Consider the following 127,855-nt stretch of genomic DNA (forward strand, 5'->3'; position numbering starts at 1 on the left):
GGTCAGTTAGGGGTTTAGCTATCATGCTATAGTTAGGGACAAACCTGGTTTGGGGCGCTGTTGCCAATGGTCTACCAGATGCCTGAGGTACTGAACTTTGGACATCCAACTGCTGCCACAAAATGTGAAGGACTCTGGACACCCCGACTGGTTGTCTCCACCAAGAAGCTGCTTCCCAAGCTCTGGAACATGAGGCAAGTGACTGTAGCTGTAGCTACCCCAAAGAACAAGACAAGCCCTGTTTTTTTTTTTTTTTGTCTAGGGTGTGGGCCAGTTGGCAACTACCTAAGCTGGTTTGGGGTACTGTTGCCCACCGTCCGCTAGATGCCCAAGGTAATGAACTGGCCTACCAGGTCAGGATCAAGTCAAGACTGGGGCAGAAATTAAACCATTTTTCAGGGAATGAAAAGCATTCTTGCACTTTGGGGACCACAAAACCTGATGGGGAAGATTCTTTCTGGTCAGGTCAGTCGGGTTCAGCTGTCATGCTATAGGTAGACACAAACCTCCTATAATACCCTGCAGTGCCTAGGAACCCCAAGACCTGGGTTGGCAACTGCCTCAGGGAATGAAAAGCATTCTTGCACTTTGGAGACCACAAAACCTGATGGGGAAGATTCTTTCTGGTCTGGTCAGTTAGGGGTTTGTGGCAGAACCATTCCACCTGGGCTTCCTCGTGAGGAGTGATGCATCTCAGCCAATGGTCCCCTTTTCTGGCAAGTCTTCCAGCGCTCTGCCAAGGCGGGTATAAGAGCTCAAAGACAATCCTTCCCCAATATCCCAAACCACGAGTCGGACCTTCGTGTAGGGTGAATGAATGAATCTTTATTGAACACAGCTCAGTATATACAGCACATCCTGGCAGTAATCCCTGCCCCCTTCATCCCCACCTCCACAAGACAGTCTGGCACCTGTTTTTCCCCACCCACAACAAAACTCTACAACACAACAGCAATCAGCACAGCATGAAATCTAGAGAAGTGACAGACTACAAGTTCACATTCCCCTATACCAGTGGTCGGCAAGCCGCGGCTCGCGAGCCGCATGCGGCTCTTTACAAACTTTAATGCGGCTCTTCTGTGTGCCGGGCGCCCGCTCCCCTCCCTCCCCTCGGGCGGCTGCCCCAAAAGTCAGGACTCTGCAGCTAGCCCAGCAATGGGCAAACTACGGCCCAGCGGACCTTTTAATCCGGCCCGCGGAGCGTGGCAAACATTGGCTGTCAGGATGTAGGCGGGGCAGCGTGACGAACTCCTCTCCTCTCACAGTCCGCCCTGAAGACCGAAACGGCACGGGAACACGGCGAGAGGAACGCGCGGAGCAAAGGTAAGTGAATTGACACAATATGGGGAATGAATTACTATATGGGGGATGAATTACTATATGGGGGATTCATTACTATATGGGGGATTAATTACTATGGGGGATGAATTACTATATGGGGGATTAATTACTATGGGGGATGAATTACTATATGGGGGATTAATTACTATGGGGGATGAATTACTATGGGGATGAATTACTATATGGGGGATGAATTACTATGGGGGATGAATTACTATAGGGGGAATGAATTACTATATGGGGGATGAATTACTATGGGGGATGAATTACTATATGGGGGATGAATTACTATATGGGGGATTAATTACTATGGGGGATGAATTACTATATAGGGGATGAATTACTATGGGGGATGAATTACTATATGGGGGATGAATTACTATGGGGGATGAATTACTATATGGGGGATGAATTACTATGGGGGATGAATTACTATGGGGGATGAATTACTATGGGGGATGAATTACTATATGGGGGATGAATTACTATATGGGGGATGAATTACTATGGGGGATGAATTACTATATGGGGGATTAATTATTATGGGGGATTAAGATTAATTACTATGGGGGATGAATTACTATATGGGGGATGAATTACTATGGGGGATGAATTACTATATGGGGGATGAATTACTATGGGGGATGAATTACTATATGGGGGATGAATTACTATGGGGGATGAATTACTATATGGGGGATGAATTACTATGGGGGATGAATTACTATATGGGGGATGAATTACTATGGGGGATGAATTACTATATGGGGGATGAATTACTATGGGGGATGAATTACTATATGGGGGATGAATTACTATGGGGGATGAATTACTATATGGGGGATGAATTACTATGGGGGATGAATTACTATATGGGGGATGAATTACTATGGGGGATGAATTACTATATGGGGGATGAATTACTATGGGGGATGAATTACTATATGGGGGATGAATTACTATGGGGGATGAATTACTATATGGGGGATGAATTACTATGGGGATGAATTACTATGGGGGATGAATTACTATATGGGGGATTTATTTTCAGTTTTAAAAATGTGGCTCTCAAAATAAATTTCAATCGTGGTTTTGGCGAGATTTGGCTCAGTTGAAAAAAAAGGTGGTTGCCCACCACTGCCCTATACAAACAGTGTAGAATGTCTGTCTACATAACAGCTGCTAAACATATACAGCTTTACAAAGGGGAGAACGGGAAGACCACTTACCGAGGGGAGAACGGGAAGACCACTTACCGAGGGGAGAACGGGAAGACCACTTACCGAGGGGAGAACGGGAACACCACTTACCGAGGGGTTAAAACTGAAACAGGGCAAAATGTTATCACAAAGGGACGGTTTGTCACAAGGCTCCCCCTTTGCGTAACACCCGCCAGACCCGGCGAGACCTTCAAATGGGTCCGCTTGGGGCTGGTCGGTTAAGGGGGTTACTTCTCCAACTCAGCTTGCCGGGACAACCCATCCACATTGGTGTTTTGCTTCCCCGGTCGGTACTGGATTGTAAAGTTATAGGGTTCGAGGGCCAAGCTCCACCGCAGCAGATGACCATTGTCCCCGGAGACCCGGTTTAGCCATACCAGGGGGTTGTGATCGGTGAGTACGGTGAAGGAGCACCCGTACATGTAGGGCTGCAATTTCTTGAGGGCCCATACCAAGGCAAGACACTCTTTCTCCACAGCAGCGTAGGCCACCTCCCGGGGTAACAACTTTCTACTTAGGTAGGCCACTGGATGGTCGTTCCCGTCGTCCCAGATTTGGCTCAGAACAGCACCCAATCCAAAAGTGGAGGCATCGGTGTGAACACAAAACCATTTGGAAGGGTCAGGAGCAGCCAAAACGAGAGCATGGATCAGGTCATGTTTGAGCTTTTGGAAAGCCGTTTCACACTCTGGGGACCACACAACCTGTCGGGGCAGATTCTTCTGGGTCAGATCCGTTAGGGGTTTAGCAATGGTGCTGTAGTAGGGGATGAATTTACGGTAGTACCCTGCAGTGCCTAGGAAGGCAAGGACCTGGGTCTTGGTTTGGGGAGTGGGCCAATTTGCTGCCGCTACCACCTTTGCCGGTGCCAGTTGTTGCTTCCCACATCCTACCCAATATCCTAGATATTGGACCTCAGACACCACAACATTGCATTTGTCCGGTCGGATAGTTAGCCCTGCTTGCCCAATGCGATTAAGCATTTCCCTGAGGTGTCGGAGGTGATCCTCCCAACTATCACTGTAGATCGCTATATCGTCTAGATAGACGCAGGAGAAGTCCTGCAGCCCATCCAGCAGCTTATCTACCATTCTCTGAAAGGTAGCCGGGGCATTCTTCATCCCAAACGGTATGACCCTGGACTGGTACAAGCCAAAAGGGGTTATGAATGCCAACTTTGGTACCACGTCCGCATCCAGCGGAATCTGCCAGTACCCCTTGCAGAGATTGATGATGGTAAGGAAATTACCTCTGGCCATCCGGTCCAGCAGCTCGTCTATCCGGGGCATGGGGTATGCATCGGTCACGGTCTGGTTATTGAGCCTCTGGTAGTCCACACAGAACCGGACGGTTCCGTCCTTCTTGGGTACCAGGACCCCAAGGGACTGTCATAGGGTTCTATCACACCTAAATCCAACATTTCCTTAATCTCTCCTCATGCCTTCTCTGACGGACTCGGGCACTCGGTAGGCTGCCTGCTTCAGGGGGGCCTGACCCTGCGTGTCTACCCGGTGGGCAGTTGTGGTGGTGTAACCGGGCAGAGACAAGAACAGCCCTCAGTGCTCTTGGAGCAGTTGGCGGGTATGTTACTGGGCCTTGGGAGGCAGCCGTGTGCTGATATCTACATCTGCTACACTCAGCTGGCACTGTCCGTCCGCCGGCAGAAGAAGCGTTTCTGAGTCATCGGTAGCCAGAGCGCAAATAGCAGCTACACTGTCCTCCTGTCGTTTGATGAACGGTTTCAGCATATTCACATGGAAGGTTTGCCGGATCCTTCCATCCGAACAGCGAGCTACAATGTATGTGGTATCACAGAGTTGCTCCACCACTTGGTACGGGCCCTGCCAGGCAGCCTGTAATTTGTCATGCCTGACTGGTTTCAAGGCCAACACTTTCTGTCCTAAGTGAAACGTTTGGTCTCGGGCAGACCAGTCATACCACTGTTTCTGTCGGCTCTGGGCAGCCTCAAGGTTGTCCCGTACTAGGGTCGTCAACCGTTGTAGCCTCTCCCTGAGCTCCAGCACATAGGCCACCACCGAGGTGCCCTCCTCAGCCACTGCTCCCTCCCAGTATTCGCGTAGGAGATCCAGGAGTCCCCAAACCCTGCGGTCATACAGCAGCTCGAAGGGAGAGAACCCAGTGGACTCCAGCGGTACCTTTCGGTAAGCGAACAGGAGGTGGGGAAGATGCCGCTTCCAGTCCTTATGGGACATGGTGAACGTTCGGGGGAGCTGTTTCAGCGTACCATTAAACCGTTTGCAGAGCCCATTGGTCTGGGGGTGGTAGGGAGAGCTGTACAGTGGTCTGATCCCACACAACTTCCAAAGTTGTTGGGTAAGCTCAGCCGTGAACTGCGTGCCTTGGTCGGTCAGGATCTCCCGAGGAAATTCTACCCGAGTAAAGATGTGCAGCAGGGCTTGAGCAACTGTTTCTGCCTGCACATCTCTCAGCGCTACGGCCTCCAGGTACCGGGTGGCATTGTCGACAATGGTCAAGATATACTTCTTGCCCGTGGGACTAGGCCGTGTCAGGGGCCCCACTAGGTCCACGGTGATACGGCTGAAAGGTTCCCCGACTATGGCTAGGGGCCTCAGAGTGGCCCTGGGCCGGTCTCCCTGCTTCCCTACATTCTGGCAGACCTCACAAGACCGACAGTAGTCCCGAACGTCCCCGATACTCCTGGCCAGAAGAAACTCTGGGTTAAGCGATGCAGGGTCCGTCGCTTGCCCAAATGCCCAGCAAGGGGAATATCATGCACAATCTGGAGGAGGTCACGCCGATACTTCCTTGGTACTAACATCTGCCGGTGAGGTATTTGGGCAGCGCCCACCCCTGCTCCCCACGTGGACCTTGTACATCTTGCCCTGGTCCCACCCATACCTTACATCTCCCAATCCCCCAGGATCACTTCCAGCCCTCCGTCTATAGGGGTCTAAGGTTCGGTCACTGGCTGTTTCTTTAGCGAAATCAGTGGGGGAATCCCAGGTCAGGGCAGGGACAAGCTCAGCAGGGGGTGGGTATTCGACTCTTATCGGAACCTCGGCAGGTGGAGCGGCAGCGTGCTCTCTAGTCTGGTGGCGAGTGGTGACCGGATGAGCTTCGGCAGGGGTCTCAGTGCCAAAAGTGGAGACCAGGACTCCCAGATCATTTCCAAGGAGAACCTCAGCTGGCAAGTTCTGCATTACTCCAATTTCAACGTCCCTGGCCCCGGCCTCCCAGTCCAGATGAACCCTTGTGGTAGGAATCCAGTAGACATGGCCTCCCACTACCCGTACGGCCACAGACCACCCGGTCTTGGCCCAGTCTGGTACCAGTTGGGGTTGGACTAGGGTGAGTGTGGCCCCAGTCCTGTAATCCTTGGACCCGATGGCCGTTAAGATGGACAACCTGTTGGTGATGTCGGTGATTGTCCGGCGTGGCAGCCTGGAGAGGGTTAGCCTCGTGAAAGACCACGATGTCATCCTTGATTGTAAAATTCCTCCATGAAGAGGCGGTGTCACTGGGGTAGTCCTGTAGGGAGTAGGCAGAGGCTCGGCCATAGGGAGTGGTGGGTCGGTTGGAAGTGCCCTGAGGGGGTTGGCTGGACTGGGGCCTTGGTGGATTCCGGGGGGCAATGAATGCAGATGTTCCCTGTTTGGTTGCAGCCATAACAGCGTGGGCCAGACCGCTTTGTGTGGGTGTGGGTGGTCTAAGGCATTCTCGGGTGACCGGAGTGGGCACCACTGGTTGTGGATGAGGTGCAGGGGGAATGGCGGGCTCGGTTAGCCTTCTGTTGTCCAGGTACTCATCTGCCCAGCGACTAGCGTCGGCTAAGGTTAGGGGATGTTTGCCCCGGACCCAATGTCTAACATCCCCTGGATGTCCATTGTAAAACTGCTCCAGTAACAGCAGTTGTAACAGTTCCTCTAGTTTGGTGATCTGACACCCTCGGACCCAGCTGCGGGCAGCGTGTTGTAACCGATGTCCCCATTCAGTGAAGGTGTCCTGGGGTTTCTTCTTGAGTGCCCGGAACTTTAAGCGATACGCCTCTGGGGTGAGAGCATAGCGGGCCAGCAAGTGTTCCTTAACATAATCATAATCCAAGCAGTAGCTGTTGGGTCCTGAATGCGTCTGCAGCCTGACCGGTTAGCTTGCTGCTCACAATGGGGACCCGGTCTTGGGTTGCCACACCATGGATGGTGCACAACCGTTCAAAGTCCTGAAGAAAGCTGTCAATGTCCCCATCCACCTCCGAGAAAGTTTTAAAAGCAGCATAAGGAATTTTCTTTGATCCGGTTACGGTCTGGAGAAGGCGGGAAGTAATCCCCTCCCAGACCGAGCCCTCAGTTGATGACCGTGAGTGACTAAGCCACAGTTGGGTGGCATCGTCCAGGGCCTTGGAAATCTGTTCGGGGGTGGGAGTGTTGCCAAACAGAGCCAAACGCCACTCCACCTCTTGTCGTAAATGCGAATGGTATAGGGGTCTCTGTACGGTGCTAAGTGGGCCTGGCGTTTCAGGGGGCGATGAGCTGCTCTGTTCCTCCAACTCTTCCCGTGAAGCGGAGTTCACTTCTGGCGGAGCAATGTTCGCTTCAAGCGTAGTGGAGTGTGCATCAGGTGAAGTGGGGTGCGCATCCCCTTGGTCTAGGGCCATAATCTCATCCAACAGTTCCTCTCTGGTCTTGGAGCCAGCGATACCTCCCCGAGCGACAAGTTGGCTTTGGAGAGCTGGCTTCCGGAGGTCCCGTACATCCATCTGGCCGAGCAGGGACGTCTCCGTGAAAAAGATGGGGTCCCGGTTGGTGGTTTGGACTTTTTGCGCAATGAGGAAAGATCCCACCGCTGCCAACCAGTTGTGGTGGAACCGTTCCGCCTGGGCTTCCTCGTGCGGAGCAGTGCGTCTCACCCAATGGTCCCCTTTTCCAGAAAGTCTTCCAGCGCTCTGCCAAGGCGGGTATTAGAGCTCAAAGACAATCATTCTCCGATATCCCAAACCCCTTCACCCCCACCAGTCTGGCACCTGGTTTTCCCCACCCACAACAAAACTCTACAGCACAACACAACAGCACAGTATGAAATCTAGAGAAGTGAAAGACTACAAGTTCACATTCCCCTACACAGTGTAGAATGTCTGTCTACATAACGGCTCCTAAACATATACAGCTTTACAAAGGGGAGAACAGGAAGACCACTCACCAAGGGGAGAATGGGAAGACCACTTACAAAAGGGGAGAACGGGAAGACCACTTAACAAGGGGAGAACAGGAAGACCACTCACCAAGGGGAGAATGGGAAGACCACTTACAAAAGGGGAGAACGGGAAGACCACTTACCAAGGGGAGAACGGGAAGACCACTTACCAAGGTGGGAACGGGAACACCACTTACCAAGTGGAGAACGGGAAGACCACTTACCGAGGGGAGAATGGGAACACCACTTACCAAGGGGAGAAGGGGAAGACTACTTACCAAGGAGAATAAAACCGGAACAGAAAGGGCAAAATGTTATCACAAAAGGGACGGTTCGTCACAGGGTTTAGCTATCATGCTATAGTTAGGGACAAACCTCCTATAATACCCTGCAGTGCCTAGGAATGCCAGGACCTGGGTTAGCAACTGCCTCTACCTTAGCTGGTTTGGGGCGCTGTTGCCAATGGTCTACCAGATGCCCGAGGTACTGAACTTTGGACATCCCACTGCTGCCACCAAATGCGACGGACTCTGGACACCCCAACTGGTTATCTCCACCAAGAAGCTGCTTCCCAAGCTCTGGAACACAAAGCAAGTGACTATAGCTGTAGCTACCCCAAATAATGAGACAAGCCCTGTTTCTTTTGTCCGGGGTGTGGGCCAGTTGGCAACTGCCTCTACCTGAGCTGGTATGGGGTACTGTTGCCCATGGTCTGCCAGATCCCCCAGGTAATGAACCGGCCCACCAGGTCGGGAGCAGCCAAGACTGGGGCAGAAATTAAAGCATTTTTCAGGGAATGGAAAGCATTCTCACACTTTGGGGACCACAAGACCTGATGGGGAAGATTCTTTCTGGTCAGGTCAGTCAGGGGTTTAGCTATCATGCTATAGTTAGGGATAAACCTACTATAATACTCTGCAGTGCCTAGGAACATCTAGACCTGGGTTGGCAATTACCTCTACCTAAGCTGGTTTTTGGCGCTGTTGCCCACGGTCCACTAGATGCCCAAGGTACTGAACCGGCCCACCAGGTCAGGAGCAGCCAAGACTGGGGCAGAAATTAAAGCATTTTTCAGGGAATGGAAAGCATTCTCACACTTTGGGGACCACAAGACCTGATGGAGAAGATTCTTTCTGGTCAGGACAGTAAGGGGTTTAGTTATCATGCTATAGTTAGGGACAAACCTCCTATAATACCCTGCAGTGCCTAGGAACACCAAGAACTGGGTTTTCATCTGTGGGGGGGTGGGCCAGTTGGCAAATGCCTCTACCTTAGCTAGTTTTGGGGCGCTGTTGCCAAATGACCCACAACATGCCCAAGGTACTGGACCTCGGACATCCCACTGCTGCCACCAAATGTGACGGACTCCGGACACCCCAACTGGGTATCTCCACCAAGCAGCTGCTTCCCAAGCTATGGAACATGAGGCAAGTGTCTATAGCTGCAGCTACCCCAAAGATTGAGACAACACCAACATAGACAACATATCCGTTCCTTTTTTCTTTTAAGTGTTGGGTGTAACTAACTTTTTTCACCTAACTTTAAAGCTTTGACATAAAGAAGCAATAACCTCCTATGTGATAGGATATTGTTATGACAGGCTCTCTTTAATGGGACATCAGGGATCTGTTATGACAGATGATCACTGGTCTCCTTCCGCTCTGCATGGCATCACCAGGGGATGGTGACCAAATGGAGAAGGATCCTCTTATATCAGTGGTCAGTGTAGTGGTCCCTTACATTGGTGATCGATGGGAAAAGGACCCCCTTATATCAGTGGTCAGTGTAGTGGTCCCTTACATTGGTGACCGATTGGAGAAGGACCCCCTTATATCAGTGGTCAGTGTAGTGGTCCCTTACATTGTTGACCGATGGGAGAAGGACCCTCTTATATCAGTGGTCAGTGTAGTGGTCCCTTACATTGGTGACTGATGGGAGAAGGACCCCCTTATATCAGTGGTCAGTGGGGGAAGGACATTCTTAAAATGGTCATCAGTGGGAAGACTGCCCCCCTTTCAGATCATTCATGTCAGTTGTTACTGACAGATATTGTTCATTGCTAAAGGAACCCCTAGAACCCTTTGGAGGACCCCTAGAACCATTTGGAGGACCCCTGGCTGAGAAAGACTGGACTAGGCAGTCATATATTTCTGTCCCCCTTGGTGGGAGTGGAGGTGACCCCTCTATGAGAACATACAGTCCATACACACCCAGCACAAGGCCTGGGTCACACTACCAGACGGTTCTCGGGGCTGCAGTTCCCCTGAGCTCCACAAGGTGGGGATCTCATTTCTACCCAGACAGGAAGTCTCTATGGAAGACAGGAAGTGATGTCAGGTATAAATAAGTTCCAGGTGAGTCGGGAGGAAGTAGAGAGGAGACATTGCTGGAAGTGGCAGCAAAGGAGGTAATAAGATCTGATTTTATATTTACACCCAGTAACCCCCCCCCCCCGTCATGTCCGTCCTCTTCCTCCACGTCCGTCCTCTCCCTCCACCGTCCTCTCCCTCCTCTCCCTCCACCGTCACTCCCGTCCTCTCCCTCCACCGTCAGGTCCGTCCTCTCCCTCCACCGTCACTCCCGTCCTCTCCCTCCACCGTCACTCCCGTCCTCTCCCTCCACCGTCACTCCCGTCCTCTCCCTCCACCGTCAGGTCCGTCCTCTCCCTCCACCGCCAGGTCCGTCCTCTCCTCTCCCTCCACCGCCAGGTCCGTCCTCTCCTCTCCCTTCACCGTCACGTCCGTCCTCTCCTCTCCCTTCACCGTCACGTCTGTCCTCTCCTCTCCCTTCACCGTCACGTCCGTCCTCTCCCCTCCCTTCACCGTCATGTCCGTCCTCTCCCCTCCCTTCACCGTCACGTCCGTCCTCTCCCCTCCCTTCACCGTCACGTCCGTCCTCTCCCCTCCCTTCACCGTCACGTCCGTCCGTCCTCTCCCCTCCCTTCACCGTCACATCCGTCCGTCCTCTCCTCTCCCTTCACCGTCACGTCCGTCCGTCCTCTCCTCTCCCTTCACCGTCACGTCCGTCCGTCCTCTCCTCTCCCTTCACCGTCACGTCCGTCCGTCCTCTCCTCTCCCTTCACCGTCACGTCCGTTCGTCCTCTCCTCTCCCTTCCTCGTCACGTCCGTTCGTCCTCTCCTCTCCCTTCCTCGTCACGTCCGTTCGTCCTCTCCTCTCCCTTCCTCGTCACGTCCGTCCGTCCTCTCCTCTCCCTTCACCGTCACGTCCGTCCGTCCTCTCCTCTCCCTTCACCGTCACGTCCGTCCGTCCTCTCCTCTCCCTTCACCGTCACGTCCGTCCGTCCTCTCCTCTCCCTTCACCGTCACGTCCGTCCTCTCCTCTCCCTTCACCGTCACGTCCGTCCTCTCCTCTCCCTTCACCGTCACGTCCGTCCGTCCTCTCCCTTCACCGTCACGTCCGTCCGTCCTCTCCCTTCACCGTCACGTTCGTCCGTCCTCTCCTCTCCCTTCACCGTCACGTCCGTCCGTCCGTCCTCTCCTCTCCCTTCACCGTCACGTCCGTCCGTCCTCTCCTCTCCCTTCACCGTCACGTCCGTCCGTCCTCTCCTCTCCCTTCACCGTCACGTCCGTCCGTCCTCTCCTCTCCCTTCACCGTCACGTCCGTCCGTCCGTCCTCTCCTCTCCCTTCCTCGTCACGTCCGTTCGTCCTCTCCTCTCCCTTCCTCGTCACGTCCGTCCGTCCTCTCCTCTCCCTTCACCGTCACGTCCGTCCGTCCTCTCCTCTCCCTTCACCGTCACGTCCGTCCGTCCTCTCCTCTCCCTTCACCGTCACGTCCGTCCTCTCCTCTCCCTTCACCGTCACGTCCGTCCTCTCCTCTCCCTTCACCGTCACGTCCGTCCGTCCTCTCCCTTCACCGTCACGTTCGTCCGTCCTCTCCTCTCCCTTCACCGTCACGTCCGTCCGTCCGTCCTCTCCTCTCCCTTCACCGTCACGTCCGTCCGTCCTCTCCTCTCCCTTCACCGTCACGTCCGTCCGTCCTCTCCTCTCCCTTCACCGTCACGTCCGTCCGTCCGTCCTCTCCTCTCCCTTCCTCGTCACGTTCGTCCGTCCTCTCCTCTCCCTTCACCGTCACGTTCGTCCGTCCTCTCCTCTCCCTTCACCGTCACGTCCGTCCGTCCTCTCCTCTCCCTTCACCGTCACGTCCGTCCGTCCTCTCCTCTCCCTTCACCGTCACGTCCGTCCGTCCTCTCCTCTCCCTTCACCGTCACGTCCGTCCGTCCTCTCCTCTCCCTCCACCGCCAGGTCCGTCCTCTCCTCTCCCTTCACCGCCAGGTCCGTCCTCTCCTCTCCCTTCACCGTCACGTCCGTCCTCTCCTCTCCCTTCACCGTCACGTCCGTCCTCTCCTCTCCCTTCACCGTCACGTCCGTCCTCTCCTCTCCCTTCACCGTCACGTCCGTCCTCTCCTCTCCCTTCACCGTCACGTCCGTCCTCTCCTCTCCCTTCACCGTCACGTCCGTCCTCTCCTCTCCCTTCACCGTCACGTCCGTCCGTCCGTCCTCTCCTCTCCCTTCACCGTCACGTCCGTCCGTCCGTCCTCTCCTCTCCCTTCACCGTCACGTCCGTCCGTCCGTCCTCTCCTCTCCCTTCACCGTCACGTCCGTCCGTCCGTCCTCTCCTCTCCCTTCACCGTCACGTCCGTCCGTCCTCTCCTCTCCCTTCACCGTCACGTCCGTCCGTCCTCTCCTCTCCCTTCACCGTCACGTCCGTCCGTCCTCTCCTCTCCCTTCACCGTCACGTCCGTCCGTCCTCTCCTCTCCTTTCCCTTCACCGTCACGTCCGTCCGTCCTCTCTTCTCCTTTCCCTTCACCGTCACGTCCGTCCGTCCTCTCCTCTCCTTTCCCTTCACCGTCACGTCCGTCCGTCCTCTCCTCTCCTTTCCCTTCACCGTCACGTCCGTCCGTCCTCTCCTCTCCTTTCCCTTCACCGTCACGTCCGTCCGTCCTCTCCTCTCCTTTCCCTTCACTGCGAGGTCCGTCCTCTCCTCTCCCTTCACCGCCAGGTCCGTCCTCTCCTCTCCCTTCACCGTCACGTCCGTCCTCTCCTCTCCCTTCACCGTCACGTCCGTCCTCTCCTCTCCCTTCACCGTCACGTCCGTCCTCTCCTCTCCCTTCACCGTCACGTCCGTCCTCTCCTCTCCCTTCACCGTCACGTCCGTCCTCTCCCCTCCCTTCACAGTCACGTCCGTCCGTCCTCTCCCCTCCCTTCACCGTCACGTCCGTCCGTCCTCTCCCCTCCCTTCACCGTCACGTCCGTCCGTCCTCTCCCCTCCCTTCACCGTCACGTCCGTCCGTCCTCTCCCCTCCCTTCACCGTCACGTCCGTCCGTCCTCTCCCCTCCCTTCACCGTCACGTCCGTCCGTCCTCTCCCCTCCCTTCACCGTCACGTCCGTCCGTCCTCTCCCCTCCCTTCACCGTCACGTCCGTCCGTCCTCTCCCCTCCCTTCACCGTCACGTCCGTCCGTCCTCTCCTCTCCCTTCACCGTCACGTCCGTCCGTCCTCTCCTCTCCCTCCACCGTCACGCCCGTCCTCTTCCTTCATAGTCACTGTGACGTCTTTTATCTCCAGCAGATGATGTTACACACATATATAGTGTGGGAACCCAGATTAACCCCTTCAGGGGCAGAACATTCCCCCACTTCCGGGGCCACAGTATTCTCATTGTGGAGATACATTCTAGTAATATGGTCCTCTAACAAGCAGCACTGACAATAAACAGACAAGACAATGACCATACATGGCCTACAGAGGGCGATGATTGCACTAAACAGGCAGCCAATGGGCAATCATTACACTATGCATCCAACACAATGATGGAGTGCCGGGGTCAGGAGTATGGAGCATAGAGACCCTTACATTGCTGGTCAGGAGGAAGAAAACATCCCCCAGCCGGCCATGAAGAATATGTTCCATCATTGGTGTCAGAGGGAGGAAATACTGAGGGGTCTGAGGGAAGAAGGGGAGCTGAGGGGTCTGAGGGAAGAAGGGGAGCTGAGGGGTCTGAGGGAAGTAGAGGAGCTGAGGGAAGAAGGGGAGCTGAGGGAAGTAGAGGAGCTGAGGGGCTTTATGGTTCTGGGATGGTCCTCTCTTCCCATCTGCATTTATTTTTTAAGACCTTAATGTACTGCCACCTGCCAGTGAAGGAAGTGAAAGCGACCTTCACCTTCTCACCGTATTACTGCTAAACTCATCTGGTTTAGGATACCAAGTGGAATAAAGAAGGGCAGTCCTTCACCTCTTGGTGGACACTTGTTCTTAGAGGAGGTGTTTGTGTAACATTGGCTAAGGGATGGCCAGGGCATCAGTACAATGTGTATAGGAGTTCAGTTCAATACCTTCCAGGCTCTGGAAGTGCCCACTGCTAGAATTAGGATCTCCAGGAGCCCACCACCACTCTGTACAATGTCCTGGATACTTCAAACCAGTTCATACTTCAGCATACTTCAAACCAGTTCAGAGACCAATCCAACCCAACAGAGAAAAGGGAATTTCTGACCTGGAAGGACAAGAGGGTCCCGAGACCTCTAAGATGTAACAAACACTAAACAGTCCAAACTAAATGTGTTCCCATTGGGGTAGCAACCCTCACAGTACCCCAGCCCCACATCCTCATCCTATTACTGTGTGACCAATACTGTCCAAGTAATTCTTATTTTCATTGCCCAAAGTCATCCACCCATTGGTCAGGATGGAGGAGGACCGGAGTCACATGACTGAGAAGATACTAAACCTCACACTGGAGATCATCTACCTGCTGACCGGAGAGGTGAGGAAGATTCTGGGAGGTCACATGACATCACTCTCATCTCTATTAATAAAACACAGATTTGACTGGAGAGGTGAGGAGGATTCTGGGAGGTCACATGACATCACACAGACCTGACCGGAGAGGTGAGGAGGATTCTGGGAGGTCACATGACATCACTCTCATCTCTATTAATAAAACACAGACCTGACCGGAGAGGTGAGGAGGATTCTGGGAGGTCACATGACATCACACAGACCTGACCAGAGAGGTGAGGAGGATTCTGGGAGGTCACATGACATCACTCTGGTCTAGTCTGGCCAATAGACCATGTTCTTCTTGTAGACATGTAGATGATGTCAGATGATTGATATCGGTTTCTCTTTCTCCTGATCTGTAGGATTATGTTGTAGTGAAGAAGTCTAGTGGGGAGCCAATCTCAGGAGGATGGAGCAGGACCCAGAGCCCCACCATGGTGCCTCCCCCTCGTTCTCCCATACCTGAGAGGAACAAAGAGCAGAAGATCCTGGAACTGTCCACCATGATGGTCCAACTGTTGACAGGAGAGGTGAGCGGTGCCGGGAATTCTGGGACATTCTCCAGTAACAGGCAAGGGATGTGTCTGGATGGTGACTGTATCATTGTTTGTGTCAGGTTCCTATAAGGTGTCAGGGTGTCACTGTCTATTTCTCCATGGAGGAGTGGGAGTATTTAGAAGGACACAAGGACCTCTACAAGGACGTCATGATGGACAATCAGCCACCCCTCACATCACTGGGTAAGAGGAGACTTTATTGTACAGGAGACAGCAGTACGGAGGATCCACCTAGATCCCCCATCATCTGATAAACACATAGAAACAATGGATTCAGTCAGTGTGTGTGTTTCCTACAGATGGATCCAGTCATGGGAACCTACCAGAGAGATGTCCCCATCCTCTGTATTCCCGGGATTCTACACAGGAAGGTCACACCATCCCTCACCATCATCAGGTAGGTGGATCCAGTCATGGGAACCCACCAGAGAGATGTCCCCATCCTCTGTATTCCTGGGATTCCACACAGGAAGGTCACACCATCCCTCACCATCATCAGGTAGGTGGATCCAGTCATGGGAACCCACCAGAGAGATGTCCTCGTCCTCTGTATTCCCGGGATTCCACACAGGAAGGTCACACCATCCCTCACCATCATCAGGTAGGTGGATCCAGTCATGGGAACCCACCAGAGAGATGTCCCCGTCCTCTGTATTCCCGGGATTCCACACAGGAAGGTCACACCATCCCTCACCATCATCAGATAGGTGAGGAACAATCACTGGTGGTTATAATGTATACATGGCATGTTTGTTACAATTAATGTTTCAATTTACATTCAGAGTACTCAGAGTGGAATCCTCGGGGATGATAATATTGATGTTAAAGAAGAGTATACAGAGGAGGATGAGGAGTATGGAGTAATGGAGGAGTTTTCAGAAGAACACAAGGATATGATGGAGCCACCTAATACCAGGAACCCACCAGAGAGATGTCCCCGTCATCTGTTTTCCCGGGATTCCACACAGGAAGGTCACACCATCCCTCTCCATCTTCAGGTAGATGGATCCAGTCATGGGAACCCACCAGAGAGATGTTCCCGTCCTCTGTATTCTCGGGATTCCACAGAGGAAGGTCGCACCATCCCTCACCATTACAAGGTTGGTAGGTTGGATCATCTGGTCTGGCGCACTTCTCTTTCTTCTCCATTTACCACAGAGTCCGGTTTACTCTAGAAAGTGCAAGCCTCACGACGGTGTCTACATTGCAGCGTTGTATATATATGTACACACATATACAGTTGCAAGAAAAAGTATGTGAACCCCTTGGGATTACATGGAGTTTTGCATGAATTGGGCATAAAATGTGCTCTGAATGTCATCTAAGTCACAACAATAGAAGAACACTGTCTGCTGAACATAGTACTACACAAACATTAGATGTTGTCATGGTTTAATAGCACATAACATGTAAACATTCACAGTGCAGGGAGGAAAAAGTATGTGAGGCCCTAGCTTAATGACTTCTCCCAGAGCTAATTGGAGCCAGGAGTGAGCCAACCTTGACTCCAATCAGTGTGATGATATTGGATGTGTTGCTGACAGCTGTCCTGCCCTTAAAAAACACACACCTGTTTTGGGTTTACTGGTTTCAAGAAGCACTGTCTGATGTGAACCATGCCTCGCAGAAAAGAGCTCTCAGAAGACCTACGATCAAGAATTGTTGACTTGCATGAAGCTGGAAAGGGTTACAAAAGTATCTCCAAAAGCCTTGATGTTCATGTGTCCACGGTAAGACAGACTGTCTATAAATGGAGAAAGTTTAGCACTGTTGCTACTCTCCCTAGGCTTGGTCGTCCTGTAAAAATGATGCAAGAGCACAGCGCAGAATGCTGCATGAGGTAAAGAAGAATCCCAGAGTGTCAGCTAAAGACCTACAGAAATCTCTGGCACATGCTAACATTTTTGTTGACACATCTACAATAAGGAAAACATTAAACAAGAATGGAGTACATGGGAGGACACCACGGAGGAAGCCATTGCTGTCCAAAAAGAATATTATAGCACGTTTGAAGTTTGCAAAAGAGCACCTGGATGTTCCACAGCACTACTGGCAAAATATACTGTGGACAGATGAAACCAAGATTGAGTTGTTTGGGAAGAACACACAACACTATGTGTGGAGAAGAAAAGGCACAGCACACCAACATCAAAACCTCATCCCCACTGTAAAACATGGCGGAGGGAGCATCATGGTTTGGGGCTGCTTTGCTGCCTCAGGGCCTGGACGGATTGTTGTCATTGATGGGAAAATGAATTCCAGAGTTTATCAAGACATTTTGCAGGAAAACGTACGACCATCTGTCCGCCAACTGAAGCTCCGCAGAGGATGGGTGATGCAACAGGACAATGACCTAAAGCATACAAGTAATTCAACAAAACAATGGCTGCAACAGCACAGAATACGCCTTCTGGAGTGGCTTAGTCAGAGTCCTGACCTCAACCCGATTGAAATGCTGTGGCATGACCTTAAGAGAGCGATTCACACCAGACATCCCAAGAATATTGCTACACTGAAACAGTTTTGTGAAGAGGAGTGGTCCAAAATTACTCCAGATCGTTGTGCAGGTCTGATCTGCAACTACAGGAAACGTTTGGTTGAGGTTATTGCTGCCAAAGGAGGGTCAACCAGTTATTAAGTCCAAAGGTTCACATACTTTTTCCTCCCTGCACTGTGAATGTTTACATGTTATGTGCAATTAAACCATGGCAACATCTAATTTTTGTGTAGTATTATGTTCAGCAGACTGTGTTCTTCTATTGTTGTGACTTAGATGATGTTCAGAGCACATTTTCTGCCCAATTCATGCAAAACTCCACGTAATCCCAAGGGGTTCACATACTTTTTCTTGCAACTGTATATACCATCTATCTCAATCCAGTACTGTTTGCATCACAAGGCCTTTTTTCCCCTCCTTTCCCTCCCCCCCTCCCCTCCCTCACCACTAAAGCTGCATCATTTACTTGTTGTCCCTTTATTACTAGCATATATGATTATATATTTTAATTTCTGTTTACTGGATTATTTTGTTTAAGATTTACTGAGTGAACGTTATATCCACTACAAATTCTCTTGCGCCAATTGCATTTTTATTTTTGTCATCTAGAACATGGACTCATGGACATAATGCAGATTCTTTATGTGATGTCACAATATTAACGTTTATCATGTACAGATGATATTTTCTCTCCTCTTGGTTTAGGGTGAAGATCTGACAGATATAAAAGTTGAGGAAGAAGAAGAGGCGTATGTGAGGGATGATGGGCATTCTATGGAGGAGGATGGAATCATGAGGATAATTGTGGGAGAGGACACAGAAATCAGCACAGGTGGGTCATTCATGGAGTATTGCTGACTCCCAATGAGCCGTCTCGGCCCCAACATTGGGAATATGGATGAGAGTCGCATTCGGCAGTAAAGTCAATGTATTTATTCCATTAAAGAGAATAGGTGGCTGTGTCCATAATGTCTCCACCGAGATCCCCCACCACCCAGAATGGGCTCACAGGCCTACAGCACCTACCTATCTAGGGCATATCCTCAGAGACCAAGCTGCCTGATGTGGGCGGAGTCCTGGTTTGGGGGAACCAATCAGCTCCTGTCTAGTAATCCTCTTTGTCTTTGTATTTTAGTCCATGGCCGGAAGATGAGGAAAACCTCCGAGGATTGTCTCACTTTGTCTCCAGACTGGAAAGTAGAAGATGAGGACATCACACAGTATAGTCCAGGAGAAAACCCGGCTCCCTCCAATGTCCATCCCGCTCCACCCAGTGTAGATGGACCATCGGATTCCTCGTATCCTGAGGAACCTCCGACTGTGCGGGACCGGGCCGGCCTTCACACAGGGAAGAGGTTTCCCTGTACAGAGTGTGGGAAATTTTTCAGTTTTAAATCTGGTCTTTATGTGCATAAAAAATCTCATACGGGGGAGAAGCCACATTCCTGTCCTGAGTGCGGGAAACGTTTCCTACATAAAGCAGATCTCACTAAACATCGCAGGTCTCACACGGGGGAAAAGCCGTATTCCTGCCTTGAGTGTGGGAAATGTTTTTCAGAGTCATCCCATCTTTACAGACATCAACGAACTCACACGGGGGAGAAGCCATTTTCCTGTCATGAGTGTGGGAAATGTTTTTTACGAAAATCAAAACTTGCCGCACATCAAATGATTCACATGGCAGTGAAGCCTCATTCCTGTCCTGAGTGCGGGAAATCTTTTTCAGATAAGTCCAAACTTTACAGACACCAGAAACTGCATACGGGTGAGAAACCATATTCTTGTCCTGAGTGTGGGAAATGTTTTTTGGAGAAGTCCAATCTTTGTACACATCAGAGACTGCACACAGGTGAGAAGCCATATTCTTGCCTTGAGTGTGGGAAAAGTTTTTTTCATAAACATGTCCTGGAAAGACATCAGCGGTCTCATATGAGTGAAAAGCCATATGTTTGTCCTGAGTGCGGGAAATCTTTTTCAGAAAATTCTCGTTTTTGCAAAAATCAGAGATTGCATACATGTGAAATGTCGCATTCCTGTCCTCAGTGCGGGAAATGTTTTCTTCATAAATCTGCACTGGACATACATCAGCGATCCCACACGGGGGAAAAGCCGTATTCCTGTGCAGACTGCGGGAAATGTTTTTCAGACAAGTCCTATCTCTACAGACATCAGAGATCCCACACAGGGGAGAAGCCGTATACCTGTAATGAGTGCGGAAAATGTTTTTCAGAGAGGTCCAATCTTTACAGACATCAGAGACTGCACATGGGGGTAAAAACCATAATCCTGCCATGAGTGCGGGAAATGCTTTTCACACAAGTCTTGTCTTGCACCGGAGAACACACATAACCCTGGAGGTGTATTAGAGCCTTGAGTGCGGGAAATGTCTTCTAGATGAATGTTGCTGGACATCTCAGCTCTCATGAGGGGAACAAGCACCCCCTGATATACACCTCGGATTGATCTCCTTGTGAACTGTTTCTTCCATGATGAAGATCAGCCATGGAGTATGAGGTCACCAAAGGCATGGATGAAGTGTGAGAAATGTTCCTCACTGAAGTCCTGTCTTCCTGGGGTCCCACACAACCCTGGAGGTGTATTAGTACCTTGAGTGTGGGAAATGTCCTCTAGCTGAATGTTGCTGGACATCCCAGCTCTCATGTGGGGAAGAAGCACCCCTTGATATACACCTCAGATATACTACATGGCTGATTTTCATCATGGAAGAAACAGTTCATAAGAAGGTCACCAAAGACGTGAATGAAGTGTGGGACTGGGTTGGCCATGGATGGCAGGAGAAGAATAAAAATGGCGTCCTCACCTGTCATTGGCTGAGGACATTTTGTGGTGTAAATATACTTTCTGTTGGTGACATTAAAGTGTTCTGTATATCTAGATGTGGTGTGCCGGTGATATCTTGGATTGGACGGCTTGTGGTGACACCATCCCCCATCCTCCTATGACTGTGTAGGAGCCACTTGTATTTTTGACCAGGTCTCCCCTACCTTAGACACGCACGCACGCACGCACACACACACACACTTTGGCTCGTTGTCTTCGATGACCAGTCTAGAGGAATAGGGATGGGGAATTGTAGTAGGATGCTCCAAGATCAGAACTCTTCACACTGAGGACATCTAGCTGATCTCCTAGTTGAGCTCTGGTGAAGTCCCTGTAGAAGTCCCGGCTGAAGCAGATAGTAGACTTCTCTTTAGATTGCAGCAACAAGTAGTTTAGGAGCGAGCCGAGTCCCTTTAGCAGTAGTATCAGGGCTGAGCTCCTCAGTTACAGGCCTGTTGCGGCAGACTGCGACAGTCCATAAAAACAGCAAAACTTGAGCAAAGTCCTTGGCAGTTGGACAAGCTCTTCAGAACACCAGCCAGAGTTCCCTTTCCTCAGACCCACGCTGACTATCAAGCACCAGAGGGGTAGAAAAGCACACAGAGGCCCCAAGATCTCTGTGTCTGTACTCACAAGGCCCAAGGACAGAATGGCAGCCTCCTTCCAGGTGACTATCTCCAGTGACACCAGACAGATCTTTGGCAGATGGCTCCCCTCAGTCAGCATAATGTAGAACCAGAGTCACTCTCTCTGACTTCAGGCTCTCAGGTCACCCACCTGAGCAAGTGTTACAGCCCAAAGGTAAAGTAGCTGAGCAAAGTTCTTGGCAGTAGCAACACTTGGACAAGCTCTTCAGAACACCAGCCAGAGTTCCCTTTTCTCAAGACTAATGCTGACTATCAAGCACCAGAGGGGTAGCAGAGCACACAGAGGCCCCAAGATCTCTCAGTGTCTGTACTCACAAGGCCCAAGGACAGAATGGCAGCCTCCTTCCAGGTGACTATCTCCAGTGATACCTGTCAAGGTCCTACCTTTTCCCAGAGGTTATGTTACTCCATGTGCTGGCATCCATCTTGGATTTCTGCTGAGCATGGTGGGAATCTTTTATGCCTTCAGGTCTCTGAGGTCCATCCCCCAGAGGGGTGTAGCTGAGTACATATAAGCCTGGGATCCACATATGCTCTTTTTTTCTTGTGTCTTGTGTCTTTGTCTTGCTACAGCTCTGTGTATACTCTCGTGACTCTTCTGGTATCTGACTCGGCTTGTGACTAAGACCATTCTCTGTGTTTTCCTTCGATCTGACCTTCTGTTGCTGAACCCGGCCTGTGACCTGTGATTCTCTGTCTACTGTTCTGTACCGTTTTGTCCCGTTGTTGTCGAGCCGGCCTGCCTGACTACGCTATTGTCATTCTTACCAGCTACACGTCATTGGCGGCGGCCATTACCGCAGCCGGGGTGTCTCGGGGGCCGCGACCTGGTTCCTGGCTGCGTCAAGTCCATCCCCACCACCAGGGGCCCTGGTGAAGGGCAGCCTGGGACTTAGACTCCGCGCCCTGAGGGACTTCGGTTTGTTGGTGGTGGTTGTCATCAGCCAGTGCGTTACCCTGCCACTAGGCCTACCTGTCCGTTCCACAGCCCTGCCCTGACATTACACAAGTGCCATGAATCCTGACGGTGCAGGTAAGCCTTCGCTTCCAATGTTGGTCGCCAGACTGGATCAACAAGATCTCCTCTTGGATCAGTTTGCTCAGGCGTTGCAAACCCTGCTTGCACGCACTCCGCACCTTACTCCTGGTGCTATTAGGCCGGTTGTCACTCCGGTAGTCGCTCCCGCTGCTGTTCTGCTTGTTGCGCCTACCGCCGCGGCTGCTGCGGCACCCACGGTGCCCAGAGGTATGACTGGTTCATCCCCTCTTCCACAGCGCTTTGGGGGTGAGCCGAGTCAGTGTCATGGGTTCCTCAACCAGGTGGGGATTTACTTCAAATTAATACCCCACGCTTTTCCGACGGAGAGGTCAAAGGTGGGTTTCCTAATATTGCTACTCTCAGACAAGGCCTTGGCCTGGGCAAATCCCTTATGGGAGAGGAATGACCCGGTGATTCACGAGTTTTCCGGTTTTGTCGATGCCTTCCGTAGGGTATTCGACATACCGGCTCGATCCGCCTCGGCTGCCAAGCTGCTCATGTCTATGCATCAGGGTTCACGGACCATTGCCGAGTACGCCATAGAGTTTCATACCCTGGCGGCAGAGGTGGGTTGGAACAATGAGGCTCTGGTGGCTGCGTTATCTCAGGGTCTTTCTGATGCATTGAAGGACGAGATTGCAGCCAAGGAACTGCCTGTGGATCTGGAAGCACTAATTTCCTTCCTGATCCTGATTGATACCAGGCTCAGGGAGAGGCCTTCACTCAAGGAACGCCTGCGGAGGCCTTCCAATCGACTGGCACCTGTGTTTTCTGTCCCACCCGTTCCTCCCTCTCCTACCACACCTCCTGGGGATAGATCGTCGGGTGGTGAGCCCATGCAGCTGGGGTTTGCTCGCCTTTCCGAGGGAGAGCGGGCCGCTCGGCGTCGGGAGGGTCGCTGCCTGTACTGTGGCCTTGGTGGGCACTTTCGGCAGTCCTGTCCGGTCCTTCCGGGAAACGCTCGCACCTGAGATCCTGTCGGGGACAGATCTTGGGTGGAGTCTCCTCGTCCCCGGCGTTCCGCAGAGATAAACCACTGATCACCGTTGTCCTCTCTTGGGCGGAGGGCTCGGTGATGGCCCAGGTGTTGGTAGATTCTGGGGCCGGCGGGTTGTTTATGGACAGCTCGTTTGCTGCCCAGCACTCCATTCCCCTGCAGGTTCGAGTTACCCCATTGGTTCTCGAGGCGATAGATGACAGGCCCCTGCAACCACCGCAGGTTACCCACGAGACCATGCCAGTTGAAGTAGCTATTGGGGCTGTTCTCAGGGAGTTGGCCTGTTTCCAGGTTATTTCTTCTCCGCACTATTCGGTGGTTTTGGGGTATCCCTGGCTCCAGACGCACAATCCAACCTTTAATTGGCGAACGGCCGAGATTCTCTCGTGGTCTCCAGTGTGGGGCCGGGTGCATCCGTGGGCCGGTTAAGGTGTTGTGTGCCTCCTCGGACTCTGCGTTGCCCACCAATTATGGGGAGTACCAGGACGTGTTTGATAAGGTACGCGCTGGTGCCTTACCTGCTCATCGTCCTTACGACTGCGCCATATCCTTGCAACCCGGTGCCACTCCTCCACGTGGCAGGGTGTATCCTCTCTCGGTTGCGGAGAATAAGGCCATGGAGGAGTACGTTGCGGATGCGCTTTCCCGGGGGCACATTCGTAAGTCTACTTCCCCAGCAGGAGCGGGCTTTTTCTTTGTAAAGAAGAAGGGTGGTGAATTGAGGCCTTGTATCGATTATAGGGGTCTCAATCGAATCACCACTAAGAATGCCTACCCGATTCCCTTGATTACTGAGTTGTTCGACTGCCTTAAGGGGGCAACAGTCTTTACCAAACTTGACCTCAGGGCGGTGTACAACCTCGTACGGATCAAACGGGGATGAGTGGAAGACCGCGTTTAACACCAGAACCGGTCACTACGAATACCTGGTGATGCCCTTCGGGTTGTGTAACGCGCCCGCAGTTTTTCAGGAATTCATAAATGATGTCCTTCGTGACTTGTTGCAGCAGTGCGTTGTAGTTTACTTGGATGACATCCTGGTTTACTCTGCCTCCATGGAGTCCCATATCCAGGATGCAGGTGCTGCAACGATTACGTGAGAACAAACTTTTTTGTAAACTTGAGAAGTGCGAATTCCATCGATCCCAAGTTGCCTTTTTGGGCTACATCATTTCTGCGGAGGGATTCTCCATGGACCCTCAGAAGGTTGCGGCGGTTCTGCAGTGGCCTCGTCCCAATGGTCTTCGGCCCATTCATCGCTTTTTGGGTTTCGCCAACTACTATCGGAAGTTCATCAGGAACCTCTCCACACTGGCAAAGCCTCTCTCAGACCTAACCAAGAAGGGCAGTAATCCTCACGAGTGGCCATCCGAGGCCATCGTAGCTTTCGAGGCTCTGAAATCCGCCTTTGCTTCGGCTCCGATACTGTCTCATCCCAATCCTGGATTGCCCTTCGTCCTTGAGGTTGATGCATCCGAGACGGGAATAGGCGCTCTCCTGTCTCAACGTCGGTCGCCCGATGGACCCCTACTTCCCTGTGGGTTCTACTCCAGGAAGCTTTCCTCTGCAGAGTGCAACTACCAGATTGGAGATAAGGAGTTGTTGGCAATCATTCTGGCTCTCAAGGAATGGAGGCACCTGCTCGAGGGCTCCGCGGTTCCGGTCCTCATTCTTACCGATCATAAGAACCTGACTTATCTTTCGGAGGCCAAAAGATTGACACCCCGTCAGGCCAGATGGGCCTTGTTCTTGTTGCAGTTCCACTATGTGGTCTCCTATTTGCCTGGTTCCAAGAATGTCAGGGCTGATGCATTATCGTGGCAATACTCTGAGTTGTCCAGGGAGGACTCTGAGCCAACCTCGGTCATACCTCCGGATCAGATCCTGGCTGCCATTCGCACCAGTCTGACTTCTCCCCTTGGGGAGCAGATTTTGGCGGCTCAAACTGGCGCTCCTCCCAAGAGACCGGAGGGTAGATGTTTTGTACCCGAGGGGTTGCGCACCCGTCTGCTGCGTACCTACCATAACTCCAAAACTGCCGGGCATCCGGGGAGGAACCAGTTGTCTTGGGTCGTCTGTCGGTTGTTCTGGTGGCCAACTCTCCGTGCCGACATTGCCTCTTATGTAGCGGCATGTTCGATCTGTGCCCAGAATAAATCTCCACGGCATCTTCCAATGGGTCTTCTGCAACCCATTCCCAATGGGGAGCATCCTTGGTCACACCTGGGCATGGACTTTATTGTAGACCTCCCTGTGTCTCGGGGTCATACGGTCATTCTCATGGTCGTCGATCATTTTTCCAAAATGTGCCATTGTATTCCACTCAGGAAATTACCAACAGCGCAAGAACTGGCCACGGTCTTTTCCAGGGAGATTTTTCGCCTGCATGGGTTGCCCAAGGTGATTGTCTCGGACCGCGGGAGTCAGTTCGTGTCCAGATTCTGGCGCGCCTTCTGCTCCCAGTTGGGTATTAGTCTCTCCTTTTCTTCAGCCTACTACCCGCAGTCCAATGGTGCTGCGGAGCGTTCCAATCAGGCCTTAGAACAATTCCTTCGGTGTTATATCTCGGACCATCAGGACGATTGGGCCGATCTCCTGCCTTGGGCAGAGTTTGCCAGGAACTCGGCGGTCAACTCCTCCTCCGGGATGTCTCCCTTCATGGCCAACTATGGGTACCAACCCGCGGTATTACGAGAGGTTCTCACCACAGGACATTCCGGCTGTGGAGAACCATCTTGCTGCCCTGCGTTCTTCATGGGGGCAGATCCAGAGGGCCTTGAGGGACTCAGCCCAGCGTCAGAAGTTCCAGGCTGATCGCAGACGGTTGCCCGCTCCTTCATACCAGGTCGGAGATCGGGTGTGGTTGTCTACTCATAACCTCAATCTTCGGGTGCCCACACCCAAACTAGCTCCCCGTTTTGTCGGTCCTTTTCGCATTCTCCGCAAGGTGAATCCGGTGGCCTATGCCCTTGCCCTTCCGCCTGGGATGCGGATCTCCAATATCTTTCATGTATCACTGTTGAAACCTCTGATCTGCAATCGCTTCACTACCTCTCTGCCTCGGCCCCGTCCCATCCGGGTTGATGGTCATGAGGAGTATGAGGTGAGCCGGATCCTGGACTCTCGATTGGTGCGCGGTCGATTACAGTTCCTGGTTCATTGGCGCGGTTATGGTCCCGAGGAGTGTTCCTGGGTTCCTTCCACGGATGTCCATGCTCCTGCCCTCCTCCGCGCTTTTCATACCCGCTTTCCTCAGAAACCTTTTGTTGAGCCGCGGAGGGGGAGGGGCCCTTGAGGAGGAGGTACTGTCAAGGTTCTACCTTTTCCCAGAGGTTATGTTACTCCATGTGCTGGCATTCATCTTGGATTTCTGCTGAGCATGGTGGGAATCTTTTATGCCTTCGGGTCTCTGAGGTCCATCCCCCAGAGGGGTGTGGCTGAGTACATATAAGACTGTGATCCGCACATGCTCTTTGCACTTGTGTCTTGTGTCTTTGTCTTGCTACAGCTCTGTGTATACTCTCGTGAATCTTCTGGTATCTGACTCGGCTTGTGACTAAGACCATTCTCTGTGTTTTCCTTCGATCTGACCTTCCGTTGCTGAACCTGGCCTGTGACCTGTGATTCTCTGTCTACTGTTCTGTACCGTTTTGTCCCGTTGTTGTCGAGCCGGCCTGCCTGACTACGCTATTGTCATTCTTACCAGCTACACGCCATTGGCGGCGGCCATTACCGCAGCCGGGGTGTCTCGGGGGCCGCGACCTGGTTCCTGGCTGTGTCAAGTCCATCCCCACCATCAGGGGCCCTGGTGAAGGGCAGCCTGGGACTTAGACTCCGCGCCCTGAGGGACTTCGGTGTGTTGGTGGTGGTTGTCGTCAGCCAGTGCGTTACCCTGCCACTAGGCCTACCTGTCCATTCCACAGCCCTGCCCTGACAATACCAGACAGATCTTTGGCAGATGGCTCCCCTCAGTCAGCATAATGTAGAACCAGGGCCACTCTCTCTGACTTCAGGCTCTCAGGTCGCCCACCTGAGGCTCGCATGGCAGCAAGTGCGCAGCCCAAAGGTGACATAGGTGAGCAAAGTCCTTGGCAGTAGCAACACTTGGACAAGCTCTTCAGAACACCAGCCAGAGTTCCCTTTTCTCAGACCCATGCTGACGATCAAGCACCAGAGGGGTAGCAAAGCACACAGAGGCCCCAAGTTCTCTCAGTGTCTGTACTCACAATGCCCAAGGACAGAATGGTTGCCTCTTTCCAGGTGACTATCTGCAGTGATACCAGACAGATCTTTGGCAGATGGCTCACCTCAGTCAGCGTACTGAAGAACCAAGGTAATGCTTTCTAACTTCAGGCTCTCAGGTCGCCCGCATGCCAGCATGTGCCAGGTGAGGCAAGCCTGCCTTCAGCTTGGCGCGGTTCAATCCCCTCCCCGGAAAGATGCTGAACCCATGTTCTCACTGAACATAAATACCACTCCCAGCATGCAATGGAGCCAATCTCCCCTGAAATGGACCAGGGCTGTATTTATATTCATGCTGATCATTTCCCTAGCCCTTACCCATGTTCTGGAAGGTTCTTATAGCTTCCTGAAGGCAGGTGGAACTCAAGGCAAACTCGACAGCACAAGGGCACCATGAGCAGACCTGACCAATCAATCAATCAATCACAGCCCTCTGTTAACAGAATACCAAACTGAATTTACCCAACAGCCTCTCTGGTAAGCAGAGAAACACAGCTATCCTCATCCTAACTATACAGATCCTAGGAGGACCCTACAACCGGCTCTCATTGTTGTATGGAGGGCATTGGACTCTTTGTATTGACCGATGACAAACAGAGACACCCTCACACTGAGGCCAGAGCGTTTATTGTGTATACATTACTGTATCATAGTCCATACTGGTGCCATGATCAGGTCCTTCCATGTGCACGGTGCAAAGGCCAAAGTGTGCAACGTAGGTTGAAGGTCCTTCTTGCACCTGTCTCCTGCTGAATTGCCCAAAGTGGTCACCTGTCAAGAATAGTGAGAGCTGGTGTCCTGTAACACCGGCAGGACCAGGAATGAATGGACATGCACAGAGAACACCAGGCTCCAGTATGTGATGTATGATATAAAATAATGTGGTTTATTGAGGAACAATGTCAGCAACACAACAATGTAACAAACATACACCAACAACCTAAACCAGTTAAGCGCCTTGGGTGATCATACAACCTACACTAAACCTACTAACCAAGCTGGCAGGGTAAGACCAGGAAGAGTAGTCCGTATCAGAGCCAGGGTCATACATAGAAGATCAAACAGAAGGAGCAGGGAGCAAGCCAGGACAGGGGGAGGGAATACGGGAGCAGGAACAAGCAGGCGGGTGAGGGAACGGGCAGGATGCAGGTCAAAACACCCAGGAAAGGGGGAGTAGCACAGGCAGAGCTAAATATTCTCCCAGCATCAGGTGATGACTAATTGGTAGGAGCTTCTGATAGACACCAGCTGGTTGACCCCGGAACAACATCCTACAGGTCTGGCCACAGTGCCACTAGCAGTCAAACCCTTTCCTGATATCACCTCTTCTGCCTACCTTTTTGCCCAGTCCCGGTTCCTATCATGGTGAGTCTTTTACTCGCAATCCCTATCCTGAGTCTCCTCTGAGGTCCAGCATCAACCAAGCTCCTTGACAATGATTCACTCTTTAGTAAATCCACCCCAATAGTGTATAGAGTGTCCAATAAAGGTATGTCAACCAATGACTTGAGTTGGTAAGGTTCTTATTTGCAAGCCTTTCTCCATGTGTCTTTGTTGGGTTGTCTATGCTGGCCAAGTTGTGGAGGAAGATGAGCCACCTTACAGTTTGGAACAGTCACAGATCCCCAAATGAAAAGTTCCTTCACACAGGTGAGATCATGGTGAGCAGAACATGTACTCCAAACCCAGGGGCGGACTGACCATTTGAGCACTCGGGCACTGCCCGAGGGCCCGGGGTCAGTAAGGGGCCCCATGAAATGCCTCTGATACCTTTTTATAGTCTTTTTTTGAGTGTGGGCAAGGAAACAGGGACCCCATGATCCCCTATTGCCCGGGGGCCCCATGAGTTGTCAGTCCACACCTGTCCAAGCCTTTGTCCATGGGATTCTGTTGGGTTTTCTCCATGCTGACGATGTTTTGGTGGAAACATGTAGATGAGCCATCTTACAGATTAAACCAGTCATGGATCCCCAGATGAGAAGTTCCTTCACACAGGTGAGATGATGGTGAGCAGAACATGTAATCCAAGCCTTTCTCCATGGGATTCTGTCGGGTTTTCTCCATGCTGACAATGTTTTGGTGGAAACATGTAGATGAGCCATCTTACAGAATAAACCAGTCATGGATCCCCAGATGAGAAGTTCCTTCACACAGGTGAGATGATGGTGAGCAGAACATGTACTCCATGCCTTTCTCCATGGGATTCTGTTGGGTTGCCTACATGCTGATGAGGTTTTGGTGGAAAACATGTAGATGAGCCATCTTACAGATTGGGACAGTCATGGATCCCCAGATGAGAAGTTCCTCACAGTAGTGAGGTCATGATGAGCAGAACATGGACTCCAAGCCTTCCTCCATGTATCTGTGTTGGGTTGTCTCTGTGCTTACAGAATTGTTGAGGAAGTGTGTAGATGGCATTTTACAGATTGTTCAGATCCCCAGATATGAAGTAGTGTGGTCATAATGAGCAAAACATGGACTGCAAACCTTTCTCCATGTATCTCTGTTGCGTTGTCTCTATGCTGGTCAAGTTGTGAAGGAAATTTGTAGATGAGTCACCTTACAGATTGGAACAGTCATGGACCCAAAAATAAAAAGTTCCCTTACACAGGTGAGATCATGGTGAGCCAAACATGGACTTCAAACCTTTCTCCATGAGTTTCTGTTGGGTTGTCTCTGTGCTGTTCAAGTCGTGGAGGAAATGTGTAGATGTTTTACCATACAAATTGATTAGGACAATAATGGATCTCCAGATGAGAAGTTCCCTTACACAGGAGAGATCATAGTGAGAAGAACACGGACCTGAAGCCTTTCTCCATGGATTTCTGTTGGATTGCCTCTATGTTGACCATGTTTTAGTGGAAACGTGTAGATTTATCACCTTGTGGATTGGAACAAACACGGATCCCCAGCCAGTTTACCTGCTACTCTACACCAGTGTGATCCCCTTTGGGGCCCCCTCATTGCCAACTTCTGTGCACTCCTAGTCTGTTTTCCTTTTCTGTGCCTATGTGTGGCTCATGAGCACTCCTACTGATTTGGACGATGTGTCCTACCGACTTGAGATCCCAGCCTCTCAGAGCTACAAGGACTCTTCCATGCATTTCAGCTCTCAGTTACCAGCAGCTGCCTGCTCAGGTGAGCCGCAACCTGTGTGCCTCCTGCAGCCAAACCCATCCCCACCTTCAGGAGCTCAGATGAAGACAAGGCAGCTATCTCAGATTGTGTGCCTTGGACCTTCTAAGGGCTCTCACTGTCACTGTATAGGCAGGCATACTGGGTTTGCTTTTCAGGGGCAATGGGCACCTTACTGCTACACCTCAAAGTTCTCTGTGACTCCTCCGTGGCCACTGCCACCACCTAGTCCTGGCTACAATAACTAGTTTCTGGCTAGCCAGTTGTACACCTTTTTGGAACAAATTTCAGGTCACAGAACATCCCTACTGAGAGACGGGAACTGATCTAATCTCAAGGAACCCCTAGAACCCTTTGGAGGAACCGCTAGAACCCTATGGAGGAACCCCTAGAACCCTTTGGAGGAACCCTGGCTGAGAAAGGCTGGACAAGGCAGTCATATATTTCTGTCCCCCTTGGTGGGAGTGGAAGTGATTCCTCTATGAGGACATATAGTCCATACAAAACCAGCACAAGGCCGGGGTCACATACCAGATGGTTCTCGGGGCTGCAGTTCCTCTGAGCTCCACAAGGTGGGGATCTCACTTCTACCCAGACAGGAAGTCTCTATAAAAGACAGGAAGTGATGTCAGGGACAGACAGGAAGTGATGTCAGGTACAGACAGGAAGTGATGTCAGGTATAAATAGGAAGTTTTAGGTGAGTTGGGAGGAAGAAGAGAGGAGACATTGCTGGAAGTGGCAGCAGAGGAGGTAATAAGATGTGATTTCCTATTTACACCCAGTAACCCCCGTCATGTCCGTCCTCTTGCTCCACCATCACATCCGCTCTCTTCCTCCACCGTCACGCCTGTCCTCTTCCACCGTCGTCACGCCGGTCCTCTTTCTTCGTTTTTGCGTCCGTCCTCTTCCTTCATCGTCACGTCCATCCTCTTCCACCGTCACGTCCGCCCTCTTCCTACACTGTCACGTCCGTCGTCTTCCTTCGTCGTCACGTCTGTCCTCTTCCTCCATAGTCACGTCTGTCCTCTGTGATGTCTTTTATCTCCAGCAGATGATGATACACACATATATAGTGTATTTACACCCAGTAACCCCCCCGTCATGCCCGTCCTCTTCCTCCACCGTCACGCCCGTCCTGTTCCTCCACCGTCGCGCCCGTCCTGTTCCTCCACCGTCGCGCCCGTCCTGTTCCTCCACCGTCGCGCCCGTCCTGTTCCTCCACCGTCTCGCCCGTCCTGTTCCTCCACCGTCTCGCCCGTCCTGTTTCTCCACAGTCGCGCCCGTCCTGTTTCTCCACAGTCGCGCCCGTCCTGTTTCTCCACAGTCGCGCCCGTCTTGTTTCTCCACAGTCGCGCCCGTCCTGTTTCTCCACAGTCGCGCCCGTCCTGTTTCTCCACAGTCGCGCCCGTCCTCTTCATCCACAGTCGCGCCCGTCCTCTTCATCCACAGTCGCGCCCGTCCTCTTCATCCACAGTCGCGCCCGTCCTCTTCATCCACAGTCGCGTCCGTCCTCTTCCTCCAAATATCCCCCTAAATGAATGAGTAGGGAATACATATTAACCCTTTTACTCATTCAAAACTTTTTTTATAAATGTTGTAAATAAACAGTCCCCCCCCCCCTCCCATTGTAAATCCAACATCCATTGAGTTGTCCAGTAATGTATATCCACATCAATCAATGAGCTACTGACTTGACTAGCGGTCACACCAGACCATGGTCACTCACCGCTACTCCCTTTGCAAATGACAGATCCCCGGCTTTCTTAGATTTAACAGTAGCATCTGCGAAATAGAATGTGTTCTTAGGACCACTTGGAGAGTCTTCAACCTTTTAGTCCAAAGCTCCTCTTGAAAGGTTTTGATCCAAATGATGAGCCCAGACTTTTAGGCTCCACAGAAAACCACCAAAACTGGTGCCACAGAAGTGGCACTAGCATCCTAGGCTCTTCTAAGAAGCTCTGCCTTTCCAACCATCTGATCTTTAGTAGACCCGGAATCCACAAAGAAAAGGTTCAAATTCTTAGACTCTTGTGACAAGGCTGCTTCCAGTTTGGGGAACACAAGGACTACAGTCCAGATAATTCTTCGCTGTTCATCTACAGAGAAACCCACATAGATCACATGACCACATCAATGAGGATGGAGGAGGACCGGAGTCACATGACTGAGAGGATGCTAAACATCACCCTGGACATCATCTACCTGCTGACCGGAGAGGTGAGGAGGATTCTGTGAGGTCACATGACATCACTCTCATCTCTATTAATAAAACACAGACCTGACCAGAGAGTTGAGGAGGATTCTGGGAGGTCACATGACATCACACAGACCTGACCGGAGAGGTGAGGAGGATTCTGGGAGGTCACATGACATCACTCTCATCTCTATTAATAAAACGCAGACCTGACCGGAGAGGTGAGGAGGATTCTGGGAGGTCACATGACATCACTCTCATCTCTATTAATAAAACAGACCTGATTGGAGAGGTGAGGAGGATTCTGAGAGGTCACATGACATCACTCTGGTCTAGTCTGGCCAATAGACCATGTTCTTCTTGTAGACATGTAGATGATGTCAGATGATTGATATCGGTTTCTCTTTCTCCTGATCTGTAGGATTATGTTGTAGTGAAGAAGTCTAGTGGGGAGCCAATCTCAGGAGGATGGAGCAGGACCCAGAGCCCAACCATGGTGCCTCCCCCTCGTTCTTGGATACCTGAGAGGAACAAAGAGCAGAAGATCCTGGAACTGACCACCATGATGGTCCATCTGCTGACAGGAGAGGTGAGCGGTGCCGGGAATTCTGGGACATTCTCCAGTAACAGACAAGGGATGTGTCTGGATGGTGACTGTGTCATTGTGTGTGTCAGGTTCCTATAAGGTGTCAGGGTGTCACTGTCTATTTCTCCATGGAGGAGTGGGAGTATTTAGAAGTACACAAGGACCTCTACAAGGACATCATGATGGACAATCAGCCGCCCCTCACATCACCGGGTAAGAGGAGACTTTATTGGAAAGGAGAGAGCAGTACGGAGGCTCCACCTAGATCCCCCATCAACTGATAAACACATAGAAACAATGTATTCAGTCAGTGTGTGTGTTTCCTACAGATGGATCCAGTCATGGGAACCCACCAGAGAGATGTCCCCGTCCTCTGTATTCCCGGGATTCCACACAGGAAGGTCACACCATCCCTCACCATCATCAGGTAGATGGATCCAGTCATGGGAACCCACCAGAGAGATATCCCTGTCCTCTGTATTCCCGGGATTCCACACAGGAAGGTCACACCATCCCTCACCATCATCAGGTAGGTGGAGTTGAGGGTCGGGAATATAAAGTGATGGAACATTCTGACATGTGGAGACGATGTGTGGACTCTACAAGATGAGATGTTCTATGTGATCTCACATCATAAATCCTTCTATGTTACAGATGTTATTTTCTGCCATTCTGTTGGTTTAGGGTGAAGATCTGATGAACATGAAAATTGAGGGTGAAGTAGAAGAGACATATGTAAGGGATGATCAGCAATATACGGAGGAGGCTGGAATGAGGAGGACAGTCATAGTGGAGGACACTCCTACAGAGATCAGCCCAGGTGACCAGAATATATTCTTCTCTTATCTCTGCTCTGTTACTGCCCCCCCCAGCCCCCATTGGTTCCTGCTCCTCTGACAAGGCGGTGTAAATGTAGAAGTGATCTGGGAGGACCAAAGGCCCTTTGACTGAAGAGGGGAGGAGTCCCAGCTGGTTGGGACATCCACAGAGAACATCTGTTCCCTCCTATCTCCCTTATCCAGATGGAATCTTGATGGAAGTGAACTAACCCTCTCCTATCTATTGATGATTTTTTTCTATTTTTCCAGGACCCGCCATGGAGAAACCCTCAAAGGATCGTCTCACTTTATCTCCAAGTTGTAAAATGGAAGATGAGGACATCCCAGGAGATTGTGCCGGAGAAAAGACAATGAGCTCCACTATGGATGGTGGACTTCCCAGTGTGGAGAGACCATGGAGTCCCTCTGACTCTGAGCAACCTCGTACTGTGAGGGATGGGGCCGGGATTCCATGTGCCGGGGAAAAGACAATGAGCTTGACTATCGATGGTGGACTTCCCAGTGTGGAGAGACCATGGGATGCCTCAGACTCTGAGCACCCTCGTACTGTGGGGGAAGGGGCCGGGGTACCATGTGCTGGAGAAAAGACAATGAGCTCCACTATGGATGGTGGACTTCCCAGTGTGGATGGACCATGGAATCCCTCTGACTCCGAGCACCCTCGTACTGTGGGAGATGGGGCCGGGTTTCAGGGGGAGGAGACGTTTCCTTGCCCTGAGTACAGAAAATATTTTCTTCATGAATCAAAACTCATCACACAGTACAGATTCCAGATGGGAGAGAAGCCGTATTCTTGTCCTGAGTGCGGGAAATGTTTTTCACACAAATCAGAACTTGTCAGGCACCAAAGGACTCACACGGGGGAAAAGCCGTTTTTCTGCCCTGAGTGTGGGAAATGTTTTACAGAGAAGAGCAGTCTTTTCAGACATCAGAAATTGCACACGGGTGAGAAGCCATTTGCCTGTCAAGAGTGCGGAAAAAGCTTTGCAAGAAATTCAGAACTTGTTGTACACCAAAGATCTCACACGGGAGAAAAGCCGTTTTCCTGCCCTGAGTGTGGGAAATGTTTTACAGACAATTCCCAACTTTTCAGACATAAAAGATCTCACACGGGCGAGAAGCCGTATTTCTGCATAAAGTGTGGGAAATGTTACTCACAAAAGTCTTGTCTTACCAAACACCAGAGAACCCACACAACTCTTGAGGTGTATTAGTGTCTTGACTGCGGGAAATGTCTTCTATATGGATATGTTGCCGTACATCAGAGATCTCACACTGGGAAGAAGCACACCTTGATATACACCTCAGAAAACACGTGGCTGAGCGCTCCTCTGATCTTTATCATGGAAGAAACACTTTATAAGGAGATCAGAGATCACTAAAGACTTCAAAGTTGTGTCTGGCTTCCTCTGCTAGGAGAGAGAGGGGGATGGGGGGGGGGGGGGCACTGCTGGTTGGGTCTCTCCTAGCAGTGTAGTCTGATTTCCCCTGACCTTCAGCAGAATCTTCCACGGAGGACATCATGGTGAGAGAGAAGGAGGTGGGGGTCACTGCTGGTTGGGTCCCTCTAGCAGTGTAGGCTGATCTCCCCTGACCTTCAGCAGAAGCTTCCATGGAGGACATCATGGTGAGAGAGGAGCTAGATATGGAAAAGGGCTTCCCATTGCCCAACGGATAAAATTCAAAACATTAACAATAACATATCAGACTGGATGTCGCTCCATTTCCTTTCCAAAACCGAGCTCCTGATTTGCCCCCCTCCCCCCACCCTCTCTATCATGACCAACAATGCCACCATCAGTCCCACCCCACAAGCCAAAGTCCTATGTGTCACTCTAGACTCAAACCTGTCCTTCTAACCCCATGTCCAATCGTTGGCAAACTCATGCAGGCTCCAGCTCCGCAACATCTCCAAAATACATTCGTTCCTAACCCCAGACACTACTAAACAACTCGTTCACTCCCTTATTATCTCACGTCTGGACTACTGCAACTCTCTTCTCACTGGCCTACCTTGTCGCAGATTATCCCCACTTCAGTCTATCCTGAACTCAGCGGCCAGACTCATCCACCTTACCAACTGCTCCACATCTGCCACCCCCCTCTGTCATTCCCTTCACTGGCTCCCGATTGCCCAACGCATTAAATTCAAACTACTAACTCAGACATACAAAGCCCTTCATAACGCTGCCCCAAACTACCTCACCGACCTGATACCCAAATACCACCCTACCCGTATTCTTCGCTCCTCACAAGACCTCCTACTTTCTAGCTCCCTGATCTCCACCTCCCATGCCCGACTGCAGGACTTCCCCCCTTCTCTGGAACTCACTACCCCAATCCATCAGACTGTCACCTACCCTCCTCACCTTTAGGCGCACCCTGAAAACACATCTCTTCAGTGAAGCCTACCCTGCCCTCACCTAACAGCCGATCTCCTCCTACCACTCCATCCCCCACAGCCACTTCCTCCTGTACCACTATCCCTTCCCTCCTAGATTGTAAGCTCGAAAGAGCAGGGCCCTTGACCCCCTTGTGTATTGTATTGTCTCATGTACTGTCCCCCACTATAATGTACAGCGCTGAGCAAACCTTTTAGCGCTATATAAATACTGTATAATAATAATAATAACATATAAAGCCATTTATAACTCCGCCCCAAATTACATCACCGATCTTGTCTCCAAATATCACCCAAACCGTCCTCTCCGCTCCTCCCCCGACCTCCTGCTCTCTAGCTCCCTTGTCTCCTCCTCTCATGCTCGTCTCCAGGACTTCTCCAGAGCCTTCCCCATTCTCTGAAACTGTCTACCCCAACCTATCTGACTATCGCCTACTCTGCTCGCTTTTAGGCGATCTCTGAAAACCGATCTCTTCAGGGAAGCCTATCCTGCCCTCAGCTAATAATGGAATCTTCTACTCCTCCTACCAGTCCATTCCCCACAGTTATTACCTTTTGTACAACCAGCCCCTCCCTTTTAGATTGTAAGCTCCCAGGATCAGGGCCCTCCTATCCCTCTTGTATTGAACTGTATTGTCTCCCGTTATATTGTAAAGCGCTGAGCAAACTGTTGGCGCCATAAATCCAGTATAATAATATATTGTGACGTCATGACGCCATCCTGTATAATATATTGTGATGTCATGACGCCATCCTGCATATTAATAATAATAATAATAATAAAGGGGAGATCAGACTACATGGCAGGACTGATTATTTTAGTGCAGTAGTTATTGGCCATCACAGACAGCTTTATTTAATTGGAGAGTGCCACCTGGTGGTTGAAAGTGGAAAATATTACATTTTCAGATGTAACCTTTTATATTTACAAATGTAAATATGTGAACACTTTATCAGAATGAAAGAAATGAAATTTAAATGTTTATTTTCTTAAACTCATGATATTCTTTGTAAGTCGTTTTCGCCTTCATCTTCTGTCTTAGTAGTTTGGTGTTCCCAGCTTGTCCTTGTTGGAACAGCCGACTCTCCCCCTTCTCATAGACCTCAGGACGTCTGTAGTATACTCCAGTGATAAGTCCATCAGTCCATAGACCCATCTATCATTCCTCCCGTAATTCCTCCTCTGCACCATCACCACCTCCAACCACAAGATCATTCTTGTCTTCCCTTCTCTCCTTTCTTTTGGTGTGGGGTTGTTTTTCAGGGGTTGGGCTTGGCCCCCTAGTTCCAGTGAAGAGAACTCTTAAGGTGACATTTTGAACAATTTCATGCTCCCAACTTTGTGGGAAGAGTTTGGCGATGGCCCCTTACTGTTCCAACATGACTGCCCACCAGTGCACAAAGCAAGGTCCATAAAGACATGGAGGAGCCAGTTTGGGGTGGAGGAACGTGACTGGCCTGCACAGAGTCCTAACCTCAACCCCATAGAACACCTTTGGGATGAATTAGAGCGGAGACTGCGAGCCAGGCCTCCTCCCCCGACATCAGTGCCTGACCTGACAAATGTGCTTCTGGAAGAATGGTCCAACCTTCCCATAGACACCCTCCTAAACCTTGTGGACGGCCTTCCCAGAAGAGTTGAAGCTGTTATAGCTGCAAAGGGTGGGGCCAACCCAATATTGAAGCCTACGGAATAAGACTGGGAGGTCATTAAAGGTCATGTGCAGGGAAAGGGCGGGGCCAACTCAATATTGAACCCTACGGACTGAGACTGGGGGGCCATTAAAGGTCATGTGCGTGGAAAGGCTGGTGGCCCAATACTTGGGGCCATATGGTGTATATATGGGGGGGATAGGGACAATACTTGGGGCAATATAGTGTATATACGGGGGGCAGGGACAATACTTGGGGCAATATAGTGTATATACGGGGGGGTGGGGACAATACTTGGGGCAATATAGTGTATATATGGGGGAGCAGGGACAATAATTGTGGCAATATAGTGTATATATGGGGGGGCGGGGACAATACTTGGGGCCATATAGTGTATATAGACAGTGTGCTGCCTTGTATTACACAAGGCATTCTTTAGCATTCAGCAGTGTCTGTCCCTTTAAGGCTAGGGACGTCCTGTTTGCTAACTTGGGAGGAAGTGACCTCATTTCTTCAGACTGAAGAAATTCTACAATGCAAGTACATGTGGGATGCTGTTCCCTCTTCATATATGGGCTTGATTAGACCCCCAAAGTCTGTAAGTACCCCTCCTATATACTGAGGAATGTTATGCACATAGCTAGGAAGTTAGATATGTACTTATGTTTGTTTATTCTGTTTGTATTTCAGTTTTACCGCATTTATTCACATTCATCCGCACATTCATTCATTCTCATTATGATCACATGTTATCAGTAAAAGATCATCGGTTATCAATCATCGACTCTTTACTGTGTGGACATCAAAGGTTATACTGCCTGTAATCCTCTGTAACCCTTTCATAACTGCAGAGAAGGCAGGACAGACAGAATATATAGATATTCTACAGAACCGTGTAACAAAAAAATGTAAAATGCCCAAATCATGTATTTTAGGATGTGGTGGCAACCTATTAGCCTCCTACGAGGGTTCCTATCAAATTATTATACAGGATTTATGGCGCCAACAGTTTGCTCAGCGCTTTACATTATAAAGGGAGACAATACAGCAACAATAGTTTAATACAAGAGGGATAGGAGGGTCCTGATCCTGGGAGCTTCCAATCTAAGAGGGAGGGGCTGATCCTGGGAGCTTCCAATCTAAGAGGGAGGGGCTGATCCTGGGAGCTTACAATCTAGGAGGGAGGGCCTGATCCTGGGAGCTTACAATCTAGGAGGGAGGGGCTGGGGGTACAAAAGGTAGTAACTGTGGAAGATGGACTGGTAGGAAGAGTAGAAGATTCCATTATTAGCTGAGGGCAGGATAGGCTTCCCTGAAGAGATCGGTTTTCAGAGATTGCCTAAAAGCGAGCAGAGTAGGCAATAGTCTGATAGATTGGGGTAGAGAGTTCCAGAGGATGGGGGAGGCTCTGGAGAAGTCCTGGAGACGAGCATGGGAGGAGGAGACAAGGGAGCTGGGGAGCAGGAGGTCTTGCGAGGAGCAGAAAATCGCCTCCCTAATTCTCAGGGCTTCGCAGGGTGGTATAAATATGGAAGGGGGTTACATGCTTGCCAAGAAGAATGCCAATGTGCCTGACTGGTGTGCTGGGCTGGCATCAGGAGGTTGGCTTCTCATTTTTCTAGTCACATGCCCGGTACTGCCGCACTTTACAGAACACCTTGATTTTTTTTCAAGGCGTTCCCTGATTGGATGAGGAGGAGAAGAAGGGGAAAGACACCACAATCCCCACTTCATTCAGTTAGAGGATGCCTTGTATTTCTGGGAATGATGGTGGTGCCAAGCAAGCATCCCCTCGTGGTCAGTCTGCCGAGGGGAGCAGGACCCAGAGGAGCTGGACTACCACTGTAGCAGCATTGGCTACTCCAGTACATGGACCAATACATACATTATGGGATAACATGGATGTCAGAAGGATGGGCACCGGCCTCTTTCAGCACAGGAACCCTGAATCCAGTGGTGTCTCACCATATTAGAACTCCCAATCTGGGTCATGGAAAGGCTCAAGAGGTCCCTTTGCCCTGAAGATGGCTACTACTGGGGCTGTCATAGCAAATGCAGAGAGCATGTCCAGACCAGCAGGTGTTGAGGAGAGAAGCACCGCCATCTAAGTGCAGTAAAGCCAAATCCTTTATTTCCACAGAATTGGCAGCTCGCAAAGGTAGTGGAGTAGGTGCTTATCAAACAGGTGACCACCTCCATGTAGCCGCGGTCCGGTCCCGCTGGGTGCAGGTCTCCAATACGCTGTCCTCACTATACCTTTCTTGCCTTATGATCCTCAGCTTCATCTAGTGGCCATAAGGCATTTTTTTCTCCTGAAATAGCTCCATCAGGAAAATACCGCATTATGGCCACTAGATGGAGATGTATATCACAGGAAATCAACACCTTAAGCAAAATACAGTCAATTAATTTTTTCCCTCCACATTCTACAGACAATACCCCATAATGACAACGGGAAAGGAGTTCGTCTTGAAATCTTTGCAATTTATTAAATATAAAAAACAACCCCCCCTCCATGTGCATAAGTATTCCCAACCCCCCCATGTACATAAGTGTTCCCAGCCCCCCCATGTACATAAGTATTCCCCCCCATGTACATAAGTGTTCCCAGCCCCCCCCATGTACATAAGTATTCCCCCTCATGTACCATGTACATAAGTATTCCCAGCCCCCCCCCATGTACATAAGCACCCCCCCCCCCCCATGTACCATGTAGATAAGTATTCCCAGCCCCCCCCCCCCATGTACATAAGTATTCCCCCCCATGTACATAAGTGTTCCCAGCCCCCCCCATGTACATAAGTATTCCCCCTCATGTACCATGTACATAAGTATTCCCAGCCCCCCCCCCATGTACATAAGCACCCCCCCCCCATGTACCATGTAGATAAGTATTCCCAGCCCCCCCCCATGTACATAAGTATTTCCCCCCATGTACATAAGTATTCCCAGCCCCCTCCCCCCATGTACTTAAGTACTCCCAGCCCCCCCCCCCCCTCCCATGTACATAAGTATTCCCAGCCTTTGCTCCATCCTTAGTTGAACCGCCTTTAGCCCCAATTACGGCCTCGAGTCATTTGGAGTATGATTCTACAAGCCTGGACATCTATTTTGGGGCAATTTCTCCCGTTCTTCTTTGCAGGACCTCTCCAGCTCCTTCAGGTTGGATGGGGAGCGTCGGTGCACAGCCATTTTCAGATCTCTCCAGAGATGTTTGATCGGGTTCAAGTCTGGGCCCTGGCTGGGCAACTCCAGGATATTCCCAGAGTCGGCCCGTAGCCACTCCTTTGTTATGTGGGCTGTGTGCTGAGGGTCGTTGTCCTGTTGGAAGATGAACCGTCACCCCAGTCTAAGGTCCAGAGCGCTCTGCGACAGGTTTTCATCAAGGATGTCTCTGTACATTGCTGCATTCATCTTTCCTTCCATCCTGACTAGTCTCCCAGTTCCATCCCCACAGCATGATGCTGCCATCGCCATGCTTCACAGTAGGGATGGTATTGGCCAGGTGGTAAGCGGTGCCTGGTTTCCTCCAGACATTACGCTTGGCAGACCAGAGAGTTTTGTTTCTCATGGTCTGAGAGTCCCTCAGGTGCCTTTTGGCAAACTCCAGGCGGCTGCCATTTGCCTTTTACTGCGGAGTGGCTTCCGTCTGGCCACTCTACCATACAGGCCTGATTGGTGGAGTGCTGCAGAGATGGTTGTTCTTTTGGAAGGTTCTCCTCTCTCCACAGAGAAATGCTGGAGCTCTTTCAGAGTGACCATTGAGTGCTTGGTTACCTCTCTGGCTAAGGCCCTTCTCCCTCCATCACTCATTTTGGCCGGGCGGCCCGCTCTAGGAAGATTCCTGGTGGTTCCAAACTTCTTCCATTTATGGATGATGGAGGCCATTGGGCTCATTGGGACCTTCAATGCTGCAGAAAGCTCTCTGTACCCTTCCCCCGATCTGTGCCAAATCCTGTCTCGGAGGTCTACGGACAATTCTTTGGACTTCATGGCTTGGTTTGTGCTCTGATATGCACTGTTACCCGTGGTACCTTCTATAGACAGGTGTATGCCTTTCCTAATCAAGTCCAATCAGCTGAATGTCCCACAGGTGGACTCCAATATGCTGAATGTCCCACAGGTGGACTCCAATCCACTGAATGTCCCACAGGTGGACTCCAGTCAACTGAATGTCCCACAGGTGGACTCCAAGCAGCTGAATGTCCCACAGGTGGACTCCAATCAACTGAATGTCCCACAGGTGGACTCCAATCAGCTGAACGTCCCACAGGTGGACTCCAATCCGCTGAATGTCTCACAGGTGGACTCCAATCCACTGAACGTCCCACAGGTGGACTCCAATCAGCTGATTGTCCCACAGGTGGACTCCAATCCACTGAACGTCCCACAGGTGGACTCCAATCCACTGAACGTCCCACAGGTGGACTCCAATCCACTGAACGTCCCACAGGTGGACTCCAATCCACTGAACGTCCCACAGGTGGACTCCAATCCACTGAACGTCCCACAGGTGGACTCCAATCCACTGAACGTCCCACAGGTGGACTCCAATCCACTGAACATCTCACAGGTGGACTCCAATCAACTGAATGTCCCACAGGTGGACTCCAATCAAGTTGTGAAAACATCTCAAGGATGATCAGTGGGAACAGGGGGCACCAAAGCTCAATGTTGTTGTACTTATGTACATGGGGGGGGGGGGAGTTCGTTTTTTATTTTTAATAAATTGCAAAGATTTCAAAACAAACTTCTTTCATGTTGTCATTATGGGGTATTGTTTGTAGAATGTGGAGGAAAAAAAGTGAATTGAATCCATTTTGGAATACGGCTGTAACATAACAAAATGTGGCAAAAGTGAAGCGCTGGGAATACTCTCTGGATGCTCTGTATTATATATATATTGCTCAAAAAAATGAAAAGAAGACTCTGAGAACCCATCAGATCCCAATGGGGAGGAATCTCCTGCTGGATCTCTATACTGATATGGACGGGGGGATGGGTGAGGAACATAAGGACGCCCCATCGTTTGATGGAAATGAAAATGATCAGTCTACAGAGGAATGAATTCAAAGTCACCCGAAAATCAAAGTGAAGAAATTATGCAGCAGGCGAGTCCATGTTGGTGAAATGTCATTGCAGCAACTCAGAATGGTCCTCAGTAGTCTGTGTGGCCCCCACGTGCTTGTATGCATGCCTGACAACGTTGGGGGAGGCTCCTAATGAGACCACGGATCATGTCCTGGGGGATTTCCTCCCAGATCTGGACCAGGGCATCACTGAGCTCCTGGACAGTCTGAGGTGCAACCTGGTGTCAGATGGACTGAAACATGACATCCCAGAGGTGTTCTATTGGATTTAGGTCAGGCGAGCGTGGGGGCCATTCAGTGGTATCAATTCCTTCATACTCCAGGAACTGCCTGCATACTCTCCCCACATGGGGCCAGGAATTGTTGTACACCAGGAGGAACCCGGGACCCCCTGCACCAGGAGGAACCTGGGACCCCCTGCACCAGGAGGAACCTGGGACCCACCGCACCAGGAGGAACCCAGGACCCCCTGCACTAAGAGGAACCTAGGACCCCCTGCACTAAGAGGAACCCAGGACCCACCGCACCAGGAGGAACCCAGGACCCACCGCACCAGGAGGAACCCAGGACCCACTGCACCAGGAGAAACTCAGGACCCACTGCACCGGCGTAGGGTCTGACAATGGGTCTAAGGATTTCATCCCCATACCTTATGGCAGTCAGGATGCCACTGTCTAGCCTGTAGAGGTCTGTGTGTCCCTCCATGGAGATGCCTCCCCAGACCATCACTGACCCACCACCAAAACGGTCATGCTGAACCATGTTACAGGCAGCAGAATGTTCTCCATGGTTTCTCCAGACCCTTTCACGTGTCACATGTGCTCAGGGGGAACCTGCTCTCATCTGTGAAAAGCACAGGGCGCCAGTGGTGGACCTGCCAATTCTGCTGTTCAATGACAAATGCCAATCCAGCTCTATGGTGCCGGGCAGTGAGCACAGGGCCCACTAGAGGATGTCAGACCCTCAGGCCACCCTTATAAAGTCTGTTTCTGATTGGTCAGAGACATTCACACCAGTTGCCTGCTGGAGGTCATTTTGTAGGGCTCATCCTGTTCCTCCTTGCACAAATGAGCAGATATTGGTCCTGCTGATGGGTTAAGGACCTTCTATGGCCCTGTCCAGGTCTCCTAGAGGAACTACCTGTCTCCAGGAATCTCCTCCATGCTCTTGTCTCCTGGTATCTCCTCCATGCTCATCTCCTGGAATCTCTTCCATGCTCTTGAGACTGTGCTGGGAGACACAGCAAACCTGGCAGTGTCACGTATTGATGTGCCATCCTGGAGGAGTTGGACTGCTGTGCAACCTCTGTAGGGTCCAGGTATGGCCTCATGCCACCAGTAGTGACACTGACCCCAGCCAAATGCAAAACTAGTGAAAAACAGTCAGAAAAGATAAGTAGGGAAACAAAAGTCAGTGGTCTCCACCTGTAAAACCATTCCTGTTTTGGGGGTCATCTCATTGTTGCCCATCTAGTGCACCTGTTGTTAATTTCATGAACACCAAAGCAGCTGAAACTGATAAACAACCCCCTCTGTGACTTACCTTACCAGATCCATATCCCAAGAGTGTCATGTGTATATAAATACTATGAACTAGCAAAAAAAAATAACTAAGTGCGGCTACTCATGTTATATGTAAAGTGGTAGGAGGAATCAGGTAAAGCAAGAAAAGGTACAAAGTACAGCAGGTCAGGCAGGTCTGGAATGTGGCCAGACTGGGGAGCAGGTATGAGTGGCAGGATCAGGAACACTGGGTAGGGAGCACAGGCACTGTGAGCCTCCTGAGGTGCAGCTAAATACCCTCCCAGAAGCCAGTATCAGGCGGAGACTAATTTCTGAACCTGCTGGCAGACACTAGAACTATATCACTCAGATCCGATGACCACAAGTGCCACCAGCAGGTGCTCGAGTTGCTGACATTCCTGAAAAAGTAGTTGATGCTCGGAATAAACTTCCAGCAGAGGCAGTGAGCCAGTCAGCAGTAAATGTCCTCAAACACGCTTGGGGCAAACATAGATCTATACAAAAAAGAAAACAAAAAAAACAAAAATAGATATAAACAGAACAAAGCCAAAAGAATGGGCAGACTTGATGGACCATTTGTTTTTTTCTGCTGTCACTTTCCTATGTTTCCATGAATGAGTAGACTTGTCTGCATCTATGAGGATCTACAGTCCATACACACCCAGCACAAGGCCGGGGTCACACTACCAGACGGTTTTCTATGGAAGACAGGAAGGGATGTCAGGGACAGATAGGAAGTGATGTCAGGGACAGAAAAGAAGTTCCAGGTGAGAGGTGAGTCGGGAGGAAGTAGAGAGGAGACATTGCTGGAAGTGGCAGCAGAGGAGGTAATAAGATCTGATTTTATATTTACACCCAGTAACCCCCCCGTCATGTCCGTCCTCTCCCTCCATCATCGCACCCTGTCCTTTTCCTCCGTCATCACGCCCCTGTCTTCTTCCTCCACCGTCACGTCCGTCCTCTTCCTCCATTGTCACGTCCTGTCTTCTTCCTCCACCATCACGTCTGTCATCTTCCCCCACCATCACATCCATTCTCTTCCTCCGTCGTCACGTCCGTTCTCTTCCTCCGTCGTCACATCCATCCTCTTCCTCTGTCGTCACGTCCATCCTCTTTCTCCACCGTCACGTCCATCCTCTTCTTCCACCGTCACGTCTGTCCTCTTCCTCCACCGTCACGTCCGTCCTCTTCCTCCACCGTCACGTCCGTCCTCTTCCTCCACCGTCACGTCCGTCCTGAACATTCTCTTCATTCTGCAGATGTGCAGAGGATGGGGATCTTATTTAGACAAAACAGCCTAAGGGTATGAGGCTCCTGGATCCCAAAACCACAGCAAACCCTAAACTGAATGTTCCTCTGTGTGTAATCCCACTGGGGGCCGTTCTTCCATGATAGAGACCCTCGTATTATCCCCCCCATCCTAATATTGTACAACCAGTACAGTCCAGATCATTCTCTGTTATCAATTATTGGTCTACAGGAAACCTGTATAGATCACATGACCAATGAGGATGGAGAAGGACCGGAGTCACATGACTGAGAGGATACTAAACCTCACCCTGGAGATCATCTACCTGCTGACTGGAGAGGTGAGGAGGATTCTGGGAGGTCACATGACATCACTCTGGTCTAGTCTGGCCAATAGACCATGTTCTTGTAGACATGTAGATGATGTCAGATGATTGATATCGGTTTCTCTTTTTCCTGATCTGTAGGATTATGTTGTAGTGAAGAAGTCTAGTGGGGAGCCAATCTCAGGAGGATGGAGCAAGACCCAGAGCCCCACCATGGTGCCCCCCCCTTGTTCTCCGATACCTGAGAGGAACAAAGAGCAGAAGATCCTGGAACTGACCACCATGATGGTCCATCTGCTGACAGGAGAGGTGAGCGGTGCCGGGAATTCTGGGACATTCTCCAGTAACAGACAAGGGATGTGTCTAGATGGTGACTGTATCATTGTGTGTGTCAGGTTCCTATAAGGTGTCAGGGTGTCACTGTCTATTTCTCCATGGAGGAGTGGGAGTATTTAGAAGGACACAAGGACCTCTACAAGGACCTCATGATGGACAATCAGTCGCCCCTCACATCATTGGGTAAGAGGAGACTTTATTGGAAAGGAGAGAGCAGTACGGAGGCTTCACCTAGATCCCCCATCATCTGATAAACACATAGAAACAATGTATTTAGTCAGTGTGTGTGTTTCCTACAGATGGATCCAGTCATGGGAACCCACCAGAGAGATGTCCCCGTCCTCTGTATTCCTGGGATTCCACACAGGAAGGTCACACCATCCCTCACCATCATCAGGTAGGTGGATCCAGTCATGGGAACCCACCAGAGAGATGTCCTCGTCCTCTGTATTCCCGGGATTCCACACAGGAAGGTCACACCATCCCTCACCATCATCAGGTAGGTGGATCCAGTCATGGAAACCCACCAGAGAGATGTCCCCATCCTTTGTATTCCTGGGATTCCACACAGGAAGGTCACACCATCCCTCACCATCATCAGGTCGGTGGAGTTGAGGGTCGGGAACATAAAGTCATGGAGACGATGTGTGGACTCTACAAGATGAGGTTTTCTATGCGGTCTCCCATCATAAATCCTTCTATGGTTTTCTTTCTTGTCCATTGAGGGACACAAGAATTCAGAAACATTTAGGTAACACTGCCACATCCAGGAGGTTGGGACACTGGGGGGAAATAAATTGTATGCCAGCCCCCTTTAGACCCCTCAGAATGCAACATGCTGTAGTTTTGTGCTAGTATCTTGAGAGGCTGGACACATTTTGAGATCTGCTCTTTTTTATTTTTGGTAGTCCTCTTCATTTTTTGGGATTTTGAATCCACATTCTTTACTGACATCTCTGCTTTAGTTGGTCTCGGTATAGCAGCCATCCGGATAAATGTTTCCTCAGCCTAGCTTTGAAGGTACTAAAACATACAAGGAGAGAGCGCAGGACCACCCCAGTGTATTTCCTGCGTGTTTCCAGAATGACAACCTTCTCCTGTTTATGGAGCCTTCCTTCCCTGAATCCTGAGGGTTGGGAATGTGAGGCTTGGTCCTTCACATGTAGACCAGCTGGTCTTCTCTTGTGGAGCTGCTGTTGGACAAAGTTTCTTTCTGGGGACCTGTTTACTCGGGGACTTGTGCTGTTTTTTTTTTGACCACGTTATTGGTCTATTATTTCTACATTGGGTAGTTATGTGGTTCCACATTTTTAGGTGGGTTTTTGGGCTGACAGCCTCTTGCTAGTTTAGTGTTCCTTCTGGTGGACTCGTTACCTCTTGGGGGTCACCTCTTCTGTCTTGGTCTGAGCATCACCTTCACCCTCTGGCCTTCCCTTGGTCCTTGGCTGGTTCATGGGGGCGTCTTCTTATCTGGTTCTCAGTCAGGAGTTGTGAGCTGCAGACAGTTCCCAGTCCCTTTCTGGCCTGTCAGTGGCTGTTGCTCTCCCCCTCATTAGGACTGCTTTTTGAATCTCTGGCTAGATCTGAGTTCCTGTGTCCCTCAAAGGATGAAAAAAAAAAAGACCTCCTGTAAAATGTATTTCTTTGAGTACATTGAGGGACACAGGCCCCACCCCTTTGTATTTTTCTCCTACCCTCAGTGCTGCTTATCCCCAGAACTGAGGCATGCTGGGTAGAGGAGGGGCAGTTACAGTTACAGTTTTTATTGCCCCAACCTCCTGAAGGTGGCGGTATAACCCAACTGTTTCTGTAGTCTTGTGTTCCTCAATGGCCGCCAAGAAATAGAATTTTCGGTAAGTACAAAAGTCTTATTTTTGCTGCCATTCTGTTGGTTTAGGGTGAAGATCTGATTTCCGTGAATGAAGAGGAAGAGATGTATGTGAGGGATGATACGGAGGAGGCTGGAGGGAGGAGGACATTCACAGAGGAGGACACTCCTACAGAGATCAGCACAGGTGACCATAATATATTCTTCTCTTATCTCTGCTTTGTTACATTCCCCCCCCCAAGTCCCCAGTGGTCCCTGCTCCTCTGACAAGGCTGAGAAACAAAAGCCTAGGCCTATGGTCACTTGTTCTATGATAAAGGGTCTTCAAGTCTGAACTTGGACCCAATTGTCCATCAGAGATCACATGACCCAGTGCCTTGGCTTGTGGTTGTGTAAAGAGCATGCCCCCCCAGCCCCCATTGGTCCCTGCTCCTCTGACAAGGCAGTGTAACAAAAGCCTAGGCCTATGGTCACTTTTTCTATGGTAAAGGGTCTACACGTCTGAACTTTGACCATCTTGTCTATCACAGATCTTATGACCCAGTGCCTAGGCTTGTGGATGTGTGAAGAGCATGCCCCCCCCCCCCAGTCCCCATTGGTTCCAGCTGCTCTGACAAGGCGGCGTAAATGTAGAAGTGATCTGGGAGGTGGAGCAAAGGCCCCTTGATTGAAGAGGGGAAGAGTCCCAGCTGGTTGGGACATCCACAGATAGGTTGGGTCCTCTTCTAGCAGAGTTATAGCTAAATGTTATCATAAAACTCTATTAAATGTTTCCTTGAGATAAGGAGTAACCCTAAAACACTCCTTCCAGGAGAACATACTGCTCCAAGCTCCCTCCAGTGCTGTCTATCACCAGAAGCCTAGGCCTATGGTCACTTGTTCTATGGTGAAGGGTCTTCAAGTCTGAACTTTGACCCTCTTGTCTATCAGATCACATGACCCAGTGCCTAGGCTTGTGGTTGTGTGAAGAGCATGCCCCCCCCCCCCCCAGCCCCCATTGGTTCCTGCTCCTCTGACAAGGCGGTGTAAATGTAGAAGTGATCTGGGAGGACCAAAGGCCCTTTGACTGAAGAGAGGAGGAGTCCCAGCTGGTTGGGACATCCAAAGAGAACATCTGCTCCCTCCTATCTCCCTGATCCAGATGGAATCTCGATGGATGTGAACTAACCCTCTCCTATCTATTGATGATGTTTTTCTATTTTTCCAGGACCCGCCATGGAGAAACCCTCAAAGGATCGTCTCACTTTATCTCCAGGTTGTAAAATGGAAGATGAGGACATCCCAGGAGATTGTGCCAGAGAAAAGAGAATGAGCTCCTCCATGGATGGTGGACTTCCCAGTGTGGAGAGACCATGGAATCCCTCTGACCCTGAACACCCTCGTACTGTGGGGGATGTGGCCAAGGCTCCATGTGCCAGAGAAAAGACAATGAGCTCCACTATGGATGGTGGACTTCCCAGTGTGGAGATACCATGGAATCCCTCTGACTCTGAGCAACCTCCTACTGTGGGGGATGGGGCCGGGGTTCCATGTGCTGGAGAAAAGACAATGAGCTCCACTATGGATGGTGGACTTCCCAGTGTGGAGAGACCACGGAATTCCTCGGAATCTGAGAAACCTCATACTGTGAAGGATGGGGCCGGGAATCAGGAGGAGGAGACGTTTCCCTGTCCTGAGTGCGGGAAATGTTTTTCAAACAAGTCCAATCTTTACAGACATCAGAGATCCCACAAAGGGAAGAAGCCGTATTCATGCAGCGAGTGCGGGAAAAGTTTTTTACGGAGGGACATTCTTTTCAGACATCAGAGTTTGCACACAGGCAAGAAGTCGAATCGCTGTCCTGAGTGCGGGAAATATTTTCGAAGGAAGTCGCAGCTTGCTTTACATCAGAGATCTCACACGGGGGAAAAGCCGTACACCTGCCCTGAGTGCGGGAAATGTTTTTCAGACAATCCTGGTCTTTCCAGACACCGAAGATTTCACACGGGGGAGAAGCCGTACATATGCCTAGAGTGCGGAAAAGGTTACACACGAAGTTCAGAACTTCATGTACATCAGAGATCTCACACGGGGGAGAAGCCGTTTTTGTGCCCAGAGTGCGGGAAATGTTTTTCACAGAAGTCCCATCTTTCCAGACATCAGAGAGCTCACACGGGGGAGAAGCCGTATGTCTGCCCAGAGTGCGGAAAGGGTTATTCGCAAAATTCAGAACTTATTATACATCAGAGATCTCACACGGGGGAGAGGCCGTTTTACTGCCTGGAGTGCGGGAAATGTTTTACAGAGAAGTCCCATCTTTCCAGACATCAGGGAGCTCACACAACCAAGAAGCCATATGTCTGCTCAGAGTGTGGAAAAGGTTATACACGAAAAGCGGAGTTTGTTGTTCATCAACGATCTCACACGGGGGAGAAGCCGTTTTCCTGCCCAGAGTGCGGGAAATGTTTTTCAGAGAAGTCCAGTCTTTACAGACATCAGAGATCTCACAAATAGAAAAAGTTATATCCATGATGTGAGTGCGGGAAATGTTCTTCTCAGAGGGATAGTCTAGACTAACATCAGAGATTGCACAAAAAGTTGAATTGCTGCCCCGAGTGCGGGAAATGTTTTCAAGGGGGAACCAGAACTTGTTATACATCAGAGATCTCACACAGGAGAACAGCCGTATTCCTGCCCTGAATGCGGGAAATGTTTCTCACAGAAGTCCAGTCTACACACATCAGAGATCTCACACGGAGAAGACGTATGCCTGTTCTGAGTGCGGGAAATGTTTCTCACAGATGTCCAATCCTCCTGAACATCAGAAAAACCACGCAAACAGGAAAAGCTGTTTTCCAGCCCTGAGTGCGGGAAGTGACCACAGAAATCATAACTTTTCATACGTCTCACACAGGAGTTGCCGTATTCTTGCCTTAAGTGTGGGAAATGTTTTTCCAGAGACATCTAGTCTTCCCATACAACAGAAAGCTCATAAAAGGGGAGAAGCTGATCCCAGAGTGCGGAAAATGTTCCTTACGGAGTCTTGTTATTTATCCAAGTTGTATTCATTTTCTGAGTGCGGGAAATGTTTTTTATTTTACTAAACATTGGAGATCCAACCCCCCTAGGCGTATTAGTGTCCTGAGTGCGGGAAATGTGTTACAGACAAGTCCCAAATTTTCAGACATCAAAGATCTCACACGGGCGAGATGCCGAATTTCTGCACAGAGTGTGGGAAATGTTACTCACAGAAGCTTAGTTTTACCAAACACCAGAGAACCCACAAAACCCTTGAGGTGTATTAGTGCCCTGAGGGCAGGAAATGTTTTACATGGATGTCTCGTCTTACCAGACACCAGAGAACCCACATCACCTGTAGCAGAAGTTTCCATGGAGGACATCATGGTGAGAGAGAAGGAGGGGGGAGTCCCTGCTGGTTGGGTCCCTCTAGCCGTGTAGTCTGATCTCCCCTGACCTTCAGCAGCAGCTTCCATGGAGGACATCATGGTGAGAGAGAAGGAGGGGGTCACTGCTGGTTGGGTCCCTCTAGTAGTGTAGTCTGATCTCCCCTGACCTTCAGCAGAAGCTTCCATGGAGGACATCATGGTGGGAGAGAAGGAAGGGGGGATCACTGCTGGTTGGGTCCCTCTAGCAGTGTAGTCTGATCTCCCCTGAACTTCAGCTGAACTTCCATGGAGGACATCATGGTGAGAGAGAAAGGGGGCGGGGGGGGGGGGGGTTCACTGCTGGTTGGGTCCCTCTAGCCCTGTAGTCTGATCTCCCCTGACCTTCAGCAGAAGCTTTCATAGAGGACATCATGGTGAGAGGAGGGGGGGGGTCACTGCTGGTTGGGTCCCTCTAGCAGTGTAGTCTGATCTCTCCTGACCTTCAGCAGAAGCTTCCATGGACATCATGGTGAGAGAGAAGGAGGGGGGGTCACTGCTGGTTGGGTCACTCTAGCCGTGTAGTCTGATCTCCCCTGAACTTCAGCTGAAGCTTCCATGGAGGACATCATGGTGAGAGAGAAGGAGGGGGTTGGAGTCACTGCTGGTTGGGCCCCTCTAGCAGTGTAGTCTAATCTCTCCTGACCTTCAGCAGAAGCTTCCATGGAGGACATTATGATGAGTTAGAAGGAGGGGGGTCACTGCTGGTTGGGTCCCTCTAGCCGTGTAGTCTGATCTCCCCTGAACTTCAGCTGGAGCTTCCATGGAGGACATCATGGTGAGAGAGAAGGAGGGAGGGGGGGTCACTGCTGGTTGGGTCCCTCTAGCAGTGTAGTCTGATCTCCCCTGACCTTCAGGAGAAGCTTCCATGGAAGACATCATGGTGAGAGAGACGGAGGGGGGGGGAGTTACTGCTGGTTGGGTCCCTCTAGCCATGTAGTCTAATCTCCCCTGAACTTCAGCTGAAGCTTCCATGGAGGACATCATGGTGAGAGAGAAGGGGGGGGGGGCTACTGCTGGTTGGGTCCCTCTACCAGTATAGTCTCAACTTCAGCTGAAGCTTCCATGGAGGACATCATGATGAGAGAGAAGGAGGGGGGGGGGTCGCTTCTGGTTGGGTCCCTCTACCAGTGTAGTCTGATCTCCCCTGACCTTCAGCAGAAGCTTCCATGGAGGACATCATGGTGAGGGAGGGGGGGAGTTACTGCTGGTTGGGTCCCTCTATCCGTGTAGTCTGATCTCCCCTGAACTTCAGCTGAAGCTTCCATGGAGGACATCATGGTGAGAGAGAAGGAGGAGGGGTCACTACTGGTTGGGTCCCTTTTGCAGTGTAGTCTGATCTCCCCTGACCTTCAGGAGAAGCTTCCATGGAGGACATAATGATGAGAGAGAAGGAGGGGGGTCACTGCTGGTTGGGTTCCTCTAGCCATGTAGTCTGATCTCCCCTGAACTTCAGCTGAAGCTTCCATGGAGGACATCATGGTGAGAGAGAAGGGGGGGGGGTTACTGCTGGTTGGGTCCCTCTACCAGTATAGTCTGATCTCCCCTGAACTTCAGCTGAAGCTTCCATGGAGGACATCATGGTGAGTGAGGAGCGGGGGGGAGTCACTGCTGGTTGGGTCCCTCTAGCCGTGTAGTCTGATCTCCCCTGACCTTCAGCAGAAGCTTCCATGGAGGACATCATGGTGGGAGAGAAGGAGAGGGGAGGGTCACTGCTGGTTGGGTCCCTCTAGCAGTGTAGTCTGATCTCCCCTGACCTTCAGCAGAAGCTTCCATGGAGGACATCATGGTGAGAGAGAAGGAGAGGGGAGGGTCACTGCTGGTTGGGTCCCTCTAGCCGTGTACTATTCTTTCAGTAAGCAGATTGGTAGATCTGCCTTTAGATTTCCGCCATTAAATGTTTTTTTCTTGTGTTCTCCAAGTCTTAGTTTTATTTTATTTAGAGACGTTTTTGTGTTTTTCTGGGGGGTTTTTTGTGCACTTTTTTAGAACCCCTTTATAGGGCTGAAAACGACATAAACCCCCCAAACCCGATCTATGTTCTGAAAGCCCCGCCCCGGAGGAGGAGACATTGGCAGTTCCAATGTTTTTATGTCACTAGATGTTACCGCAAAATGTCGGTAAAAAATACGCTAACGCCCGGTCACCTCGGGTGTGATTCGCCATGTCATGTGACTTGCGTATGCCAAGCAGTACCCTATTGTCCCCTATAACAGCGGTCATCTCGGCGCGGTTCCGACTCGGTCAGATGTACTACTTTTGGTGCGATTTGTGTGTCGGATGTGTTGCCGATAGCATCTGAAATCGGCGTCTCACCCAGCTTTGAAATCGTGCGACTTCACTGAAAATCAGATTGGATGTGACCACCGGGGGGGAGGGGCTTAAGGTGATTTTAGGGGGAACACAAATGCAACCGCTGATGTAATTTTTTGCTGAAATATGAGGGGCGCGGTCACACCGAGTACATAGACACCCAACATGGCAAGTCTTAGGGCCCCATGTACACTGCAGCCGATAAACGGACGTTCAGGAGCGGTTGTGCGTTTGTCTCTGCTTCTGCTCTCCCCGTTTCTGCTGTCTCTTCTTCTGCTGTCTCTTCTTCTGCTGTCTCTGCTTCTGCTCTCTCTGCTTCTGCTGTCTCTGCTTCTGCTGTCTCTGCTTCTGCTCTCCCCGCTTCTGCTGTCTCTGCTTCTGCTGTCCCCGCTTCTGCTCTCCCCGCTTCTGCTCTCTCGGCTTCTGCTCTCTCGGCTTCTGCTCTCTTGGCTTCTGCTCTCTTGGCTTCTGCTCTCTCTGCTTCTGCTCTCCCCGCTTCTGCTCTCTCTGCATCTGCTCTCCCTGCTTCTGCTCTCTCTGCATCTGCTCTCCCTGCTTCTGCTCTCTCTGCTTCTGCTTTCTCTGCTTCTGCTCTCCCCGCTTCTGCTCTCCCTTCTTCTGCTCTCTTTGCTTCTTCTCTCTCTGCTTCTTCTCTCTCTGCTTCTGCTCTCCCTGCTTCTTCTCTCTCTGCTTCTGCTGTCTCTGCTTCTGCTCTCCCCGCTTCTGCTGTCTCTGCTTCTGCTCTCTCTGCTTCTGCTCTCCCCGCTTCTGTTCTCCCTGCTTCTGCTCTCCCTGCTTCTGCTCTCTCTGCTTCCCCTCTCCCTGCTTCTGCTCTCCCTGCTCCTGCTCTCTCCGCTTCCCCTCTCCCTGCTTCTGCTCTCCCTGCTCCTGCTCTCTCCGCTTCTGCTCTATCTGCTTTTGCTCTCCTTGCTCCTGCTTTCTCTGCTTCTGCTCTCCCCGTTTCTGCTTACCCCGCTTCTGCTCTCCCCGCTTCTGCTCTCTCTGCTTCTGCTCTCGCACTTTGAATGACAATTGCGCGGTCATGCAACACTGTACCCAAATTAATTTTTTTTTCTCCATACAAATAGAACTTTCTTTTGGTGGTATTTACTCCCCGCTGGGTGTTTTATTTTTTGCACTATAAACAAAAGAAGAGCAAAAAAAACATTTGGGAAAAAAAAGTTTTTATTATTACATTTTGCAAACAGGTAATTGTTCTCCTTCACTGATGTGCGTTGATGATGCTGCACTGATAGGCAGCATTGATGGGCACTGATAGGTGGCACTAATAGGCAGAACTGATGGGCACTAATAGGCAGGACTGATGGGCACTGGTAGGCAGCACTGATGGGCACTGACAGGCAGCACTGATGAGGTGGCACGTATAGGCAGCACTGATGGGAACTTCTCTGACAATTGCCTGTTCTCGGCAGTACTTTCCTCACACTGTGACAGTGTGAGGAAAGTGCAGCCTTTAACCCGCAACTGTATTTACCCGGTGATCTCCTCTGTTATTGGACATGGCTGATCACGAGGTAAAAGGCCGCTGTGACTGGCCGTTTACAGTATCACGTGATCAGCTTTGTCTTTAGGACATAGCGATCACCGGTGGCGCCGGGTGCGTGCTGCTGGGGGCCCGCAGGGGGTGTGTTTGTGGGAGGACATAAATGGACTCCCTCCCAGAACTAGACAACTGAGCTGCAGCCATAGGTAATTGGTTAAAAAAATGTTTTTTTACTTTTTTTTTTCCTCGCGTAGGGGACAAAAAGTCCCCGTGATTTTTTTGGTGACAGGTTCTCTTTAATGAGACCGCCAGGGTCTAAAAGCCCCCCAATGTCTCCTCTGTGCTCCACTGAATGTATTGCAGTTCAGATCACTTTGTATTAGATGCGTTCCTGGTGATAGTGGACAGGGAAAACTGAGAGGGGGACCTGAAAGGGAAGATTTGCATGTTGCTTATGGGGCAGCAACAAGGAGAGGAGTGCGGGATGTGTGTCCACTCTGCTCCTTCCCTTCTATCCAGCGGCACCCGATACGCCGGTCCACAGGGCACGTTACGGGAGGGGGGGGTTGTGTGGAAGCAATCAAGCGGAAGCAGCCACCAGACTGCTTCATCTGATGGCCAGAAGTGGACTTGTCAGCCACTGGGAATGTGTGTAAAACCCTCCACTGTTAGGTCCGACCCGGCAGCGAAAGGGTTACATTTAGAATTGGCAATGATAATTACCCATATTTAGAATTCGGGGCAGTGGCCGAACATGGGACTGGAAAGACAGTCAATACACCGTGTTCCAAATTATTATGCAAATTCTATTTAAGTGTCACAAAGATTAAATATTTTGTTTTTCAGTTTAACTCATGGATGGCATTGTGTCTCAGGGCTCTTTTGATCACTGAAAACAATCTCGGACACCTATGATAATTAGATTGGCTGGTGAGCCCAATTTAAGGGAAAACTACTAAAGGAGGGTGTTCCACATTATTAAGCAGAGCACCATTTTCAAGCAATATGGGGAAGAAAAAGGATCTCTCTGCTGCCAAAAAGAGTGAAATAGTTCAATGCCTTGGACGAGGTATGAAAACATTAGATATTTCACGAAAACTTAAGCGTGATCATCGCACTATTAAGAGATTTGTGGCTGATTCAGAGCACAGACGGGTTCGTGCAGATAAAGGCACATTGAGGAAGATTTCTGCCAGATCCATGCATCGGATCAAGAGAGCAGCTGCTAAAATACCATTACATAGCAGCAAACAGATATTTGAAGCTGCTGGTGCCTCTGGGGTCCCACGAACATCAAGGTGTAGAGTCCTCCAGAGTCTTGCAACTGTGCATAAACCTTCTATTCGGCCACCACTAACCAATGCTCACAAGCAGAAACGGCTGCATTGGGCAGAAAAATACATGAAGACTAATTTTCAAACAGTCCTGTTCACTGATGAGGGCCGTGCAACCCTGGATGGTCCAGATGGATAGAGTAGTGGATGGTTGGTGGACGGCCACCCTGTTCCAACAAGGCTGCGACATCAGCAAGGCGGTGGTGGAGTGATGTTTTGGGCTGTAATCATAGAAACAGACCTGGTCAGCCCCTTTATGGCCCCCGAAGGTGTAAAGATGACCTCTGCTAAGTATGTGGAGTTTATGACGGACCACTTTCTTCGCTGGTACAGAAGGAAGAACTATGCTTTCCGTAATAAAATCATCTTCATGCATGACAATGCATCATCTCATACTGCAAAGAATACCTCTGAATCAATGGCTGTTATGGGGATAAAAAGAGAGAAAGTTATGGTGTGGCCTCCATCCTCCCCTGACCTCAATCCTATTGAGAACCTTTGGAGCATCCTCAAGCAAAAGATCTATGAGGGTGGGAGGCAGTTTACATCCAAACAGCAGCTCCGGGAGGCTATTCTGACATCTTGCAAACAAATTCAAGCAGAAACTGTCCAAAAACTCACAAGTTCAATGGATGCAAGACTTGTGAAGCTGCTATCAAATAAGGGGTCCTATGTTACAATGTAACGTGACCTGTTAAAATGTTTAAAAAGTTAAAATGTTGTTAAAAGTTTGATTGAAATAGCTTTTGATTTCAGTAAATATGCTGCAAACACAACAAATGACAATTTTCAGTTCTTTACAACCTATAAAGTGTTTTGAAACTTACTGTGTGTAATAATTTGGAACAGTGCATTATAAGTTGTTTCTTTAACAAAAATACTGTTATCATTAGGTTTGTTCAATAAAATTTGAATTGTACTCTTAATAGTTGATAACATGAGAATTATGCTGACTGTTATTTACATCAATTATTTAGGTAAATGAGAAAAATATCATTTGCATAATAATTTGGAACACGGTGTAGAGGTTCTACAGCGAGTCTCCTCTTCTTCAGCAATCGGCCAGGTATGGGATACGCAAAGTAGACTGGTTCAAGCTGGACCGATGTAACTGTGCCTAACAAAAAAGCCTTCTTAGAAGTCAGAGGAGACCACCCAGCTAGCAGTAGTTCGGGGACCACTACATTGGATAGTAATCTCTACTACTTCGAGTCCAAGGACTCGGGTAAGGCAAGAGGTACAAAGAACAACGAATGAAGGTCAGCTTGACGGGGAGTGGGTACAGAGGCAGACTCACAGGTTTCAAGAAGTACTGGTCAGAGAACATGGGCATGCAGGTAAAAATTTTAAATCACTGCGAGCAATTAGATGTGGAGCTAAATACCATCTCAGCGGCCAGCATCAGGTGAAGACTAATGTCTGGAATTGGCTGGATGCTGGAAGACCATCGCTGGTGGAGAACAGAACTACACTCTTCCAGTTGACAGTGCTGCCAGCAGGTGCTCTTGTTCCTGTCACTCCTGGGCTAGTCCACCATCTTGGGAGCCGCTGGTTTTGGTTCCCCCTTTACTTTCTGCACAGCCAGGCAACACACATTTTCCACTTGTAACCAAACACAAAAAAGTCCATGGCCTTGGTTTTTTTAGTTTTAACGTTCAGAATTTAACTTGGCTAGGGTATAGGGGTTACGGGATGCCCAACTCGCTTGCAGAATAACAATTGAGTACAATTTCCTTCTCTAGAAAATACTACAGAAACGGCCGATGACTGAATGAATGTCTTCCAGCCAGAACCATGACAGTCTTTAGCAAAGTGGTAGCTTGCAGGAGCTCTGAGTCCCCTTGAATGGATTTTTAGCAAAGTCCCAACTTGTAGGAGCTCTAAGTCCCCTGAGTGAACGAAATACCAGCCCTCCTGGCTACGGTATCTGATCTCAGAACACGGGACTGGGTAAGCTATGAACTGTCCCCTGAAGATGTGCCAAGAACTTGCATCCAGCAGACACCTCCCTTCTAGGCTCTGAGGTCCTCACACTGTCCTTGCCCTGCAGCTGAGGATAGAACTGTTTTCAGGCCTCTGTAGCTGGGCTGGTTCCTCTCCAAGCTTGGCAGGCTGTCCTTCTCTTCAGGGCAGTGGAGCGCACTCCTTCATTTCTCCTCTTTCCTCTCCAGGCTCCAGCTTGAAAGCAGGCCTCTTCTCCAGGGCCTCCTCCCAGGCTACACAGCAGCACCTCTCAGCACTCCATCTTGCACCGGACTTCCCTGCTGGCCAGACTCTGTCATATTAATGGGCTGGCCTACCACACTGCCAAGCCCCTCTGCTTGATCCAGTCCATACAGGCCCAGCACAAGGCCGGGGTCACACTACCAGATGGTTCTCGGGGATGGAGAGGAGGTGACCCCTCTATGAGGAGATACAGTCCATACACGCCCAGCACAAGGCTGGGGTCACGCTACCAGATGGTTCTCGAGGCTGGAGTGGAGGTGAGCCCTCTATGAGGACATACAGTCCATAGACGCCCAGCACAGGGCCAGGGTCACACTACCAGATGGTTCTCGGGGCCGGAGTTTCTCTGAGCTCCACAAGGTGGTGATCTCACTTCTACCCAGACAGGAAGTCTCTATTGTAGACAGGAAGTGAAGTTAGGCACAGACAGGAAGTGATGTCAGGGACAGACCAGCCATCTCTATGGAGGGAATTCCCTAAAAGGGGTACTAGCCCCTGCGTACAAACATCACATATCCCAGGAGGAACTAATTTCTGCCATTGTTGGAACAAGCACCATAACTCTGCCTCCATGTGAGAGAACGGGTGTCACATCATTTGGGGACAGGAACATGACAAAAAAAACCATGTGATGAAGACCATAACGGTGACAGGGAGAGAACCCGGATGTGGGATCTGTTGGGCTTGTAAGTATAACAATGCAGCCTAAAGGTGAGGAGGAAAAGGTTGTGATTTCATTGTGGGGGAGGGGGGAGGTAAAACATGACCCCTCCATGAGGATGTACATCCACTACAATCTTGGGTTCACATCATAAATTCTACAGAAATGCACCCCACATTCCTCTGCAATTCACATGCCGTTCAGTGCGCTGTGGTTTCGGTCCCTTCGTTTAGTGCGCTTCGGGTTCGGTCCCTTCGTTCTGAATGGACTCAAATCGCACCAAAGTAGCACATGAACCAATTTTAGAAATGCACTGCAACCAGATCACATGGTTGTTCTGTACTGTGGAATCTAGTGTGGTCACACGCACCGCATCTGGGCCGCCATTATCATTGCACCGACGCCCGCTGCAGATCGGAAGGGAAGTGTGCACCTGGATAGCTGGTTTGCAGCAACATGTTCTGGTGTGACTTGAGGCAGACAGGAAGTGATGTCAGCTGTGGACAGGACGTTCCATGTGGCATGATTAGAGAGGAGACATTGCTAGAAGTGGCAGCAGAGGAGGCAATAAGATCTGATTTTATATTTACACCCAGTAACCCCCCGTCATGTCCGTCCTCTTCCCCCACCGTCGCGTCCGTCCTCTTCCCCCACCGTCGCGTCCGTCCTCTTCCCCCACCGTCGCGTCCGTCCTCTTCCCCCACCGTCGCGTCCGTCCTCTTCCCCCACCGTCGCGTCCGTCCTCTTCCCCCACCGTCGCGACCGTCCTCTTCCCCCACCGTCGCGACCGTCCTCTTCCCCCACCGTCGCGACCGTCCTCTTCCTCCACCGTCGCGTCCGTCCTCTTCTGCCATCGTCACTGGCTCCAACACACTGCCATCATGATATTAAAAAATGAAATGTATTTTGCGGCTACTACAGTACTTCTGTTAGTCAAAGCCGGTCAAGTGCTGATTTGTAGGAAACTCAAAAAACACCAAGTATCCCGATCTACATCCAACTGCCACTGGGGGCAGCCAACTATTAACCCCTTTTATCCCCACCCTAATATTGTACAACCCATACAGTCCACATAATTCTCTGCTATCCATCTACAGACATCACATAACCACATCACTGAGAATGGAGGAGGACCGGAGTCACATGACTGAGAAGATACTAAACCTCACCCTGGAGATCATCTACCTGCTGACCGGAGAGGTGAGGAGGATTCTGGGAGGTCACATGACATCACTCTCATCTCTATTATTAAAACACAGACCTGACCGAAAAGGTGAGAAGGATTCTGGGAGGTCACATGACATCACTCTCATCTCTATTAATAAAACACAGACCTGACCGAAGAGGTGAGGAGGATTCTGGGAGGTCACATGACATCACTCAGACCTGACCAGAGAGGTGAGGAGGATTCTGGGAGGTTGCATGACATCACACAGACCTGACTGGGGAGGTGAGGAGGATTCTGGGAGTCTAACATGATGTTCTTATTGGTTCCCCAATACAGACATTTCCTCTTCTGAAGTCAGGTGATCATATGACCATCACAGTGCCTCCATGTGACTTCCTAAAGCCTGAGAGACACAACATGCAGAAGATCCTGGAACTGACCACCATGATGGTCCATTTGCTGACAGGAGAGGTGAGCGGTGCCGGGAATTCTGGGACATTCTCCAGTAACAGATAAGGGATGTGTCTGGATGGTGACTATCATTATGTGTGTCAGGTTCCTATAAGGTGTCACGGTGTCGCTGTCTATTTCTCCATGGAGGAGTGGGAGTATTTAGAAGGACACAAGGACCTCTACAAGGACGTCATGATGGACAGTCAGCCACCCCTCACATCACCGGGTAAGAGGAGACTTTATTGGAAAGGAGAGAGCAGTATGGAGGCTCCACCTAGATCCCCCATCATCTGATAAACACATAGAAACAATGGATTCAGTCAGTGTGTGTGTTTCCTACAGATGGATCCAGTCATGGGAACCCACCAGAGAGATGTCCCCGTCCTCTGTATTCCCGGGATTCCACACAGGAAGGTCACACCATCCCTCACCATCATCAGGTAGGTGGATCCAGTCATGGGAACCCACCAGAGAGATGTCCCCGTCCTCTGTATTCCCGGGATTCCACACAGGAAGGTCACACCATCCCTCACCATCATCAGGTAGATGGATCCAGTCATGGGAACCCACCAGAGAGATGTCCCCGTCCTCTGTATTCCTGGGATTCCACACAGGAAGGTCACACCATCCCTCACCATCATCAGGTAGATGGATCCAGTCATGGGAACCCACCAGAGAGATATCCCTGTCCTCTGTATTCCCGGGATTCCACACAGGAAGGTCACACCATCCCTCACCATCATCAGGTAGGTGGAGTTGAGGGTCGGGAATATAAAGTGATGGAACATTCTGACATGTGGAGACGATGTGTGGACTCTACAAGATGAGATGTTCTATGTGATCTCACTTCTGTTATACATATAGTTTTCTTTTTCATATATTGAGAAATTCTAAACCAGTCAGGTGGTCAGGACACTGGCAAACAGAATGCCAGCCCCCATGTAGCCCCTCCTCTACCCAGCATAGCTCCATTTTTTGCAAGTGTCTTGTTTGGTTGGACGCCTTTTGGATTCTGCTCTTTGTTTGTTAGTCCTCTTCACTTTTTGGATTTTTTTTTTTTTCCTTGGTGACTTCAATCAAGGTTCCTCAGTGACATCTGTGCCTGAGCCGGTCTCTGTTCAGCAGAGATCAGTGTTCTCTCAGCACAAGGTTTGGAGGTTGCTACTGGACCTCGTTGGATGTGTAGGTCTCTCCTGGAATGTGACCTTCTATTTCTTGATTCTGCATTGTGGCACTTTACAGACCTGGGTGTACTGTATTAGCAGAGCATCTTTGAATCCTGAGTCGTGGTACAGCCCTAAGGTGTGACTCTGTCCGTGAAGACACACTTTGAGAGTTGGGCCGTTCACCATTGGGTACATTTTCAAATATCCTGCCACCAGCAGTGTCGACGCGGTAAGGGTTAACCCTGAGGGACCAAGCACTGGTGTCACTGACTTAGTGGAGCTAGGACTGGAGGAAGCAGAGGAAGCCTCCTGAAGCACCCTATGGATCTTCAGACTGTTTCTACTGCCCACCTCAAAGAGTGAGGGGAAAAAAAATAATTTCTGTACTTTGGGTTAAAATCTATTTCTTTGAGTCCATTGCGAGACGCAGGTCCCACGCCTTCGCATTTTTGCTCTTGCCCTTGGTAATGCATCTCCACAAAACTGAGGCATGCTGGGTAGCAGAGGGGTTTTACGGCGCCCAACATGCAATTTTTCTATTTGCCAGTGCCCCAACCCTCTGTAGGTGGCAGGAGAACCCAACTATTTCTGTATTCTTGTGTTCCTCAATGAATTAGATGCTACGGTAAATACAGAAGTCTTATTTTTTGTTGCTATTCTGTTGGTTTAGGGTGAAGATCAGCAATATACGGAGGAGGCTGGAATGAGGAGGATATTCATAGAGGAGGACACTGCTACAGAGATCAGCACAGGTGACCAGAATATATTCCTCTCTTATCTCTGCTCTGTTACCACCCCCCCTCCTAGCCTCCATTGGTTCCTGCTCCTCTGACAAGGCGGTGTAAATGTAGAAGTGATCTGGGAGGACCAAAGGCCCTTTGACTGAAGAGGGGAGGAGTCCCAGCTGCTTGGGACATCCACAGAGAACATCTGCTTCCTCCTATCTCCCTGATCCAGATGGAATCTTGATGGAAGTGAACTAACCCTCTCCTATCTATTGATGATGTTTTTCTATTTTTCCAGGACCCGCCATGGAGAAACCCTCAAAGGATCGTCTTACTTTATCTCCAGGTTGTAAAATGGAAGATGAGGACATCCCAGGAGATTGTGCCGGAGAAAAGACAATGAGCTCCACTATGGATGGTGGACTTCCAAGTGTGGAGAGACCATGGGATCCCTCTGACCCTAAGCAACCTCGTACTGTGGGGGATGGGGCTGGGGTTCCATGTGCTGGAGAAAAGACAATGAGCTCCACTATGGATGGTGGACTTCCCAGTGTGGAGAGACCATGGCGTTTTTCTGACTCTGAGCAACCTCCTACTGTGGGGGATGGGGCCAGGGTTCCATGTGCCAGGGAAAAGACAATGAGCTCCACTATGGATGGTGGACTTCCCAGTGTGGATGGACCATGGAATTCCTCTGACTCCGAGCAACCTCGTACTGTGGAGGATGGGATTCAGGGGGAGAATACCTTTCCCTGTCCTGAATGCGGGAAAAGTTTTACTTCTGAATCAACTCTTACTGCACATCGGAGGTCTCACACGAGGGAGAAGCCGTATTCCTGCCCTGAGTGCGGGAAATGTTTTTCACAGAAGTCCCATTTTTCCAGACATCAGAGATCCCACAAAGGGAAGACGTCCTATTCATGCTGTGAGTGTGGGATTTCTTTTTCACGGGCGGTCACTCTCTTCAGACATCAGAGATTGCACATGGGCAAGAAGCTGAAACGCTGTCACCAGTGCGGGAAATGTTTTCAAAGGAAATCAGAACTTGTTCTACATCAGAAATCTCACAAGAAGGATAATACATATTCTTGCCCTGAGTGCGGGAAATGTTTTTCAGAGAAGTCCAGTGTTTCCAGGCATCAGAGACTGCACACAGGGGAGAAGCCGTATGTCTGCCCTGAGTGCGGAAAAGGTTATTCACGAAATTATGAACTTGTTTTACATCAAAGATCTCACATAGGAAGGGAGCTATGTTCCTGCCCTGAGTGCGGGAAATGTTTTTCAAAGAAGTCCAGTCTTTCCAGACATCAGAGATCACACAAAGGGAAAAAGTTATATTCGTGCTTTGAGTGCGGGAAAATTTTTTCACAGAGGGACAGTCTTGACAAACATCAGAGATTGCACATGGGCAAGAAATTGAATTGCTGTCCCGAGTGCGGGAAATGTTTTCGAAGGAAATCGGGACTTGTTATACATCAGAGATCTCACACGGGGGAGAAGTCATATTCCTGCCCTGAGTGCGGGAAATGTTTCCCCCTTAAATCAACACTTGTCAGACATCGAAGATCTCACACGGGGAAGAAGCCATATTCTTGTTTAGAGTGCGGAAAACGTTGTAGGAGAAATTCAGAACTTGTAATACATCAGAGATCTCACACGGGGGAGAAGCCTTTTTCGTGCTCTGAGTGCGGGAAATGTTTCTCAGAGAAGTCCAAACTTTCCAGACATCAAAAATCCCACATGATCAAGAAGCCTTATTCCTGTTCAGAGTGCGGAAAATCTTTTAGGAGAAATTCAGAACTTATTATACATCAGAGATCTCACACGGGGGAGAAGCCTTTTTCTTGCCCTGAGTGCGGAAAATGTTTTTCAGAGAAGTCTAATCTTTCCAAACATCAGAGGTGTCACACTGGGGAGAAGCCGTAGTCCTGTACTGAGTGCGGGAAATGTTTCTCACAGGAGTCCAGCCTTACTGAACATCAAAGAGCCACACAGAGGAAAAGCTGTTTTTCAGCCCTGAGTGTGGGAAATGTTATCCACAGAAATCATAGCTTATCACACATCAGAGATCTCACACTTCTACATCAAAGATCCTACACAGAAGAGAAGCCTTATTCCTGCCCTGAGTGCGGGAAATGTTTTTTTGTTTATTACAGAAGTCCGATCTTTCCAGACATCAGAGATCTCACACGAGCGAGAAGCCAAATTACTGCCCTGAGTGCGGGAAATGTTTTTTCCAGACAAGTCTATTCTTCCCAAGCAACAGAAAACGCAAAAGGGAGAAGCTGATCCCAGAGTGTGGAAAATGTTCTACACGGAGTTGAACCTTGTAACGGAACCGACACCAGACTGCACTTGGGTACATCCGCTAGAATACCGCTTCCTCGTCCGAACACCGACCAAAGACACCACAGCCGACCATACAAGACTAGACGACACCAGTCTTGGAGTAAACCAGGAGGTAGAACACAGATACAAGATATATACACTCAGGGGACAATCCCCCCTCCCTGCATAATGACACAGGGCGGGGCAATCCCCCCTCCCTGCATAATGACACAGTGCGGGGCAATCTCCCCCCCCCCCCCCAGCATAATAACACAGGGCAGGGCAATCTACATTTAGTAACAAGAGACACCCAAGTATTCAAACTTCACACCAGCAGACAGTCCCATCAGGAGGGAGGGCTGCTGGAGACACCCCCCCCCCCCCCCCACCAAGCTAATGCACATAAACAAATACATCCCATGATAGTTTGCTCCCAAACCAGACACACAATAGAACAATGGGATGCAACCACATGACATTAAACAATCCACAACCCCCCACCCCAATATTAGGACAGACCACCCTGTACCTCTAACAGGCACAGGGGGACTTACACATAATAGGGATATGGGGAGCTGAGACAGGCGTCTCCCCACTTCTCCAAAGTGAGCTGTGTTCCATGGCCCCCCACCCAAAGTGAGCTGTGTTCCATGGCCCCCCACCCAAAGTGAGCTGTATTCCATGGACCCCCCCCCCCACCCAAAGTGACTGCAGTCACAGACCTTGTTATACATACACACAGTAAGGGACTGAAAGGAATGATTTTCTTTTCCCCTCAGAGACCCCCGGTCTGTGGAGAGATTCCTGGTTTATCAGCAGAATTCTGGGAACACCCCTTGAACACGGAAATCACAGCAGCTTATGTTCAGAGATGTTCAAAGTTTATTAGACATTAATAAGATTATATAGACTACAGATAATAATAAGGGAGGGGGGAGCGAGTTTCAAAACTGTAACTTGTAACTTTCCATCATGAGCTAACTACATGAAACATAACATATACATTTCTTGGTACAAATTGTTTTGGCTAACTTTCTGGAAAACAGCCAGACAAAGACATTGTCAGGGTCATGTTAGCTTCTGTTGATACATCCTTGAACAACCAAAAACAGTTTCATTAAACTTCTATCTCTACAAAAAGCTTACTTAATACTTAAAATGGCGTACATAATACAAAATGGAAGTTATCTAGATCCTTTCAATCCCCTCTGAGATCATGAACATGATCTCAATTCTTTACTTCATTCATCTTTTTGTACATAGCTAGATAACCTTCATTTGTATTTTGCGGCTTGGTAGCTCTAGCAATGCAATATAATGAGCATTTAAAACATAGATATAAAGATAAAACAAAAAACAATATCATGACTATGCTTACAGCGATACCTTTCATCCATGAAAAAATGGAACCAAATCCTGATCCTAACCAATCAAAAGGAGTCCATCCATCTTTTCCTATAGCTCTAGCTTCTTCCATCAAACCATCTACCTGTTCCCTGTATTGCTTTATTATTTCATAATAATCTGGAACAATCATTGTGGTATTATATATCCAAGTACAACAGTCATAATCCTCTGTCATCTCACACAAACCTGTCAGAGCAGCACTCATGCTTTCAATAGCTAATTCTTGCATCTCCAGCTGTTTTCTAATAGCTCTGGTCTCAGTATTTAGCAACCCCATGTCCTTAGAGTTCCTCTCCAGTATATCATCAATAATGTTTGTGTAATTATTTATTTTGTTCATAAGTGTTATTCCCCATCCAGTGTAAGTATGAAACCATGACCAAACCTTATCCCCTGTAGAGAAAAGATCTACCTTTTCTTGTTTGGTTTCCCTTCTCTGTCTCAGAGTTAGTTGGTATTTTGGGTATGTACTGGCTTTTACCTGGTGTTCCTTTTGGTCTATAGCTGCCATAATTGGCACTAATTGGGCTACATAGCACCAGCCCTGGACATTACTCGGTATCCAAGGGTAACAGATCTTACCACAACAGATATAGGTATTGTTTCCCAAAGAGATCGGCAATTTTTGTATTGCAGAGAGAAATTCAGGGGTGACAACAAGTGTAAAATAAAAAAGAAGTTTTCCAAACATAGTTTTCCCCACATTATCTTGTATCCCTTCTAAACTTTCATTCAGGGTTTTACCATTTACTTGCCAGAGTTTCACAGAAGAAGTTCCATCCCTCCTTCCAGGATCAGATATATTTAATATGGACTGAGAGCACATTCCCTTTCCCTTGTGGGAAGTATTCCCCAGTCTAAAACACCAATCGGGGAGTTGAGTGACTCCCAGAGTTGGAAAAGATATGGTGGCATTAGAAGTAATATTGGTCAAACCAATACTTACATTCCCTTTTATTAACAAAAATATTTTGACTGGAGCGGCCAGAAGAGGAATTTCATATGTGCTAGGATGTAACTTACTACAGATCCAACATTTATCATAACCTGACTTTTGAGCATAAGCAGATTTAAACTGCATCATCAACATTTTTCCTGAAAAAGGATTGTTGTCTTCAAAACTTTCTTTTTGACTTTCTTTCACTTTTGGTTATCTGGGTCTCATTTAAAACTAGTCCTTGACCACAGATACTTTTTATTAGGCCCAAGTCCTCAGGGTGATAAATACAGTTAGTTAGGATCCATACTGGCAGGAAAAAGAGCACAGTCAGTGTGCCCAATAGGACCCAGAGTTTCAAAGCACCATGAGGGGCAGTAAAAAATTTCATCTTCAGGGCCTTTTTCACTTACTTCACCCACTCTTCGAGGATTTTTCGCTCATACTTCACCTCCTTTTTCCATCTCATGTTTCTCAGGTGTTTGGTTCACCTTCTTCACTCGACTAGCATGGATCCAGGACTGGGAATTCTCCACCAGAACAGCCGTTCTGGTAACCGCTATCACCGTAGTAGGTGGTCCAAAGGGGTAGCCTTGCTTCTTGTCTTTAGCGAGTTGGCGGACCACTACGACATCTCCCACTTGGAAAAGGTGTGTTGGTTCCTGAAAAGATAAAGAAAAAGTGCGAGCAACATTTCTTTCAACCTTATCTAAAGTCTGAATCAATTTTCTCACATATTCTTGTTGTACCAGGTCAAGGTCCCCTCTTTCTAACATAAGTGGCTGTCTAGCCCAAGGAGTGGGGAACGGTCTTCCCATTAATATTTCAAAAGGAGATAACCCTGTAGTCTTATTAGGTGTCATTCTTACCTCTGCTAGAATTGCAGGTAACATCTTCTTCCAGTGGGTATAGGTTCCTCCAGTGGCCTTCCTCAACTTATCCTTAATTGTCCTGTTCATCCTTTCTACTATACCCCAACTTTGAGGATGATAGGGAATATGAAACTTCCAATCTATCTTAAGTACTTTTACCAAATCTTGACATACCTTGGCCACAAAAGCTGGTCCGTTATCAGAATTTATCTGCAGCGGACATCCCCATCTGGGTATTATCTCCTGTGTGAGAATTCTGACTACAGTTTGCGCGTCTTCTTTATTAGTGACAAATGCTTCCACCCATCTGCTGAACATATCCACCATTACCAACAAAAACTCTTGCCTCTGTCCTGTTTTTGGCATGTGGGTAAAATCTATTTGTAAATGGGTGAAAGGTGTAGTTGGGTACACTAGATGCTGGTGTTGTGATTTCTTTGGGTTCTGTGGATTGTTCCTTATATATGTAATGCACCTAGAAACATATTCTTTCACCAACCTAGATAAACCTGTAATGTAAAAATCCTGCAATAATGTTTCACATGTCGTTTTCCATCCTCTATGTCCTAGACTGTGGTACTGTGCAATGAACAGTGGGGCACTTGACATGGGAATGCATGGTTTCCCCTCCAGAACCATTCCAGTCTGCTAAATCGACTTTTGTAGCAAATTTTTGTAAATCTGCATACATCTGGTCATGTGGGGTGGTTGTGATGCCTGAAGTGGGCATAGACATCTGCTCACTGGCCACCTGTTGTAATGCGGCTTCCTTTGCTACCTTATCTGCTAATGCATTTCCTTTGGCAATATGATCTCTGTGATTTGTATGTGCCCTGCAATGAAGAATGGCTAATGTTTTTGGTAACTGTATGGCTTTGAGTAGATCAGATATCAAAGAAGAGTGAGATATGGTTTTGCCATCAGCAGCAATGAATCCTCTTCTCTCCCAAATGACCCCAAAGTCATGTATAGCACCATGGGCGTACTTGGAGTCTGTGTAAATGTTGACATCCTGTCCTGCAAATAATTGACATGCTCTTGTAAGGGCAATCAGTTCGGCTGCTTGGGCTGACTGATATGGAATTGGCTTTGCCTCGAGTATTTTGTCAGGAAGATGCACAATGCCGTATCCTGCATGGTAAGTACTATCATTTTGGCCTAGAACATGAGCCATCTACAAACACATCTGGGGCCCCATCAAGAGCCACAGCTGACATGTCGGACCTAGGGGAAGTGTCTTGTTGTATGTGGGTTATACAATTGTGTTCTGGTGCCACTTCATCCTGTTCCCCCTTTAGCCCCAGTAGGGCATTCAAAATTGGAGTAGGACCTGAATTTGCTGAAGAATATTTAATAATCAAGTTGGGATCAGATAGAAGAATCACTTCATATCCGCTCAACCTTTGTGCTGACATGTGTTGAGTGTGTATGTTTTTCAGTAGTAAGGACACTTGGTGTGTGGTGTGTAGGGTATTTTCATGTCCCAATGTGAAAGAAATAGCCATTCCCACCACCATTACGCAGAATGCAAAATCTCTCAGACAAGCAGGCATGCCCTGAACCTGAGTTGGCACTACTTTGGAAAAAAAAGCTACTGGGCGGAGCTTGCCTCCATGTTCCTGAGCCAGGACCCCCGCCATGGTTGTACAATTTTCCCTAGCATACAGATGAAACATTTTTTTATAGTCAGGTAGTCCAAGACCAGGGGCCGTTACCATAGCATTCTTCAGGTGCACAAAGGCATCAACCATTTCATTTGACCATGTGAGAATGTCAGGTGATTCTGAAAGTGTGGCAGACCTCAGAGTGTGATCATAGAATGAACAATCAGGTATCCATTGGCGGCAGTAACCAATCATACCAAGAAAAGTTAGCATGTCCTTTTTTGTTTGTGGGCGGGGCAGACCCACGAGAGCCGCAGCTCTTTTGTGACTGACATTCCTCTCACCATGACTTAGAATAAAACCAAGGTATTCAACCTGTTTTTGGCACCATTGCAATTTCTTTTTAGATGCTTTGTGACCATTCCCTGACAACCATTCTAACAGAGACCAACTATCCTCCTGACTGGCCTCCTGACTTGAACTACAAATCAATAGGTCATCCACATATATAATGAGGACCGAACCATTGGGAGGGGTCCAGGACCTCAGTGTGGTCTGGAGGGCAAGTGAGTAGACTGCAAACGAATCTACATAGCCCTAGGCATTCTACACCAGGTCAACTGGCAATTTTCAGAATATAAATACAAATAGCGCCCTTGTCTGGTGGTCCACAGGAACCAAAAAAAATGCATTTGTTAAATCAATCACTGTAAAGTATTCTGCATTGGACGGAATGGAGGTGAGGAGTGATGGCACATCAGGCACTATTGGGGCTAATGGAACCACCAAATTATTTATGGCCCTCAAATCTTGTACAAACCTGTAAGAGCCATCCGGCTTCTTAACAGGATTGATAGGTGTGTTGTAAGGAGAAACAGTTTCTTCTACCTTCTGTTTACATGCTGTAGCAATAGGGAGGGAAGCCTTATTCTTGAAAACCCTTTTTAATTCTGTGTCAAGCTCCTCCCACATAGTTTCTCTCCCTTCTGTGTGTATTTAGTTTATAGGCAGTAGCCTGTGTATTACTTGGTTCTATGTGACTAATGCTTTTTACATTTATCCAATTCCAAGCTGGATTATTTCCCAGAATACCATCAATGATCAATCTCATATCTTCCTGTGTGTAATTTCTTCCTAAACATGCCTTTTTTAAATAAGCAAGTGTACCTCCAGGAGATACTGTAGGCTTGGGACAATGTTTAACAATCTTATTAATATCTTCTAATTCTATGGGTTTTTTTAGAGTTAGTTCTCCTGCTGTGAGAAAAGATAGTGTCAATATAGCCAACTCCTTTCCTGCTACGGCCCCCTCATCTTCTCTTTTTCCCTCTTGTTTCTTATCCATGGATCTAAGCTGCATTCTAAATTCCTACACATCTCTGCCCTTTCTATGACTGGTGTCACTTCTTCTCCATTGACCATCCTTTTTTCTGTAATTTTATTATATTTACCTGTCCCTGTTCTTCGTATTCCAACTCTCCTTCGTTGTCATTATTCTCCGTAAGGATGCCTTGAACTTGGCTACCCTCTCTGTCTGGTGATTTTATACTAATAATCTGTTTGGGTCTAGTGGAGGGGCCTGGCTGTATTGGTTGTAGATCCGGGACGGGAAGTGGCGCAGGGACAGGGGCAGGGACTGGAGGGGCAGGGTGCAGGAGCTGGAACTGCAGAGACAGGAGCAGGGGCTGGAGGGGCATTAGGCTGGGGAGTAATCATCCCCAAACTAATCAAAAAATCATCATCAGCAGCATTTTTAAAACCACTTAATGAAGGATATATATTATACGGAGGGGGTGGGATTGGTGTCTGAACTGTTTTCAGTCCAATCTTGGGTCTGCATGTCTTTTCAGATTGATGCTTTTCCTGGCATATTTTTAATGTATCCAATTTCAACTTCCTCTTTTGTTTTAAAGAGAAAATCAAATTGAACTTTCCCCTGCTATTATCAACCCAATACGGTGACCATTTTAACCAGTTTTCTCACCCTTTCTTCATATAAACTTGGTCCCATTGTGGGTCCCCCTCATACCAAGGAAAGGCTTGTTTGTCCCCCAAACATAATCCCTTAATCATGTCTGTATGAAAAGGATCATTTGCCCCCTTTCTTGGGAATGGGTCTGTACTCCCCATAGCTTCTGTCCAGCCTGCCATACAATCCACCCAGGGATTTATTAAATAATAGTCCGTTCCACAAACTCTAGCAACATAATCCTTACAATTTTCTCCCTTTTCTGGGGGACCTGGTGGGTAACTACCTCCTTGACCCATATTTAGACAGTGGATAAAACAATTTTAGCTTAAAATCTTATTTTGTTCTACACAACAAATTATCTTATACTTCTACGCAACAGAAAGAAAAAGCAAAAGACAGATAAACCAGAATCTGCTCCACAGACTTATTAACCTCTTGATAACTTCCCAAAAGTTATCTCTTCACTGTTTTACCAAAAACAGTGTGTTCTACCAGAGAACTGTGTTTACCAAAAACACCTTTTTTATATTTTTATAGTGCACTATTTTGTAACTCTACCAAAGAGTTAAGTCTGCTTTACCAAAAGCAGCTACAGGTTATCACGGGTCTATATAGACAATACAGAATGATTCAAGACCTTCCCTCAACACAGGGCAAGAAAGAGCTTTTAGTCATAAAAAGACAAAAGGTTTACTTACCAAGTGAGGTGGGTGGTCATCCCGGGCTGAGCCCCCAGCTGAAAGGAATGATTTTCTTTTCCCCTCAGAGACCCCCGGTCTGTGGAGAGATTCCTGGTTTATCAGCAGAATTCTGGGAACACCCCTTGAACACGGAAATCACGACAGCTTATGTTCAGAGATGTTCAAAGTTTATTAGACATTAATAAGATTATATAGACTACAGATAATAATAAGGGAGGGGGGAGCGAGTTTCAAAACTGTAACTTGTAACTTTCCATCATGAGCTAACTACATGAAACATAACATATACATTTCTTGGTACAAATTGTTTTGGCTAACTTTCTGGAAAACAGCCAGACAAAGACATTGTCAGGGTCATGTTAGCTTCTGTTGATACATCCTTGAACAACCAAAAACAGTTTCATTAAACTTCTATCTCTACAAAAAGCTTACTTAATACTTAAAATGGCGTACATAATACAAAATGGAAGTTATCTAGATCCTTTCAATCCCCTCTGAGATCATGAACATGATCTCAATTCTTTACTTCATTCATCTTTTTGTACATAGCTAGATAACCTTCATTTGTATTTTGCAGCTTTGTAGCTCTAGCAATGCAATATAATGAGCATTTAAAACATAGATATAAAGATAAAACAAAAAACAATATCATGACTATGCTTACAGCGATACCTTTCATCCATGAAAAAATGGAACCAAATCCTGATCCTAACCAATCAAAAGGAGTCCATCCATCTTTTCCTATAGCTCTAGCTTCTTCCATCAAACCATCTACCTGTTCCCTGTGTTGCTTTATTATTTCATAATAATCTGGAATAGTCATTGTGGTATTATATATCCAAGTACAACATTCATAATCCTCTGTCATCTCACACAAACCTGTCAGAGCATCACTCATGCTTTCAATAGCTAATTCTTGCATCTCCAGCTGTTTTCTAATAGCTCTGGTCTCAGTATTTAGCAACCCCATGTCCTTAGAGTTCCTCTCCAGTATATCATCAATAATGTTTGTGTAATTATTTATTTTGTTCATAAGTGTTATTCCCCATCCAGTGTAAGTATGAAACCATGACCAAACCTTATCCCCTGTAGAGAATAGATCTACCTTTTCTTGTTTGGTTTCCCTTCTCTGTCTCAGAGTTAGTTGGTATTTTGGGTATGTACTGGCTTTTACCTGGTGTTCCTTTTGGTCTATAGCTGCCATAATTGGCACTAATTGGGCTACATAGCACCAGCCCTGGACATTACTCGGTATCCAAGGGTAACAGATCTTACCACAACAGATATAGGTATTGTTTCCCAAAGAGATCGGCAATTTTTGTATTGCAGAGAGAAATTCAGGGGTGACAACAAGTGTAAAATAAAAAAGAAGTTTTCCAAACATAGTTTTCCCCACATTATCTTGTATCCCTTCTAAACTTTCATTCAGGGTTTTACCATTTACTTGCCAGAGTTTCACAGAAGAAGTTCCATCCCTCCTTCCAGGATCAGATATATTTAATATGGACTGAGAGCACATTCCCTTTCCCTTGTGGGAAGTATTCCCCAGTCTAAAACACCAATCGGGGAGTTGAGTGACTCCCAGAGTTGGAAAAGATATGGTGGCATTAGAAGTAATATTGGTCAAACCAATACTTACATTCCCTTTTATTAACAAGAATATTTTGACTGGAGCGGCCAGAAGAGGAATTTCATATGTGCTAGGATGTAACTTACTACATATCCAACATTTATCATAACCTGACATTTGAGCATAAGCAGATTTAAACTGCATCATCAACATTTTTCCTGAAAAAGGATTGTTGTCTTCAAAACTTTCTTTTTGACTTTCTTTCACTTTTGGTTATCTGGGTCTCATTTAAAACTAGTCCTTGACCACAGATACTTTTTATTAGGCCCAAGTCCTCAGGGTGATAAATACAGTTAGTTAGGATCCATACTGGCAGGAAAAAGAGCACAGTCAGTGTGCCCAATAGGACCCAGAGTTTCAAAGCACCATGAGGGGCAGTAAAAAATGTCATCTTCAGGGCCTTTTTCACTTACTTCACCCACTCTTCGAGGATTTTTCTCTCATACTTCACCTCCTTTTTCCATCTCATGTTTCTCAGGTGTTTGGTTCACCTTCTTCACTCGACTAGCATGGATCCAGGACTGGGAATTCTCCACCAGAACAGCCGTTCTGGTAACCGCTATCACCGTAGTAGGTGGTCCAAAGGGGTAGCCTTGCTTCTTGTCTTTAGCGAGTTGGCAGACCACTACGACATCTCCCACTTGGAAAAGGTGTGTTGGTTCCTGAAAAGATAAAGAAAAAGTGCGAGCAACATTTCTTTCAACCTTATCTAAAGTCTGAATCAATTTTCTCACATATTCTTGTTGTACCAGGTCAAGGTCCCCTCTTTCTAACATAAGTGGCTGTCTAGCCCAAGGAGTGGGGAACGGTCTTCCCATTAATATTTCAAAAGGAGATAACCCTGTAGTCTTATTAGGTGTCATTCTTACCTCTGCTAGAATTGCAGGTAACATCTTCTTCCAGTGGGTATAGGTTCCTCCAGTGGCCTTCCTCAACTTATCCTTAATCGTCCTGTTCATCCTTTTTACTATACCCGAACTTTGAGGATGATAGGGAATATGAAACTTCCAATCTATCTTAAGTACTTTTACCAAATCTTGACATACCTTGGCCACAAAAGCTGGTCCGTTATCAGAATTTATCTGCAGCGGACATCCCCATCTGGGTATTATCTCCTGTGTGAGAATTCTGACTACAGTTTGCGCGTCTTCTTTATTAGTGACAAATGCTTCCACCCATCTGCTGAACATATCCACCATTACCAACAAAAACTCTTGCCTCTGTCCTGTTTTTGGCATGTGGGTAAAATCTATTTGTAAATGGGTGAAAGGTGTAGTTGGGTACACTAGATGCTGGTGTTGTGATTTCTTTGGGTTCTGTGGATTGTTCCTTATATATGTAATGCACCTAGAAACATATTCTTTCACCAACCTAGATAAACCTGTAATGTAAAAATCCTGCAATAATGTTTCACATGTCGTTTTCCATCCTCTATGTCCTAGACTGTGGTACTGTGCAATGAACAGTGGGGCACTTGACATGGGAATGCATGGTTTCCCCTCCAGAACCATTCCAGTCTGCTAAATCGACTTTTGTAGCAAATTTTTGTAAATCTGCATACATCTGGTCATGTGGGGTGGTTGTGATGCCTGAAGTGGGCATAGACATCTGCTCACTGGCCACCTGTTGTAATGCGGCTTCCTTTGCTACCTTATCTGCTAATGCATTTCCTTTGGCAATATGATCTCTGTGATTTGTATGTGCCCTGCAATGAAGAATGGCTAATGTTTTTGGTAACTGTATGGCTTTGAGTAGATCAGATATCAAAGAAGAGTGAGATATGGTTTTGCCATCAGCAGCAATGAATCCTCTTCTCTCCCAAATGACCCCAAAGTCATGTATAGCACCATGGGCGTACTTGGAGTCTGTGTAAATGTTGACATCCTGTCCTGCAAATAATTGACATGCTCTCGTAAGGGCAATCAGTTCGGCTGCTTGGGCTGACTGATATGGAATTGGCTTTGCCTCGAGTATTTTGTCAGGAAGATGCACAATGCCGTATCCTGCATGGTAAGTACTATCATTTTGGCCTAGAACATGAGCCATCTACAAACACATCTGGGGCCCCATCAAGAGCCACAGCTGACATGTCGGACCTAGGGGAAGTGTCTTGTTGTATGTGGGTTATACAATTGTGTTCTGGTGCCACTTCATCCTGTTCCCCCTTTAGCCCCAGTAGGGCATTCAAAATTGGAGTAGGACCTGAATTTGCTGAAGAATATTTAATAATCAAGTTGGGATCAGATAGAAGAATCACTTCATATCCGCTCAACCTTTGTGCTGACATGTGTTGAGTGTGTATGTTTTTCAGTAGTAAGGACACTTGGTGTGTGGTGTGTAGGGTAGTTTCATGTCCCAATGTGAAAGAAATAGCCATTCCCACCACCATTACGCAGAATGCAAAATCTCTCAGACAAGCAGGCATGCCCTGAACCTGAGTTGGCACTACTTTGGAAAAAAAAGCTACTGGGCGGAGCTTGCCTCCATGTTCCTGAGCCAGGACCCCCGCCATGGATGTACAATTTTCCCTAGCATACAGATGAAACATTTTTTTATAGTCAGGTAGTCCAAGACCAGGGGCCGTTACCATAGCATTCTTCAGGTGCACAAAGGCATCAACCATTTCATTTGACCATGTGAGAATGTCAGGTGATTCTGAAAGTGTGGCAGACCTCAGAGTGTGATCATAGAATGAACAATCAGGTATCCATTGGCGGCAGTAACCAATCATACCAAGAAAAGTTAGCATGTCCTTTTTTGTTTGTGGGCGGGGCAGACCCACGAGAGCCGCAGCTCTTTTGTGACTGACATTCCTCTCACCATGACTTAGAATAAAACCAAGGTATTCAACCTGTTTTTGGCACCATTGCAATTTCTTTTTAGATGCTTTGTGACCATTCCCTGACAACCATTCTAACAGAGACCAACTATCCTCCTGACTGGCCTCCTGACTTGGACTACAAATCAATAGGTCATCCACATATATAATGAGGACCGAACCATTGGGAGGGGTCCAGGACCTCAGAGTGGTCTGGAGGGCAAGTGAGTAGACTGCAGGCGAATCTACATAGCCCTAGGCATTCTACACCAGGTCAACTGGCAATTTTCAGAATATAAATACAAATTGCGCCCTTGTCTGGTGGTCCACAGGAACCAAAAAAAATGCATTTGTTAAATCAATCACTGTAAAGTATTCTGCATCGGACGGAATGGAGGTGAGGAGTGATGGCACATCAGGCACTATTGGGGCTAATGGAACCACCAAATTATTTATGGCCCTCAAATCTTGTACAAACCTGTAAGAGCCATCCGGCTTCTTAACAGGATTGATAGGTGTGTTGTAAGGAGAAACCGTTTCTTCTACCTTCTGTTTACATGCTGTAGCAATAGGGAGGGAAGCCTTATTCTTGAAAACCCTTTTTAATTCTGTGTCAAGCTCCTCCCACATAGTTTCTCTCCCTTCTGTGGTATTTAGTTTATAGGCAGTAGCCTGTGTATTACTTGGTTCTATGTGACTAATGCTTTTTACATTTATCCAATTCCAAGCTGGATTATTTCCCAGAATACCATCAATGATCAATCTCATATCTTCCTGTGTGTAATTTCTTCCTAAACATGCCTTTTTTAAATAAGCAAGTGTACCTCCAGGAGATACTGTAGGCTTGGGACAATGTTTAACAATCTTATTAATATCTTCTAATTCTATGGGGTTTTTTTAGAGTTAGTTCTCCTGCTGTGAGAAAAGATAGTGTCAATATAGCCAACTCCTTTCCTCCTACGGCCCCCTCATCTTCTCTTTTTCCCTCTTGTTTCTTATCCATGGATCTAAGCTGCATTCTAAATTCCTCCACATCTCTGCCCTTTCTATGACTGGTGTCACTTCTTCTCCATTGACCATCCTTTTTCTGTAATTTTATTATATTTACCTGTCCCTGTTCTTCGTATTCCAACTCTCCTTCGTTGTCATTATTCTCCGTAAGGATGCCTTGAACTTGGCTACCCTCTCTGTCTGGTGATTTTATACTAATAATCTGTTTGGGTCTAGTGGAGGGGCCTGGCTGTATTGGTTGTAGATCCGGGACGGGAAGTGGCGCAGGGACAGGGGCAGGGACTGGAGGGGCAGGGTGCAGGAGCTGGAACTGCAGAGACAGGAGCAGGGGCTGGAGGGGCATTAGGCTGGGGAGTAATCATCCCCAAACTAATCAAAAAATCATCATCAGCAGCATTTTTAAAACCACTTAATGAAGGATATATATTATACGGAGGGGGTGGGATTGGTGTCTGAACTGTTTTCAGTCCAATCTTGGGTCTGCATGTCTTTTCAGATTGATGCTTTTCCTGGCATATTTTTAATGTATCCAATTTCAACTTCCTCTTTTGTTTTAAAGAGAAAATCAAATTGAACTTTCCCTTGCTATTATCAACCCAATACGGTGACCATTTTAACCAGTTTTCTCCCCATTTCTTCATATAAACTTGGTCCCATTGTGGGTCCCCCTCATACCAAGGAAAGGCTTGTTTGTCCCCCAAACATAATCCCTTAACCATGTCTGTATGAAAAGGATCATTTGCCCCCTTTCTTGGGAATGGGTCTGTACTCCCCATAGCTTCTGTCCAGCCTGCCATACAATCCACCCAGGGATTTATTAAATAATAGTCCGTTCCACAAACTCTAGCAACATAATCCTTACAATTTTCTCCCTTTTCTGGGGGACCTGGTGGGTAACTACCTCCTTGACCCATATTTAGACAGTGGATAAAACAATTTTAGCTTAAAATCTTATTTTGTTCTACACAACAAATTATCTTATACTTCTACGCAACAGAAAGAAAAAGCAAAAGACAGATAAACCAGAATCTGCTCCACAGACTTATTAACCTCTTGATAACTTCCCAAAAGTTATCTCTTCACTGTTTTACCAAAAACAGTGTGTTCTACCAGAGAACTGTGTTTACCAAAAACACCTTTTTTATATTTTTATAGTGCACTATTTTGTAACTCTACCAAAGAGTTAAGTCTGCTTACCAAAAGCAGCTACAGGTTATCACGGGTCTATATAGACAATACAGAATGATTCAAGACCTTCCCTCAACACAGGGCAAGAAAGAGCTTTTAGTCATAAAAAGACAAAAGGTTTACTTACCAAGTGAGGTGGGTGGTCATCCCGGGCTGAGCCCCCAGCTGAAAGGAATGATTTTCTTTTCCCCTCAGAGACCCCCGGTCTGTGGAGAGATTCCTGGTTTATCAGCAGAATTCTGGGAACACCCCTTGAACACGGAAATCACAGCAGCTTATGTTCAGAGATGTTCAAAGTTTATTAGACATTAATAAGATTATATAGACTACAGATAATAATAAGGGAGGGGGGAGCGAGTTTCAAAACTGTAACTTGTAACTTTCCATCATGAGCTAACTACATGAAACATAACATATACATTTCTTGGTACAAATTGTTTTGGCTAACTTTCTGGAAAACAGCCAGACAAAGACATTGTCAGGGTCATGTTAGCTTCTGTTGATACATCCTTGAACAACCAAAAACAGTTTCATTAAACTTCTAATATCTCTACAAAAAGCTAACTTAATACTTAAAATGGCGTACATAATACAAAATGGAAGTTATCTAGATCCTTTCAGGGACCATGTTCTGAGTGCGGGAAATGTTTTATTTTATTTTGCTAAACATCAGAGAACCCTCACAGCCATTGAGGTGTATTTAGTGTCCTGAGTGTGGGAAATGTTTTACATGGAAGTCTCGTCTTGCCAAACATCAGAGAACCCACACCACCCTCGAGGTGTATTAGTGTCCTGAGTGCGGGAAATGTCTTCTATATGGATGATATGTTGCCGTCATCAGAGATCTCACACTAGGAAGAAGCACACCTTGATATACACCTCAGAAAACACGTGGCTGAGTGCTTCTCTGATCTTTAGCAGTGTAGTCTAATCTCTCCTGACCTTCAGCAGAAGCTTCCATGGAGGACATTATGATGAGTTAGAAGGAGGGGGGTCACTGCTGGTTGGGTCCCTCTAGCCGTGTAGTCTGATCTCCCCTGAACTTCAGCTGGAGCTTCCATGGAGGACATCATGGTGAGAGAGAAGGAGGGAAGGGAGGTCACTGCTGGTTGGGTCCCTCTAGCAGTGTAGTCTGATCTCCCCTGACCTTCAGCAGAAGCTGAAGAAACCCTCGCTAGAGCCCACCTGTTTGAACAACATAAGACCCATCTCCCGTTTGCCTCCAAGCTTCTGAACGCCTTGTCCTCAACCGTATGAGTTGCTACCTAACTGACGACAACCTTCTTGATCTTCTACAGTCCGACTTCCACCCACAACATTCCACTAAATCTGCCCTACTAAAACTAACTAATGACCTACTAACTGCTAAAACCAATGGCCACTACTCTGTACTCGTCTCAACCAGTGGCCACTACTCCGTACTCATCCCAACCAATGGCCACTACTCCATATTCATCCCAACCAATGGCCACACTCCATACTCATCCCAACCAATGGCCACTACTCCACACTCATCCCAACCAATGGCCACTACTCCGTACTCATCCCACCAATGGCCACTACGCCGTACTCATCCCAACCAATGGCCACTACGCCGTACTCATCCCAGCCAATGGCCACAACTTTGTACTCATCCCAACCAATGGCCACTGCTCTATACTCATCCCAACCAATGGCCACTACTCCGTATTCATCCCAACCAATGGCCACTACTCCATACTCATCCCAACAAATGGCCACTACTCCGTACTCATCCCAACCAATGGCCACTACTCCGTACTCATCCCAACCAATGGCCACTACTCCATACTCATACTCTTAGACCTTTCTCTGCCTTTGACACAGTTGACCACCCGTTCCTCCTCAGAAACTCCACTCCCTTATCCTCTGTGACTCTGCTTTTTCCTAGTTTTCCTCCTACCTTTCTCATTGCATATTCAATGTCTGCTACAACACCAACTCCTCCGCTCCTCTTTCTGTTGGGGTATGTCAAGGCTCTATGCTTGGGCCCCTCTTCTTCTCTTGCTATACCTTCTCCCTGAGCCTCCCATGGCCTCCAATACCACCCCTATGCTGATGATACCCAGATCTATCTACTCCCTAACTCACCCTCTTAATCTCCGCACGTATCACAAATCTACTAAGCAACATATCAGCATGGATGTCACACCACTTCCTCGAACTCAATCTTTCTAAAACTGAGCTTGTAATATTTCCTTCTCCCCGCGCCATGACTTTACTATTGAGATCAATGGAACAACCACCACTCCCTCCACACATGCCGGGGTGCTGGGTGTAATCCTAGACTCTGACCTCTCCTTTGGGCCCCACATCCAATCACTCGCTAAATCCTGCTGCCTCAACCTCCGCAACATTTCCAGAATTCACCCCTTCCTGACCAATGACACCACAAAACAACTTATCTACGCCTTGGTTATATCAAACCTTGATTACTGCAACTCCCTCCTCATTGGCCGACCTCTACACTGGCCACGCCCCCTTCAGTCTATTATGAATGCTGCTGCTAGACTCATCCACCTTACCAACCGATCAGCGACTGCTACCCCTCTCTACCAATCCCTTCACTGATCTCCGCTCATTGTCCTCCACCCCTCTCTGCCAATCCCTTCACTGACCTTTGCTCTGTGTCCTCCACCCCTCTCTGCCAATCCCTCCACTGACCTCCATTCATTGCCCTCCACCCCTCTCTGCCAATCCCTCCATTGGCCTCCATTTAGTGTCCTCCACCCCTCTGCCAATCCCTTCACTGATCTTCACTCAAGTGTCCTCCACCCCTCTCTGCCAATCCCTTCACTGGCCTCCATTCAGTGTCCTCCACCCCTCTCTGCCAATCCCTTCACTGGCCTCCATTCAGTGTCCTCCACCCCTCTGCCAATCCCTTCACTGGTCTCCATTCAGAGTCCCCCACCCCTCTCTGCCAATCCCTCCACTGGTCTCCGTTCAGTGTCATCCACCCCTCTCTGCCAATCCCTCCACTGACCTCCATTCATTGCCCTCCACCCCTCTCTGCCAATCCCTCCATTGGCCTCCATTTAGTGTCCTCCACCCCTCTGCCAATCCCTTCACTGATCTTCACTCAAGTGTCCTCCACCCCTCTCTGCCAATCCCTTCACTGGCCTCCATTCAGTGTCCTCCACCCCTCTGCCAATCCCTTCACTGGTCTCCATTCAGAGTCCCCCACCCCTCTCTGCCAATCCCTCCACTGGTCTCCATTCAGTGTCCTCTATCCCTCTCTGCCAATCCCTCCACTGGTCTCCATTCAGTGTCCTCCACCCCTCTCTGCCAATCCCTCCACTGACCTTCATTCATTGCCCTCCACCCCTCTCTGCCAATCCCTCCACTGGCCTCCATTCAGTGTCCTCCACCCCTCTGCCAATCCCTTCACTGACCTTCACTCAGTGTCCTCCACCCCTCTCTGCCAAACCCTTCACTGGCCTCCATTCATTGTCCTCCACCCCTCTCTGCCAATCCCTCCACTGGTCTCCATTCAGTGTCCTCCACCCCTCTCTGCCAATCCCTCCACTGGTGTCCATTCAGTGTCCTCCATCCCTCTCTGCCAATCCCTTCACTGGCCTCCATTCAGTGTCCTCCACCCCTCTGCCAATCCCTTCACTGACCTCCATTCAGTGTCCTCCACCCCTCTCTGCCAATCCCTCCACTGGTCTCCATTCAGAGTCCTCCACCCCTCTCTGCCAATCCCTCCACTGGTCTCCATTCAGTGTCCTCCATCCCTCTCTGCCAATCCCTTCACTGACCTCCATTTAGTGTCCTCCACTGGCCTCCATTCAGTGTTCTCCACCCCTCTCTGCCAATCCCTTCACTGACCTCTGCTCTGTGTCCTCCACCCCTCTCTGCCAATCCCTCCACTGGTCTCCATTCAGTGTCCTCCACCCCTCTGTCAATCCCTTCACTGACCTTCACTCAGTGTCCTCCACCCCTCTCTGCCAAACCCTTCACTGGCCTCCATTCATTGCCCTCCACCCCTCTCTGCCAATCCCTCCACTGGCCTCCATTCAGTGTCCTCCACCCCTCTGCCAATCCCTTCACTGACCTTCACTCAGTGTCCTCCACCCCTCTCTGCCAAACCCTTCACTGGCCTCCATTCAGTGTCCTCCACCCCTCTCTGCCAATCCCTCCACTGGTCTCCATTCAGTGTCCTCCACCCCTCTCTGCCAATCCCTCCACTGGTGTCCATTCAGTGTCCTCCATCCCTCTCTGCCAATCCCTTCACTGGCCTCCATTCAGTGTCCTCTACCCCTCTGCCAATCCCTTCACTGACCTCCATTCAGTGTTCTCCACCCCTCTCTGCCAATCCCTTTATTGGCTTCCACTAACCCAACGTATAAAATACTAACCACAATGTACAAAGCCATCCACAACATTTCCCCCAGCTACATCACCAACCTCATTGTCAGATATCGCCCAAATCATCTCTACTCCTCCCAAGACCTCCTGTTCTCTAGCTCCCTTGATATATCCTCCAATGCTCACCTCCAGGACTTCTCCAGATCCTCTCCCATCCTATGGAATTCCCTGCCCCAGTATGTCTGGTTAGCTCCCATCCTGTCCACCTTTAGGCAATCCATTTTTTTCAGTGAAGCCTACCCCACCTCCACCTAAGTGCAACTCTACTCCCCAAATCCACCAAAGCAGCAGGTATCCCGATGCTGAGATAGCATGGGTCATCGGAAGATTTATACAAATAAAAAGTGTTTTGCTCTTAGTGCAACGTTGGAAGCAGCACACAAGTTGGAATACAAAATGGCAGATACCTATTTGGATGTGATGGTGTGCCTTCGTTCGCTTAATATCCATAAACTCATAAAATGAGATGAAATGTACAAATGACCATAAATGAGCGCAAAATAAGTATCAAGATATTGTGGGTTTACATGTTGCTCAAAGGCTTACCTATATACCGCATAAACTTCAATAAAGTGAGTACCAGTCTTACAGTTGTGTTCAAAATAATAGCAGTGTGTTGAAAAAAGTGAATAAAGCTGAAAATCCTTCTAATAGCTTTTATTTCCATTCACACAAATGCATTGGGAACACTACACATCCTATTCCAAATCAAAACATGAGAAAAATCAAATTTGTGTTGTTCCTCTAAAAAAAATTGAAGAAAAGTGAATATTAGACTGTTCAAAAAAATAGCAGTGTTTGTATTCTTCTTTACAAACTCAAACATTCACTATATTAACTGAAAAATGTTTGAAGATTTTGCTTTCCTTTGAATCCCTTAATGAATATTTAGTTGTATAAGCACTGTTTCTGAGAACTGCTGTACATCTGTGTTGCATGGAGTCAACCAACTTCTGGCACCTGTGAACAGGTATTCCAGCCCAGGATGATTGGACTACATTCCACAGTTCTCTACTTCTTGGTTTTGCCTCAGAAACTGCATTTTGATGTCACCCCACAAGTTTTCTATTGGATTAAGATCCGGGGATTGGGCTGGCCACTCCATAACGTCAATCTTGTTGGTCTGGAACCAAGATGTTGCACGTTTACAGGTGTGTTTGGGGTCGTTGTCTTGTTGGAACACCCATTTCAAGGGCATTTCCTCTTCAGCATAAGGCAGCATGACCTCTTCAAGTATTCTGATGTATTCAAACTGATCCATGATCCCTGGTATGCCATAAATAGGCCCAACACCGTAGTATGAGAAACATCCCCATATCATGATGCTTGCACCACCATGCTTCACTGTCTTCACAGTGTACTGTGGCTTGAATTCAGTGTTTGGGGGTCGTCTGACAAACTGTCTCCGGCCACTAGACCCAAAAAGAACAATATTACTTTCATCAGTCCACAAAATGTTGCGCCATTTCTCTATAGGCCAGTCAATGTGCTCTTTGGCAAATTGTAACCTCTTCAGCACGTCTTTTTTTCAACAGTGGGACTTTGCGGGGGCTTCTTGCAGATAGCTTGGCTTCACATAGGCGTCTTCTAATTGTAACAGTACTCACAGGTAACGTTAGACCTTCTTTGATCTTCCTGGAGCTGATTGTTGGCTGAGTCCTTGCCATTTTGGCTATTCTTCTATCCATTCAAATGGTAGTTTTTCACTTTCTTCCACGTCTTTCAGGTTTTGGTTGCCATTTTAAAGCATTTGCTATCATTATAGCTGAGCAGCCTATCATTTTCTGCACTTCTTTATATGTTTTCCCCTCTCCAACCAACTTTTTAATCAAGGTACGCTGTTCTTCTGAACAATGTCTGGAACAACCCATTTTCCTTAGAATTTCAGAGATAAATGCACTGTAACCAGCATGTACAACATTTGCTGCCTTCCTTCCTTAAATAAGGGCAATAATTGCCACCTGTTTTTCAAAGAATGAATGACCTCACTAATAGAACTCCACACTGCTATTATTTTGAACATTCCCCTTTCAATTAGTGATTCAATTACACAGAATCAGCAGCATGCATGTCATGACTGTTGGGTCTGTTGGATTTCTATTACTCTACTACACCTGCTAGTAAATTATTTGCCATGTAGAAATATAATTTCTACCAAAAACAGTGATTGATCAGGTTAGTGATGTCTGACTGCTATTATTTTGAACACAACTGTATATATCACAAACAAAGGTGTCAAATACAGCACAAGAGAGAATAATAATGTGCAAGAACCTATTGAAGTGTCAAGTCCATGCAAATGTCTCCATACAGTATAGAAGGCAAGTGAGGGGTGGAGGACACTGAATGGAAGCCAGTGGAGGGATTGGCAGAGAGGGTTGGAGGACACTGAGTGGAGGGATTGACAGAGTGGGGTGGCAGATACCCAAATATCTATTTGGATGTGCTGGTGCACCTTCCTTCCTTGTGCATACTCACAAACCACTGCAAATGAAAGTCCTCAGGAAAATGGAGCAATGGAAGGCATAGAGAGCAACTCCTTTTGTGCCCCCTACTTGGGTCTACCTGCTGTGGTAATGTGGAGCAAGCAACTCACGCCAGTTTCCTACATCATTATAATGGTGCAGGAAGCTTTGTAAATCCCCCCTCCATAATGCCTCAGTGCCATCACAATTTGAAAGCAAAAGATCACATCTAACATAGAGAAACCCCCCTCCATCTTTTCTATGTCCCGTGTCCCTCTAAACAAGAGGATCAGCATGAATACAAACAGCCCAGTCTTGGGAGGAGCCAAGCCGTGTTTCTGGAACACCAACTCCATTCTCATCATTGAGACCATCAACATCTCCCATTCTGCTCGGCAGGTTGCTCCCTTAGTTACTAGGTGACTCTGCCTCGGCTTTGTGTGTCTCTGTCCTGATTTTAAGGATTTGCCTCTGACCTAACAGTGTGGGTGTGTGTCTGACCAGACGTTGTGTGTGTATCTTCACATGTGAGTTGCACCCATGTGTCCTCAAAGAGCTGAGTTCTGTTATTTCAAACTCATTGTTTCTAATCTTTAGAGATGTTGTAATAACTCGCTCGGTACCACTACACAAGGCCAATGTGGTGCCTGTATTTAAAAATGGATGAAATTATTTACCAAATAACTACAAGCCGGTTAGTATAACTTCCATAGGTGGGAAGATACCTGAGAGTTTCATAAAAGACCTCAGGACATCTGTAGTATACTCCAATGATAAGGCCATCAGTCCATAGACCCATCTATCATTCCTCCCGTAATTCCTCCACTGCACCATCACCACCTCCAACCACAAAATCATTCTTCTCTTCCCTTTTTCCTTCTTCCTTTTCCTCTTTTCTTCTGTTTCTCCTCTTTTCTTCTTTTCTCCTTCTTCATGTTCTAACACTACAAGTACGGCCCATCCTGTAGGTTTAGTCTTCATCTTGTGTCTTAGTAGTTTGGTGTTCCCAGCTTGTCCTTGTTGGAACAGCCGACTCTCCCCCTTCTCATATTCCTCAGGACCTCTGTAGTATACTCCATTGATAAGTCCATCAGTCCATAGACCCATCTATCATTCCTCCCGTAATTCCTCCTCCGCACCATCACCTTGTTGGAACAGCCGACTCTCCCCCTTCTCATAGACCTCAGGACGTCTGTAGTATACTCCAATGATAAGTCCATCAGTCCATAGACCCATCTATCATTCCTCCCGTAATTCCTCCTCCGCACCATCACCTTGTTGGAACAGCCGACTCTCCCCCTTCTCATAGACCTCAGGACCTCTGTAGTATACTTCAATGATAAGTCCATCAGTCCATAGACCCATCTATCATTCCTCCCGTAATTCCTCCTCTGCACCATCACCACCTCCAACCACAAGATCCTCTTTCTTCCTCACTTTCAGATCACATCTAACATAGAGAAACCCCCCCTCCATCTTTTCTATGTCCTCTATGTCTAAACAAGAGGATCAGAATGACTACAAACAGCCCAGTCTTGGGAGGAGCCAAGCTGTGTTTCTGGAACATCAACTCCATTCTCATCACTGAAACCATAAACATCTCCCAGTCTGCCTGGAAGGTTCTAGGCGCTGTTCGGTCCCTGGCAAACCTTCCTTGCTTAAGTCATCACTACAAGCCCCTTTTCTGAATCATAAGAGGACCCTGCCATTGGGAAGTGCCAATGTCAGGTAGGCATGGGTCGTGCGGTCCTGAAGAAGCACCATGTCTCCTGTTCATAGAAAGAGAGAAGGCCCAGGAATGTGACGTCACCACAGATGTAAATATATTATGATTTTTGTATTGTAAAATTATTTCCTGGAGACCTTTGAGAAACACGGGAATTCCATTGCAGTCAGGTTATACAGGAGGGTTGAACACTGGCAAACAGAAAAATGGAAAGCCAGTGGGCCCCCCACCCACACACATATACAGTATACACATTTTGTGATAAAGGATTACCGAAGGCAAGAGAAAAGGGGAAAGTACAAAAAAAGTATATCCTTTCTTGTCTATTGAAGGGTACAGAAATTCCGATAGAGTTGGGAAGTCAAAAGCAGTTCAATGGTGGGGTGGGCACCAGCCAGCAATAGGACTACAAGAAGGGACTGAGAACTGTCCGCACTTCAGAATCACCTAAATGACCATTGCCCGAATCTGACCGAGAGGAGTCCTATGCAGGGTAGGGAAGGTACCAATGACCATGATAAAGCCATAGAGGATCAGTCTGATGCTGTAGACCAGGACAGAGAAGATCACCACCAGGAGAAAATGACTCCACCCAAAGGAACACCGAGTGTTAACCAGTGAGAGGCTTTGAACCAAAAAAAAAAAAACACACAAAAAAGGTGGAACATCATAACTACCTGATAAGAAATAAACTCACAACAGAATGAGGACAACAGAAAAAAACACTGGAGAAGATCCCCAGTCCCAGTGAACCTTGGGCAACAACAGGTCTGAAAGAAAAGACCAGCCAGTCTAGTAAGGAAGACTCATTACTTGCACTCCAAAACCCGCTAAATGAGATACCCAAAGACTGTCATCACAGTGTGACTGTCCGTAAGGATTGCAAAATGACCCCTGAGATGGGTAGAAGACTCAAGGACACATTTCTATGAAGTCAACCTGACTGAAAGGGGAAAGGTGCCCGATGGAACCTCTACAAGGGTAGAAAGGGATAAAGGTATATCACAACCTCAGACTGGTGGACAGTGCCACCAGAAGAAAAGGAAGATGAACAGAAAGAAAACATGTGCTTAAACAACTGGAGGTGTCCTTGGGGCCCTGACGGGAGAACTCTTCAGACTTTGCTGAAGCTTAACTGATTCTAGGAATCACATGACTTGGTGGAAATAAATTCACCAGATGAATCAATTTATCTATTTTACAAACTCATTTATCTTCTAAGACAGATGAAGACCACCAGATCCTCTCAAGGATGAGATATGGAACAAAGAGGAACCATTGTAGCATATCATCGCTGGTTAGGAGCTGCTAAGGAGCTTCTTCCCTGTTGTTTCGACAACTTTGAAGTTGCCCGGAGCAGCCACTCACTGCCTCGTCTACTTGGGTTGTTGGCAGCTGTGTTCCAGATGGTTAATTGAGGAGAAAAATTAAGAATGTAAAGAGTCAAGATGGGTAATGGAGACATTTCTCGGGGCTGCAGTTCCTCTGACCTCCACAAGATGGTGATCTCACTTCTACGCAGATAGGACATCTCTATGGAAAACAGGAACATAATGTCAGGTTCAGGCAGGACATTCCGGGTGAGAGGTGAGTCGGGAGGAAGTAGAGAGGAGACATTGCTGGAAGTGGCAGCAGAGGAGGTAATAAGATCTGATTTTCTATTTAAACACAGTAACCCCCCATCATGTCGGTCCTCTTCCTCCATCGTCACGTCCGTGCTCTTCTTCAACCGCTACGTCTGTCCTCTTCCTCCATCGTCACGTCGGTCCTCTTCCTCCATCGTCACGTCGGTCCTCTTCCTCCATCGTCACGTCGGTCCTCTTCCTCCACCGTCACGTCGGTCCTCTTCCTCCACCGTCACGTCGGTCCTCTTCCTCCACCGTCACGTCGGTCCTCTTCCTCCACCGTCACGTCTGTCCTCTTCCTCCACAGTCACGTCGGTCCTCTTCCTCCACCGTCACGTCGGTCCTCTTCCTCCATCGTCACGTCGGCCCTCTTCCTCCATCGTCACGTCCGTGCTTTTCCTCCATCGTCATGTTGGTCCTCTTCCTCCATCATCATGTTGATCCTCTTCCTCCATCATCACGTCCGTCTTCTTCCTCCATCCTCACTGTGACATCTTTTATACACATATATAAAGAATAATGGAATAGTATTTTTCCCTCGTTACTCCTAATCAGTCCTCATACAATAAATACATAGATATCCAAATTCACATCTTCAATGGACCCTCCCATTGCCTGCAACCAATACAAGTGATATAATGGGTCAGTATAGACTGAGGAGGTGAGAATGTGATTGGTGGGAAAGGTGACATCTCCACAATGAAGAGAATGTTCCGGCCCCAGAAGTGGGGGGATGGAAGAATGGCCCCCAGTGGGACTACACACAGAGGATCATTCTTGATCTACTAGCGATGAAAGCCGATTAAGTTTCTCCTTCCGTCTATGGACCCATCATCCCCCACTTCCCAATAAAAGTGGTATAGTCCATTAGTATAGACTGAGGAGGTAAGAAGGTGAGTGGTGGGAAAGGTGACATCTCCACAATGAAGAGAATGTTCCGGCCCAGGAAGTGACCCTGAAGGTTAATTTTTACATAATGATCCCAATTTCAGATATTCACCCGAAATGTGATCAGTAAGTCTCTGGGTTAGATGGAGATTACATGGGCCTTATACACATTGCCTATAATTGTACAACCAACACCAGTCCAGACAGTTCTCTGTTATCAATGTTATCTGTCCACAGGGAAACCTTCATAGATGACGGCACCGATGAGGATGGAGGAGGACCGGAGTCACATGACTGAGAGGATACTAAACCTCACCCTGGAGATCATCTACCTGCTGACCGGAGAGGTGAGGAGGATTCCGGGAGGTCACATGACATCACACAGACCTAACTGGAGAGGTGAGGAGGATTCTGGGATTCTAACATGATATTCCTATTGGTTCCTCAATGCAGAAATTTCCTCTTCTGAAGTCAGGCGATCATATGACCATCACAGTGCCTCCATGTGACTCCCTAAACCCTGAGAGACACAACATGCAGAAGCTTCTAGAAATCACCAAGAAGATGATGGAGCTGCTGACAGGAGAGGTGAGCGGTGCCAGGAATTCTGGGGCATTCTCCAGTAACAGACAAGGGATGTGTCTGGATGGTGACTGTATCATTGTGTGTGTCAGGTTCCTATAAGGTGTCAGGATGTCACTGTCTATTTCTCCATGGAGGAGTGGGAGTATTTAGAAGGACACAAGGACCTCTACAAGGACGTCATGATGGAGGACCACCAGAAAGGACACAGGGATCTCTACAAGGACCTCATGATGGAGGACCACCAGAAAGGACACAAGGATCTCTACAAGGACGTCATGATGGACAATCAGCTGCCCCTCACATCACCGGGTAAGAGGAGACTTTATTGGAAAGGAGAGAGCAGTACGGAGGATCCACCTAGATCCCCCATCATCTGATAAACACATAGAAACAATGGATTCAGTCAGTGTGTGTGTTTCCTACAGATGGATCCAGTCATGGGAACCCACCAGAGAGCTGTCCCCGTCCTCTGTATTCCCAGGATTCCACACAGGAAAGTCACACCATCCCTCACCATCATCAGGTAGATGGATCCAGTCATGGGAACCCACCAGAGAGCTGTCCCCATCCTCTGTATTCCCGGGATTCCACAAAGGTCAATATTAAAGAAGAGATAAAGGAGCAGGATGATGAGGATGGGGTGATGGAGGAGTCAGGGATTCCAGAAGAACACAAAGATCTGTACCAGGACACCATGGTGGAGTCATCCAGCTACAGGAACCCACCAGGGAGATGTCCCCGTTCTCTGTATTCCCGGGATTCCACAAAGGTCAATATTAAAGAAGAGATAAAGGAGCAGGATGATGAGGATGGGGTGATGGAGGAGTCAGGGATTCCAGAAGAACACAAAGATCTGTACCAGGACACCATGGTGGAGTCATCCAGCTACAGGAACCCACCAGAGAGATGTCCCCGTTCTCTGTATTCCCGGGATTACACACAGGAAGGTCATACCAACCCTCACCATCATCAGGTAGATGAGGAACAATTATTAGTAGTTATGATTTATACAGAAGCTTCTTAGTTACAATGAATGTTTTATTATATCTTTCAGAGTGGAATCCTCGGGGATAATAATATCGATGTTAAAGAGGAGAATGAAGAAAATGGTGAGATGGAGGAGGTTTCAGAAGGACACAGTTCTACACAGGAAGGTCACACCATCCCTCACCATCAGGTAGATGAGGAACAATTATTGGTAGTTGTGATTTATACACAGCATGTTTGTTACAATGAATGTTTTATTATATATTCAGAGTGGAATCCTCGGGGATTATAATATTGTTGTTAAAGAAGAGTATAAAGAGGAAGATGAGGAGTATGGAGTGATGGAGGAGTTTTCAGAAGGACACAAGGATATGATGGAGCCACCTAATACCAGGAACCCACCAGAGAGATGTCTCCGCCCTCTGTGTTCCCGGGATTCCACACAGGAAGGTCACATCATCCCTCACCATCATCAGGTAGATGGATCCAGCCATGGGAGCCCACCAGAGAAATGTCCCCATCCTCTGTATTCCCGGGTTTCCACAGAGGAAGGTCACACCATCCCTCACCATCCTCAGGTAGATGAGGAACAATCACTGATAGTATCATTAGGATCTGTACATTATCTGCATTGTTACCATTGATGTCATTTTATTATATATTCAGAGTGGAAACCTGAGAGATTCTACAGTTGGGGTTAAAGAAGAGATAAAAGAGCAGTATGATGAGGATGGGGTGATGGGTTCAGGAGGAGACAAGGATCTCTACAAGTACACTAAAGTGGAGCTACCTAATACCATACACCCTCCAGAGAGATGTCCCCGTCCTCTTTATTCCCGAAATCCCAGATGGGAAGATCACAGCTACTCACGCCTTTATCAGGTTGGTGGGACAGAGCATTTAGAACTTGATAGTGACTCATGGAGATACTGAGTGGACCCTACAAGATGTCATTTGTCTATGTGATCCCAGATTGTTGACTTTATATATTATAGATGATATTTTCTCTTCTTCTCCTGGTTTAGGGTGAGCATCTGATAGATATGAAAGTTGGGGGGAAAGCAGAAGAAGAGAGGTATGTGAGGGATGATCAGCAGTCTATGAAGGAGGATGGAATAAGGAGGACATCTAAAGAGGAGGACACTCCTACAAAGATCAGCACAGGTGGGTCATGAACACTAAGTACTGTACATTCCTTTGTTCATACTGCTCACTGATTGGGCCAGAGCACCTTAGGGTTAGCCTCTTTGGGAGCTTTCCATATAACAGATGAAGTAGTGTGATCCTATCACTGGATATGTGCTACTCGTGACCATACTGCCTTCTATAGAGACAAGGCTTCACTACCATGGGTGGTCTCCATGCTAAAGTGCGAGGGATCTGCACCTGGGTGCTCCCTATCTCCAGCGTGGCAGGATGTCTCTATGGCTGGATGGCCCTTCCCTGGATTGTCAGAACACGTTGGGATACCTCTACAGGTACCCCTTGTATGGGATAGAGAGTGTCCAGAGGTCTCTGCAGGACCTGATCAGCCTTCTGTAGCTGACTTGCAGCTTCTTGAAGAAGTTCCTTCAAATTTCTTCCCCGTTTCTGATCCCAATCAGATTTAGCAGAGTAACTGAGATTCCTGCTCCTCATTCCTCAGGCTGAGGATGCTTCTCTGAACCAGGGAAGACCAGAGGTCTCATAGAATTAGGTCTTTTTTGGAAATTGGTTAGGTAGGTTTGTTCTAGTAGACCTTAATAGTCACCTTCAGGTGGATGGATCCCTGCTTGTTCCTCTGTTCATCTGCTGTGTTCCCCTGCACCAGTCTTTGTCGGGGTTGGGGCTTGCTTTTCTCAGAGAATAGGTGCAATGGTTCCCCCCTTGTCTCCGCCCCTTACCCACCTCCCTCTGAGTATTGTCCCTTGGTTCAACCCCCTACACACCTCCCTTTACCACCCCTTTTAGTAAATATAGAACCAAGTATAATTTTGTGGGGCAAGTAATTTGTATGGGGTTTGTTAGTTATCACAAGAAAAGCAGTAAAACTGACCCTAGCAGCCAGCAAAAATATATTCTCCCGCAGCAACATAGGACCCCCAAGCTACAATAGCTCCCTCCACCCACAACAGATTTCCCAGCAGGCAGCTCCGAGCATCAACTGATCCCCAGCAACATAAGACCCCCTCAGTAACAATAGACCTCTCACCAGCAACAGTAGACCTCCCCAGCAAAATAGATCCCCCCAACAACAGTGGGCCCCTGCGATAAAATATCACCCCAGCACCTAAAGACCCCAACAGCAACAACAGATCTCCAAACAGGCAGCATTAATAGACCTTCCAGCAACAGTAGATCACTCCCTCAGCAGTAGATCCCTCCCAGCAACAACTGCCAACCCTCCAGCAATATACTACCCCCCAGTAACAATAGATCTCCTACCAGCAACAGTACACCTCCCTAGTAACAACAGACCCCCAAAAACAACAGATCTCCCAACAGGCAGCATTAGTAGATCCTCCAGCAGGCATCAACAACAGTAGATCCCTCCAAGCAACATAAGCCCCCCACTCAGTAACAATAGATCCCCACCAGCATTAATAAACCCTCTAGCGCACCTCAGAATCCATTTCTGTTAACATACGTTCAGTGCTGGAGGTTCCCCTGCATTCCCCCTGGAATGGGCCCTGGTGGTGTTACCCCCTCATCTCTGAGTACTTCCTGTCCGGCCTACCCCCTCCTTTAGTCAGCCTGACTTTGGGTTTGGTTCCCTTGGGATTTTATTTTTCAGTCTCAAGGGTCATTTAGCAATTCACTGGGATATCCTGATGGGGGTCTCCTCCGTCCAGCTGTCATCTCGCTGTGAGATTGGTCGTCTGACCAGGCAACCCCTTTTCTCATCGTGGAACCTACTTTCCCACAATCCTAAGTCTGAAGAATGTAAGGCTTGGGCCTTCTCATGTGGGCCAGCTGGTCTTCTCTTATAGACCAGTTTAGTTTGTCGATGCCTCATTGACTCGTCCCATTGGGTTTTTTTCCAGTGGACTACATCTCATTTTTGGTCTAGTTCCCTTCCTTTCAGGTAAACTGCATGGTTCCACCTGTTTAGGTAGATTTTTGGTCAGTCCTTGCGGCCTCTCCCTGGTTCCAGCTCCGTGCTCTTTAGCTAGTTCTGTCCATCCTGGTCTTCTTCACAAGGTTGATCCTCTGTGGCCTTATCTTGGTTGTGCAAGGCTTGCACCTCATCTGGCTTGGATTCGAGCGTTGGTCCTTCAGGTACTCCTGAGTTACAGATGGTTCCCCAGATTTTCTTGGGTCTGCCACTGGCCCATCCAAAACAGCTAGTCCCAACTGTTTCTGAGATCCTTCCTTGGATGATAAAGAAAAAACTGGTGTCTTTTTCCATGAAACCCTAGAGGGACACAAGTCCCAACTTCACACTATTTGCCAGTGTCCCGACTTTCCCCAGGTGGCAGTATAACCCAACTGTTTCTGAGATCCTTCCTGGGATGATAAAGAAAGGATTGGTGTCTTTTTCCATGAAACCCTAGAACAGGGGTCCTCAAACTACAGCCCACGGGCCACATGCGGCCCGCCGAGGCCATTTATCCGGCCCACTGGCAGGGGCGTATTTGCCGGGAAGAAGGGACACTAAGTACAGGGGCGGGCAGGGGGCTGCTGTACCTTACCTGGCTCCGTGTCTATTTCGCTCCATAAGACACACTTGGGGGGAAATGTCTGTGCGTCTTATGGAGCGGCTGGCCCAGTATTCCTGCCGCCGTTGTATGTCTGCAGTCTCTGGTCATCCCCTGTACTATGTCCGCAGACTCGGTCATCTCCTGTACCGTGTCCGCAGTCTCTGGTCGTCTCCTGTACCGTGTCCGCAGTCTCTGGTCGTCTCCTGTACCGTGTCCGCAGTCTCTGGTCGTCTCCTGTACCGTGTCCGCAGTCTCTGGTCGTCTCCTGTACCGTGTCCGCAGTCTCTGGTCGTCCCCTGTACCGTGTCCGCAGTCTCTGGTCGTCCCCTGTACCGTGTCCGCAGTCTCTGGTCGTCCCCTGTACCGTGTCCGCAGTCTCTGGTCGTCCCCTGTACCGTGTCCGCAGTCTCTGGTCGTCCCCTGTACCGTGTCCGCAGTCTCTGGTCGTCCCCTGTACCGTGTCCGCAGTCTCTGGTCGTCCCCTGTACCGTGTCCGCAGTCTCTGGTCGTCCCCTGTACCGTGTCCGCAGTCTCTGGTCGTCCCCTGTACCGTGTCCGCAGTCTCTGGTCGTCTCCTGTACCGTGTCCGCAGTCTCTGGTCGTCTCCTGTACCGTGTCCGCAGTCTCTGGTCGTCTCCTGTACCGTGTCCGCAGTCTCTGGTCGTCTCCTGTACCGTGTACGCAGTCTCTGGTCGTCTCCTGTACCGTGTCCGCAGTCTCTGGTCGTCTCCTGTACCGTGTACGCAGTCTCTGGTCATGTCCTGTACCGTGTACGCAGTCTCTAGTCATCTCCTGTACCGTGTACGCAGTCTCTGGTCATCTCCTGTACCGTGTACGCAGTCTCTGGTCATCTCCTGTACCATGTCTGCAGTCTCTGGTCATCTCCTGTACTATATCCGCAGTCTCTGGTCATCTCCTGTACTGTGTCCGCATTTGTTCATAGTTTTTTTTTTAAACTATAGTCCGGCACTCCAACGGTCTGAGGGACAGTGAACTGGCCCCCTGTTTAAAAAGTTTGAGGACCCCTGCCCTAGAGGGACACCTTCACACTATTTGCCAGTGTCCCGACTTTCCCCAGGTGGCAGTATAACCCAACTGGAAAGGTAGTAATTGAGCGCTGGAAACAATAATATAATATAAAGCCGCTAGCATAAAGGCAACCTTTAAAACCCAGTATGAAAATATATAAAATAAGTATGCAGCGCTAATGTGAGTATAATCAAGTGACGAAACAAGTAAATAAATAATGCACAATAACATATGTTAAATATGTTAACTAACTCAGTCCTTATAGTAAAGTGATTATGTGCAGGTGTTCCAAAAGTCCATGATCAAGGATAAACGTGACTCTTGTGTTGTTGTGAATGTACAAACAATGCACTAACCCGGGTGTCGGCAACCCGCGGCTCCAGAGCCGCATGCGGCTCTTTTTCACCTTTGCTGCTCCGGAGCAGACTGCCCACCAGGTGACAGGCAATAGGGTTGCCGTAGCTCAGTGGTCGGCAAGCCGCGGCTCTTTACACATTTTAATGCGGCTCTTCTGTGTGCCGGGCGCCCGCTCCCCTCCCTCCTCTCGGGCGGCCGCCCCAAAAGTCAGGACTCTGCAGCTAGCCCAGCAATGGGCAAATTACGGCCCGGCGGACCTTTTAATCCGGCCCGCGGAGCGTGGCAAACATTGGCTGTCAGGATGTAGGCGGGGCAGCGTGACGAACTCCTCTCCTCTCACAGTCCGCCCTGAAGACCGGAACGGCGCGGGAACACGGCGAGAGGAACGCGCGGAGCAAAGGTAAGTGAATTGACACAATATGGGGAATTAATTACTATAGGGGGGATGAATTACTATATGGGGGATGAATTACTATAGGGGGGATGAATTACTATATGGGGGATGAATTACTTTGGGGGATGAATTACTATATGGGCGATGAATTACTATGGGGGATGAATTACTATGGGGGATGAATTACTATAGGGGGGATGAATTACTATAGGGGGGATGAATTACTATGGGGGATGAATTACTATATGGGGGATGAATTACTATGGGGGATGAATTACTATGTGGGGGATGAATTACTATGTGGGGGATGAATTACTATATGGGGGATGAATTACTTTGGGGGATGAATTACTATGGGGGATGAATTACTATATGGGGGATGAATTACTATATGGGGAATGAATTACTATAGGGGGGATGAATTACTTTGGGGGATGAATTACTATAGGGGGGATGAATTACTATAGGGGGGATGAATTACTATAGGGGGGATGAATTACTATATGGGGGATGAATTACTATGGGGGATGAATTACTATATGGGGGATGAATTACTATGGGGGATGAATTACTATATGGGGGATGAATTACTATGTGGGGGATGAATTACTATGTGGGGGATGAATTACTATGGGGGATGAATTTCTATATGGGGGATGAATTACTATGGGGGATGAATTTCTATATGGGGGATGAATTACTATATGGGGGATGAATTACTATGGGGGATGAATTACTATATGGGGGATGTATTTTCAGTTTTAAAAATGTGGCTCTCAAAATAAATTTCAATCGTGGTTTTGGCGAGATTTGGCTCAGTTGAAAAAAAAGGTTGCCCACCACTGACCTAAGGCTATGATTGTGATTATGACGATGCACTGTGGCCCTGATTAACCCTTTGCTTACTGGGCCCTTAAACCCCCTTCATGACCAGAGCGCTTTTTGCAATATATGCAGTGTCGGATTTGTTTTAAATATTGCAATGGTTTTGCGGCTCCCAGTCTTTTTTTCCCTCTCGGAAACGGGTCCAAGTGGCTCTTTATGTCTTAAAGGTTGCAGACCCCTGCACTAACCAGATAGCGCATTAATTGCGCATGGAGCAATTAAGACCTGCTCCTGGTGCTCTGGACTTGTGATACCAGGCAGATGTCATCAGCAAGTCGGCCACTAGATGTCATCAGTCTAGGTGTATTCTTAAGCATTCCACCAGGGCCATCATCAGCAGGAGAAAGGGGAAGTCATATATCATCCAAATCCTCAGGAACCTTCAAAAACGGGCTCACATGGAAATAATGAGCACCAAGAAAGCTTCTAATAGTGTAGTAGGTCTTTAATGGTCAAAATTCCAGCATAAACAGAGAAATAAAAACTTACATCCGGATCTGATATGTCAACCCATCAGGATGGCCTTGCAGTATATGCACACAGGTCAGGGGCAACTCACTGACGCGTTTCGTGTAAAAACACTTCCTCAGAGGGAGTATAACTCCCTCTGAGGAAGGGTTAAGTATAACCCAACTGTTTCTGAGATCCTTCCTTGGATGATAAAGAAAAGACTGGTGTCTTTTTCCATGAAACTCTAGAGGGACACAAGTCCCACCTTCATACTAGTTGCCAGTGTCCCGACTTTCCCCAAGTGGCAGTATAACCCAACTGTTTCTGAATTCCTGAGTCTCTCAGTGGACTCCAAGAAAAAGATTTTCCAGTAAGTAGAAGAATGATGTTTTTATTGTGCATGGAAGGGAAACCTCACGTTGTCTCATTGTGTCTCCAGACTGTAAAGTAGAAGAAGAGGGAACCTCACAGGACTGTCCAGGAGAAGACATCTTTAATGGAAATATCCAGCCAGTGCCCGACGGTGTGGATGGGCCGTCGAATTCTTACACCGTGGTTGTGAAGGACGACCGCTTATATTTCTGCCCCGACTGCGAGAAATGCTTCATCTCAAAACATCACGTGGAAAGACATCGCAGGTGCCATACGGGCGAGAAGCCCTACTCCTGCCCCGAGTGCGGAAAATGTTTTTCCGACAAGTCCTACCTCCTCAAACACCAGAAGTTCCACAGCGGTGAGAAGCCGTATTCCTGCCCTGTGTGCGGGGAACGTTTCAAGTGGCAGTCCCAAATCCTAAAACACCGAGTCATCCATGCCGGCAAGATGCCGTTTTCCTGTGCCGAGTGCGGGAAGTGTTACCTTGTGAAAAGAGAACTTTTAATACACGAGAGATCTCACACGGGGGAGAAGCCGTATTCCTGCCCCGACTGCGGGAAATGTTATTCTCGGAAGTCCAGCCTCGCGGAACATCAGAGGTGCCACACGGGGGAGAAGCCGTATTCCTGCCCCGATTGCGGAAAAAGCTACCCGCGGAAATCGACGCTTCTCATCCATCGGAAATATCACGCCACGGAGAAGCCGTATTCCTGTCCCGACTGCGGGAAGTGTTTTGTGCGCCAACAAGATCTCGACGCCCACCAGCGGTCTCACACGGGGGAGAAGCCGTATTCCTGTACTGAGTGCGGGAAACGTTTTTCACAGAGGGGTCACCTTCTCCGACATCAGGGATCTCACGCAACCTCTTGAAGGACCTCTCTAAGGATATGGGAGGGGGGGTGACCTGTCGCTGTCCCTCCTGGGGTGTAGTCTGATCTGCCCTGCTCTTCAGAAGATTCAATGTAAAAAACAAAAATAATGTAAGAAAAGTGAAATAATTACAGACATCGGAGGTCCCACATGACCCAATCAGGAGTGTTTTTGTCTGGATTGCTCTCTGAGGAGCTGGGAGGAGGGGACGTGTTCCTCTCCTTCCTGGGGTGTAGTCTGATCTCCCCTGCTCTCTACAACATTAGTGAGGGAGGAGAGCGAATAGCGGGGGATATCAGACTACGTGGTGGCGGCTGTGATCATTCTGGGCGGCAGCTGCCTTTTGCTTAGAGAGTGCCACCTGCTGGCTGAAAGTGGTAAATGTGATCATGTTAGTTGTTTCAGATGTACCCTTTCACCTTTCAGTTGTGAACAGCGTTTCTTTTTTTTTGTATCCAATAAATGATTATCAAAATAAATGCATTATTGTCTGTATTTGTATATTTATCTATTTCAGGTACTTCTATAGCGCCGTCAATGTACGCCGCGCTTTACATATATATATTGTACATTCACATCAGTCCCCGCCCCCGAGGAATGTACAATCTAAGGTCCCTAACTCACATTCATACATACACATACTAGGGACAATTAACCTCCCAGCATGGAGTTTGGGAGGAAACCGGAATACCCGGAGGAAACCCACACAGGCACAGGGAGAGCATGCAAACTCCAGGCAGGTGGTGCCCTGGTTGGGATTCAAACCAACGACCCGGTTGGCTAAGTGTTACCCACTTAGCCATTCTTATCAACCTTTCTTATACCCTCTGCCCCCTCCCCCCCGCCCTATTTTATATAAATCATCCCAGAAATCTGTACTTTAACCCCTAGACGCCAAGCGCACGCAAATATGCGGCCTCTCAGCGTCTGGGCCTTGACTCTGAGCAGCTGCATATTGGCATACCATTTCAAAATACATATGTGCTGAGAGCGCGCGCCCTGCACGCTCCCAGCACATACATCCGTGACTGACGGAAAGGTCCCGATCTCCCCTTGCGATCAGGACCTTTTCCGATCATGTGACAGCAAATCATGGCGGTAACATGACCCTAAAACCCCGCCCTGCCTCCTGGCTTCTGAAACTCTTAAAGGGCCGGGAAGCGCCGGCGCAAAGGGGTTAAAGAGGAACTGCAGCCTTTCCCTTCCCCCCCTCTAAAATTTTTCCTCTGCCTACCTAATACTATGTTCTGCACAGTTAGGATACTCGCCTAGCCAGCGGATCCAGTGTTGACTTCCTGGGATCCTCCGCTCTGCAGCCACTGTGCAGGTCTGGTAGAGAAGAGAGACGGCAGTGCCACTCTAAGTGTAGACGGTTACACTCAGGCAGATTTGGTGGTAAAATTTCACTCACATAGGTAGATAACAGGTAGGCATGTCAAGTGATGGAGGTCCAGTGGGAGTATCGGGTCCTTTGGCCGCGCTCTGGGTGTTTTCCCGCCGCTCCGGTGGTGTCCAGGGCACGGGGATTAGCGCCACTCTAAGTGTAGACAGTTAAAATCGGGCAGATTTAATGGTGAAATTGCACTCACATAGGTAGGTAACAGGCATGTCAAGTAATGGAAGTCCAGTGGGAGCATCAGGTCCTCCTCTACATTACTAGGGGATGCAAGGTACACCCCAAGAAATTTCTTCAACCATGGCTGAACGACCATACTAAACGCTTCAAACATTGCAGTTGCACGCTGGAGAGACTGGCGCAAAACCAGGTCCCCTCGTGCGTTCTCCCTCTACAAATCTGCCTTCCTCACTTACACCTCCTCCCTCCACACCGCCAAGCAGGGCTACTTTGTTAACCTGATCAGCACCCTCTCCTCCTGCCCTCGCCGACTCTTCTCCACCTTCAACTCCCTGCTCTCTCCCCCCCCCCCCCCCCCTCCACTCAGTACCTCTCTCACCACCCACGAGATTGCCACCCATTTCCACAACAAGATTGACACAATCCGTAAGGACATAGTCAACTCGCAATCTACCTCCCCACCTAGCCTCCCCTCCCCCATCACCCCCCCATCTCTCCCCTCCTCTGACCTCACAACCGCACTGCCCCCCACCACACCCAAGGCCCCGCTTACCGTAACCCCCCCAACAATGTACTCCTTCAGCCCTGCTACCACTGAGGAAGTCACCAGGGTCTTCTCAGAAGCCTGCCTCACCACCTGCCCCCTGGACCCTATCCCCTCTCAACTCCTCCATTCACCCCCCTTTTCCCTCATCCACTCCCTCACCCACATCTTCAATCTCTCCCTCTCTACTGGCGCATTCCCCTCCCCCCTAAAGCATGCGAACATCACCCCCATACTCAGAAAGCCCTCCCTGGACCCCGCTGACCCTAACAACCTCAGACCCATCTCCCTGCTGCCACTCACTTCCAAGCTCCTTGAGCGCCTAGTCTACAATCGCCTAAGCGCCCACCTAACTGACAACAACCTCCTTGATCCACTACAGTCCGGCTTCCGTCCCCTACACTCCACCGAAACCGCCCTCCTCAAAATCACTAACGACCCACTAACCGCCAAAGCCAAAGGCGACTACTCTGTCCTCCTTCTCCTGGACCTCTCCGACTCTCCTTTGACACAGTTGACCACCCCCTCCTCCTTAATAAACTTCTCTCCCTTGGCATCAGAGACACCGCTCTCTCCTGGTTCTCCTCTTACCTATCCCAATGATCCTTCAGCGTTTCCTACAATGGTGCCAGCTCCCCTTCCCTCCCCCTCTCTGTCGGGGTCCCCCAAGGCTCTGTCCTTGGACCCCTTCTCTTCTCCATCTACACCTCCTCCCTTGGCAAACTCATACACTCCCACGGCTTCAACTATCACCTCTACGTTGATGACACTCAAATTTACCTCTCCACCCCCCACCTCACCCCCTCACTCTCTGCCCGCATCGCCCACCTCCTGAACGACATATCAGACTGGATGTCGCTCCATTTCCTCAAGCTTAACCTCTCCAAAACCGAGCTCCTCATCTTTCCCCCTGCCCACTCACCCCCCCCCCATCCTGTCCATCACTACCAACAACACCACCATCAATCCCGCCCTACAAGCCAAAGTCCTTGGCATCATTCTGGACTCTAACCTTTCCTTCCAACCTCATGTCAAATCACTTACAAACACATGCAGGCTCCACCTCCGCAACATCACCAAGATACGTACCTTCCTTACCCCAGACACCACTAAACTACTTGTACACTCCCTGATTATCTCACGCCTTGACTACTGCAACTCCCTTCTCACTGGCCTACCACAGTGCAGGCTCTCCCCACTCCAGACCATCCTGAACTCAGCAGTGAGACTCATTCACCTCACCAACCGCTCCACCTCTGCCACCCCCCTCTGCCTATCCCTCCACTGGCTCCCTATTGCCCAACGCATCAAATTCAAACTACTAACCCTGACCTACAAAGCCATTCACAACACTGCCCCTAACTACCTTACCAACCTGATTCCCAAGTACCACCCTACCCGTACCCTTCGCTCCTCACAGGACCTCCTATCTTGCCCCCTGGTCTCCTCCTCGTACGCACGACTGCAAGACTTCTCCAGGTCCTCCCCCATCCTCTGGAACTCACTGCCCCAATCCATCAGACTGTCACCTTCTCTCCTCACCTTCAGGCGCTCCCTGAAAACCCACCTCTTCAGGAAAGCCTACCCCTCCCTCACCTAACAGCCATTCTCCTTCATTCCTCCTACCACTCCATCCCCCACAGCCACTTCCTCCTGTGCCACTATCCCCTCTCCCCTAGATTGTAAGCTCGAAAGAGTAGGGCCCTCTAACCCCTCATGTACTGTTGTTGTTGCTGTTCTGTTTCTTGTATTGTCCCCCCCCCCCCTCTATTATACAGCGCTGAGTAAACCCTTTGGCGCTATATAAACTCGATGTAATAATAATAATACATTTCTTGGAGCGTACCTTGCATGCCCTAGTAGTGTCAACTAAATTTCTTGGGGCGTACCTTGCATGCCCTAGTAATGTCATCTAAATTTCTTGGGGCGTACCTTGCGTGCCCTAGCATCAAAATTTCTTGGGGCGTACCTTGCATGCCCTAGTAATGTCAACTAAATTTCTTGGGGCGTACCTTGCATTCCCTAGTCCACTTTCCTCACAAGTCCATTCTACTGCTGTAATAAAACTCCCCAACCATGAAAACCCAAATCCTTTCTTCCTACACTCATTCATCAGGATATGGACCCATCACCATGTAGATCAATTTTTAGCCATTACTGATCGACACCTTCCTGATGGCTGAGTGTGCAGAACGTATTCAAGTAGTTAAGGATATTGGACGTATGAGGTATGCCCTAAAAACATCACCTAAGTCCCTGGGGCATACCTTGCATGCCCTAGTCCACTGCCCCCACCAAAGCCATTCTGCTGCTGTAATCAATGAGACCCGGCTGTCAATTTGTAACCATGAAAACTGGGACCACAAAGACCTGAATCCTTTTTATCTACACTAAGTCACCAGTATATGGACCTGTCACCAGGTACATCAGTATGGAGGCAGCACAGTGGCTAAATGGTTAGCATTTCCACCCGGCAGTACTCGGGTCGTTGATTCGAATCCCAACCACGGCACCACCTGCCTGGAGTTTGCATGTTCTCCCTGTGCCTGCATGGATTTCCTCTGGGTACTCCAGTTTCCTCCCACACTCCAAAGACATGCTGGTAGGTGATTTGGTTCCTGTCTAAATCGGCCCTAGTATGTATATATATATGAATGTGAATTAGGGACCTTAGATTGTACGTCCCTTGGAGGGTTAGGAACTGATGTACAATATATATGTAAAGTGCTGTGTAAATTGATGGCGCTCTATAAGTACCTGTAATAATAATTACTCACTGACACCATCCTGATGGCTGAGTACAAATTTTTACAACCATAGATGTATGAGGTATGGCCTGAAAACACCATCTCAGTCCCTTGGGAGCACCTGAAAAGCCACATTCCACTACCCCCATTAGGTCCATTTTTCTGCTGTCAATTTGTAACCATGAAGACCTGAATCCTTTTTATCTACACTAAGTCATCAGTATATAGACCTGTCACCATGTAGACCTGAATGTGGCCATTACACATCCACATCTTCCTGATGGTTGAGTATGCAGTTTAAGGCCTTGGACATATGAGGGATGCCCTGAAAACACCATCTCAGTCCATTGAGCAAATCTGGAATGCCACTGTCCACTCTCCCCGAGAGGGCCATTTTGCTCCTGTAACTAATAAGACCCGGCTGTCAATTTGTAACCATGAAAACCTGAGTCCTTTATATCTACACTAAGTCATTAGTATGCGGACCTGTCACCATGTAGACCTGAATGTGGCCATTTCTCATCGACATCTTCCTGGCGGTTGAGTATGCAGTTTAAGGCCTTGGACATATGAGGGATGCCCTGAAAACACCATCTCAGTCCTTTGGGCAAATCTGGAATGCCACTGTCCACGGTCCCCCACCAGGGCCAGTCTGCTGCTGTAACCAATAACACCCACCTGTCAATTTGTAACCATAAAAACTGTGAACATGAAGACTTTAATCCTTTTTATCTACACTAAGTCATCAGTATATGGACCTGTCACCATATAGACCTGAATGTGACCATTACTCATCAACATCTTCTTGGCGGTTGAGTATGCAGTTTAAGGCCTTGGACATATGAGGGGCGGCCTGAAAACACCATCTCAGTTCTTTGGGCAAATTTGGAATACCACTGTCCACTCTCCCCCACTAGGGCTATTCTGCTGCTGTAACTAATAAGACCCAACTGTCAATTTGTAACCATGAAAACTGGGACCACGAGGACCTGAATCCTTTTTATCTACACTAAGTCATCAGTATATGGATCTGTCACCATGTAGACCTGAATGTGGCCATTACTCATCGTCATCTTCCTGATGGCGGAGTGTGCAAACATTTTTCAAGCAGTTTAGGACCTTGAATGTATGAGGTATGCCCTAAAAGAACACCATCAAAGTCCCTTGGGTGTACCTGGAATGCTCTAGTCCACTTCCTCCAACCAGGGCCATTCTGCTGGTGTAACCAATAGGACCCGGCTGCCAATTTGTAACCATGAAAACTGGGACCATGAAGACCTGAATCCTTTTTATCTACACTAAGTCATCAGTATATGAACCTGTCGCCATGTAGACCTGAATTTGGCCATTACTCATCGACATCTTCCTGATGGTTGAGTATGCAGTTTAAGGCCTTGGACATATGAGGGATGCCCTGAAAACACCATCTCAGTCCTTTGGGCAAATCTGGAATGCCACTGTCCACAGTCCCCCACCAGGGCCAGTCTGCTGCTGTAACCAATAACACCCACCTGTCACTTTGTAACCATGAAAACTGTGACCATGAAGACCTGAATCCTTTTTATCTACACTAAGTCATCAGTATATGGACCTGTCACCATGTAGACCTGAATGTGGCCATTACTCATCGACATCTTCCTGATGGCAGAGTTTGCAAACATTTTTAAAGCAGTTTAGGACCTTGGATGTATGAGGGATGCCCTAAAAGAACACCATCAAAGTCCCTTGGGTATACCTGGAATGTCCAAGTCCACTTCCTCCAACCAGGGCCATTCTGCTGGTGTAATCACTAACACCCGGCTGTCAATCTGTAACCATGAACACCCACATTCTTTTTATCTACACTAAGTCACCAGTATATGGACCTGTCACCAGGTAGATCAGTATTGAGCTATTACTCAACAACACCTTCCTGATGGCTGAGTGTATAGAAGCAGTTAGGGACCTTGGACGTATGAGGTAAGCCCTAAAAACACCACCTAAGCATTTTGGGCGTACCTTGCATGCCCTAGTCAACTTTTCACATCAAGTCCATTCTGCTGGTGTCATGAATGAGATCCAGCTTGTAACCATAAAAACCGGAATCCATTTTTTTTGCTAAACTATGTCATAATCCATGTTAAAGCTTCCTGGAACGGTTACCACTGATGAATGAAGGTATGGAAGGGTCATACCGGTATAAAGGTTACCACTGATGGATGAAGGTGTGGAAGGGTCATACCTGTTTAAAGGTTACCACTGATGAATGAAGGTATGGAAGGGTCATACCGGTTTAAAGGTTACCACTGATGAATGAAGGTATGGAAGGGTCATACCGGTTTAAAGGTTACCACTGATGAATGAAGGTATGGAAGGGTCATACTGGTATAAAGGTTACCACTGATGAATGAAGGTATGGAAGGGTCATACTGGTATAAAGGTTACCACTGATGAATGAAGGTATGGAAGGATCATACTGGTATAAAGGTTACCACTGATGAATGAAGGTATGGAAGGTCCATACTTGTATAAAGGTTACCACTGATGAAGGAAGGTATGGAAGGGTCATACCGGTATAAAGGTTACCACTGATGAATGAAGGTATGGAAGGATCATACCGGTATAAAGGTTACCACTGATGAATGAAGGTATGGAAGGATCATACCGGTATAAAGGTTACCACTGATGAATGAAGGTATGGAAGGATCATACCGGTATAACGGTTACCACTGATGAATGAAGGTATGGAAGGGTCATACCGGTATAAAGGTTACCACTGATGAATGAACGTGTGGAGGCATCATACTGGTATAAAGGTTACCACTGATGAATGAAGGTATGGAAGGGTCATACTGGTATAAAGGTTACCACTGATGAATGAAGGTATTGGAGGGTCATACTGGTATAAAGGTTACCACTGATGAATGAAGGTATTAAAAAGGGTCTTACTGGTATAAAGGTTACCACTGATGAATGAAGGTATGGAAGGATCATACTGGTATAAAGGTTACCACTGATGAATGAAGGTACGGAAGGATCATACTGGTATAAAGGTTACCACTGATGAATGAAGGTACGGAAGGATCATACTGGTATAAAGGTTACCACTGATGAATGAAGGTACGGAAGGATCATACTGGTATAAAGGTTACCACTGATGAATGAAGGTATGGAACAGTCATACCGGTATAAAGGTTACCACTGATGAATGAAGGTATAGAAGGGTCATACCGGTATAAAGGTTACCACTGATGAATGAAGGTATGGAACGGTCATACCGGTATAAAGGTTACCACTGATGAATGAAGGTATGGAAGGGTCATACCGGTATAAAGGTTACCACTGATGAATGAAGGTATGGAAGGGTCATACCGGTATAAAGGTTACCACTGATGAATGAAGGTATGGAAGGGTCATACCGGTATAAAGGTTACCACTGATGAATGAAGGTATGGAAGGGTCATACCGGTATAAAGGTTACCACTGATGAATGAAGGTATGGAAGGATCATACTGGTATAAAGGTTACCACTGATGAATGAAGGTATGGAAGGATCGTACCGGTATAACGGTTACCACTGATAAATGAAGGTATAGAAGGGTCATACCGGTATAAAGGTTACCACTGATGAATGAAGGTATGGAGGCATCATACTGGTATAAAGGTTACCACTGATGAATGAAGGTATGGAAGGGTCATACTGGTATAAAGGTTACCACTGATGAATGAAGGTATTGGAGGGTCATACTGGTATAAAGGTTACCACTGATGAATGAAGGTACGGAAAAGGTCATACTCGTATAAAGGTTACCACTGATGAATGAAGGTACGGAAGGATCACACTGGTATAAAGGTTACCACTGATGAATGATGGCATGGAAGGGTCATACTGGTATAAAGGTTACCACTGATGAATGAAGGTATGGAACGGTCATACCGGTATAAAGGTTACCACTGATGAATGAAGGTACGGAAGGATCACACTGGTATAAAGGTTACCACTGATGAATGAAGGTACGGAAGGATCACACTGGTATAAAGGTTACCACTGATGAAAGAAGGCATGGAAGGGTCATACTGGTATAAAGGTTACCACTGATGAATGAAGGTATAGAAGGGTCATACCGGTATAAAGGTTACCACTGATGAATGAAGGTATGGAACGGTCATACCGGTATAAAGGTTACCACTGATGAATGAAGGTATGGAAGGGTCATACCGGTATAAAGGTTACCACTGATGAATGAAGGTATGGAAGGATCATACTGGTATAAAGGTTACCACTGATGAATGAAGGTATGGAAGGATCGTACCGGTATAACGGTTACCACTGATGAATGAAGGTATAGAAGGGTCATACCGGTAAAAAGGTTACCACTGATGAATGAAGGTATGGAGGCATCATACTGGTATAAAGGTTACCACTGATGAATGAAGGTATGGAAGGGTCATACTGGTATAAAGGTTACCACTGATGAATGAAGGTATTGGAGGGTCATACTGGTATAAAGGTTACCACTGATGAATGAAGGTACGGAAAAGGTCATACTCGTATAAAGGTTACCACTGATGAATGAAGGTACGGAAGGATCACACTGGTATAAAGGTTACCACTGATGAATGAAGGTATGGAAGGGTCATACTGGTATAAAGGTTACCACTGATGAATGAAGGTATTGGAGGGTCATACTGGTATAAAGGTTACCACTGATGAATGAAGGTATTAAAAAGGGTCTTACTGGTATAAAGGTTACCACTGATGAATGAAGGTATGGAAGGATCATACTGGTATAAAGGTTACCACTGATGAAGGTACGGAAAGGGTCATACTCGTATAAAGGTTACCACTGATGAATGAAGGTACGGAAGGATCACACTGGTATAAAGGTTACCACTGATGAATGATGGCATGGAAGGGTCATACTGGTATAAAGGTTACCACTGATGAATGAAGGTATGGAAGGGTCATACTGGTATAAAGGTTACCACTGATGAATGAAGGTATGGAACGGTCATACCGGTATAAAGGTTACCACTGATGAATGAAGGTATGGAAGGATCATACCGGTATAAAGGTTACCACTGATGAATGAAGGTATGGAAGGATCATACTGGTATAAAAGTTACCACTGATGAATGAAGGTATGGAAGGATCATACTGGTATAAAAGTTACCACTGATGAATGAAGGTATGGAAGGATCATACTGGTATAAAAGTTACCACTGATGAATGAAGGTATGGAAGGATCATACTGGTATAATGGTTACCACTGATGAATTAAGGTATTGGAGGGTCATACTGCGCAGTCCTCAGTGATGTTCCTCCCATGGGTGTAACTGCGCCCCAATTGTTGTATCTGCCCCCCAATCGTATCTGCGCCCCAATCATTGTATTTGCCCCCAATCATTGTATCTGCGCCCCAATCATTGTATCTGCCCCCCAATCGCTGTATCTGCATCCCAATCATTGTATCTGCTCCCCAATCGTCGTATCTGTACCCCTTCCATACCCTACTATGTACTTCTGTGTAAGTGATACCCGCACATACTTCCCAGCGTCATGGAGTTAATGCAGTATCTGTGCATATCAGTGGATGGGACATCAGGGCAGGCACAATTCTCAGCGGATCTAGAGAAATCAAGTAGCCCAGGTCATTAGCCAAGGTCAGTGCAGGCAGCAGAGAATCAGCATTGAGGTCAGAAGCCGAGTTCAGTGCAGACGGTAAAGAATCAGAGGTGGGGTCACAAGACTAGGTCAGTGCAGGGAGCAAAGAATCAGCGTCGAGGTCAGAAGACAAGTCAATGCAGACAGTAAAGAATCAGAGTAGGGGTTGCAAGCCAAGGTCAGTGCAGGCAGCAGGGAATCCGAGTTAAGGTCAGAAGCTGAGGTCAGTGCAGATGGTAAAGAATCAGAGGTGGGGTTATAAGTCAAGGTCTGTGCAGTCAGCAGAGAATCAGTTTGAGGTCAGAAGCCGAGGCCAGTGCAGATAGTAAAGAAGCAGAGTAGGGGTTTACAAGCCAAGGTCTGTGCAGGCAGGAAAGAATCAGAGTTAGAGTCATTAGCCAAGGTCAGTGCAGGCAGCAAAGAATCAGCATTGAGGTCAGTGCAGACGGTAAAGAAGCAGAATTGGGTTCACAAGCTGGGGTCAGTGCAGGCAGCAGATAATCTGTGTCGAGGTCAGAAGACAAGTCAATGCAGACAGTAAAGAACCAGAGTAGGGGTTGCAAGCTAAGGTCAGTGCAGAGAGCAGAGAATCCAAGTCAAGGTCAGAAGCTGAGGTCAGTGCAGATGGTAAAGAATCAGAGGTGGGGTTATAAGTCAAGGTCTGTGTGGGCAGCAGAAAATCAGCTTTGAGGTCAGAATCCTAGGACAATGAAGATGATAAAGAAGCAGAGTTTGGTTCACAACCCAAGGTCCGTGCAGGCAGCAGAGATTCAACTTTGAGATCAGAAGCCTAGGTTAGTGCAGATGGTAAAGAAGCAGAGTTTGGTTCACAAGACAGGGTCAGTGCAGAAAAGAATCAGTGTTGTGGTCTGAAGCTGGATCAGTGCAAATAGTAAAGATTCAGAGTAGGGTTTACAAGCCAAGGTCAGTGCAGGCAGCAGATATCCAACATCAAGGTCAAAAGCCGAGGTCAGTGCAGATGTTAAAAAAGCAGAGCTGGGGTCAGAAGCCGAGGTCAGTGCAGATGTTAAAAAAGCAGAGCTGGGGTCAGAAGCCGAGGTCAATGCAGATGGTAGAGAATCAGCATTGAAGTCAGAAGCAGAGGTCAATGCAGACACCAAAAAATCAGAGTTGGGGGTCACAAGCCAAGATCAGTGCAGGCAGCAGAGAATCAGCACTAAGGTCAAAAGCTGGGTTAGTGCAGTTGACAAAGAATCTGAGTAAGGGTCACAAGCTACGGTCAGTGCAGGTGTCAGAAAATCAGCGTCAAGGTCACCAACCAGTTTACAATATAGCAGTTGATAGAACACGAGGCGGGGTTTAATTATCTGCCAAGGAAATGGGGCGCACCTCCCCAGAGAGGGCCAATACCCTTGACTGACCACATCAACAGATGCAGGTGACACCTGCGTGGTTCCATTCTGAAGAACTCATAGGACCTCACCCAGAATGGGTATGTACACCAGAGGTGTCACTAGGGTTGGTGTCACCCAGTGCGGCAACACGTGGTGTCACCCCTCCAGAGGAAGGAGCGGTGTCGGGAGCCTCTACTGCGATCCTCCCATGGTCTGGTCCCGGGGAGGTGATCAGCAGTCCAGGGGATCCATATAGGGGGTCCTGGAAGGAGATGAGATCCGGAGGTTGGTCTGTACGTACAGTTCCTGGCGGGAAGAGGGCTGAGTCTGTAGCCGGGAAGGAAGGGACGGTGTTGGTGCTGGCAGCCCGTAGTCCAGCACTGGGAGCCCCATACATATCCGCACACCAGGGGCGGACTGACCAGAGTTTGGACAAGGACACAGGGGCCCCATGATCCCCTATTGTCTGGGGGCCCCATGAGTTGTCAGTCCGCCCCTGCAGCACACTCTCCGCTCCACTCTGCTCTACAGCCTGGACTACTGCGGCTCCAACTCAGACAGACGCCTTCCCATTGGCTGCACCGTGGCTGTGTCGCGGCTGCTGATTGGCTGAGTGCTCAGTACGCCCAGCGCTGGAAGTTTGTAAGTTAGTTGCGGAGTTGTAGTGAGGAGGGGGAGGCGGGGATGGATGGGGAGCCGTGCCGGGGGGCAGCTGTCAATGTGCCGGGATCACCCCAATAACTGGCCAGGACCTTCACAGGGCCCAGAAGCTCTGCTGGCATCCTGCACCCCCTGTGATGGTGTCACCCGGCCAGGACCTTCACAGAGCCCAGAAGCTCTGCTGGCATCCTGCTCCTGCACCCCCTGTGATGGTGTCACCCGGCCAGGACCTTCACAGAGCCCAGAAGCTCTGCTGGCATCCTGCTCCTGCACCCCCTGTGATGGTGTCACCCGGCCAGGACCTTCACAGAGCCCAGAAGCTCTGCTGGCATCCTGCTCCTGCACCCCCTGTGATGGTGTCACGCCACTGGTGTACACCCAACTCAACAAAGGGGGATATATGCCACACGGAAACCAGACACCTTGTGTTTTACGTATAAAAATGGACATTATAAACTGATTAGAAGTAAGATGGTGCAGTTTAAAATCCCAGCGAGGTGACTTCCACATCTGCTCCTCATAAATCATGTGATAAAGGAGAGGGCTACCTGGAGACCTACCACCAATTTGTAAACTCCTACGAATCAAGAGCACTGAACAAAGAAGTGGTCCATGGGCTCCACTTTACCCTCACATGCAACTGTTGGACAACCATGGTCATCAAGATTTGGTTACACGGGGTGGCTTGGGGGTGTCACGGGGTTTGCAAAGCAACATGGGAATAATTTTTGTCAAAGGACATCACTTCTTTTCAAGCCACAGTAACTTCCCCTAGGCAGCGCCCCAAGGCCAATCAGAGGCTGGTTTTGACTAAATTTTGAGAAACTCCAAAGTCAAAGTCCCTCCGTTCATCCCTAAATGTATCATAATTGTAACCCCTTTGCTGGGATCAAAGTGAACTTTCACCAAAAAAAGCACTTTGTACCATTCTAATCCCGCCTTAACCGCTTAAAAAGATGGATCTTTTAATAACTATTTGATTTTATTGACCTTTTTCTTCTTTTAATCAATCTTCCTCAATTCCTGCCTGAGGGAGTATGGCGCTTGAGCCTCCTCCTGAAGCCTCCTGAGATACCAACATTATCTCGGGATATATTACTTTCCGCTGCTCATTGGACATTGTGTAGACAGACACAGCGTCAGATCTCTGCCCGTGCATAGGAGATCTGGGGGCTGACGGCAATAACTAGAAGAAAAAGCCATCCCCCCACCATGAAAAGGAAGATACTACGTCCTCCTCTGCCCCAGTAATAGGGTGACCTTGTCAACTTGGAAACTGTTAGGCACAATCGCGCACGGCCTCATCTATTGGCGGAGTTAGCAGATGTATTCGTGGTGGAGAATTGGAACATTTCATATAGGCAACATTGTGAAGGGTTAAGAATGGTAGTGGAGATGTTTTTCGGGGCTGCAGTTCCTCTGAGCTTCACAAGGTGGGGATCTCACTTCTACCCAAAAAGGAAGTCTCTATGGTAGACAGGAAGTGATGTCAGGGACAGACAGGAAGTAATGTCAGATATAAATAAGAAATTCCAGGTGACAAGCGAGTTGGGAGGAAGTAGAGAGGAGACATTGCTGGAAGTGGCAGCAGAGGAGGTAATAAGATCTGATTTTATATTTACACCCAGTAAACCCCCGACATGTCTGTCCTCTTCCTCCACTGTCACGCCCGTCCTCTTCCACCTCCAGCAGATGGTGACACATACATGTATAGATCATTAATTGTCTCATTTTTTTCAATTTCAAAAAGTCCGTCCTCTTCCTCCACCGTACAAAAAAATCCCATAAAACTATTTAGTAACTATATATTTCGTTACCTATCTTGTTATCACACCATTAATACAATCCAGCTGATTATTTATTATCTATAATGTGTTAACAGGGCAACCTTTATAGATCATATGACCGGCCAGGACAATGAGGATGGAGGAGGACCGGAGTCACATGACTGAGAGGATACTAAACCTCACCCTGGAGATCATCTACCTGCTGACCGGAGAGGTGAGGAGGATTCTGGGAGGTCACATGACATCACACAGACCTGACCGGAGAGGTGAGGAGGATTCTGGGAGGTCACATGACATCACACAGACCTGACCAGAGAGGTGAGGAGGATTCTGGGAGGTCACATGACATCACTCTCATCTCTTAATAAAACACAGACCTGACTGGAGAGGTGAGGAGGATTTTGGGAGGTCACATGACATCACTCTCATCTCTATTAATAAAACACAGACTTGACCGGAGAGAAGAGGAGGATTCTGGGAGGTCACATGACATCACACAGACCTGACCGGAGAGGTGAGGAGGATTCTGGGAGGTCACATGACATCACTCTGGTCTAGTCTGGCCAATAGACCATGTTCTTCTTGTAGACATGTAGATGATGTCAGATGATTGATATCAGTTTCTCTTTCTCCTGATCTGTAGGATTATGTTGTAGTGAAGAAGTCTAGTGGGGAGCCAATCTCAGGAGGATGGAGCAGGACCAAGAGCCCCACCATGGTGCCTCCCCCTCGTTCTCTGATACCTGAGAGGAACAAAGAGCAGAAGATCCTGGAACTGACCACCATGATGGTCCATCTGCTGACAGGAGAGGTGAGTGGTGCCGGGAATTCTGGGACATTCTCCAGTAACAGACAAGGGATGTGTCTGGATGGTGACTGTATCATTGTGTGTGTCAGGTTCCTATAAGGTGTCAGGGTGTCACTGTCTATTTCTCCATGGAGGAGTGGGAGTATTTAGAAGGACACAAGGACCTCTACAAGGACGTCATGATGGACAATCAGCCACCCCTCACATCACCGGGTAAGAGGAGACTTTATTGGAAAGGAGAGAGCAGTACGGAGCCTCCACCTAGATCCCCCAACATCTGATAAACACGTAGAAACAATTAATTCAGTCAGTGTGTGTGTTTCCTACAGATGGATCCAGTCATGGGAACCCACTAGAGAGATGTCCCCATCCTCTGTATTCCCGGGATTCCACACAGGAAGGTCACACCATCCCTCACCATCATCAGGTAGATGGATCCAGTCATGGGAACCCACCAGAGAGATGTTCCCGTCCTCTGTATTCCCGGGATTCCATACAGGAAGGTCACACCATCCTTCACCATCATCAGGTAGGTGGGACGGAGCATCTAGACCATGAAAGTGACTCATGGAGAAGATCTGCAGACCCTAACAGATGATATTTTCTCTCCTTCTCTTGGTTTAGGGTGAAGATCTGACAGATATAAAAGTTGAGGTGAAATCGGAAGAAGAAGAGGCATATGTGAGGGATGATCAGCAGTCTATGGAGGAGGATGGAATAACGGGGACATTTATAGAGGAGGACACTCCTACAGAGATCAGCACAGGTGGGTCATGAACACTAAATACATCCCTGTGTTTATATTGTTCATTGATAAATCCAGAGTAGGGCGGGGCTCAGCTGGCAGTTAGATGTCAGTCAGTCAGTCTTTGTTATAATAGCTCACGGTACAGTATGTCAGATTTCACCTTTATTTGGTTCATTCTTTGCCTTAAAATGGTCCTGAAGCCAAAGGTTTACATAAAAGTGTTTAATATAAGATATGGTTTAGATGCTTGAAAAGAAGGTGATGAGGGAGGAGTCAATACCCCAATGAAGGTGGTCTTCAGGATGGGGGAAGGGCCAATACCCCAATGATGGTGGTCTTCAGGATGGGGGAGGAGTCAACCCCATGATGGTGGTCTCCAGGATGAGTCCAGTCTTCTTCTTGGTTGTCCTCCCCCCATCCTCACTCTCTGACCTCTGGTGGAGCTCCTGTCTAGTAATCCTCTTTGTCTTTGTATTTTAGTCCATGGCCTGGAGATGAGGAAAACCTCCGTGGATTGTCTCACTTTGTCTCGAGACTGGAAATTAGAAGATGAGGACATCACACAGTATAGTCCAGGAGAAGACCTGGCTACCTTCCAACATTGTTCAGGAGAAGACCGCACTATGTCTCAATATTGTCCAGGAGAAGACCGCACTATGTCCCAATATTGTCCAGGAGAAGACCCTACTATGTCCCAATATTGTCCAGGAGAAGACCCTACTATGTCCCAATATTGTCCAGGAGAAGACCCTACTATGTCCCAATATTGTCCAGGAGAAGACCCCACTACCTCCCAATATTGTCCAGGAGAAGACCCCACTACCTCCGAATATTGTCCAAGAGAAGACCCTTCAACCAAAAATGTCCACCAGTTCCCACACAGTGTAGATGGACCATCGTATTCCTCGTATCCTGAGGAACCTCAGACTGTGAGGCGTCATACCCTCCCCCAAACAGAGAGGTTTCCCTGTACAGAATGTGGGAAAGATTTTAGCGTCAAACGTGCTCTTGATGTCCATAGAAGATTCCACACGGGGGAGAAACCATATTGCTGTCCTGAGTGCGGGAAAAACTTTGTGCGTAAACCAGACCTGACGGCACATCTGAGGTCTCACACCGGGGAGAAGCCTTTCTCCTGCCCTGAGTGCGGGAAGTGCTACCCTTGGAGGTCCCAGCTTTACAGACATGTGAGAACTCACACGGGGGAGAAGCCGTTCTCCTGTCCTGACTGCAGGAAATGTTTCCCGCTGAGATCGGAGCTGGTCACACATCAAAGGTATCACGCCGGGGAAAGGCCGTTTTCCTGCCCTGATTGCGGGAAACGTTTCTTGTGGAAGGCAGACATGGCGAAACATCGGATATGTCACACGGGGGAGAAGCCCTATGCCTGCCCTGGGTGTGGGAGATGTTTTTCACAGAAGTCCAATCTTTCTGTACATTACAAGAGATGCCACTCAACCCTCGAAACGTAGTCGTGTCCCGAGTGCGGGAAATGACTTTTATAGGAAGCAGTCCTTGATGTACACCTCAGAAAACACGTGGTTGAGCACTCCTTTGACTTATGTAAGGAAATCAGAGTTTGCGAAAGCCATCAAAGGTTATGGAAGAGGAGGGACACTGGATGATTTCCACGTGCAGTGTAGTCTGATCTCCCCTGCTTTGTAAAGGAAGATGTCATAGTAAGGAGCGAGGTGTTCTTTGTGGATGAAGAACCAGGGAGATCAGACCATGCCACAGGACTGTTTTGGTGTAGTGGTAGTGCGGTCAGCCTACATTTCTTTTGAGAGTGCCACCCGCTCCCAGAAAATGGTAAATGTGATATTTTTGTAACACTACAGATTTTAAAAAATGCAAATAAATTAACATTTTATTTATTCTTTTCACTGTAAGCTAAATTAATACATTTACTGAAACACCACAAAATTTTGCATCTAGTTTATTCCACAATGAAAGCTCAGCATTGTCACCATGAAAACCCAAAACCCTTTTTTGTTTCCTATGTGGAGCCATCAATATATGGACCTGTCACCATGTAGATCTATATATAGCCATTACTCATCAACACCTTCCTGATGGGCTGAGTGTACAGAGGTTTTTCCAGCAGTTTAGGATCTGGGACGTATGAAGTTTGCCCTACCTTGCATGCCGCTAGTCCACGTCCCTCACCAAGGCCATACTGCTGGTGTCATCAATGAGACCCGGCTGTCACTTTGTAACCGTGAAAACCCACAAGATGACACAATGTACACATATTTTCAATTAGTTAAGGACCTTGGATGTATGAGGTATGCCCTGGTCCACGTCCCTCACCAAGGCCATTCTGCTGGTGTCATCAATGTGACCATGAAAACCCACATTCTTTTATTAGCTAAACTAAGACATTGGTGTATGGACCAGGTAGATGAGTGAGGAGCTATTAATCAACGACACCTTCCTGATGGCTGTCTGTACACCACCAAGGCCATTCTGCTGATATCATCAATGAGACCCGGCTGTCACTTTGTAAGCATGAAAACCACAAAATGACACAATGTACACATATTTTCAAGCAGTTTAGGACCTTGGATGTATGAGGTATGCCGTAAAAACACCACCTAGGTCCCTTGGTCATACCTGGAATGCTCCAGTCCACTTCCCTAACCAAGGCCATTCTCCTGGTGTCATCAATGAGACACGGCTGTCAGTCTGTAACTATGAAAACTGTGACCATGTAGACCTGAATATGGCCATTACTCATCGACACTTTCATGATGGCTGAGTGTGCAAGCATTTTTCAGTTTAGGACTTTGGATGTATGAGGTATGCCCTAAAAAGTCCTTTGGGCATACCTTGCATGCGCTAGTCCACTGCCCCCACCAGGGCCATTCTGCTCTTTTTAGGGCATACCTTGGACGTATGAGGTATGCCCTAAAAACACCACCTAGGTCCCTTGGTCATACCTGGAATGCCCCAGTCCACTTCCTCCACCAGGGCCATTCTTTTGCTGTAATCAATGAAACCCGGCTGTCACTTTGTAAGCATGAAAACTGGGACCTCAAAAACCTGAATCCTTTTTATCTACACTAAGTCATCAGTATGTGGACCTGTCACCATGTAGACCTGAATGTGGCCATTACTCATCAACATCTTCCTGATGGCTGAGTGTGCAAACATTTTTCAAGCAGTTTAGGGCCTTGGACGTATGTGTATGCCCTAAAAACACCACCTAAGCCCCTTGGGTGTACCTTGCATGCCCTAGTCCACTGCCCCTACCAGGGCCATTCTGCTGGTGTCATCAATGAGACCCGGCTGTCAATTTGTAACCATGAAATCCCACAAAATCACACAATGTACACATATTTAGGACCTTGGACATATGAGGTATGCCCTAAAAACACCACCTAGGTCCCTTACGGCACAAGAGCAAAATCGCAGAGTTCCAGAGCATTGTCAGTGAACCGCTCATCAAGCTGCCTGTGTTGAGGGAACTTTGCTTTAACGGTCTATCCATGAGTGGCTATGTGTATGGAGTAATTGGAGATAAAAAGAGGATCTGAGCAGGCCTTCACTACCATTTGGAATACCATATATAGGAGCATCATCCCACCAGTCCTGGAAGGACAAAAAGTTTATTTGCCTAAATTTATTTGGGCAAATATTAAGGTGAGCACATATTGAGACTACACGGCACCTGGAAAGAGGGATTAAGGAGTTCACCTGCACATTGCACATTGCACTAATTTATAAAAAAGACTTTTTAATTTATTCATGCACTTTATGAATTATATTTGCACAATTTATTGTATTGATATCATTGATTGAGCACACATGGTATAATTTAGCACAATATTGGTTTAATTTATACATATTAATCTATATGTCACATTAATTATTTATTATCAATTATCACTATTTAGTTTATTTATTTAGATGAGTGACACATAATATGTGATTAAGAATTTATAGTAGGAGCGCGGCATTATAAGTATATATAAATTGATTATTAGACACACAACCAAGTGAGTTTGTGAAAGTGTCAGCGCACCCAGTATAATATTTAGGTAGTTTATTATTACTAATAATATATTGAATACCTCAGTCATAGTAGCTCACAAGTATTCACTTTTAATTGTAGACCTCTAAATTCCTACTCCTAGCACAACACCTTCCAAAGTACACTTTCGAGCACAGAACCTCTCCCTTTCCAAATCCCCCGCCCCCTCTTAGCACACATCCCCCTCCCCCTCTTAGCACAAATCCCCCGCCTCCTCTTAGCACAAATTCCCCACCCCCTCTTAGCACAAATCCCCCACCCCCTCTTAGCACAAATCCTCCGCCCCCTCTTAGCACAAATCCCTGCCCCCTCTTAGCACAAATCCCTGCCCCCTCTTAGTACAAATCCCCCGCCCCCTCTTAGCACAAATCCCCCGCCTCCTCTTAGCACAAATCCCCCTTTCCCTCTTAGCACATATCCCCCGCCCCCTCTTAGCACAAATCTCCCGCCCACTCTTAGCACAAAACCGCCGCCTCCTCTTAGCACAAAACCCCCGCCACCTCTTAGCACAAATCCCCTGCCTCCTCTTAGCACAAATCCCCCTCTTAGCACAAATCCCCCTTCCCCTCTTAGCACAAATCCCCCTTCCCCTCTTAGCACAAATCCCCCGCCCACTCTTAGCACAAATCCCCCGCCCCCTCTTAGCACAAATCCCCCGCCTCCTCTTAGCACAAAACCCCGCCCCCTCTTAGTACAAATAGGCACAAAAATTCCCCCCAAGCCCCCTCCTAGCAGAAATCCTCCCCCCCAAATGCCATTACCCTATCCAGCATTTACCCCCCCACCTCCCCCTTCATTATGTACAATTTGCCTGTAAGCCCCCCCATCTTACAGTCTGGAGGAACAGAACAGAGCCGCCTCATATATCTGATAACACCGGATCGCTCCATCCATCAGACTCGTTTCCTGCTGTGAGAGATAAGCGGTCCTTGGAGGAGATGGGGGAGGGTAATGGAAGTGTGTCCAGTCTACTGGAGGGAGCGGTCCTGGGCTCCTCCGGGATCTCTATGTCACTCTCTCTTCTGATTGTCCCAGCTCTGAGTGTAGGGATGGGGGGAGGAGCTCAGCCGTCTGGGGGCACAACAGAAATCTGGGGGGACGCAGCCCACCTGAGCACCCCCCTAGATCCGGCCATATCTTAGATTCCCAGGATCAGGGCCCTCTTCACCCTCTTAAATAAATCCTGTATAATAATATATTGTGACGTCATCTCGCCATCCTGTATAATAATAATAATAATAATAATAATAATAATAACACACCCAGCACAAGGAGGGGTCACACTACCAGACAGTTCTCGGGGCTGCGGTTCCTCTGAGCTCCACAAGGTGTGATCTCACTTCTACCCAGACAGGAAGTCTCTATGGAAAAAAGGAAGTGATGTCAGGGACAGACAGGAAGTGATGTCAGGCACATACAGGAAGTTCCATGAGGCACGGAATAGAGAGGAGACATTGCTGGAAGTTGCAGCAGAGGTAATAAGGTCTGATTTTGTATTTATAATCAGTAACCCGCCCCCCTGTCATGTCCTTCCTCTCCCTCCACTGTCACGCCCGTCCTCTCCCTCCACCGTCACGCCCGTCCTCTCCCTCCACCGTCAAGCCCGTCCTCTCCCTCCACCGTCACGCACCGTCCCGTCCGTCCTCTTCCTCCACCGTCCCGTCCGTCCTCTTCCTCCACCGTCACGCCCGTCCTCTTCCTGCACCGTCACGCCCGGTCTCTTCCTCCACCGTCCCGTCCGTCCTCTTCCTCCACCGTCCCGTCCGTCCTCTTCCTCCAGCGTCCCGTCCGTCTTCTTCCTCCAGCGTCCCGTCCGTCCTGTGCCTCCTCCGTCACGTCCGTCCTGTGCCTCCACCGTCACGTCCGTCCTGTGCCTCCACCGTCACGTCCGTCCTGTGCCTCCACCGTCACGTCCGTCCTCTTCCTCCACCGTCACGTCCGTCCTCTTCCTCCACCGTCACGTCCGTCCTGTTCCTCCACCGTCACGTCCGTCTTGTTCCTCCACCGTCACGCCCGTCCTGTTCTTCCATGATCACACCCGTCCTCTTCCTCCACCGTCACGTCCCGTCCTCTTCCTCCACCGTCACGTCCCGTCCTCTTCCTCCACCGTCACGTCCCGTCCTCTTCCTCCACCGTCACGTCCCGTCCTCTTCCTCCACCGTCACGTCCCGTCCTCTTCCTCCACCGTCACGTCCTGTCCTCTTCCTCCACCGTCATGCCTGGTCACTTCCTCCACCATCCCGTCCGTCTTCTTCCTCCACCATCCCGTCCGTCTTCTTCCTCCACCGTCACGTCCGTCCTCTTCCTCCACCGTCACGTCTGTCCTCTTCCTCCACCGTCACGTCTGTCCTCTTCCTCCACCGTCACGTCTGTCCTCTTCCTCCACCGTCACGTCTGTCCTCTTCCTCCACCGTCACGTCTGTCCTCTTCCTCCACCGTCACGTCTGTCCTCTTCCTCCACCGTCACATCCGTCCTCTTCCTCCACCGTCACATCCGTCCTCTTCCTCCACCGTCACGTCCGTCCTGTTCCTCCACCGTCACGTCCGTCCTGTTCTTCCATGATCACGCCGTCCTCTTCCTCCATAGTCATGTCCCGTCCTCTTCCTCCATTGTCATGTCCGTCCCCTTCCTCCATCGTCATGTTCGTCCTCTTCCTCCATAGTCACTGTGACGTCTTTTATCTCCAGCAGATGATGATACACACATATATAGTGTGGGAACCCAGATTAACCCCTTCAGGGGCAGAACATTCCCCCAATTCTGGGGCCGGAACATTCTGCTCATTGTGGAGATATCACCTTTCCCACCAATCACCTTCTCACCTCCTCAGTCTATACTGACCCATTATATGACTTGTATTGGGGCGGGGGATAGGGGGAGTTTTTAGGGGCGGGGTTGATCATTCCATGCTATCATCACATTAGCAAGCCGGTCTTCAGCTGTTTGGCGCTCACTATGCCCTCTACTACACTCAACAGCGCTCCCTGAGAAGTCCGGCCTCGGTTTTCCATGACAAGCAGAAGGCTGACCCCAAGGTTCTCCTAGGGGAGGGTATGTAAACCATTGCTGAGAAAAAACAGCCTGAATTCATTCATAATCAAAAATGATTTCTGTAGGCTTTGAAGGTAAGGGAGGGATGTAGCAAAAAGGGGGGGGGGGGGTTAGGTGGCTGGGAAGGGATGCAGTGTAAGTGGGGGTCATCCCCCTTACATCCCCCATACATCCCCATCCTCATATTGTCCAACCAGATCATCCTTCCTCTACAGAGACCAGTGATGGAAGAGGACTGGAGTCACATGACCGAGAACCTTCTAAACCTCACCCTGGAGATCATCTACCTGCTGACCGGAGAGGTGAGGAGGATTCTGGGAGGTCACATGACATCACACAGACCTGACCGGAGAGGAGGATTCTGGGAGGTCACATGACATCACTCTCATCTCTATTAATAAAACACAGACCTGACCAGAGAGGTGAGGAGGATTCTGGGAGGTCACATGACATCACTCATCTCTATTAATAAAACTGACCGGAGAGGTGAGGAGGATTCTGGGAGGTCACATGACATCACACAGATCTGACCGGAGAGGTGAGGAGGATTCTGGGAGGTCACATGACATCACTCTCCTCTCTATTAAGAAAACACAGACCTGACTGGAGAGGTGAGGAGGATTCTCGGAGGTCACATGACATCACTCTGATCTCTATTAATAAAACACAGACCTGACCGGAGTGGTGAGGAGGATTCTGGGAGGTCACATGACATCACACAGACCTGACTGGAAAGGTGAGGAGGATTCTGGGAATGTCCTGTGATATTATTTTTGGTCTTTATTGTAGAGTTTCCCTCCTGTGAGGTCTGGTATTAAGGTGACCATTGCGGTGCCTCCAGCTTCCTCCTTGTTACGGAAGAAGAACAACAAGCAGAAGATTCTAGAAGTCACCAAGAAGATGATGGAGCTGCTGACAGGAGAGGTGAGCGGTGCCGGGAATTCTGGGACATTCTCCAGTAACAGACAAGGGATGTGTCTGGATGGTGACTGTATCATTGTGTGTGTCAGGTTCCTATAAGGTGTCAGAGTGTCACTGTCTATTTCTTTTATATTCAGAGTGGAAACCCGAGTGATTTTAATATTGTCATTAAAGAAGAGTATGAAGAGGAGGATGAGGAGTATGGAGTGATGGAGGAGTTTTCAGAACGACACAAGGATACGATAGAGCCACCTAATACCAGGAACCCACCAGAGAGATGTCTCCGTCCTCTGTATTCCCGGGATTCCACACAGGAAAGTCACACCATCCCTCACCATCATCAGGTCGGTGGAGTTGAGGGTCGGGAACATAAAGTGATGGAACCCTCTGATATGTGGAGACGATGTGTGGACTCTACAAGATGAGATGTTCTATGTGATCTCACATCATAAATCCTTCTATGTTACAGATGTTGTTTTCTCTCCTTCTCTTGGTTTAGGGTGAAGATCTGACAGATATAAAAGTTGAGGTGAAATCAGAAGAAGAAGAGGCGTATGTGAGGGATGATCAGCAGTCTATGGAGGAGGATGGAATAACGGGGACATTTATAGAGGAGGACACTCCTACAGAGATCAGCACAGGTGGGTCATGATATATTCTGCCCTGTGATGTCATTGATGTGGCCAGATGGAGAATGTTTATGGTCTAATATGGCCACGTGGCCTTGTTGGGTCAATGTTGTCATGTGGCCTTGTTGGGTCAGTGTTGTCATGTGGCCTTGTTGGGTCAGTGTTGTCATGTGGCCTTGCTGAGTCAGTGTTGTCATGTGGCCTTGTTGAGTCAGTGTTGTCATGTGGCCTTGTTGAGTCAGTGTTGTCATGTGGCCTTGTTGGGTCAGTGTTGTCATGTTGCCTTGTTGGGTCAATGTTGTCATGTGGCCTTGTTGGGTCAATGTTGTCATGTGGCCTTGTTGGGTCAGTGTTGTCATGTGGCCTTGTTGGGTCAATGTTGTCCCCACTTCTTCGTGTACATGCAGCTGAAGGACAGTGAATGCCGTGGCAACAGTTGATTGGGTGGCAATGGATGAGCACTATGCCTTCCTTCAAGGTTCACACCAAACCCGAGCTCATGTCTACTCTTTAGCAGAGATTACATTCTGCAGTTCCTAAGCTTGTAGTTGTGCAGAAGCATGCACCTCCCAGGCCTCCATTGGTCCTCATCTTCTGATGGGGATGTGCAAATGAAAAACTGACCCTTGTGAAGAAGAACCAAAGGTCCTTTTACCAATTCACTGAAGAGGAGAAGAGTTCCAACCTGTGAGGACACCCAAGGAGAATATCTTCTCACAAGGAGAAGAGCTTTGGGTCAACCTTGAGCTAACCTTATTTGGTAAATGACGTCAACTGTGAACCCATGGCCACCTTGTAAGCTGAGGATTTAGCCGAGGATGGGGGGGTGGTTGTATGTTCTCCAAGTGTCTGGAGAATGTGTAGCTCCACCCACTTTTCAGGTGATGCTGTTTTGACTACTCCCACCAGCCTTGTAACAGAAGGAAAGCGCCCTATCCTTCTAGTAAACCATTGTGCCCAAGGCAGCCGAGCCTCCTGCCCACCCCTTGTGTCCCGGCCCTGGTTGGCTCATCACTACAGCTCACCTGGAACCACCTGATCCAAATAAAATCCCGATTTAGAGGGACTAACCCTCTCCTATCTATTGATGATGTTTTTCTATTTTTGCAGGACCCGCCATGGAGAAACCCTCAAAGGATCGTCTTACTTTATCTCCAGGTTGTAAAATGGAAGATGAGGACATCCCAGGAGATTGTGCCGGAGAAAAGACAATGAGCTCCACTATGGATGGTGGACTTCCCAGTGTGGAGAGACCATGGAGTCCCTCTGACTCTGAGCAACCTCGTACTGTGGGGGATGGGGCCGGGATTCAGGGGGAGAAGAAATTTTCCTGTCCTGATTGCGGGAAATGTTTTCAGCGGAAATCACTTCTTGTCAGACATCAAAGATCTCACACGGGGGAGAAGCCGTATTCCTGCTCTCAGTGCGGGAAATGTTATTCCCAGAAATCGCAGCTTGTGCGACATGAAAGATGTCACACGGGCGAGATGCCCTATTGCTGCTTTGAGTGCGGGAATTGTTATCCCCTAAAATCAGAACTGGTCACCCATCAAAGGTCTCACTCCATGGAGAATTCATATTCCTGCCTTGAGTGCGGGAAGAGTTATCCACAAAAATCACTGCTAGTCAGACATCAGCGGTCTCACACGGGGGAGAAGCCCTATTTCTGCCTTGAGTGCGGGAAACGTTTCTCACAAGGCTACCATCTATACAGACATCAGAAATCTCACACAGGCGAGAAGCCGTATTCCTGTTCTGAGTGCGGGAAATGCTTTACACAGGAGTCCCACCTTTACAGACATCAGAAATCTCACACGGGGCAGAAGCCGTATCCATGCCTCGAGTGCGGGAAACGGTTTCCACAGAAGTTCCATCTTGACCGACACCTGAGAACCCACACGACCCTCAAGTGATCAAAGCTGCGTGCAAAGCTCTCTCTGATAGGTTAGAGTAGGAAGAGGCCTTTCATCACAGAAAGTATAGTCTGATCTCCCCTTCTCTTTAGAAGAACCTTCAAATGAAACAGCCAGGCAGCTACATTTCCTTGGAGAGTGCCACCTGCTGGCTCAAAGTGGTAAATACAACATTTTTAGATTTTAAAAATTTATGTTTTACCTGATAATAACTGCAAATATATTTAGTAAGCGAGAAGCTATATACAGTATGATGTACATTGATGCTCATGTGATGCTTGAATAATAAAAGGGTGCCTTCAGATTTGTGTTATTAAATTATTTTGTTCCTGTGTAGTTTTTTGTATTTGTGTCTCAGGAGTTTTTGAAGGAGCCGACTCCCCCCTCTTCTAATAGACCTCAGGACGTCTGTAGTATAGTCCAATGATAAGTCCATAGACCCATCTATCATTCCTCCCGTAATTCCTCCTCCGCACCATCACCTTGTTGGAACAGCCGACTCTCCCCCTTCTCATAGACCTCAGGACGTCTGTAGTATACTCCAATGATAAGTCCATCAGTCCATAGATCCATCTATCATTCCTCCCGTAATTCCTCCTCTGCACCATCACCACCTCCAAACACATATTGTAACACTGCAAGTACAGCCCATCCTGTAGGTTTTAGTCTCCATCTTGTGTCTTAGTATTTTGGTGTTCCCAGCTTGTCCTTGTTGGAACAGCCGACTCTCCCCCTTCTCAGAGACCTCAGGACATTTGTAGTATACTCCAATGATAAGTCCATC

The 127,855-nt window shown here is 48.4% G+C and overlaps 5 protein-coding genes and 1 long non-coding RNA gene across 8 annotated transcripts; all 6 read left to right on the forward strand.

The window, feature by feature from the left end:
• Positions 1 to 1,290: 1,290 nt before the first annotated feature.
• LOC149456016 (uncharacterized) lies at positions 1,291 to 67,911 on the forward strand. The gene is given in 22 exon segments (XM_089685659.1): positions 1,291 to 1,323; positions 14,418 to 14,515; positions 14,895 to 15,062; positions 15,149 to 15,272; positions 15,389 to 15,486; positions 15,872 to 16,189; positions 18,292 to 18,418; positions 18,722 to 19,860; positions 19,862 to 19,943; positions 28,630 to 28,717; positions 34,490 to 34,775; positions 34,995 to 35,114; positions 51,236 to 51,365; positions 51,430 to 51,552; positions 51,657 to 51,787; positions 59,933 to 59,997; positions 61,070 to 61,172; positions 61,477 to 61,611; positions 61,696 to 61,819; positions 61,936 to 62,237; positions 63,430 to 63,511; positions 63,783 to 67,911. Coding segments are annotated over 21 exon segments (5,814 nt in total). The 5' UTR covers positions 1,291 to 1,323; positions 14,418 to 14,437; the 3' UTR covers positions 65,774 to 67,911.
• Positions 30,557 to 33,572, forward strand: LOC149456017 (gastrula zinc finger protein XlCGF53.1-like). Its single transcript, XM_089685633.1, has 2 exons — positions 30,557 to 32,705; positions 33,104 to 33,572. The coding sequence occupies exons 1-2, from the start codon at positions 32,610 to 32,612 to the stop codon at positions 33,365 to 33,367; spliced, it is 360 nt and encodes a 119-aa protein (XP_089541759.1). The 5' UTR covers positions 30,557 to 32,609; the 3' UTR covers positions 33,368 to 33,572.
• On the forward strand, positions 38,449 to 38,938 carry LOC149456018 (uncharacterized). The gene is made up of 2 exons (XR_016313977.1): positions 38,449 to 38,759; positions 38,852 to 38,938. It is a non-coding gene; the product is annotated as an uncharacterized LOC149456018 (long non-coding RNA).
• Positions 45,684 to 53,850, forward strand: LOC149456019 (uncharacterized). The gene is made up of 6 exons (XM_089685641.1): positions 45,684 to 46,363; positions 46,490 to 46,657; positions 46,789 to 46,867; positions 46,984 to 47,081; positions 48,582 to 48,699; positions 49,720 to 53,850. Exons 1-6 carry the CDS (start codon positions 46,280 to 46,282, stop codon positions 51,003 to 51,005), a joined length of 1,833 nt encoding a protein of 610 aa, XP_089541767.1. The 5' UTR covers positions 45,684 to 46,279; the 3' UTR covers positions 51,006 to 53,850.
• On the forward strand, positions 65,819 to 101,133 carry LOC149456020 (uncharacterized). 3 transcript variants are annotated; one of them, XM_089685563.1, is made up of 10 exons: positions 65,819 to 65,945; positions 91,280 to 91,389; positions 91,496 to 91,630; positions 91,717 to 91,936; positions 92,053 to 92,600; positions 92,682 to 92,804; positions 92,884 to 93,192; positions 93,281 to 93,496; positions 93,640 to 93,778; positions 99,849 to 101,133. In XM_089685563.1, the coding sequence occupies exons 2-10, from the start codon at positions 91,294 to 91,296 to the stop codon at positions 100,652 to 100,654; spliced, it is 2,592 nt and encodes an 863-aa protein (XP_089541689.1). In that variant the 5' UTR covers positions 65,819 to 65,945; positions 91,280 to 91,293; the 3' UTR covers positions 100,655 to 101,133. The 3 variants fall into 3 exon arrangements, with proteins under 3 accessions (XP_089541689.1, XP_089541688.1, XP_089541690.1); XM_089685562.1 differs by lacking the exon at positions 65,819 to 65,945 and adding an exon at positions 90,098 to 90,169; XM_089685564.1 differs by lacking the exon at positions 65,819 to 65,945 and adding an exon at positions 90,098 to 90,169 and having other exon boundaries at positions 91,762 to 91,936.
• A 14,651-nt stretch (positions 101,134 to 115,784) lies between these two features.
• LOC149456021 (uncharacterized) lies at positions 115,785 to 127,373 on the forward strand. The gene is made up of 10 exons (XM_089685660.1): positions 115,785 to 115,988; positions 116,105 to 116,304; positions 116,400 to 116,541; positions 117,004 to 117,991; positions 121,977 to 122,031; positions 123,806 to 123,910; positions 124,398 to 124,532; positions 124,667 to 124,873; positions 125,029 to 125,170; positions 126,269 to 127,373. The coding sequence occupies exons 1-10, from the start codon at positions 115,904 to 115,906 to the stop codon at positions 127,069 to 127,071; spliced, it is 2,862 nt and encodes a 953-aa protein (XP_089541786.1). The 5' UTR covers positions 115,785 to 115,903; the 3' UTR covers positions 127,072 to 127,373.
• The last annotated feature ends 482 nt before the right edge of the window (positions 127,374 to 127,855 follow it).

The sequence above is a fragment of the Staurois parvus genome, unplaced genomic scaffold (genome assembly GCF_062004578.1).
Source record: "Staurois parvus isolate SC_StPar_1 unplaced genomic scaffold, SC_StPar_1.0 ptg000380l, whole genome shotgun sequence".
NCBI lineage: Eukaryota > Metazoa > Chordata > Amphibia > Anura > Ranidae > Staurois > Staurois parvus.

Excerpts from the sequence above, each read along its gene's own strand:
- LOC149456017 (XM_089685633.1), top strand. The coding sequence starts at position 32,610 with ATGACCACATCAATGAGGATGGAGGAGGACCGGAGTCACATGACTGAG. Across the intron at positions 32,706-33,103 it reads TCTACCTGCTGACCGGAGAG|GATTATGTTGTAGTGAAGAA; the intron begins GTGAGGAGGATT and ends CCTGATCTGTAG.
- LOC149456019 (XM_089685641.1), top strand. The coding sequence starts at position 46,280 with ATGAGGATGGAGAAGGACCGGAGTCACATGACTGAGAGGATACTAAAC. Across the intron at positions 46,364-46,489 it reads TCTACCTGCTGACTGGAGAG|GATTATGTTGTAGTGAAGAA; the intron begins GTGAGGAGGATT and ends CCTGATCTGTAG. Across the intron at positions 46,658-46,788 it reads TCCATCTGCTGACAGGAGAG|GAGTGGGAGTATTTAGAAGG; the intron begins GTGAGCGGTGCC and ends TTCTCCATGGAG.
- LOC149456020 (XM_089685563.1), top strand. The coding sequence starts at position 91,294 with ATGACGGCACCGATGAGGATGGAGGAGGACCGGAGTCACATGACTGAG. Across the intron at positions 91,390-91,495 it reads TCTACCTGCTGACCGGAGAG|AAATTTCCTCTTCTGAAGTC; the intron begins GTGAGGAGGATT and ends TCCTCAATGCAG. Across the intron at positions 93,193-93,280 it reads CCATCCCTCACCATCCTCAG|AGTGGAAACCTGAGAGATTC; the intron begins GTAGATGAGGAA and ends TTATATATTCAG.
- LOC149456021 (XM_089685660.1), top strand. The coding sequence starts at position 115,904 with ATGGAGGAGTGGGAGTATTTAGAAGGACACAAGGACCTCTACAAGGAC. Across the intron at positions 115,989-116,104 it reads GCCACCCCTCACATCACCGG|ATGGATCCAGTCATGGGAAC; the intron begins GTAAGAGGAGAC and ends TGTTTCCTACAG. Across the intron at positions 116,305-116,399 it reads CCATCCTTCACCATCATCAG|GGTGAAGATCTGACAGATAT; the intron begins GTAGGTGGGACG and ends CTCTTGGTTTAG.